Source organism: Triturus cristatus, chromosome 6 (assembly GCF_964204655.1).
Source record: "Triturus cristatus chromosome 6, aTriCri1.1, whole genome shotgun sequence".
NCBI lineage: Eukaryota > Metazoa > Chordata > Amphibia > Caudata > Salamandridae > Triturus > Triturus cristatus.
The window spans coordinates 1,446,749,436-1,446,893,614 of record NC_140589.1 but is presented as its reverse complement, the minus strand read 5'-3'; the positions used below and the strand labels follow the sequence as shown (position 1 = coordinate 1,446,893,614).

The following is a 144,179-nucleotide window of genomic DNA, read 5'->3' as shown; positions in this document are numbered from 1 at the left end:
TAGAACATATATGTCCTTTGTCAACGGCCTCCTCCACCAGAGTAAGGATGCGTTTTTTCAGGATAGATTCAGGATTCTTGCCAATTTGTTTATAGTGTCTGTCATCAGCCAAAAGGGTATTCATCTTGTCGATATATGTGGGGGTGTCGAAAATCACAATGCCCCCACCCTTATCGCAGGGTTTGATGGTAAGGTTTTGGTTGGATTTAAGAGCTAGCAAAGTGTTGGTTTCCTCACTAGAGAGGTTGCTAGGGGGTTTGGGTACGTATTTGATGATTTTACATATCTTTTTTGTGACGACCTTCTCGAAGATGCCAATCTCCGGGCCAACTACTTCCAACGAGGGAGTGAAGTTGGACGGGGGCTTCAGGCCAGATGGATTTTCTTCAGTTTCAAGGGAGGGTCTGTTGAAGAAATATTTTTTTAATCTGATTTTATGGAAAAATAGATAGAGATCTTTCAAAAGTTCAAATTTACTGAAGTTGTTTGTAGGGACAAAGGAAAGGCCCCTGGATAAAAGAGTCAGAGCTTCGGGGCCCACACAGGTATTAGACAGGTTGAACACGGGAATGCTTTTTACGTTTTCCAGTATTGTTGTTGGCGTGTCTGAATGTACATTTGTGGCTGGGGTTGATCCTGACGGTAGTTCCTTTGATGTGGGTTTCGCGTTCTGGGGCGGAAATTCCCCCTGCGATTGCCTAAAAAACGATTAGGCATAGTTGGTCTTTCAAAGGTGTCTTGCCTATGTTGATAGTTGGAGTCATAGTTACTGGGGCCCTCACCTTCAGAGTCAGTGGTGTCTGAGAAGGTGGTGACCCGTCTATTACCCCATCTGGGGGTATTACTGCCAGAGGTGGAATCTTCTGGGGTGTTATAGAAGTTGGTAGTTAGATAGGGGTATGCGCGTTCTTGAGAGAATGCGCGGATGTCTTTCCTAAGCTCGTCTGTTTTTCTCTTCAAGAGATAATCTGTGAAGGAGTCAAGTTCTAGACAGATTTCCTCTAGTTTCTTCTTCCCCATTTCAACTGGGTTGTCTTTTTTCAGTTTTTCTTCCAGTTCTTCTATCTCTCTGTTGAGGATAGCTATAACTTCTCTGGCAGTTTCCACGATCAACATCATCCAATCTCTGGAACATCTGTTGGATATTAGAGCCCATCTTTCGAAAAATTGTCTGATCTCTATAAAGAGGCCAGGTATATTCCTGACCCTCAATCCAATGGGGATCGTTCCTGCTTTCAGGTATTCCAGCATGAATTTAACATGGAATTCAGTATGGTTGCTCTTTTTCTTCAAATTTAGGAGTTTGGTCCATTCCCCCTCCAACCCTTTATTTAAGGTGAATTGTTGGTCACTGCCAGCGACTAAACCTATCATTTTGGCAAAGTCTTCATCTGAAAATCCGAAAGTCTTAATACTTTCCATGATGAAAATGAGCAGGGGTCACACCCCAATAACGGGGTACCAGGCAAACTAGTAATCAAAAGGTAGAAATTTGTGCAGAGATGTGGTCAGACAAAAAGAACAGAACAAAGGGGTAACAAACAATTAAAGCACAATTATTCCAATGAGAGGACCAAACAGCCCCCACAGCACAGGGCTGTGACTAAACATCCACTAAGAAGGGGGACCCCTGAGATAGGATACGGGCAGGTAAACCAGGGGAACTAAGAATTACCACAAAGAGAGGAGAATACCTGCCACACGCGCGTGTACGGGGCGTATCACTATGGCTTTGCTCGCGTATGCGTACCCATAGTGATACGCCCCGTACACGCGCGTGTACGGGCCGTTTCACTATGGCTTTGCTCGCGTATGCGTACCCATAGTGATACGCCCCGTACACGCGCGTGTACAGGCCGTTTCACTATGGCTTTGCTCGCGTATGCGTACCCATAGTGATACGCCCCGTACACGCACGTGTACGGGCCGTTTCACTATGGCTTTGCTCGCGTATGCGTACCCATAGTGATACGCCCCATACACGCGCGTGTACGGGCCGTTTCACTATGGCTTTGCTCGCATATGCGTACCCATAGTGATACGCCCCGTACACGCACGTGTACGGGCCGTTTCTCTATGGGTAGGCCTACGGCAGCACTCCCATAGTGATGGGGAACGTACACACGCCCTCAGAGCGCATGTACGGTGCATTCCACACCTGACAGTGGTGACAGGCAGCACACAGAAAGGAATAGAGCTGACATACTTGTCCAAGGCTGGACATCAAGGCATTGTCTGTGCAGTACTACATGTGTGGGGCACAGGTGTGTCAGGCTGTAATGTGGCACATTACTCCTGAGTTGTGAAGGCAATAGATGTATGATGAGATGTGTACAGATGTCATGTGTGATGGTGGACTATGTGCCAGACATCCCCTTCACTCCTTTGACATGTGTGCATGTAGTACAGAACACTTGTGAAAAGCGTCACTGCCATGGCACAGTCAACAACACACGCAACTGTCCCCTGATGCCAGCTACAGGGGTTTTTACACCTGACATGTGACTACCCGCGTTGCACGATGTGACTATGTCATGTATGTGTCGTGTGTTCCCATTAGCTTGCTGTAGGTGTTTGGTCAAACGCATCTGCAGTTGCTGCAACCAACATGTGTCTGTGTGTAGATGGCCATGGCACAGTGTTACGCATACCACGCCACATGTGGAATCTGACGTAAGGTGTGTGTGTATGCATTGACACGGAGTTTCAAAACAAGGACATATCTGCATACTCTCAATGTATGTGGGATCATTATTGAAATGTAATCCTTCATGGCAAGGTGTGTGGTCTGTCCTTTTTCCATTACATGTGACCTGTGCCTCTAGTGTTCCGCAACCTGTCTTTACAATAAACATCCTTCCTCTGCACATATTTGGTTGTCTGTGACTCCTGTAATGCGTCTGCCTGCTCACTTACACTGGCCCACAGCTAGTTTCATGGCATGGCACTATGAGGTTGAGAATAAACGTTTGGAGCTGTCTCTTGGTAGGAGTGTCACATGGCTGCCATACGTGTCCAGGGCATATTGCACAGACCTGACTCTGTATGTAGCATATGTGTATTGCCTTTGGCCATGTGCTCAGTACATTGACATTGGTGGTGTACTGTACTCACTCTTCGTTGTCCCTTCTAATTCACTGCAGGGCTCCGCCTCTCCCTCGAGCAATTCCGGACTTGGCTGACATGCGGGAAAATTACTGTATACGCCGCAACTGCTTCCCCCAACGTTTGATTGAGGACTTGACGACACGGCTGGCAGCACACCTCCAGCCGCTACACAGGTATCCTGGTGCACTGACACCCAAGGTGAAGGTGATGGCAGCCCTACATTTCTTGGCCACGGGTACCTTTCAACATACCATTGCCCATGTGGGTGGGATGTCCCAAACCATGTTAAACCGTGTTCTGCATGATTTTTTAGAGGCCATGTTGGAGCACCTTGATGAGTTCATAAAATTCCCAACTCCTGAGCAGTTGACAGCTGTCAAGCGTGAGTTCTATGCCCTGGGAGGGATGCCCCATGTCATTGGGTCAATAGATGGAACACATGTGGCTTTGGTACCACCACAGGCACAGGAGGTAGCCTTCCATAACCGCAAGCATTACCACTCCATTAATGCCCTTGCGGTGTGTCTTGCCAAAATGGTGATTTCACATGTCTGTGCTCGTTTTCCAGGATCAGCACACGATGCGTACATCATGAGGCATAGCAGGGTGCCTGAAATGATGCTGCAGCTGCGCAACGAACGAGCATGCATTGTTGGTGGGTATACTCTGGCAGTCCTGTATTTAACGTCATCTTACTGTGTTACTGCTTCTCCTGACCCACTCTTGTCCATGATGTTTCCTCGTAGGGGACGCTGGCTATCCCAATATGCCATGGCTGATCACGCCTCTCCGCAACCCCAGCACGGCTGCCGATCACCGCTACAACAACGCCCATGGGCGGACCCGGCGAGTGATAGAGAGGACGTTTGGCCTCCTGAAGAGCCGATTCCGTTGCCTCCACAAGACCGGTGGTGCACTCCCATATGCACCGGTGAAGGTCTGCAAGATATTCCTCGTGTGCTGCATGCTGCACAACATGGCAGTGGAGAAAGCTGTGCCACTCATCCTGGATCCAGATGAGCAGGACCATCCACCCGTGGAGGATGAAGGGCTTGGGCACGAGGCAAGTGATGTGGAGGAGGAGGAGGCGGTGGAGGACATGCGGAGTCGGCTCATACGCGACTTCTTTGCTTAGTGGTGAGTTCCAGTGTCTGAGTGTGCACGCATTGGGCTGTGTGTGGCATGTGTTGCAATGTGTGTGTCCATCGGCATGTCTTCCAAGTGAGTCTGAGGTGTGTTTGGATGTGTCACTCGAGTGATGGTGCAATAGAAGAATGTTTTTCCAGAGTCATCATTGTCACCTAGCATGTTGACAACCTAATACGTGTCGAGTACATGCACATGCATGCGGATGTACTTCTTTTGGCTGACTTCTGGTGTGTCTCCCATCCACAGGTACTTGCGCATGCTGTCTGCTGGTGGCATTGTTGTGCTCCTGCTATTCCTCATGATCACAGCAACATGTGCCGAATCAGCGTTACATGTACGGACAAGTTTGAAAATCTCCTTCGGGTAAGGGATGCAGCAAGGCTTTTTGGGAGTGGTATTTGTTTTGAATGTGTGTGCACTGCTCCTGTTCATGTTTGGTTACTTTGCATACATGTAGAATCACCATGAGGCACATGACCTGGAGCAGAATTCACCTGAATTGATGGTCAGACTTGGTGACAGTCATCTGTAATGGGATTGTGATGGAGCCATCAATGTGTGTGACACTGGCCTCGGAAACATACGGGTTGCACCGGGTTGACATGGTGTGTGATTTCCCCATTAGGGGCTCAATGGTGTATGGCAGGCTCTCCGTGAGCAGCAGGGGGTGTTTAGCTGTAACCCGTCACTTGTGTGCCAGTGCCATGAATTTGCAGCATCTGTAGTGCTAAGGGGGGTGCCAGTGTTGGTCCCACGTCTTCATCCACATGACCTGTGTATGTGTAGACAGAGTTGCATTAGCATTCCGACACACATGACTAATAAAGGTGTCCCTCTGCCTCCAAGGTGCCTCATCTCTGTCAATGGTGGTCTGTTGCCACTGCATGCGGCATGTCTGGCATTGTTCTCAGAGATGGTGCATATGAGTCTATGTGTAGAGTAGCAAGATGCAAGCTGTTTGTCAGGGATTAGATTCTGTATTGTGCATGCTGTCCATGGCTGTGTAGGTTTTGTGGCCTGTCAGTCTCCACGACGGCCACTGTGCCGCATGTGAATCCATTGTGTGTGTGTGTGCCATGTTGAACCAGACATTCCTTCCTTGACATGCACCTTTTGCATGGTTCCTTCCTGAGATCCTTGTCTTTGTGTGCTACTTGTGGCATTGTTTCCTTGACATGGTGCATGCTGCTGCAGGCCCTGCTGCAAGGGCACCCAGTGTCCACGCAAACGAGCTGGTGTCCATCATGGATTGCTTGCTGACATGTGCTATGCTGATCAGCAGCATCTGTGCCTCATGCGGCAGCACACTCTGCATTATGCACAAGATCCCCAGTTCCATCCACCTCAAGGCAAGAGGGAGACCATCCCCCAGGTCAACTATGACATCCGTGTCTACTCCTACCCTGCACTCTACGGACATGTGCGTTAGAAATCCCATGATACTTGTCCACATCCAGGGTGCATCTGCACAGCTCTGCTACTACATCCGGCGACCAGGCCACATCAACGTCCAACAGAGATGGGGGGAGTGGATCACTGCCAGCTGCAGGATGACCTTCTCAATCCACGCACACCCTCAGGATGCAGCCCACACCCACAACACAACCTTGTGGCACTGTGATCCAACACCCAATTGTGCCATCTCCATGCATCCAACCTTGGCTGGCCCACCATTCGCCACATCCACCTGACTCAAGCATGCAGGACATGGTTCTGCCACGTGTCTACACATACCTGGGACTCCCACCCCAGGACACTCCACATGATCCCTGACCTCTGCGCATGACTGTTGCTCTTCTATATAGGTCTGTGGGCACAGTTGTGCGGGCACCCCCTCAGCTGGTTGGGCCCATCACGGGTGAGTATGGTGCTCCATGTCTGTCTTGGATGGTACGTTGTGACCCATGTGTGTCCTGTGCCAGACTCAGACCCCAGGGTATGGTGGTTCGGAGTTAATTCAGAAATCAGGCATGGTTTGACTTTCCAACACACACATGTAGTGGAATAATGCAAAATGACGGCATCATCTTGTGATTGTGATGATTTTTATTAGTGCTGGGGTACGTGTTTGGGGGGGTGACAAGAGGTGCTTGGCGGGAGTGTAGAATCCAAAGTTCACAGGGAGAGTTGGTGTCCTTGCCATTGACAGTCATCAGAGTCTGTGCCACAGTCTTTGTCAACATTGGTCAGACAGTGACCAGCAAGGCCATGTGGCAGAGAATGTCCTTTGCTGCTGTGCTGCTGTTGGGCCATAGGGCCAGGTGCCAGGCCAGGTGACCTGGGAGATGGTGATGTTCCGCTGACTCTCACGGTCTTTTGCGTGGACGACCCACCTTCCTGCGGGGACCCTCAGACGCCTGGCTTGACGGTGCAAGGGACGCTCCGTCAGATGATTCCTCCTCCTCCTCCCTCCCTGGGGCTGGTGCTGCTCTACACCTGGTGGCACAGGGAGGGTTTTCCAGACTTTGGGCGATCTGACGGAGGGATTGGCTCATGTCCCTGTGCACCGCCAAGTGCTCTGCATGTCTTGCCTCCATCCTGGGCATGATGCTCAACCTGCAGGGCCTTCATCTCATTGAGGGTCTCCACTACCTGGGCGATGCATCTGGAGTCACGCCGGTATGCGTCCAGGATGGTTGTGACGTGTGCCATAGCCGGGTCCTGAGCCAACTGGGCAGGTTCGGGCCTCCGCCGTCCTCCACTCCCACCACCCCTGCCCACTTGCGCCTGGCCTGCCGTTGTGGGCACATCGAGTCTCCGGGACCCTGAGGGATGGCATTTGCGGTGTCGCCTGCCTCCACCTGGGTGCCCGAAGAACCTTGTCCCTCCTGGACAGACTGGCTGCGTTGTTGTGTGCGGGCAGGGCTCCTGGGTGTCTCCTGGGATGTGGCAGGAATGGGCGTGGTGGTTGGCACAGTTGTACCTGCCGCAGGTGCTGCAGGTGGTTGGACACCAGAGGGGCCAGGTTGGTCTGAGTCATCCACGGAGTGGTGAGAGTCGTCGCTGGCATTGGGGTCCTCTTCACGCAGAGCCTGGTCCTGTGAGTCTTCCCCCCAGTGTTGGGGGGAGATCGAAGACGTTGACCTGTGTGTGAGAGAGACAGTGTTAATTGTGTTACATGCGACATCCATGTTTCATTCTTTTTTGATTTGGCACAGTTCCTCTGGGTGGTTGGATTTGGCTAGCATTCTTCACACAGTGCACTTGTGCATGGGTATGTCCCTTGGCCACAGCTTTCAACACTTTACCTATGTGTGACACAATCTTAGTTGATGCATATTTTGGGAACGCAGTCAGCAGTGAAGTGAGCGGGCGTAGCAAGCCATGCAGAGCCGCCTTACGTGTTGCACTGTACGTGGCCAAATGGTGTTTTTTCCATGCTATTTGAGAATGCAGGTAGGTAACTTAACAATTTGTGACAGGGTTCTGACGAACACAGTGGGTAGGTATACTGGGTGTAAGGTTCTGTTTGTGCCTGCAGCACGGATGTACTCGTGCACAGATTGACACATGGCCTAGTGTTTATCAAAGGTTGAAGGGGGGGTTAAGGCACTGCCACACCTTCTTATCTACATGCACACAGTCCACCTGCTGATGAGCGGACATGGCCACACCACCCAAGGGTGATTTGGTCTCCCTCTGTACCCCTTACTCCCTCCCTCTATCAGCCTCCTCCCTTTGTCTGTCTCCCTTTCTCCCTCCCTTTGTCAGCCTCCTCCCTCTGTCCATCTCCCTTTCTCCCTCCCTCTGTCAGCCTCCTCCCTCTGTCTGTCTCCCTTTCTCCCTCCCTCTGTCAGCCTCCTCCCTCTGTCCGTCTCCCTTTCTCCCTCCCTCTGTCAGCCTCCTCCCTCTGTCCATCTCCCTTTCTCCCTCCCTCTGTCAGCCTCCTCCCTCTGTCCCTCTCCCTTTCTCCCTCCCTCTGTCAGCCTCCTCCCTCTGTCCGTCTCCCTTTCTCCCTCCCTCTATCAGCCTCCTCCCTTTGCCCGTCTCCCTTTTCTCCCTCCCTCTGTCAGCCTCCTCCCTCTGTCCCTCTCCCTTTCTCCCTCCCTCTGTCAGCCTCCTCCCTCTGTCCGTCTCCCTTTCTCCCTCCCTCTGTCAGCCTCCTCCCTCTGTCCGTCTCCATTTCTCCCTCCCTCTGTCAGCCTCCTCCCTCCCTCTGTTTGTCTCCCTGTGTCCACCTCTGTCTCTGTCCCTCTCTCTGCCCCTCTCCCTCCCTCTGTGTGTCACCCTCTGTCACCTCAGCCCAGCTTCCTGGGCACACACAGTTTGCAGGTCTTGCAAAGGCCATTGGCTTGTTCATGTGGGTTTGTTTCTTCTCTGCGGGCACCCATTGGGCGGAGTGTGTGAGTCTACGCTGCTGCTGTGGCGGTGTGTGCTGACACTCTTTCAGTGTGCTGCGTCTTCATTGGCTGCTGTTATGTGCAAATTGTGCCTTCATACCCATGTCGTCCTGCAACGCGGCCACCATTAGCAGGCAAAACAGTACTGTGTGGGGACACACTGTTGGTATGGCTGTGCCCTCAGCCATATGGGCTGAGGGCATTGTTGTGTGCTTCGGAGTTGCTCTGTTAGTTTTGAGGCCCACCCTCCCGGCATCGGGGACATCCTGTCTTGTGTTTGTGTTTTGTGTGGCCTGTGACTTGGCCTGGCATTGCTTGGGGCATGGGGCATGGAGGCGCTAGTGGCATGTGTGTGTTTTTGGAGTGTGGTTGTGTCCGGTGCTGGCTTTGTGGGGGTTGCGTGCATGATTGGTATTTGGGTTGTATATGGCGTTCCCCCATGTGAGGTGAGTTGTTTGTGTACTCACCAGGCTCTCGGACTCCTTCTAGTCCGTCACATGCCAACGGCTCCAGCGTGGTCATCACCTTCTCCTCCCAGGGATGGTAGTGTACCGGTCTGCGGGATGGCCCTCCTCCAGTGATGTTGGCCTGGTTGTGCTCGTCCGTCATTTTGCGGCGGACCGTCCTCCGCAGATCGTACCACCTGACTTGGCACTCATGCCTGGTCCTTCTGGTGGACCCAACAGCATTCACGGAATTGACTATCCTCTCCCACATGGCAGTTTTTTCTGATATGCTGGTCCGTCTGACCAATGTTCCAAAGAGCTGTGGCTCGACTCTGATGATTTCGTCGACAAGGGACTCCAGCTCGTCCTTTGTGAACTTTGGATTCTTGTTGGTGGGCATGGTGTGGGGTGTGGGTGTGGATGGTTGTGGGGGTGTGGGTGTGGATGGTTGTGGGGGTGGGGGTGTGGATGGGTGTGGGTGTGGATGGTTGTGGGTGTGCAGGTGTGTGTGTGTGAATGTGATGAGGGTGTGTTTGTGATGGTGGTTGTGTGAAGGAGTGCAAGTGTAAGGTGTATTGATGGTTGAAGTATGGTGCAGTGCGTTGTCTCTGGGGTCTGGCAGCAGTGGATCTGTTGCAAAGGATCATGGTTTGTGTGTGTTGGGCCTTTTTATTGGTCCATTTGTGGGTGTGGCTGTGTTTGAACTTTGGGTGGGTGTGTTATAAGGAGTGGTAGTGGTTTGGGCCTCTGTTTATCTGTTTGTCAGTTGCAGGTCAGTGTATAGGATGTATTTGGCCTTGTTGGATATGTTTTGTAGTGTTGTGGGCCTCGGATTGACTGTCCTTGTGTTTTTTTGGTTAGTCATGGTTCAGTAGGAGTGTTTTTAGCGTCTGTACGGTGCGTACATGGGCCATGTTGTTGTACAGTGCTGTCCTTTGCTATGGCTTAGTACGACTCGTACATGCCCGATGTTGGGTGAGGGTGCTGGTGTGTGGGCCTGGGGTACGGTCCGTACATACACTGGTGGGGTGGGGGTACGGTCCGTACATACACTGGTGGGGTGGGGGTACGGTCCGTACATACACTGGTGGGGTGTTGGTACGCTCCATTCATTCACGGGTGGGGGTACGGTCCGTACATACACGGGTGGGGTGTTGGTACGCTCCATTCATTCACGGGTGGGGGTACGGTCCGTAGATACACGGGTGGGGTGGGGGTTCGGTCCGTACATACACGGGTGGGGTGGGGGTACGGTCCGTACATACACTGGTGGGGTGGGGGTACGGTTCTTACATACACTGGTGGGGTGTTGGTACGCTCCATTCATTCACGGGTGGGGGTACAGTCCGTACATACACGGGTGGGGTGTTGATACGCTCCATTCATTCACGGGTGGGGGTACGGTCCGTACATACACGGGTGGGGTGGGGGTACGATCCGTACATTCACGGGTGGGGTGTTGGTACGCTCCATTCATACACGGGTGGGGGTACGGTCCGTACATACACGGGTGGGGTGGGGGTTCGGTCCGTACATACACTGGTGGGGTGGGGGTACGGTCCGTACATACACTGGTGGGTTGGGGGTACGATCCGTACATACACGGGTGGGGTGTTGGTACGCTCCATTCATACACGGGTGGGGGTACGGTCCGTACATACACTGGTGGGGTGGGGGTACGGTCCGTACATACATGGGTGGGATGGGGGTACGGTCCGTACATACACTGGTGGGGTGGGGGTACAGTCCGTACATACACTGGTGGGGTGGGGGTATGGTCCGTACATACACTGGTGGGGTGGGGGTACGGTCCGTACATACACGGGTGGGGTGTTGGTACGCTCCATTCATACACGGGTGGGGGTACAGTCCGTACATACACGGGTGGGGTGTTGGTACGCTCCATTCATACACGGGTGGGGGTACGGTCCGTAGATACACGGGTGGGGTGGGGGTTCGGTCCGTACATACACGGGTGGGGTGTTGGTATGCTCCATTCATACACGGGTGGGGTGTTGGTACGCTCCATTCATACACGGGTGGGGGTACGGTCCGTACATACACTGGTGGGGTGGGGGTACGGTCCGTACATACACGGGTGGGGTGTTGGTACGCTCCATTCATACACGGGTGGGGGTACGGTCCGTACATACACGGGTGGGGTGTTGGTACACTCCATTCATACACGGGTGGGGGTACGGTCCGTAGATACACAGGTGGGGTGGGGGTTCGGTCCGTACATACACTGGTGGGGTGGGGGTACGGTCCGTACATACACGGGTGGGGTGTTGGTACGCTCCATTCATACACGGGTGGGTGTACGGTCCGTACATACACTGGTGGGGTGGGGGTATGGTCCGTACATACACGGGTGGGGTGGGGGTACGGTCCATACATACACTGGTGGGGTGGGGGTACGGTCTGTACATACACTGGTGGGGTGGGGGTACGGTCCGTACATACACGGGTGGGGTGGGGGTACGGTCCGTACATACACTGGTGGGGTGGGGGTACGGTCCGTACATACACTGGTGGGGTGGGGGTGCAGTCCGTACATACACTGGTGGGGTGGGGGTACGGTCCGTACATACACTGGTGGGGTGTTGGTACGCTCCGTATATACACGGGTGGGGTGGGGGTACGGTCCGTACATACACGGGTGGGGTGGGGTTTCGGCGCGTACATCCGCGGCCGGGGGGCATTTTGCGCGTACATGCGGGGTCTGTGGTGGGGTGTTTGGCGCGTATGCGGACACGTGTCTCCATGCTTGCTGTGGGAGTTCGGTCCGTATGGTGTTTTTTGCATACAGTTGTGAAATCGAGGGGACGGGAGTGATCGTACTAGCGCGGTCGGACTTCATTTTTCCGATTCGTACGGTAAATCGTCCGGGGATGTGTCGGACACAATTTCCGACCCGAGGACGTGTGGGGAAATGTTCCGGATGTGATTCGTATGGAGTTTTTCCCATGCGAATCGTACTTGGCAGTTTGTTCCCTACTTGTACAATTCGTACGGTAAAAACTCCAGATTCTATTCGGCCGGGGGAAATTTTTCCAGGATCCAAATCGGCACCTCTGTGTGTATGTTTGAAAATACTTTCCCATGATATGTTTCTTTGGGGATATATGTAAAATTACACATCATATAGATCAATATAAATCACTAATGTGTGAGATGTGTACTCCAAAGTTGTTGAACTAACTTCTACACTTGGACCAAAACTAAGGATTTGTCCCTTGGAGTTTTTAAATGAATGGGATATTAAAATGTATTCATTAAGTGTTTTTTATCAATGATTTGCATAATCTGTTTTGTAAAATAAAGGAGGAGATATCAGTTTTACTAAAAACAAGACGTATTGTTTGTATGCTTTAAATGTATGAATGAGTATGAGCTATTATTTGTGTTGATAATTGAGGAAGAATCACATAGGAAACACGTTTTGGTTATTGGTGCTACTTGACCCAGTTCCCTTTGTATCTGAAGGGCTCCTCTCTGTTTCGGTTTTGAGTCCTAGTATTTATGACAGGATACACATGTATTTGCATTGCATATACCAATCTCTCTGCACGTTGTTGCAATTGGAGATCCAATTAGGGCCTCTTAGGGCATACTTTGTATTGCTGACCTCTAAATGGGATAATGGCCTTAAGAAAGTATATGTCACAAACAGACAGATATCCTTGTAACTCCTCCCCAGTTAGATGTGTGTAGCCACTGTGTTATAGATGAAAAAGTCACCAATAACTCCATCTCCAGAAACAGACTTAAGGCAGTGCAACAACTAGCCCTTTATGGTGCCAGAAGCCTCCCATCCTTCATTGAGGGCAGACCTTCCAATGCAACATCTGTTGTTTTTTCCCACACTAGAACCACCATGTGGACTATGCCCGTCCTGGACAGTAAAAAATTATCAAAGCCCCTTTAACACATTGTTGGCCACAAAGTCAGGAGGGACTAGGAGGAAAGTAGTGCTTGTAAATAAAGATAGCTTGGAAATGGGACCTTCTTCACTTGGTGGTGTTCCAAGTGACCTTTTTGTTTCAACAGACATCAACATTATAGATCATAGGAGGTGAGTCAGCTAGTTGGTGGGAATAGAGGAGGCCAATTGTTTAGTGATTTAGCTTTTATACAGAGCAACTTAGTGTCCACTGTGACCTGACTGACTCTTAGGGGCCGATTCCGATTTCGGTCAGAAGGGCTCCGACCAACGGTCGGAGCCCTTCCGACTGAATCGGATCGTGTCAGCCAGATTCCTTTCCGACTGAGCCATTCTGATGGGCTCGATCGGAAAGGAATCCGACACGGATTTCCGGATTGCGGACGACAGGCTCGGAGAGCCCGTCCGCCGTCCAGAAATCCCTCAGTACTCCCCCGGTCGCCTCTTTGCAACCGAGGGAGTACGATGGCAGTTTTTCACTGCCTTTTTGTGCCGGTTTCTCCGGCACAAAAAGGCAGTCGGAAACTGTCTTTGAGGGCCCCTAGTAGGGCCCCCATGGGTGCGAGGCTGCCGAATGGAAGCCTGGGGGCACCTATGGTGCTCCTCTGTGGATCCCTGCACCCGGTGGCAGGCACCTTGGGGTGCCGCCCACAGGGTGCAGGGATGAACTGCACCCCTGCCTTCCACGATGCAAGCATGCATTCCACTCGGAATGTATGCTTGCATTGTGTTGTATACGAGTGCGAACGAACCCTGTTCGATAGCATTGTACTAGTAGGGCCATAACCGACGACAGCAGGTCAGTCGGTTACGGCTCCTGACCGATGTCGGACGGACCTGAGTCCGTCCAACATCGGAATCAGCGCCTTAGTAATCTTAAAATCCTGACCCCTGGAAGGGAGTGAGGTGCAGAATGTGCCCTTTGTTTGGAGAGGCCACAAAGGTGAGGGATGAGTGACACCTCACAGCCATTCCGAAGAGAAGTATGGTGTTGAGGTAGTTGACAGGTCACAATAAAGCCCCTCTGCAGTCTCTGAAAATAAATGAGAGAGGGATGATTCAAGATCATAACAATATTCCACCAAGCTTTTGAAAGCACTTTTGTAGAAGATGAGCAGCTCTATGTGACTCAGCCAAGTTCATATGTAGAGAGGCCGCCTGTATCTGTCCTGTCTGTCTCATGAGGGCCTTGCTTCTTTGGCTCAATGTAGTCCAGTGAGATGTGAGGTTGTATTTCATACTTAAAGGCCAATGAGGGGGTTTACCAGGGCCTCCCAGCAATAGGCCAAAGTAGGAAGTAATGGTTGGGAGGACCCATTCAACTATAGTTTTGTTTTCAAATATATCAGCATTTGCTTCTAAAGTATGTGTTACATCACTTTGCAGGCGGTAGTCAAGAACATACATATCGCAAGCAGAAGTTGACTATTTACCATGCATCAGTAATTCCGCCTCAGAAATTGTGTTGCAGCTGTAGAGGTTATATTCTTTTCGGATGATAAGAATTTAACAAGACGGAGGTGTGGCCTATCCAAGAAAGGAGTGAAATGTGTCTCTCACCTCTCCGCTCCAAGTTGCCAACATTAGAGTCCATCTGCAACTATACTCACCATCTTGCTACGGGGGGTCGCTGGAGTCCCAGGAGGGTGCCTGTGCAGTATTTATACATAATATCGGCTCATTAATATCGAACTACAGAAATATTGAGATATTGAGTTTTTAATATTGTGGTACATTACTTTTCGTGATGCAGAAATATTGTGAACATAAATATCGAATTTTGGGTAAGCAATATAGTTTACAAGAATATTGGTGTTTCTAATATTGTTAGCAAGAATGTCTGTGATTTTAATATCGTTCGCAATAATATAGTTGTACAAAATTATTTTAAAATTATTTCATTGTGTTTATAGTTCATATTATATTGTATATGTGTCATATATTGTTTGTATAATTGCTAATATTTTTAAATATAGTTTTTAATGCTTAAATTATTTATAATTTTGTATGTAATTGTTAATAGTAATTTATAGTGTCGTAGCAGGTTGTGAGGTTTGCAGGGGTATAGGGTGGGACGTTAATTAATTATAATTAAATAATTAATTGTTTTGATTATTTAGTGAACCAGTTAATAATTAGGTAAATTGTGTAACCATTCTATATTTTTAGTGATAATTTGTGTGTGTGTTGGCTTTGAAGGGGCATAGGGGGTATAGGGTGTGAAGCTAATTATTAATTGATTAATTATAAATTTAAGATACCTTTTTTTATTGATAATTAATTTGGTACAATGTGTAATTTCTTTATGTTATTTTTAAGGTGCAGGTTGTTGGGTTTGTACGGGTATAGGGTGGAAAGTTAATCAAGTAACAATCAATTATCCATTAGTTATTCATTTTCATTAAAAATGTAATTAATTCATAATTATGTAAAATATATAATAATTATATTTTATGTTGTGTCTGTAGGGAAATAGGGGGTAGAAGTTATTCAGTTATAATTAATTAACTAATAATTAGTCATTTATAAATAATTATTTTATATATTACTCAATATGTTAATTGAGTTATCATTTATTTTAATTATATTTTAATTGCAAATTGCTATGTTTGTGAGACTATGATGCGTGTTTTCAATTAAATGATCAATTAATATTACATTTTTACATTTGAAATTAACTATTAAAAATAAAAAATAAATGTTTAAAATATGTGATTGTTTTTTTAATTTATATATATAATTCTTATATTAAATGTTTTTAATTTTTGATCAATTAATAAAGTTATTAAAATATGTTATGTGTTTAAAGCAAACTCCTTTTTCTACTGTTGCACAGACTGGTGTGGGAATATTCATTTTACCCCTCTGGCGTCAACGCTTTCCCTACAGTTGCACAGACTGGAGTGGGAGTAGTAAATTATACCTCTTCGGTGTCCAACGCTTTCCCTACTGTTGCACAGACTGGGGTGGGAATAGTAAATTTGACCCCTTTGGAGTCCATCATTTTCCCTACTGTCGCGCAGACTGGAGTGGGAATAGTAAATTGTAACCCTCAGGAGTCCAACGCTTTCCCTACTGATGCACATACTGGAAAGGGAATAGTAAATGTTACCCCTCCGGAGTCCAATGCTTTCCTTACTGTTGTACAGACTGCAGTGGAAATATTATGTCTAGTTTTTTACAGAGTTTGGTATATTTTTATTATTGTTTAAGTATATGTAATATTATTATATAATTTTATATTATCTGTAAGTATAGATATAAATATATATATATACAAATATATGTATTCGTTTTATTAACATTTTTAGTAATTGTTCTAAAGTTTTTATTTGTTTTCATTCTTTAAATGTTTTAATGTTTTATGTGTTTATATATATTCACTGAAAAAACCATAGGTTTCAGGGACGTTATAGTTAGCTGGACATGTCACTCTTACAAAACCATAGAAATTCCACTGTTATAGTTAGTTCAGCTAACTATAACTCGCGCACCCGCAATGCACTCTTTATGACATCACATATTACATAATTCATGACATGGTCAGTGACATCTCTGATGAAATCACTGATGACATCTCAAATGACTGTGACTGTGTTTCAGTAAAGTTTAAATATGTTCTATATATATTCCAAGGTGTATTGAAGAATGAGTGGGTGTATAAGTGTCTGGATGGAAGATTTAGTAGGTGTGTGACTGACTGTATAAGTGAGTGATTAAATGTGTCTTACTGAATGCATGGGTTAGTGACTAAACTGTGTGAATGTCTGTATCAGTCTGTCTGTTGTTGTGAAAGCTGATGCATGGGTTGGTCAGTTGCTACATTAGTGTCTATATAGGTTATTGATTGGTTGTCTGAGTATTTTTTGGGGAGATTGAGTGTGTGTGTGGGTGGGTGAGAGGTGTGTGACTCTGTGCATAGATGTGTGAGTGGTTGATTCACTGGGTGTATGGGTTCAAGAGTGCATGTGGAAACAGCTGTATGGATGCGTGAGTATGTGTATGGGTGTGTTGGTGAGTGAATGGATGTCTCAGTGGTATATGTCCAAGTAACTACATATGTAAAAGGCAGTGTATGTGAGAGTTGAAGTATATAAATGACTCTACATGATAGTCAGTGGTTGTGAGACTGGCTGTAAGGATGAGTGTGTACTTGTATCACTGATTATATAAGAGAGAAAGAATGCGTTAGTATCGGTATGAATAAGTGAGGTGGTGTGTGTATAATTGTATAGGTGAGTAAATGGGAGTGTGATTGATTCTTAGCATGACTGACTAGGTGTGTGAGTAATTGCATGGATGAGTGGCGGCAGTGTGTGAGTGTCTGTATAGGTGTATGAATGCATATGATAGTGTTGTATTGATGAGTGACTGCATGTATGATGAATGAGTGGATGTGTGTGTAGACCTAGGGATCAGTGAGTGCGTATGTAGTAACTGGTATTGGTGTGTCAATGAGTTAGAAAATGGTAGTCTGTATTTTACAGTGGGTGTATCAAAGGTTATATTAGAGAGGAGGTGCATCGGATTTTCACATGGATGATGTCATCAGTGATGTTATTTGAGATGTCATCAGTGATGTCATCAGTGATGTCACTGACAATGTCATGAATGATGTAATATGTGACATCATGAACAGTGCATTGCGGGTGCGCGAGTTATAGTTAGCTGAACTAACTATAACGGTGGAATTTCTATGGTTTTGTAAGAGTGAAATGTCCAGCTAACTATAACGTCCCTGAAACCTATGGTTTTTTCAGTGAATTTCTAAGGTTTTTTAAATGCTAATTTCTAACTATAAAGTACCTCAAACTTATGTTTTTTTCAGTGAATTTCAATGGTTTTTTAAATGCTAATTTCTAACTATGACATCCCTATTAAGTCCCCTTGAATCCTGAAGGTCCCTGGTGGCCAAGTAGCCCACCAGGTACATCCAGTAAGTGCCACAGACCTACGTTTCAGAGAGGTTTTCTGAGGCCACGCCCCTTTTTACACCTCTCTGCAACGCAGCTGTGTGGCGCTTACTGGAGATACCTGGTGGGCTAGTTGGACCCCAGGGACCCTCAGGATTCAAGGGGACTTAATCCCCCAACTTACAACGCACCACAGGGCACGTTTGCACACTTGTTACATCAGGCCCGCCCCCTCCCTTCACCAATGTGCAAACGTGCCCCCTGGCACATTTCAAGTTGGGGAATGAATTCCCCTTCAATGCCGAGGGTCCCTGTGGGCCAACTAGCTTTGTTCTTCAGAATGAGGGCTGTGTGGCCCCCCTTATTTTCCTTTTTTTGTGGCCCTGGGGAGCCCATCCCCCAGGGCCTGACCCCTATTTTTAATTTTAAACGGGAAGGGGGCCGCATGGACCCCCTCCGTGAGGCCGATTTCTGCCCCGGGGACCCCATCCCCCGGGGCATGGCAATATATATATATTTTCTTTTTATTTAGAAAGGAGGGGGGCCCCCCTCCTTAGGCCTCTGTTTTTTTTCTCTAAATTGTATTGGGGAGGGGGGCCACATGGCCTCCTCCCAGGCCACTCCTGGCCCAGGGACCCCATCACCCAGGGCCTGGCCTCTCCATTGGGGACTGTGGGGGGTCCCCAATTCCCCCACGGTCCTGCCGGCTCACCGCCTCCTGCGGGAGCCGGCATTGCTTTTCCACACGGGGAGCTGCTGACATGCAGCTCCCCATGTGGAAAAGCACTCTGCTTTGGATTTTGGAAGCGAGAGCAGGTTACCTGCTCTCGCTTCCAAAATCCAAAGCAGAGTTTGCTATGGTAGGGCGGGAGCCACACGGCTCCCGCCCTACCATAGCAAACAGCAGTGTCCTGGGGTGGGCACCCCGGGACACTGCATGAGCCGGCCCTGGGGGGGTGGCGGTCCCCTGGGCCATCCATGGCTTCATGAGGGGAGCTGCGCAGCCCCCCTCCCTTCGATTAGAAAGCCCCGGGGAGGTGGTGGTTTCCGGGGCATGTGGGGGGGCTCGAGCCCCCCCACACAGAATTTTTATTTTAAAGAAGAGCCGCGGGGAGGTGGCGGTCCCCGGGGCTGCGGGGGGACATGAGCCCCCCTGGGGCTTATTATAAAAGTCCCAGGGAGGTGGCGGTCCCCTGGGCAGCGTGGGGCCGTAGTGCCCCCGCATACATTATAATAAGCCCCGGGGAGGTGGCGGTCTCCGGGGCTGAGGGGGCCCCCGCTATACATTTCTTGAATGCTTAAAAAAAACGAAGCGCGGGAGACCGCGCTTCGTTTTTCTTTTTTTTTTTTTGTCCGGATTCTCGCACCCAGCGAGAATTCGGACGATTTTTTAAAATAAAATGCTTTCTTTGGCCCAGGGCATCCTTGTGGGTCCCCCTGAGCAGCCCTAGGGGGTCAGGGTGTTTTTATCCTGCCCCCTTTTCTTGTTTTTCATGCTTAATTCTCTGTTTTCTACAGAGTCACAAGATGGCCACCAACACTTCCTGGTTTGGAGTGTTGACAGCCAATTCAAATAAAGCTCGTGGTCGGGAGGGTTCGCAAACCCTCCCCGGCCATAGATATCGATATTGTTAGTTTTTGATTTTCTCAGCAACTACTGAACGGATTTACACCATTTTACAGAAGGTCGCTTTCTGAACCAAGCACTAACTTTTTGCCAAATTTGGGGTAATTCCGTTCAGCAGTTCGGGCTGTAGCCTTGCCTAAAGTTTCCTATGGGAAACTTTTTGACTCTCATTTTTTAAATTTCTCAGCAACTACTGAACGGATTTACACCATTTAAAAAAAAAGGTCGCTTTTTGAACCAAGCACTACCTTTTTGCAAAATTTGGGGTAATTCCGTTCAGCAGTCTCAAAATTTCCTATGGAAATTAACATGGAGAAAATGCGTTTTGGGACCCCCCTGTTTTCTCAGCCCCCGCTTGACGAATCACCCCCAAACTTTCAGGATAGGGGCTGACCTGGATAGACTTTTTCTTGGGAGAATTTCACGAAGATTCGTCAAACGACATCAAAGTTATTAGCAAATCAAAAAATGCTTTTCCTATGGAAACTAGGTTCTAACTATAACTACCTACTGGCAACCTCCAGTAGGTAATACAAATATATATGTATATTAGTAAATTAAAAAACACAAAAAGATAATATAATGTAAAATATATATATTTATTATTAGTAGTTTGTTATAGATATGTATATATAAACACACACACACATATGTTTTACGTGTGTATGTTTGCGTAAGTATATATTTATTTTTAATATTAAATGTTACTTACATTTATGTAATATATAATATATTACAGTTATGTATTACAATGTTAAGTTTTACTATTATAAACTGTGAATTTATTGAAAAACAATATTTTGTCATATCTTTATATTGGTGTAAACGATATTTGTAACTCTATATTTTTGTACTTACCTTTATGAGTATAGATAAACGATATTTGTGTCAACAACAATTTTGACACAATATTTGTGTGTCACGGTATCTGTGTGCTCGATATTATGTCACTGATCTGCCCGTACCTGTCACTACCCCTTCGTAGCTCTAAGAGGGAGGCCGGTGGATGTCTACTGAGGAGGCCGCAGTGATAGCGAGGTGCCACCTGCCATCTTGGTCCCGATGCCTTGGGACTTCGACCTTGGACACCTGCACTAACTCTGTGGTGCCCCCTCCTGTGAAGCTGGAACAGTTCTGAGGTGACCCATGACTTCGCCAGCTTAGCGGTGGGGGGGCCTGCTAGGTGACCGTCGCTGCAGACCCCACTGAGCTATGAAACCCCCAACTACGATGGGGATGTCCCGGCCCGCAGTGCCCTGACTGAAAACTGGCGGCAGCTCCTGGGGACTCTGGAGACCCACCATACTCCATGAGGACTGGGGGCTTGAGGGGCATCGTGAAGTGGGCCTCTGTGCTCTGCCCACCTCCAGGGAGGATCACCTGGGGCCGGCAACCGACAACCTGCCCTCGATGCCAGGGAGATTCATCTCTACAGCAAGACCTAGTTCCCGCCACTACTGAGGCAACCAAACCATAACATAGGAATACCCTGTTTTTTTTTAACAGGAGATTCGCTCAGATATTAGCTCCCTGAAAACGGATTTCAAAACATGCCTGAAGGACTTACATAAAGAAATCCCAGATCTGGGTGTTAGGGTTGACGATGTGGCACAAGCTCTAGATGGTAGATCAGAGGCCACAAAATGCTATGACAACGAATGTACACACTGAATTGCAGGCAAAATATCAAGAATTAGAAAACAGGAGCTGCTTTAACAATATACGGTTCCCGGCGGGTACTCAAGGTGGCTGAGAGAGATGAAATACTGGGGTTCACTCATGACCTCCAGCATGCACTCAGAAGTCAGCAAGATCTGCTGCCCCTCTGACTAGACCAACCACATAGGACACTTTTCTCATCACCACATGTGGATGGCATCCCGGACATCCTGAATCCCGTCCACTTCTTTGAAGACAGGGAAGAAATCATGAGCAAGGCCAGGGGTAAAGTCGACTTTATCTACAGAGGCTCCACTATCCATCTCTAACAGGGCCTGGCACCAATCACCTTTTTAAAAATTGAGGATTTCAACCCATTATGGATCACCTCTTGGAGCAAAATTTCAAATACCAGTGGAACCATCCCTTCAGCTTTATATTCCCTTGAAACGGGATAGACAGGTCAGCGCCCTGCAGGATGCCATGCAACTCCTCAGACCAGACAGCACCACCTAAGAGGTCTGACTGGTGCTCGGTGTGGTTCACGGTTGCGCACTCTTCAAGATCACACATAGTCAGGCCACAGTCTCCCAACACTGCCAAATAAGACATTATATCTCAACTACAAAGCCTGGACTCCCCCCAACCCCACCCCTGGGGTCTCAGTGAGCCTCGCAAGACTGTCCCCCGTGGACCTTTAGCAGACTCGATCCCCCGACGACAATATCTGCCAGAGTGAGTCACAGGAGTGGCTGTGCTAAGAGTGGGTCTGCCAACATTGAAGTGTCAAGACTGTGCCACAATCTTGCCCCCTTTGCACACCCTTTTGCTCAACCTCCACACAACATCCACTCTTGCAGGTTGTATCTCAACTTAGGTGGGTCAGTGGGTCAGAGACGTCACCCATGCAACACTTGTAAGTATGTCATTCATGGCCCTGTTGGCCATCTGTTTCTTGAAGTTATGCTTTTGGTTTTCCTTATGTTATCCCAGGGGGAACAAAACTTTATGGGGGTAAAGCGAGGGTCTATATACAGGTGTCAATCTCAAGTCTGTGCACCACCCTAAATTCACCAAATAGGAGACACCCGCCCCTTGAAACTCCTCTCTTTAAATGTCAGGGGACTCAACTTCCCCAACAAGCGGGCCCAAATCTGGAGATACCTCACCCAACATGACCCACATATAATTTTCCTACAGGAAATCCTCCCTCTGCTGAGGGACCAACCCTGCATGTGTCACCCATTCAAGCCAGCAAAGACAAGGAAGGGTGCTTCCTTAAACCTGATCATAGAGGGCTCCCATCTACACAGACCTCAATATAAATGTCCTCAACTTCGCCCAGGACACCTTCGTACACACTCTGTTCAGGCACCACCTGAAGGATGCTAAAGAGACATAATAGCTCACATCCAAAACGGAATGGCACTTGGGTGACTAGGACATGGGGAATTTAAACCCCCAAGACATAGAGACATACGTATCCTCCTGGGAATGGGACCACCTACATCCTACACACTGGGGCCTCTTTGAGGCTCCGATTTACCCCACTGAGATATTCAAAGCACTCCAGATGCTCCCCAGGGGGAAAACCCTGGGGCCTGATGGTCTCCACATCATATTCTATAAAACCTTTCTGGTCTTACTCCCGGATCAATTCACCCCGCTCTTCAATCCTTTACTGCAGCTACAAGCTTGACTCACATGATGTGAGACCGAGCTAATACTCATCCCGAAATCCGGGAAAGACCCCACTAGTTGCGCCTTCTACCACCCTATAGCTCTTTTAAACACAGGTGCCAGGTTTTACATTAAAGTCTTGGTGCCCTGACTGGAACCCCTCCTATCCAATCTGGTCAACCCTGACCAAATGAGGTTTATCCACCACCAACAAGGAGCAGACAATTTTAGACGCCTGGCGTACCAGGTCACACATAATACCCTTCCCTACTTCTTTCCCTAGATTCTGAGAAGGCATTCAACCATGTCAGCTGGGGTTTCTTAATGGCGGGCCAATACAAAATCACACTGGGGCCAAAAGTGATAGACAGGATTATGATGCGCTACGCATCTCCAACCAAATACATCTCAATAGTCAGCACTCTCCCTCCCAGATAGAGCGGGGCACGAGGCAGGGAAACCCCTCTGTCCTATTTGCCCTCATGGTGGAACTTCTAGCCATTTGGGTTAGAGATACTCTAGAAATGTCAAGGATCCAATTTGGAGGGACTAGCCACCAGGTACACCAGTTTGCGGATGATCTCCTCCTAACCCTGACCTATCCTGGAGGGCTCTTTCCCAGCAGCTGTCCAGGTACTGCACAGCTTCGAGAAAGTCTCTAGTTTCAAAATGAGCATAGGGAAATCCCAGGCCCTGAACCTCACTATCCCTGGGGACCTCCTTGACCACCCTAAGACAATAACTCCCTTCCACTGGGCACTCAAATCTATCTGTTACTTATGCCTACTCATCACACCCCACCTTTAGAATTGGAGTCAATTAAACTGGCCGGCCCTACTACGCAACCTCCAAGAGGACCTCTGGAGGTGGAGAGCCCTTTACACCTCTTGGCTAGGTCACAACAAATTAATGCACTACCCAGGGAACTTTACCTGTTCCAATCCCTCTTCACCTAATACCTGAGGCAGACATTTACACAATTAAAAGTATGCTGTGCACCTTTATCTGGGGGAGAGTGAAACCACAGATTTAAAATAAGCTAATAAGAAATAATTTCAAACTCCCACGCTCCATGGAGCACTGATCTGTCCCAATTTAATCACATATTATTAGGCATCCCACATCTGCTATATCTCGGAGTGGGTGGTCAGGGATTCTGAGAATCCATGGCTGAATATGGATCCAGAAGTAGCACGCAGGTCACTATGGGACCTGGCCTGGCTGCCAAAACATCACCAACAGCCACCCACACCCGAACTGTCCCAGAGATAGGGAACAGTGTGGGGACCAAGGGGCTCACATCTTGTCCCTCTGTCATCACCCCACTCCTTGGCAACCCAGATTTCTCCCTGGCCCTTGACTTCAGACCATTCAGTGCCTGGTCAGTGGGGAAGCTGTAGGACCCTCAGCCATGTATTTAAGGGTCCCCTCATCAAATCCTTTGAACAATGGATACAAGAATTTCAGATCCCAGAACAGCTCGCATCCATTACTGTCAGTTGCAGCCTTGGGCCCAACACTCTGCAAACGTACAAGCAGCGATGAGATCTCCCACCCTATTTGAGAACCTGGTCTGATCCTTCTCAGGCACTAAATGTCTTATCTCGGGCACTTACGCTGCCATACAGGACTTTAGTCCTCACTCCCCATATGCTTTCCAGGCCCGTTGGGAGAATGATCTGGGCCTCTCATTCACTGATAAGCAATGGAATGATCTCTGGAGGGAGAGCCCCAAAACCCACCTAAGCATTCCTCACAGAGAAGTGGCCCTAAAGTAGGGGTGGGCAGAATGTATTGTTCCGCCTGAGGAATTGGCAGAATTTTGGCCAATCCACATTACTCTTTGATGTGGAGTTCTGGCCAAATTCTGCCAATCGCCATGTAGCGGAATTCCTCCCCACACCCCCACCTGAGGCTCCAGAATATGTGTGCGAGATCTGGTGTCCCCTACAGTGATTTTCTAATGCAAGCAGTCGCTGGCGTTTGTGAGTGGTCAATTTGCTGCCGCTCAAGTCGATTTTCTACTCGAGCAGCAGCAAAATCAACTCAAATGGCGGCGTGCTCTTGCGCAATGCATGGTGCCGGTTACCCTGATTTTCAGGACTGCTTGCGCTATCTGTGCTAAATTGCAGCACACGCAGTGTGAGGTGCATATTTTCTGTCCGTTGGTGGAATTCTGCTGAATCTCGCTCAGTTTTTCTGGGACTTCATGGAATTCCGCATAGTGAAACACCGCAATTTCCATCCTCCCCTACTCAAAAGGTGATGTACCAATGGTACCAGACCCCCGGCAAGCTGTCTTGCATGTACTCCAATGCTCCCAAAACAAGCTGCCGCTGCCACAAGGAAATAGACACTTTTTTACACACCTGGTGGTCCTGCTCAGTGATTCAAACGGCATATCAAGTGAGTTCTGGGGTTCCCACTTCCATCTGATCCTATTACCTTGGTCCTAGGCATGAAACCTTTCACTCTAGAGGGCATGGTGCATGCTGATTGGGTCTTAATCCATCACATGTTGGGTGAGGCCAAACAGCTCCTGGCACTTTATTGGAAACCACCAGAAGCCCCTCTACTTGCATACTGGTTCCATAAGCTCTGACAGAAACAATGAATGCAATGATACATCTAACACACAAATTCTTCCACACAGAAAAGAGATTCAGCTACCAATGGCATCCATTGATTGACTACTTCTCTAAATTAGACTACATGTACTCCCAGCCCCAACGCCATTGGGCGCTACATTTATTTGACTAAACAACGCATTCTCCCCATCCCCACTATCACCTCCCCCTTCCCCCCTCACTCCCCATTCCAGCATTTGATGCTACCTTCATCTCTCCCCTGGCTCCCTGGGTCCGGCTTTGTTTCTCCCCAATTTTTTACCCCACATAGGGGCATGTGGCCTTCTCTACTACACAGTTACTCGGATGTATGCCCACCTGAGGATATCCAACATCACAGCCTGGACACAACTAACATATAGCTAAGTTGTATCATGTGTTTGAATGTTGCACACTGTTAGAAATTGGAAAACCCAATGTAGTTTACAATAAATCAATAAGACATCACAGTACCTACAGAGAGATTCATGGTAAGGACGGTAAGCCCCTTCATAAATAGCTGTGTTTTTTCCTGGGAACAGGTTAGGAGAGTGCTGGGAAGAAAGGAAGAGAAGAGGGATTGCTTAGGGCCTCACCAGTAGTTACTTTAATTCACTATACCATCATAGCAGGTAAGCAGTGAGTGAAAGAAAAAACGGAGATGATGAGAACAAGAGGGTGCAAGAGAAAGAGATAAATGCAGAAGGACTGAGAGGAAGAAAGGGGAGAAACAGTAAGAGAAAAGGAGAGGTAGAGAGTAAGGGAGAGGTTGAGAGAAAGAAAGAGAGGCTGAGCGAGAAATCATGAGAGAAGAAAGGCAGAAAAGAGAGAGGCAGGGAGGAAAACAGAGGGGGAGTGTTAGAGAAGAGGGAGTTTGAGAGAGCTAAAAAGAGAATGAGAGAGAAGGAGATTGCAGGTCAAACAGACAGGTGCTTATGTGCTTTATTCATGGTCTCAGAGTGCCTGTTCTAAACCATGTGTGATCACCACAGCGAATGAAAGCAAACCACCACTATATTCAACATTATATGTGGCTATTGCTTTGATTGTGCATCATCGTCTTTTAGGACTACACTGAATGAACACCCTGTTAAAAATAAATAAAGGGGGGTGTGGCCAAGATGGCAGCAGAGTAGCAGCCACCCCGCAAAGCTCCGCCGATCGAGGCCGACAAGCGGCGATTCCAGCGGCCATCACGGGCTGCTTGGGGCCCGCAGAGGAGGTGGTGGTGGCACGGACTGCAGAGGCGTCCGATGACATGAGTGCCGCCCACTACACAGAAGAAGTCTTGCATGACCAGAGAGTGCCTTTCAAGCGTTTGCCTCCTGGTTTCAAACATGAGGTACTTGACTTACTGACGGGACTCCAGCAGAAGCCTCGGGAGAGCTGCGGAGCATGGTGAGGCCACTACGGCGGCCTGCGGGCACTGCCGAGCGGCCCAAGACACGGTGGAACTGTGCTGAGCGGTGGGAGCTGGAATGGAGGCGGGGCCTCGGTAGTCCGCTGGAGCCATGGAGGCACAAGAGGGACCCTTGGCATACCTCCTTCGTGCCCCGCGGAGGTGGCGTGGACGGGGCCCAGGGAGGGAAAGAGGAAGACATTGGATGCTGCAGGTGGGCTTAGAAGAAAGCCCACTGCACTTTAGGCCCTGACCGACCGTTGCGATCCCGGTCAGGGTAGCAGGAGACCTGATAGGCCAGGAAGTGAACGAGAAAATGGAACCCACATAGCAATGTCATAAGATACCCCAGGGCCCACAGCGTGGGACTGAAACCTACATCAGCCTATTGCACGGGATCACCCCATATCACCCTGCACACAATATTCAGCTGGCTGGAGACCTTGAGTTTGCCCAAATCGCACGGCAGCTTTATACCTCCACGAAATGGCATCCAACCGCTCAAAAAAGGAGGCGAGTATCCAAGACTTCCTGCAGAAGCCAAAAAACCTGATGGACATACAGCTGACTTGCCACCCACACATACTCAGGACGGAGAAACGGACATGCCTGAACAGGAGAAGGAGAAGCCGGTCACTCGCCAATTGCTAGAGCACCTGTTCAGCTCGTTGCGAGAAGACTTTGTGGGGCTGCGTCAGGAGGTCGCTGCCGACATGAAACAGGTCAGAGCCGACATTGACGAACTGGGCGAACACGTGGATTCTTTGGAGAGTGCTGGAGACAGTAGGGAAGGGGAGCTCACCGAACATACATGGGAGCTGTTGGAGTTGTGGGACCGCAATGAAGACTTACGCCTGCGACTAGAAGACTTGGAAAACAGGTCCCGATGCTCCAATACCCGCATCAAGGGGGTTCCACTTCGAGCAGATGGTGGTAAGCTGGAGGACTTTGTGACCTGGCTCTTTCAACATGTTGCCTCGACAGTGGGTGACAGGGAGATCGTCTTGGATCGCACTCATCAAGCAGGCCGCCCGGCGACGGGCCCAGGCCGGCCGCAGGATATACTCACCTGCCTTCACTCCTATAGGCAAAAGGAACTCATAATGGCTGCTACCCGAGATAAGGAAGTTATCTCATTTGAAGTCCTACAAGTGGGCATATACCAAGACCTCTCCCCCCTCACGTTCCAGAGGTGCAGATCTTTGCGACCAGTCACCACCTAGCTCCATGAGCAAGAAGTCTGATACAGGTGGGGCCATCCTTCAGGTTGATCTTTGTATGGAATAAAGAAACGCATGCACTGCGATCCCTGAAGGAAGCACAGGCTGTGCAGGTAATCGACCTGGACAACAGAGGAAATGTCGATCGACCAACCGGAAAGTAATGATGGTGCTGACACCGAAGCAGAGAGGGATACACCGCAGCAGGAAAGATACACGCTTGCGACCCTCAGAAATGTAAAGCCAAAAAGAGTGAGATGCCCTCATTAGACAGCTGCAGGACCGAGATGATAGGGGAGACCACTTGAAGGAATGACCACACCCTAAAGTCAGAAAGGCTGTCACTCCTCTGCTTGCCGGGCACCCGCAGATTCCGGGAGGGCTCACAAAATCGGCCACCACAGGTGGAGCCCCACCCTGTACCACCAGTTCCTGACTATGGAAGTACACTGTTGCCTGCCTTATGGACCCTTACACTACGGTGACATTGTTGCTCACTTATGGGCTGTTTCTTTGTTGTTGAATTTTCTTGCTCTTCCCCTATCTCTTGCGCCTCTTCGACGCACTCTTCTCTCAGATAGAGATTGAGAGCTTATGGGAACTTTCTGAAGATCCAAGGTGAGAGCTATCTGCTTTACTATGACCAGTGGGGGGGAACAAGGGGGTCCCCTGAAACCCTTTGCTATTGGACTGGCCCCAGACCAGGTGGCTGTGTCACCTTATCGATAAGACTCAGTGCTCCCAGAAGTCAGCTTTACTTTTATCGGTGGGCGCCAAGAAGGCATTTGATCGGGTCCACGGGCCCTATCTGTGATTGGCATTGGCTAGGTTCAGCCTGGGTGCACGTTTTTTGAATAGGGTAAGCAGTAACTACAATACACCGGAGGCAAGAGTCAGCGTGAACGGCGTTCGTTCCAGACCCTTTAAGATCCTGAGAGGTACCCGACAAGGGTGCCCCCTGTCACCCTTGTTATTCACTCTATACATGGAGCCCTTTGCGCAACGTATCCTCCAACATGGCGCAATCACTGGGATTCATATAGGCGATAGGGAACATAATACCTCTCTCTATGCTGACCATGTTGTGCTTTTCCTCACTCAGCCGCTCACTTCATTGCCTCCCCTCCTGCAAGAGATGGAAGAATTTAGCCTAGTGTCTGGTTTTAAGATTAATAACCAAAAAGAGCAAGCTTTCAGCCTAACTATCCCCCAAACCAAACTGGGGCGCTTAAAGGCAGAGTTCCCCTTTGGCTGGGCTCCAACGGGCGCTACCTATCTGGGGCTACAGATATTCTGTACGGTTGAATGTATGGTAAGCAAGAACTATGCTGCCCTCTTGACCAACATTCGGTCAGAGCTCCAGAATTGGAGAAGGCTCACTCTATCCTGGCTAGGCAGGCTGGCCGCAATCAAGATGACATTACTCCCCTGCATCCTGTATGTAATACAGACCCTGCCACTGCAACCCCCCCAAGCACTGGCTAAAATGCAACTCTTGTTGGTCGACGTTGTCTGGGGTGGAAGGAGGGCCCGGCTGGCATGCCTCCAAACATACTTGAAACAGAAAGATGGAGGGCTAAGGGTTTCTCACTTAGGGGTCGATTATGAACTCGTCCGGAAAGCATTCCGACCGATTCGGTTCCGGAATGCTTTCTGAAACGAATCGGATCGGGGGAGTCTGACTGAGCGATTTCGATGCATCGTGATGCTTCTGCATTTGATTCAGTCTGACTCCCATTGACTTCAACAGGAGCTTGTATTCCGAACCAGAAAACAGGATCCCATTGACAAAAGGGGTGGCAGGGGAAAATCGTGCACCCTTTGGCAGGAACCCCATGGTGCCTACTGCACTGTGCATGGTCTGAAAGGTGGATCTTTTGGGTACACCCATGGGCCCAATTCGGAACGCCCCGTGTGAAGCGGGGTCTGCTACGGGCCCCCAAAGACAGATTCCGACAGCCGTTTTGTTTTGGGCAAACTGAATTGGAATGGCTGTCTGAATCGGTCATTATAATCGCTCGCTTGGAAACCATGTCCATGGAGCTGTACGATTCGGCTCTGAAAGGCTCGACCTGTCCAAATGCCTTTCGGAACCAATTCAGACAGCCCTAATGGTTTCTGGGCATCGTAATCAGTCGTTCGGAATTGTGCACTATTCGGTCGGAAACAAGGGTTCTGAGTCGGATTCAGCTAACCTGAATCCGATTCAGAGCCCTTCCGAAGTGCATCGTAATCGTACCCTAAGAGCGCTATTACCTAGCAGCCCAGTCGTGCTACATGACCAAATAGTATAAGCTTACGTTGGAAAAACACTGGTGCTTTATCGATCGCCCGATAGCGGGCATACACGTGTGGAGAGTACCATGGCTCCCCAAATGACACCGCCCAGCCAGGGTCTACATTTCACCAGTTCTGCGAGCTATGATGAACGTATGGGACAGGGTTCAGGTGCCCCACGGCTATCCACCCCAATGTTCCCCTGAACCCTTTTATAGATCACCCGGAATTCCCTCCCGCTCAGACAGGACAGGATTACCTCAAATGGCAGGAAGCCAACTGTAAAAGGGTGGGCGATCTCTTCGACATAGAGGAGATAAAGGATTTTCCCCAATTATATGCCAACTATGGCTTACCTAAAACAACTTATTGGCAATACCTGGCCTTATGGCATTGGGTCACGCAGCCACACATCCACCCGCATGCAAGCTGCCCCTTAACAAAATGTGAAAAATGGTTTATAGCCCGATAATCGGACAAACGTCTGCTTTCCGATCTATACTCCTTTTTTCTTGCACCCACACAGCGAGTCAAGATGCCTGCGCAGCGAAGATGGGAGTCAGACTGCGAACACAAGTTCTCCCACAAAGAATGGCATAACATAATACAGAGAGCTAGGGCTTCCCCATGCAGCAATGCAGAAAAAGAGATGTTTCTCAAGATAGCACATTACTGGTATTACACCCCCAACAGGGTGGCACACTGGAAGCCTAGGGTAGATGCCCGAAGATACAACCCTTCTGGGACTCAATACTACCTGACATAAATGCCACCTAAGATACGGACATACCAAGATTCGCTACTCCTCGGTCTTCCCAACGCCTTAACTTACCTTCTGGGGTCCTGCTGGGGAAGAGTTATTACATTGGCAATGGGTGCTGCCAAACAGGTCCTACTCTCTAAATGGGGAACGGATGGAGTCCCAACTAGGTTAGATTGGCTACATAAGCTATGGGAGGTGATTGGCATGGAAGAGCTAACAGCAAGTGTTACACATAAGCTTCACCGCTTTGACAAAACATGGGGATCCACTAACGAGTTCTTGTCAAATCAGTTCATTGAACTCACATGCCATATATATCTACGGGTACTCCGACTCACCCGGGAACCCCCACATGACCAACAGACACACCTCACAGCAGTATATTTGAACACAGGAAGGACGCGCTCTGCTCCCCAAACTCCAGGCCATCATTAGCTGTGATTTTCCTCTTCTATTTGTTTCCTTTAACCAACAACTACACCTTTTCTTACTCTTCTGTAAACATTCCTATAACATCTTTCCCCACCGTTCACTGGATGTAGTGTAGGTAGTGGCTACAGTTCTAATGGCAAAACTCATTAAAAAGCTTTAAACCATATAATAAATAAAGTGTATTTTTGTGTAGTGCTTGGTGACACAGTCTTGCTTTATCATAGAACTGTAAATGTGAGTTTTTGCTTACTGATGTCAAAGAAAAGCTGAGTTGGGGGTCAAATTGGAACCAAAAATTGGATGGGCACACAAAAAAAAGTGGCCCACGTTTGAGGATCGCACCCTTTCTTGAAACGTAGAGTGGTTAGTTCATTTGAGGAGAAGGTTGTGGTAAATGAAACTTTCTAAAGGCTCTAGGGCTAGTTGCATTGACCAAGACAGGAAACACTATTATCACCATTATTCCACTGTGGCCAACACCCAGTGGTTTTCCGATGCATACCTTTAGGTCAATATGTCTTCTCACCCTCTTGTTCCTGAATCCGTTGCTCACTCTTATCATATCTCAGGATCGCCCTCTGATCTCCAAATTCCCTGTCAGATCCTAAAACTCCTGGCCATTTATAGGGACTCTTACCTGCCACTTATCAACATGATCCCAGATGTTCACACTCATCCTCAAGTCTTTAGGCTTCTGTTCACTCTTAAAGATCCAAGGCTAATGCTTGTCCTAAGGACTTCAATTAGTCCCTTAACTAGCCACTTAATGAATAGGACCCTTACACCCATGTCCACTCTTAAATCCCCTGGGGAACCAGCTCAGGCACAGATTCCAAGGCTAGAGCTCACTCTTGGGTGTCTTTAGATTCCAGCTCATCGTCTGGTCACCCAGTTTCCATTTAACCTCAGTCTCAGTAGCTCTTGCTCAATCTACCTAGAAGCTTAAGCTTAACGGTGCCCTCTTTCCTCTGAGAACAGTGTTAACTATCAGATTCTGCAAAGCTTATAATTCTGCGCAGTTTCCTTTCTGCTCTTCTCACCCTAGGAGCATGAGGCTCACGGTCAACGTCAGATCTCTGAAGCTCCTGCTTACCCTTATTTCTCCCAAAGGGCAATGGGATGTGCTATCGAAAGATCTAGTAGTCTCTGTAACTTATGCAACGGAGGGCAGCAAGACTTGGAACATTTGTTGTTTATTTGCCCAAATCCGCTAGTCGTAGAAGCAAGAAAAAGATTTCTACAACCAATTTATATAAAATGTAGAATCACCTCTGTTCAGGACTTGATCTCACTTTGCAAGGTTCTGCCAAATGAATTTGTATGTTATAATATATTTAAATTTTTTAAATCCTTTTTAACTTTGTATTAGAATGAAAACTTGTATTTTACTGTTTAAAACTTATCATGTATCAAATATTTGTGGTTCTCAGTTGAGTACTAAACCAAATAAACTTAAACTTGAAAGGCAATGGGGATTAACAGTTGTTTCAGGGGCATTACTTCATTTAGGTTCCTGATCCTGCTGCTACTGATCAGGTTCTTGAGGCTCGTGCTCATTCCCAGTTCACCAGAGCCTTATTCACTCTCACGCCTTAAAGTCTCCTGGTTGCCCCTAAGGTCCCTGCTCACCATGTGTTGCTTGAGGCTACCTCTCATTGTTATTTATTTGGTACACCCTCCCCTGATCAGGCTTCTTCTCAAAGACATTGATCATCAAAGCTCTGGCTCACTTTAGGCCCCTGAGGTTCCTGCACTTCAAGCCATTAAAACCCCTCTTCAATTTCACACTCCAAAAGTTCTTGCTTACCTTCAGATCAATGACTTTCCTAGCATACCTCAGTCATCGATGGTTGTGGACATCAAAGTCTTTCATTGATCCACAGAAGCCTCTCTGCATGTGATATATTGAGGGTGTAAGACAGATTGGTACTTGATTACTTTTATGTTGTGAGAGGAGACATTATCTGGAACAGGTTGACATGCTACACAATATCACTCAAACTGCAGGCTTTCATTCAATTTCATAATCTGTAGTAACTATGCCCTTGCTTTCATTCACCAATACATATGAACAGTCCATTACTCTCTCCCTTTTGTTTACTTTCTCATTTCACCTCTACTCTCACTTTCTCACCCACTGCATTTATTGGACTTTCTTTGTTTTCTATGTCTCTCCATCTATCATACCAACTTTTTATTTTCTAGCTCCTCCCGTCTTGCTTTCATTCCATTTATTTTCTCTCCCCTCTCCTTTATCATTCTCTTCCTCTACTCTTTCTCCTCTCGTTTTCCATCTTTTCCTGTCTCTCTCTCCCCCTTAGTCACCTCCATTTTCCCCAATTGCCTCACTCTGACCTCTCTTTCCCTCTCTCTGACTTTCTTTCTCTCTTTCTATAAATTCCCCTCTCTCACTCCTATGTCTTGCAAGTAAGATCCCTTTTATTCTTTTTTTTTACCTCCCATGTCCTTTTTCCCCACTCTTTAAATTTTGGGCTCCTCTTTGAGTCTTACTTCAGCCATGTTTTCTGCTTTTAAATTTTCCCTTTCTGCAATTGTGTTCTTTCTGTGTCACTTACACTTGTTTACATCCATCCCTTGAAATCCCTTTCCCTGTACTAAACCTAGTGACACAGTCCACTGTGCTTTTTCTGTTGCATTGCTGCAGTCAGTGACTACTTGCTTTAGAAAACCTTGACATTGTAGAAGACCATTCCTCATAGTAATTCAACAGATTGCTTTCCTTGTGAATGCTTTGAGTTCCACATTCTTCAAAGGGTAATTCAGGGACGTGGAGGGCCCTGTGCTAGTGGGCAGACCAAAGGCATGATTTCGAGCAGCGTGGTAATGGAAAAACCACCTATTTCTGGAGGAAGTGTTAAACCAGAGGAGAATGCGCTGGTGGTATTCCCTTTACCATACTATCTCTTTCCCGACAGAAATTCCACTGATGTGTTTTACTACAAATTCAGCACTTTCGCTAGGTACCCCACACACCTCTAAATCAAGCAGTAGATTGCTGGTCCTTCAAATAACTAGAGAGTGTATGTGAGGCCCTAAGGCAGGGTTCTCCAAAGTCAGTCTTGGAGGGCCATATCCATGCCAGATTTTGAGCATATCCCCATTTAGATAAATGTAGATATCTTAAAAATCGGGATTAGATCTGGCCCTCCAGGATCAACTTTGTAGAACCCTGCCCTAAGCCATCATTTCCTTATTCGCACTGACCAGGAAATGTCTGAAATCCTCTTCTCCAGCCATCATTTACTTCATCATTAAGCATTCACTTGTTCTCCATTCGCCATCGCCTTTCTCTCAACTTTTGCTTTCCATCTTTCACTCTCTCTAAATACCAGTCTCTCATTCTAATCTTTTCTCCACTCCGTCTTTCCTAACTTGAGCTTCTCATTGGTAGCTTCCCTCTCACCTTTCTTCCTCTCGCCTTCCATTTGCTTATCCTGAATTGTTTTCTTCTCTCCTGTCTTTCTGCTTTTCCTCCCTATCTCCCTCAATTGCTTTTCGGTTTCATCTCCTCTGTTCCCCTCTGTTTATCCCTCTTCCTCATTTCCATTCTCTCTCTCTCTCGCTATCTCTCACTCTCTTTTCCCTATGCCTCCCCTGCCTCTCCCAGTTAAACCTCAAAATAGGGGGTGAAGAAAGGACTTTTACAGCCACATTGTCAAAAAGGTGTTTTCTTTTTACCGGTTTCTATTCATATTTTTCTTTAAATGTATTTAAATCTTCTGGAGTTCTTAGTGATTTTTCTATTGTTCGATTGCTATTGAGCTGTCCAAACACAGCATAGGATTAAAACTCTGAATCTGAGAAACCTGGCTGTAGACACCTGCAGCTTATCTGTCCGATGGTTGAATTGCTGCGTGGAACAAAAGCCTCTTGTCCACAACCAAGATTTGTTAATCATGTTTCTCATAAGAAGCACCTCCCGGGGTGCACCACATGCTGTGCCTGCTCTAGCCAGCCCATTGTCATCTGCAAATGACAATGAATGGGCCTGACCTTGTGGCATGCTCAGACTAACTTTCACCGAAGGCTGAGGCAGCCTTTGGGTCTGCACCAGTTGCAAAATCGGCCATGGTATGTTGAGCTACTTTATCTACAGCTGAAAAAAACAGCACACCAGCTTGCCTCTGCCTGTGGCTCATCAGGCAAGAGTCAATTGCCCAGGAGTGGCATTCCAATAGACACTAATTTGCTTACCTGGGTCCCACTTAATGTTCCTTCCTTTTACACACTGCAGAGGATGTTATGTTATCTTATTTTATGTTATGCAGATGTGTAGGGTGCACTATCACCTGGGAGGTATCCTGGCACTGAGCAGGAGTGAGTCTAATCACATCTGGGGCCTAGTGGGCCTATTTAAAAAACAAGGTCTTCAACTTGCAGACTTCAAGTGAGGAGGCTCTTATGTGTACAGGTAGGCCGCTCCATGCTTTAAGAGCATGTCGGAGAAGGCTCAGCTGCCAGAACTGGTTTTCAACATGAATGGAATTTGGGCAAGTAAGAGTCCGGATGAGTGGAGGTGTCTGGAAGGTTTATGAAAGCACATGAGATTGTTGAGGTACACTGGGCCAGTGTTATGTTGTGCATTAAAAGTGTGGGTGAGGAGTTTAAATTGTGCTTCTTTGTGAAGGGGGAGCTCTTCAGGTGTGGTGTGATGTGAGTGTAGCATGGAAGGTTAGGAGGGGTTCTGGGTGCCAAGTTCTCAATAGTTTGCAGCCTTCTAGTGCTTTTTTTAACTGATTCCAGCATAGAGGGTAGTCCAGCTTGCTTGTGACCAGGGCGTGCGTGCCGGTTTTTCTGGTGCTGACTTGGAACAATTTGAAAATCTTCCTCAGCAACTTCAGGGTATAGAGGCATGATAGGAGGCATGATAGAGATAATAGGCATATTATTTATGAGATTAGAGAATAGTTAATAGAATCCAAAAGTAGCTGAAAAATAAGATATTGAAAAAAAGTCACAAAAAGAGAAAAAGCTGGTTTATGGATTGCTGTAATATATTTACTACAGGGTGAGCCCCTGGATCGTAAAAGACTATAGTACATGAACAAATCAAGCCAAGAGAAGATCAAACAAAAACAAACAGAAAGAAACACAATGGCAAAAAAAGAAGAACAGAACGCAGATGGGTTAGGGCTATTCAGGGGCTAAATGAAAAAGAGGGGGGGGTGTTTGATAAATATCCCCAAGCCATTTGTGGTTAATAACTTATTAATGCTATTGTTCTGACAGTTATCGATTACCTTATGACCACACACCATGTCTGGGGAGTTACATATTTATGAAGGCTCACTTTTGGTCTCTGATTCTAAAAACGTCAACCCATGAAAGACAGTACATACGTCAATGCAACCAACTTTTTTCTGAGGCTGAATGACTTGCTTCAAATAAACATGCCCAGTGTATGATTACAAATAAAAATATATATATATTTTTAAATTCAATTAAAAATACCTTTGAGGTTGCAAAAGCACATCAAATTCCAATCAAAGATTATTTCACAGGCCCGAATTATTCATAACAAATCAGATTAAACACAATTTACCATACTTTAATCCATCGAACTTGAGTATGCTGCAAACTTCCAAAATAGATTGTGTAATAGGCTCACAATTTTTGTTTCCCCTAAACATTAATAATGAATGATCAAACATTCAGTGCTTCTATGCATTTACCAAACCATCACAATTCATGATGACTCTATTGATTCATAAACACCAACAAGGTATCTACTCCATGTTACTAAATTACATAATATCATATAAAACATTTTTCTAAGCACTTAATATATATAATGAAATGTTTCACCATCAGGCCACCAAATGGTAAAGTATTTTACTTACATCATGCATAAATTAGTTTAGTGTCAAATTTGACCATCTATTGAGTTATAGGTACATGATCAATATGCAACAACTCAGTTGGTCTCTCACTAAAGCAACTCAAATTGGGTTTTCAAATGATTCCTCATCTCTCAACCAAGGGCTCCATTACGAGTCACGCCTTGTCTGCATGAGTTTTTTTCGTCACCTAGATTTAACAATTTAAGCCGGTAAAATCAACTGTGGGACCTGGAATGATGAGTTTTTACAACGTCATGCAGAATCGAAATAATCCAGTGTGACTCTGTATCAGGAAAAATGCATTGCAGTCTTCCACTTATTAATATATCACTAAGGACCTAATTACAATGTCGGTCGGACCGACATTGTAGGTTTAAAGTCCGACTGCTGTATATAATGAAGGCGGTCAGAGTTTAAACCGGCCGGGGAATCCTACGCGGTTCAGATGGGCTCAACAGATCCGCCGGCCAGTCAGAAAGGCCTCATAATCCCTTAAGAAAGGAGTTTCCGTCATCAGGATTATGATGTCGGATTCTGGCAGCCTTTCCATGTCGGCCTTTCTGACATGGAAAGGCTGTCGGAAAGTGACTTTGGGAGCCCCTAGCAGGGCCCCCTTCCCACCGGTCCTCCACATGTGACCCTGGGGGTCACCTATGGTACACCCCTGAAACTCCCTGCACTGTGCGGCAGGCACCACAAGGTCCAATTTCTCAACAGGAGCTTGTGTTGCAGGGGGTTTCCGCCCGCCTCACAAGCTCCCATAGAGAAATGTGAGTTTGTGATTGCACCATGTGCAGTTGCATCGTAATCAGGTGGTCGGAACCGCCGACCTATGGTCGGGCAGTTCCCTCACAGAAACGGTGTTGGTCGGAGGCAACATCAACTAAAATCGTAATCAGGGCCTTTGTATTTTCAACACAAAAATCCATCAATATGATGTGAAATGTAAATTATAGAAAAGAAATCATAAAGAAGTGAAAGGAAGTGCATCATGACATAGATTGTACCTTCACAACTGCACACACTTCTACCACTTACACTTACTGCCTAGTAGCAATACTATGAGCCAAATTAAAGAAGATTGTTTGTCACTTCGGCAGCAACACTGTCTTGAACTGCCTTTTCCCATGCTCAGGAGTAGAAAAACATTAATATATAGAATATTCAACATTTTATGAAATGGCTTCCCATATACAGATGAAAGACAATAACTTTGTGAATCACATCCTTATGCTGCAAGAGGATGTAGAAAAGAAGGAATCCTGACTCACTGTACACAGCATCAGTCAAAATTGTCAGGATCCCATCACAGGGAAACATCTGACACATCATATTAAGATGCCCTGAAGAAAAGAGATACCTGGTATAGCCAAGGTCAGCTATGGAAACTCTGGAAGTAAGGGCACGGACATGTGTGGAAAGCTGGACCACTAACCTACAGGAGATTCTGGTATGTAGTCCACTTACGGGTCACCAGTGTCAGACCGTATTTAACTTCACTTTGAACAGGGTTCTGTGCCTGCCGGTATCTGGTCGTTGCATTGCTAATGTTAGTTTCTTCACAAGTCCTGCGTTCCTTCATCTTTGTTTTGTTCCTCATTCTTTGCCCCTCTTTGTTCCCCTCCCATTTTGGTTCCTGATACCTTAGCCTTGTTGCCTACCTCATTTTTATGTCACATCTGTTGGGTCTGTTTTGTATATCTTGTTGGCATAAGAATCCTGCTCTTTTACATCAGGAGGTCGGTGTTGGTATCCTGGTCAGTCTCAACACAACATCTGCCATCAAGGGGCAGGCTAAGTTGACTACATTTCTGTTTGCAAACTTTTCATGCTCTGAATACCATTTTTCTTTATATTCTTGTATGTGGATTTGTTCTTTTGTTCAGGGACCGTATTCTCCATTCACCGGGTCAGCCAGCTTACCTTGCCGGAACCAACATTATTTCGGTCCAGGATTTCTTTTCACCATTCTGCTTCCTCGAGTGCGCCTCTTCTATCCGTTCCCTTTTCACGTTTTTCTCTCACTTACCTTCGTGTGGTGTGCAAGTTCTTCGCTACCTTCTGGAAGGCCGGATTTTGCAGTGAGTCAACACCTTCCCTTATGGCTTGGTAAATATCAACCAGCACAAAACATACAAAATAAAAGAGAACAAAATGTGAATTATTTTACAGTTGTGTTTTTGCTTTGGAAGCGTAAGCTAATGGCAAGCCCTCTTTAGGCAGCTGTGCAAGTAATCTTCAACATTCGATTACAAGGTAAGTTTTAGTTCACTTAAATCATCCTTTCATTAGACATGCACATGTAATATTGTGTGTTTTGCAGTGTATCTTTGTTGTATTTTATATTTCGCTTCTCCTTGCTTTTGCTTATGCTGCTTGGCTCGTGGTATCCCTGGGCTCGTGGACGTGTTTGTGTTCTACTTCTCGAACCCAGGATTGCACGGTTTAGCGGTTGGCAGAGGCGGTTTCCCTGACTGAAGTGGTCGGGTTTATTCATCCTGGATTGGTAATAAATCCTTCTTCTATCTACATAAGAGATCGTCCTTCTTTCTTTATTCACAATATTTTTGGCGACGATCGGAGTCTCTGAAGAAACGAAGGAACACCTGCACTGCAGTTATACACACACGTCTGAGCATACCCGTCCCACTCGGGGTGACAAATGCAAAAACAACAGTTGATGGACAGAATGCAGAACAATGTCATACATTCCACCCAGTACAGAGATCTGGGCCTACAGCCATCGTTTTTTTGCTCACCATACCATTCCAGTTTGAACCCAGCCATATGCAAATCAGTCTTGACCATGTGCCTCATGGGAACAGTCCAGCCCAACTGCCAAGCCAGGTTCTCCGTGGACTGGAACCAAGCATCCTAGGACCGGTTTCGGTGTTTCACCCCTCTTCAGCCAGCATAGCAGTTCGGGCTGGACTGTTCCCATGAGGCACAGGGTCAAGACTGATTTGCATATGGCTGGGCTCAAACTGGAATGGCATGGTGAGCAAAAAAACGATGGATTTAGGCCCAGATCTCTGTACTGGCTTTTGCCTATGCTGCTTGGCTCTTGGTATCCCTGGGCTCGTGGATGTGTTTGTGTTCCACTTCTCGAGCCCAGGGTTCCACGATTTAGCGGTTGGCAGAGGCGGTTTCCCTGACTGAAGTGGTCGGGTTTGTTCGTCCTGGCTTGGTAATAAATCCTAAGAGATCATCCTTCTTTCTTTATATACAATAATCTTCCACAGATGACAAAGGGGCTGCATATGTTATAAACTCACAATGCAGTGATGCAACTGCTCACCAAGGATGATTGTGAGTCATGAACATAAAAGACAACAACAAACAAAGAGTATTTGCCAAATGTATATTTTAATTGAAACTGAAAAGAAAAATTAAAACCATCAAATGTTACTAAAAATAACTTGATATATTTATCTAGTATGACGTTATAAAGTTAAACTTTAACCATAAGACAAACGTATCCAGGTAATTAGCTAAGCTAAGTTAAGGAAAAACCAAAAACTCAGTTTAGTTGACCTCTATGGGTGTATCTGTGTCAAAGGCTCCCTCTGCTTTCTTCCTTTCGCCTTCATTGCCCTCCGCCCCTCATAGCACCAGTGGGCCTTCCGGTATTTACTGCGCTCTACAAATTTTGAAACATCACATAACACGTGTGAAAATATACCTTTTAGAATAAAGACTTATTAAAAATACTAATCCTAGGACTAATCTTTTGCATTATGCCATACTAAAACATTATTTATATTATAATAAATATCAGTCAGTCAAATACAAATGTCCTACTTCTTTAAAAACATTTAGGTATTTCAATATACTTGGCAGTGAATTCCAATATTTAAAGCTGCTTTAAGGTCTCTTACTAAATCTGCCTGGTGTGGCAAAGTGGGAGGTATCAGAAAGTGTAGAGGAGGTTATAGGAGGTGAAGGAGTGGATCTGCTTCCCTCGTTGTCATGGCTTGGTAATTTCTGACCAGGCAACATGTGATCTTTCGTTCTTCAAAGAGCATTGGTGTGTGCCGGCAGTGATGTTGCAAAGGCATGAGGTTTTTGGGCACCTTGAGCAATAACATCTTGGTAGCGACCTGCACCTGCACTATCTGTGGAAGTAATCCCTTAGACCTGTTACCATAGAGCACATTACCCTTCAGGGTGCCTGCCTTAACAGGTTTCATCTGACATACAAGTTGTGTTTGTTGGACTCTGAAGTCCCATCTGATCTGGATACAGTGGCCTGAGAATGCTTCTTGCCTTTGGATCCATACCATTTCTTCTAAGGCGTTCCTAATACTTAGAAGAGCAGACAGTACATTTTCAGAGGTTTGTGAGTTTTATAAAGAGAAATGTGTTGTCCTGCCTTCAGGGATTCCATCATTCCCACTACATTCAGTAAATCACTTGTCACATAGCTAGTACAGATGTGAATCTGGAAATGGTTAGGTCTTACAGTAACAGCACGCTCAGAAATTCAATGTGTTGGCCCTCGATAGGCTGCCGTGTGTGGCATTGTCTGTTGGCGCATAATAGACAAAGTGGCTGTTTGAGTTCTTACCACTCGTTACCTTCACACTCTTTGTCTAGCATAGGGTTCTTTGAAAAAGTTGGTCCTGAAGGGCCGGGTCCATTCCAGATGATTAGTATTTCGATCAATGTAGTTATCTTAAAAATCTGGCATGGATCCGGCACTCGAGGACCGACTATGGAGAACCCTGGTATAGCACATCTATAGTTCTGAGGTTAAGGGGGATTCAAAAGTGGCAGTTGTGCCTGATTCATCAGTGGCATCAGAACCCTACGTAGACAATACGGCTGGTGCTGATGGGATTGTGGAAGCGGTGACAACTTACTCAACCAAGGTTGTAGCCATATGCAAAGCTACAGCCCTCCACATCCAGGCCTAAGGATATACAGCAGCCTCTGAGAGACTACTTAGCAGATCGCAAAAAACAGGAAGCCAGCCAAGCACTGACAATGGTGACACATACACAAACAACGATGCAATCCCCTATTGGTTCACACCTGAGACACGGCAAATAATAAACATGTACACCTCTCACTGATGGGCCCGATTTGGTTATTTTTGCATGACGTATATTGAAAAGTGATGTTTATTATATGCAAGATCCACATATGTACAGTGGACGTATGTTTATTAACATAAATAATGTGGCAAGAAATAAATGTATGACACTATGACTTTAAAATTTAAGTACAGATAAATAAAAAAAAAAAGTTATAGCCGGAGGTGCAGTTTCCAATTTTTCTAATGTGGAGCTGGTTAAGCTTTGCAGGTGTTTTTCTCTTGCTCTTTTATGATTTTAGATAATTCTTACTAGAGGAAACCTTCTCCTACAGTTCAACATCCTAGTTAATGTCAAGAGCAATATGTAAAATAAACTTAGTTCTCGTGGCCATGGTTTTAAAGTATCTTTTACATTATGATCATTGCATTTCTTGTGAAATCCACTTAATTAACAGATACCATTAATTACTCTATAACACTGTAGTAGAGTAATGTCAGCATCATGCAGCCAAAGTCAGGCTTCAATTTTGCTCACAAAGAGCTATTTTCAAGGGTGTCTTACACTATTGTGTTATTTAAATCATCAGACCACATTGTGACTGTCCTGAAATAACTCTTAAGTTATTGCGTCAAGCAAATATGTCTTTCTGGCACATGCATCAAGCAAAAATCCAGTCGGTTAAATACCGAATCGGTAAAATCAGCCGTTAGCGAGTGTCAAAAACCGAATCCCAATGCATCAACACGAATCGGGATAAAATAAAGAATCGCAAAATAAGAACCGGGAAAAATAAAGAATCGCTAATAACCAACCCGCAAAATAAAAAATCGCTAAATACCGAACTCGCTATCACTGAAATCACTATTAGCTACCGGCAAGTGCCAATGGCTAATAACGAATCGCTACTCAATGCATCAAAAATCGCAAATAGCGAAAATCCTAAAAATCGCTATTTAGCATGAGCAGATTAAGGGGAATCAGAACCTGGAGGTAAAGTTCCCAAAAAAACTAAAAATGTGTAAAAAAAATATACATGTGCCACAGATGGTGCCAATCAGTAAGCCCTTAAAAGTGGCCCTGGAGACCCTGTTGGCTTGCACAAAATGGCAGCCCTCTACGTGCTAGCAAGGAGGATGCAAATCAATGCAGCAGGACAGCGCAGGAGAAGGGTCCAGGAGAGAGTCTTCAGAGTGTGTATCACATTGCTAGGACAGAATGAGGATGAGGTGTACTACAAGTACCGACTGAATCGTGCCATGATCATGCGCCTAATTGCAGACCTCGAACCACTACTGCAGCACCAGACCCATCGGACAAATGCAATTCCTGCGCACGTCCAGGTCCTATGCAGCCTGCACCTACTGGCCTCGGGAAGTTTCCAGGGGGTCATCGCCGTAGCCGGAGGCGTATCGCAAAGCGCACTCTCACGCTTCTTCCACAAATTCATAGATGCCATGCTGACAATGATACACACTCACATCAGCTTCCCCACAACCCCACGGCAGTTGGACCGCAACAAACAGGCATTCTACCAGGTGGCCCATTTCCCCCATGTCATTGGATGCATCGACTGCACGCATGTCCCCATCTATCCACCCTCTGCCAATGAGTACATATTCCGGAACCGGAAGTCATACCACTCAATCAACGTGCAGGTTGTGTGCGATGCCAAGCACATAATCACGGACCTAGTGGCCCAATTTCCGGGGACCACACACGACTCCTACATATTCCGTCACAGTGGCATCCACAGGCGCCTACTCAATGGAGATTTTGGAGAGGGACTTCTGCTTGGTACGTATACATACCTCTTCCAAACATGAGCACCACACATGTATATACATCACCGTTGCTAAGCCTTTGCTTCCATCTTTTAGGTGACAGTGCATACGCCCTGCGGGAATATATACTCACCCCCTACATCAATCCAGCAACACCACAGGAGCAACGATACAACACGGCCCACATAAGCACCAGGAATGTAATAGAGAGGACCTTTGGGATTCTGAAGAGTCGCTTTAGAATCTTACACAAGACTGGCGGTGCCATGCAATACAAACCTGACACCTGCTGCAGGATTGTAGCTGTATGTGCCATGCTGCACAACATCGCTACCAGAAGGGGGATACCCATAGAGGTGGACAGGAATGACGTCTACCGGGATGACCAACCACCCGCACAACACCAACAGGCACACGTCCCTAACACAGCTGAGGGGCAAAGGAGGCAGACATACATCACGCAACATCATTTCTGATCCAAGTAAGATTGAACCATGATGATTGCATTTGTGGTGCTACTGTTTAATGCACAGGAGCACTGAGGCATGTGCGGGCAGACATGATACAAAATAAGAGCTCCCCAAAACAAGTGTAACAAAACATGCCTGTTGTAGTCACGGGTGTGCAAGTGTCAGATAGGAGAGGACCCTGGTTACCCCACCAGGGTCATGGATGGCCTTCAGTCATTCTAGTGGCGCTTGCCACGAACGCCCAGCCTCCTTTCAGGTGTCTCCTCTACCTCACCACGGCCTGTCCCTGTGGCTGTGGAGCAGCGCGAACGGCGCCTCCTGGTGCTGGCCTCTGCCACGGAAACACTACTCACACTTGAGGCAGCCTCACTGCCGTCCTCCCCTCCCAATGCGCTAGCACTGAAAGTACCGCTCTGCAGGTGTTCCACTGCAGCGGTCACCTGGCCTAGGGCCTTGGCAACATCACCGCAATAATGTCCCAGGTCCACCTGCAGTGACTCCGAGCGGCGTGACAAAACAGCTGTGCTGTTGCACAGCCTAGTGATGGCCTTTGTAGAGGCTGCGGACCGGAGCAAGTTCTGCCGGTGCCTCCTTCTCTCGCTGTCATGCCCTGCTCTCATGGCACGGGTGAGTTCCTGTATGTCCTCCCTCAGGTTCCCATTACCCTCTGCCACCACAGTGGTCATGTCCCTCACTGCCGCAGTCAGGGTGCGCATTTCTTTTGCTAGGCGCGCTATGTAACTGCTGATGGTAGCCATGTGTCTCCCCTGTAGGCGCTGGACCCGCAGCATCTGTTCTTCAATGCCACCATTTGGGGAGCTTGCATCTTCGCCTACATATGGTGTACTGCGCAGAGACCTGCGGCGCAGTGGGAGTCGGACACGTGCAGATGGTGCTGCAGGCGGTGGGACGAATGGTGGACTTTGGCCCGATGGTGTGGCAGGTGTCTGACATGCATCCATCACCTGCATGGGTGGGACTTGTGACCTGCGTCTCTGCTGTCTCGTTGCAGTTGGCGCATCAGCAGGTGGTGGTGGTGGTGATGGAGGTGGTGGCGGTGGAGGTGGTGAATGCGGCTCTGCCGGATTGTCGATGTCCGAATCGGCTGGTGTCTCTGATATGATGAGCCGGCCGCTGTCGTCGGAGTCACCAGGAGATGCATCTGTGTGTGAAACAGTGCATGGTTAGTGGGATTGTTACTACTAAGGTGTATTTTACTACATACATGTCCTACTATGATTCACTGAATTAAAGTCTATTACTAGCTTCTACAGATGTCTTGACTAAGGTATATTTTTTCTCCCTGTACATGCACACCGGCCTGACATGACTACGACTCCCATGATGCACTATTGTTATGAGTGAAGATGTGTGGGGCAATTCTGCATGCACACTGTGATCATGCTGGGGGCTTGGGAATGGTTGTACGCAATTCTGAGTATGGGCACAGACATGCATCTTACCTTGGGCACTTGTGGCTGCGCCGGAGGTGTCCATCTGTGTGACTCCCACGACGGCCTCTGGCTAGATGGTCCCTTCTACCAGCTCCTCCAGGGCAGTGTTTTCTGGCACTGTAGATGGTCCCCCTCCTGTTCTAGCAGCCTCCCGGAGCCTTTCAGCGATCCTCTCCTTTGCCCGCTTCCTGAGGTCGTACCACCTCTTTTTTAAATCGTCGATGCTGCGGGGCGTCACACCCACCGCATTGACCCTCTCTCTGATGCGCAGCCACATGCGACGCTTTTCAGCCTCTGGCACCTTTAGGGACAGCTTCCCGAACAGCCGATCGTGTTTGCTGCTCACCCCCTCGATCAGGTGCTCCAGTTCCCGGTCGGAGAACTTGCACTTTCTCTTTCTTGCAGATTCTGCGCTGGCTGGTGCATCTTTCTCCATCCTGGTTGGTTAGGGTGGTAGTCCCGTCAGTGGTGTATCACTGGGCTCAGGCTGTCTCCAGTTCCTGCTCCTGTTTGCTCCTCTGCCGAGTGAATGAGGGTGGGGCTGCTGTACTTCCTGGTTGTGATGTCATTAGACCGTACCCAGAGGGACCCGTTTTTTGCGAAATCGCAATTACCGATTTCGCTAATACCGATTTCGCTATTACCGGAATCGGTATTAGCGATTTCGGAAATACCGATATCACAAATAGCTACTTCGGTGTTTGCTGTAGTCGCTATTGTTGATTCGGTAAATATTAGCGAATTTTAATAACGATTCCTTATTTATCGCTATTAAGGAATCGCTCTTGGATTTGTTGATGCATGTGCACCTTTGTCCTTTACTTCTTTAGCATATTCCTATGCGGATACAGAAGCTGTAACTTAGCATTTTCTTTTCAACAGTTGCTTCTGACATATATGACAGCATTTCTCAGAAGTCAAAAATGAATAAGAAAACACCACAAGTTATTCCGTCAAGCAAATATGTCTTTGTCCTTTACTTTTTTAGCATATTACTATGTGGATACAGAAGCTGTAACTTGGCATTTTCTTTTCAACAGTTGCTTCTGACATATATGACAGCATTGCTCAGAACTCAAAAATGAATAAGAAAACATCACTTTTCATTTATTTGATTGCCTACTTATAAGGAGAGGAGCAGAACCTCACCACCATCAGACTCAAACAACTGGTCACAACGTCAACCCACTCAGCAGGACACAAGCTATATCCTAATTTCTCCGCAAGCAACAACATCTCTGTCAGCCACACTTCTGAGCCACACTCGACCAACCACCACTACGCCCGCTTCTCCTTCACCAAACCCATCCTACGTCACCACACCCACCGCATCCTTAAAGAAGCTGGAACAAGGTTCAGCTCACCACCTCCCTCAGCATGACCCCCACCACCGAGATCCACGTATGCCAACATCTCAGCATACAAACTCCACCACTAGATCTCCGACTGTGCGAACACACTGAGCCCCCTCAGGAAAACCTCAGGCAAACAGCCCTCCAAGAAAGCCAGCTGGTTCTCCCCCGCCATCCAAGAATCCAGGTGCACCTGAAGATAGTTCGAGAAAAGTTGGAGGAGCAGCAAGATCACGGCTGGCTACGCAGCCTTCAAATCCGTCACCGCATACCACCGCCTCATCAGAACAACAAAGAAAGCAGCCATTCAGGAACGCATCAATGCCAATGCACACAACAGTAAAGAACTCTTTGCCGATGTCAAGGAATTAGCTAAACCCACCACAAGATCAAGGAGATCTACGACAGCTTCACAACCCAAGATTCACCCACCCCACCCGCAACCACCGCACCCAATGGCTCCAAACCCTAGCAGACTTTGACCAGCTGTACTACCATCACCACTGACAACACCCTCAGGATCATGAAGAGAATCCAGCCCAGAGCCCCCTCGGATCCCTGTCCTCACCACATCTTCAACAGAGCTGGCACCTCCATCATACCTGAACTCTGCCTCACCGTCAACTGCTCCATGAAGTTCACAACCTTACCGGAAGACTGGAAGCATGCAGAGATCAACCCTCTGCTGAAGACACCTTCTGTCGACCCAACGGACCTCAAGAACTAAAGACCAATCACTCAGATGGCCTTCCCAGCCAAATTCATCAAGAAAGCTATCAACGCCCAACTCTCTGAGTTAATCAAAAACAACAACAACATAGATCTCTCCCAATCGGGCTTCAGAGGCAACCACGGCACCGAGACCACTCTTCTCGTTGCGACAGACGACTTCCTCACCCTCCTCGAACGAGGCGAGACTGTTGCCCTCAGCCTCCTAGACCTCTCAGCCACCTTTGACACGTTTCCCACCAACCTCTCGCACAAGACTCCACGGCGCTGGCATCCGCAACAAAGCCATAGAATGGATCCGCTCGCTCCTCATCGGCCGAACGCAGAGAGTCAGACTTCCTCCGTTCAACTCAGAACCCAGAGAAACCAGATGCGAATTTCCTCAGGGTTCCTCCCTGAGCCCCACCATCTTCAACATAAACATGGCCCGCTTGCAGCCATCGTCAGAAGCCACGGACTCAACATCATCTCCTACGCGGACGACACTCAGCTGAGTCTCTCTCTCACAGATGAACCGACAGCCTTCAAGAGCAACTTCCACAACCGGATGAAGACAGTCGCCACCTGGATGAAGGGCAGCTGCCTTAAGCTTAACTCAAGACCAAAGTACTCATCCTGGGCTCCTCCCCCTCCACCTGGGACAATTCTTGGTGGCCCGCAGTGCTCAGAACCACCCCCCCTCCCCAGCAGCAGACTCGACTATGGCTACGCACTCTACGCCGGCCCCACCCAGAAACTAAAAATAAACTGCAGAACATCCACAGCACCTCCGCCAGACTCATCCTTAACATCCCATGCTGCAACAACATCACCGGCCACGTTAGAGACCTACACTGGCTATCTGTCAACAAAAGAATCACCTTCAACCTCCTCATGTACGCCTACAAAGCCCTCCACAATGCCGGACCTGCATACCGCAACCACTGCCTCTCCTTCTACACTCCCACCAGACATCTCCACTCAGCTCAACTGGCCCTGGCCACCATGCCAGGGATCCGCAAGACTACAGCTGGAGGAAGATATTTCTCCTATCCTACCTCACTGTAAAGACCTGGAACTCCCTGCCTCTGCACCTTAGGCAATCACCATTGCTGCAGCAATTCAGGAAGGACCTCAGGACCTGGCTCTTCGACTGAACTGCAGAACCCCTCGCATTTAGCGCCTTGAGACCATCATGGGTGAGTAGCTCCGCTTTATAAGATTACTGATTGATCCACAGTAGTAGAATCAGCCTCAAACCTGGTCACTTTGCTTCTAGGCAGTCGCATTGCAGTGCTTGCTTGCATGTTACTTTCTTATGCTCCACTTGCCGGCGGTCCCGTAGGTGGTGCTCTGCTTCCGAGTATTCCATCAGCTGCATCCCAGCATCGTAGGTGGGAATGGGGAACATATCCAACAAATACCCTTACTTTGTGCTTTTGTACCCTTCTCTTTCTCTTGTGGTTCAGTAATCTGGGGAAATAGACAGGATGTGGAGCAGTTGGAGCACCAGCAAATTAGCTAATTTCTCTATATTAAAGGTACCATGTTCTAGGAAGGACTTATTTCTGTCCTCATTAGTGAGTCCCTCCCATCCACGATTCCTTATAGGCTACTCACACTCTGGTAAAGGGGAAAGGGCCTGCTGACCTTGTACCCACAAGGATAGTCACAGTGGAAATTATTGACAGTGTATCAACAGCCAATATATGGTAAATGGAAACAGAAAATGTAACAACACCATACAATATATCATACAGTAAAGGATTGAAATTGAATCGATTTCAGAAACGGTTGTCAACAGATCAATGATTCACAAGATATACTGTATTTTGCATTCTACAACTGAGCTCCAAAGAGCGATAGATGAGTTAGGGATCTTCGCCAGGAAGATCTTGCTGGAAATAAACGTTACAAAAACAAAACTTATGATTATAAGTCGAGCCATTCATAAACAAACATCATTTAAACTTAGCAACGTGAACCTGGAAGTAGTGAGTAGCTACAAATATCTAGGGATACATTTGGATAAACGACTAACCTTTCAAATACAGAATGAGGCAATACAAAAAAAGGGAAATTGACTTACATTTGCATTTTGCTCAATATCAAAAAGTTTAAAAGGTCCCTCTTTCACCCCACTACTTGCCATTATGAAAGCAAGACTTCTACCTACTCTAGCATACGGAAGTGAAGTCCAGTATGGGAAACACGCCACAACGCTGGATAGACCCGAAACACTTCCGTATAATGCCTCACCCGCGCAGGTTTGGATAGAATTTGGGCAACAACAGCCACAGTTGCACAGAAGAAATGTCACGATAAAAGCCTGGTACAAAATCTGGCGCAACCGAAAAAACGAGATCAATAATGCTCTCTGGAATGCGTTACAGGGTGACCCGCAGCCTGCCCATTCCAAATATCTTCACTCTTCATTACAGGCCACTAATATGGTAGACCTTTGGCAGCAGAAACTTCCGTTTACCACCTTCCAGCAAATCTCGAAGAAGGAAGCAAAGCAACACTCATTACTGGAAGATAAGGTTATCCTGAGCAAGCGGCCCACAGATGGATGGTCCTACAATCCTATATGAACTTGCAACCAGCGTCATATTTGAGTCAGCCTTTCTCCAGCTATGTAAAGTCTAAATTTTAGCAATACGCATTGGTAAATAGTCATGAAATGCAGACCAGCCAAGTTGGAAATACCAGGGCCCAAAGTCATGTAGCCAATGTGAGTCACCAATACAGGATTTTATTGACTTAGTTTGCATCTGCCCAGCCCTAAGCAAGGGTCAACGGAAATTGCTAAAGGGACCATTCAACGCAAGAGGCATTCGCTCCTGTAGAACTGCAATAATAAAATGTCTCGATCCGAAAGATCCACAGCTCAACTGTTGATTGATTACATTTTTAACCAAACATGAGGAAGAATTGAAACAAGGCTAGTGGCTTGGCTGAAAGGCCAGTTTCTTCTGTCCACCAAGCCAGGTCCGTGCAAATGCAGCGAATAAATTATTATTGAACATACGATCAGATAATGTGAAAAGAGCAGCACGATGAAACTTTAGATACTATGTTTGTATGTATTAATTCATTTTTAACACATGTATCTTTTATTTGTAACAGGATGAAGTGCAAATTTTTGTGATAAGAAATTGTTTTTCTTTTTTTTTTAATAAACACAAAAAAAGGAGAAAATATTTTTATGGACTTTTTAATGGTTCCAGGCATCGCGACTCATTGGTACATGGTTATGGTTTCAATTAACTAAACAATAAACGTATTCTCATTCTGATTCCTTCATCATTGAGTACTTTTAAATCTTGACTTAGATCTGCCTTAGAATGGATGAATACCAATTTTTTGAAGTTGAACTCAGATAAGACTGAGATTCTTTTCTTTGGTTCCAAATCTATACCTGACTCTCACCTCTGGTGGGCATCAGAGATGGGAAATCCCCCTTGTCCTTTCCCTGTGGTAAGGAACTTGGGGGTTAAATTTGATGCCGAGCTCACTTTTAAATCTCATATAAAATCACTGTCTAGTTCATGTTTTTTGATCCTGATATCCATGAAATGTATGATGCATTTTATTCCCTTGGAACAGGAAAAAACTATTGTACACACCTTGATCACACCCCAGACAGTAGATGCCTGGGAGGACCCCTATGATGAAGCATGTCACCCTGGGGCAACCCTAGGTGAGTGAGGGGACTCTAGAAAAACAAGTGTTTTTCCAGGAACATTTAGTCTAGGACTCTATCATCTTTTGAGTACCTAACCTATGATAGGTTTTTACTGGGATCCTTGTGGATTCTATTGGTTAACAATTCATTGTAGGAGGAAAAAACTACCCCCTATCCTCCAACTCCCTTTTTCTGACTTAGTCAAAGTTTATTTTTCACAAAAAAGAAAAATCTGTTGTTTGTTGTGCCTCCCAACAAGTAGTTCTTAAGTACTTTTCTCTTTGACACCTTTCAATGACCACCTGTAGTTTGGATGGAAACTCTGTTTATATCACCCACCGCACCTTTCCGAGTTGCTAAACACTTTTACAGTTTAAACGGGATTGGGCTTTAGTTTGTCTGCAGACATTCCATTCCATTCCCCCACAGATTTACGCTGTTGCCTGATGACCCAGCACTACACCACGCCCTATACGCCTAATTGACTGTTAACTGATTATTTGTCCTCGAGTTGTGTGCATGTTTCTATATGTACTTATTCCAAGTTGAACAGGAAACAATTGAATGCATTTTTGTCCTTCTTTTTAGCCTGGTCTTTGACCCTAACTTCAAACTCGCTGGCCTCCCAAGTGCCACTTACTAATGCATCCTTTCACTATTTTGTGGTGTTTAACTGCTGCATGTAATGAAGACAGCCTAGAACGGCGTCTTACGCGCTTCCAGGCTATCTTCATTTAAATGTAATTGCAGACCTGTTTGTGCCCCCCCTGGCAGCACGTCCACGCCCCCCCCCCCCCCCCGGGGGGGCGCGCCCCACAGTTTGAAGACCTCTGCATAGGAAATTGAGTTGCCCTGACGTCATCTAGCGCGTCTGTGAAAAGCACTCACGTGTATTCTCACCCTGAGAGTTTCTAATCTCACTGCAAAAGTCAGACGCTTGACTCGCTACGAACTTCACAGGCATGCAGCGGACCAATCACAACTGCATCCGGCCACATCTCGGGCCAATCAGAAGCGACCTTGTTGAAGGGTTCCAAGATGGCCGTGATGGGGTGCTAGGTTGTTGCTATCGCTGTGGTTTTTGTTTGGCCTCCGGGATGTGAGGACCGGGGCGCTAATGATGTTGAGCCGGAGAAAACAACGGGTAGAGGCGGCGGAGTTGTCCCGAGTACGTAACTCCCCGGAGGAGAGGGGGCTCAGAAGGACGAGAGCGGGCGGCAGTAAAGTAAAGCGAGAGACAGGGAATGTTGCTGGGGTGCCACCATACAAGCACTCAGGGGGTGAGTAGATCGATGCAAATAAACAGTCAGGAAGAGGTCTGAGTGATAACCTCTCAGGATCAAGCACGTAGATCTCAGCCCTCCTGTCGGTCCTCCTCCTGGCCAGTTAGCAAGAGATGTACTATTCTTGGCTGCACCCAGGTGTGATTATGGGCTAATCTGGAGATTGCAGGCAGGGCCAACACAAATTAAACAATAACATTTTGTTCGAACCACTTACGAGTATTGCCATCATTTTGTGCTTCCACTATATCTTTCGTAGTTTCGTGAGCTAATGTTTATACATACTTCCAGGAAGAAGGATGCGGCATCGTTGTTTATCTGATATGAATATTTTGTTCTTGTATATCTGGATTTTAATTGCCGTGTATTGACATATACTGTTGGATAGCAGCCATTACATCGTTTTCTTACCTAGAAGTTTTTGTTCACCACTTGTTTTGAAAGTTTGGGTTTTTGTTGCTAAATCTGTGACATACTGTAGTTTTTTTCATTCTACGTTGGTTAAGTAGAAAAGCTTAGTCTTCTGTAAACTCAGTGTTGCATGTCTTACTGATTGAATGCACAGTTTGTTTCAATTATTTAAAATTGGTACAGTTTCATAGTCACATCATGCCACCGTAAATCCATACATCAAACGTGAATCGTGGCTACTCCTCCTGTGCTGTTGCCCAACGTTAGCAACTGAAAGGAGGATCCTTCTCAGAGAACTATGCCTGAGAGAAAAAGTAACCACCTGCTATGAGGCCTCTGCAGTATGTATCTCACTAAAAGAACCTCACATCCTGGCACGCTGCGGAAGATATGTACAATCTAACAGGGGCGCCATGCACCTCGGGACTGCCCCAGGGGTGTGGAATTTATTGTGCTCACTGGTTGTGGTCAAGCGCGAGGTCTGCCGAAGCCACGCCCACGAGAAGGAGCTGCTGCATGATGGCCACCGCTGCTGCCTGCTCCGCCTCCGATTTGTGAACCGTCGCTGCCTTTGAACTTTCAGCCGCTTGTGTGCCACTCGCTGGCCCGCTGCAGTTCAGTGTTGTTCTGCGGTGCCCGGCGGCTCTTCGTGACTGCTCTTACATTTGTCTCTGCTCGGCCCGGTTCTGCTGTGAGGACGCTGGTGGTGAGGAGGCCGGCAGCGGGAGGAGTTGCAGTGAAGCGGTAAGGCGCTGAGCTTTGGGGGCTCTGTGCTGTTGTCTGGGCCCCGGTAACTGACATTGAGCGAAAACGCTGATGCTACGGTAACCGACAGGGGGCGATGCAGTGCAGCGTGGTAGCGTGACTTCAAGCATTAAGCAGGATCTTGTGTACAAGAAGGAGTTGGACCCTGGGGGCAGAAAAGGGCACCTCCGTACTGCTAAAGTGACAGTTTGTGGTACAGCTTAAGGCCTTTAAAGCACATAAAGGCAAAAAGCTGTGTGTGTCTGTTAAACGTCCATATAAGGCACATATAAGGCTCTAAAAAGAGTAATTTGCTGAATTTGCCATTTGAAAGGTCCACGGAACGCTGTCAAGGAGGGCGCTTTGCTAATGCTCAACTTCTGCTCACGAAGGGTCGTGTCGCTGGTGGGAGCTATTCCGCATTCGGCGGACAGCCTGCACGCTCCCAGCGTGCACTAGACCCCAGGGCTACCTGTCCACTTCACCGGGGGACTGCGAGGACCAGCAGCCCCTACACCTAACAGCTGGTGCCTCTTCCCCCGGAGGTCACGCCCCCCACCTGACGCCTATTTACTGTTCGCGACACCCGCTTCCCGGGTGCCGCTCACTTGTAATTTGCTGAATTTGCCATTTGAAAGGACCACGGAACGTTGTCAAGGAGGGCGCTTTGCTAATGCTCAACTTCTGCTCACGAAGGGTCGTGTCGCTGGTGGGAGCTATTCCGCATTCGGCGGACAGCCTGCACGCTCCCAGCGTGCACTAGACCCCAGGGCTACCTGTCCACTTCACCGGGGGACTGCGAGGACCAGCAGCCCCTACACCTAACAGCTGGTGCCTCTTCCCCCGGAGGTCACGCCCCCTGTCCGCCATATTATAAATTGACCAGCCCCAAACGCAACGTGGGACGCGTGCGGGGAGAAGCGCGGGCGAAGCCCGGGCCAAGGGCGAGCCCGTTTAAGCCCGTTCAAGACCGGGAAGGACTGGACTGGGCCACCCCACTTACAGTTAGTGTTTTATGAATTTTATTACCATTGATATCTCACATTGACATTGTTAGTATTGGTTTGAGAATAAGTATTAATATTGTAATTAACTTGTACGGTACAATGTCTCCAAGAACCACTAGGAACACTGTTAAAAAGCAAGCTCAATTAGCTGGCGAGATCATTGGCCCAATTGACCAATTCATAACCAAAGCCAATGACGCTATTGAGCAGGGCATTATCCTACTGGATCGAAGGATCTCACAAGATCTGACGATAGCCAGGCGCTCATCGATGGGCCTGTTGATCTACCTCCTCCAGCGATAGTGCATGCAGAAACGCATACGGTTCCTCGCACAGTGGATCTTTCTGCATCTCTGGATTTGTCTGACTCCCATCTATCCTTGGAAAAATCTCCAGTTATTTTTGCCACCCAACCAGATAACACCCCCCCCTTCAATGGCTAGGGGTACACGAGAAGGAGCTATCCCTAAGAAAGTAAAGAGGAAGTCAATTGTTAAGCCTCCCCATTCCACCATTCCATCTGCCACAATTATCTCTGTAACTCCTCTTGTCTCAAATCTTCCTCTGGAAAACCTTAATTTTTCATCCCTCCATCACTCCCCTTCACTGTCAAATGTTCAAATAGCGGACTCTATTCCAGCTAACTTGAACATAAGCTCCACCAGCTCAACCAGCAATTACAGCAGTGTAGATATGATGGACGGCAATCTCAAAATTAACGCATGCACCAATGACAGCTTACTGCTTACTAGAATTGGCGATCTGTTTAAATCTCACTTGGAACCCATAGAAAAGGCCCTACACATGGTTCAGTCCCAACTTACTCAACTGTCTCTAGTAATATCTCAAAGTTCAGGAAACAAGAAGGATTCCAATTTGGGGAAAGGTAGGTCCACTATTTTAAATACCCCTAACGCCAAAGTGTCAAAACCAGGAACCTCCGTTCAGAACCCCAAATCTAACAAACAAAAAGACCCTGAGAAGCCTATTCAAAATCATCCCCTAACATCTGTGAGCAAGCTACAACCACTTCCTAAATCCTTGAACCCGCCACCATCTCGCCCTGTAATTAATCCTAAATCAATAACACTTCCCCCATCAAACCCTCCTCCTTCCCTTCCCACTCCTATACCCCCTACCCCCGCTCCTGTCCAATCCAACATCACTACCGGTTTCAACACCATTCCTATTAACCGTAACAGAAAGATTCCCCCTATCCATCTCCCACCCGAGGCCTCCCCATATGTAGTAATAATGACTGGGGTTCCGGAACTCCCCCCAAATCAGGATGAACCAGTTTGGTCCCTGAAAAATAAAGTAATCTTTTGGCTGTCCAACAATAGACCGCTTCCAATCTTTATGGACAACAGAGTTACTACAGTGCGTAGAGTGCCTTGGTTAGGCAACCAACCAAAAAATATACAGGGCGACTGTATAATAGTAAATTTTGAAAATCCCAATACAGTTGAGCATATTTGCTCTTGGGGTGATCAAACTTCTCCCGAAGGGATCGCTACCCATAACTTGTCGTACTTCTATCCCCCTAATACGCGACGCAATGCAGGCCCTCCATGGTCCTGGACGAGGGTAGGGAACTGGGGCGGTACCAGAGACCGAAATCAGTGGTTGGGGCATGGTTTTAGCAACCCACCATCAGGCCACTTTAGTAACTGGAGAGGTCCACTACTATCCAACAGATATGATTGCCTGGACATGGTGGATTGACTATCATCTCTACCTATGAAAGATAGCAGTTACTACAGCGTATTTCCTAACCCAAAAGTTCCCTGTAAGACCATTCGGGTGGCCGGCTCCTCCTTGTCATTCTTGCATGGTACCCAGTCTGAGTCTTCCCTTCCCCAGCATACCCTGGCCCAACAGCAGTCATCCTCCCCTCACCAGGACGCATGCTATAGCATGTCAGCTACCCCTGCAGATCTGCCCCCAAACCCTCAATCTCCTACCCCCCAACCCAGGGAGCCTAAACCCATCCCGCTTTTTCCTGCTATAACCACTCAGTCCCTGTCCCAACTTTCACATCCCTCTGCCGAACTTCACCCTTCAAATTCTATTTTTACACCAACCCAGGATCTTCCAATCATATTTTGGAATGTAGCTGGCCTAAGATCGAAAATCCATCTTCAGTCTTGGGTGGAACTTACTAATAAATTTAAGCTAATATGTCTCGAAGAAACTTGGGCAATTAACCCTATTCATATACAGGGTTTTAAAACATTTCACCTTCCTCCCTTACCGTCCACTCATGGTAGACCTAAGGGCGGCTTAGCCATCTATGTTTCCAACTTAATTCCTTTTACGATCTCGGAAGTTCAGCTAGACTCGTCAATTTTTCAAATCCTTAAACTAGTTCCTGACAATAATTCCAGTTACTATCTCATTAACATGTATAATAACTCCTCACCTAGCGACTGTGTAAAATCTTTGTCGGAAATTACTCACTATATACAAGACCAAAAAGCTAAGAGTCACGAGTTAAACTGTCATATTGTGTGGGGTGGGGATTTTAATGTGTATCTGTGCAACAATCATGGTAAAGGTATCTGTGGGCTCTCAGACGAGCACGACGTTCCCTTGGCCCACTTCACTCATAATGCAGTAGGTCACGCACTAAATACTTGTATTTTCACATTAGAACTCGAATTCGCTAATATCCTAGTGTGTCCCGCTGTAGAGTTCAAAACGACCTTTCATGGTAGAGGTGCTACCACAACCATCGATTTTATCTTATGCTCTCACTCTTTAAAACACCGATTGAAGCAATTTACAACTGGCACCGACCCTTCTAGTGACCACTACCCAAATAGCATAACCATAGCTCTAAATTCACCATCTCCAGCCTGCACAAAAACAAGCTTCTTGGCGCAGCACTCTCTGGAGATGAATAAAACCAATGGTTATACTGTTAAGTGGACGACGATCAATCCCGCAGAGATCACCAGTAAGATCATTCAAAAAACCCTTCCTCTCATCTACCATTGTTTGGAGACGTCATCTTCCCCAAAGCTGATTCTTTCCAGCTTCACCAAAATATTAGAAGCCATCAGACAAGAGCTCACCCGTTCTCATAAGACTCGCATCAATGATAAGGACTCAAGAGGGTGGTTTGATTTCCGCTGCCGTAAAGCGCAGCGTGCATTGAAAAACGCACTTCAAAATAAGACCAGGGACAAGCCCCAAATTGCCACCTTGAGGAAAAATTATAAGATGGCACAGCAATCCCGTAAACGGGAAATAAAAAATAATCTCTGGGCCCAATTACACCAGAGTACTTTAACCAAGGACTCCACCATGTTCTGGAGAACAGTCAGGGCTCCTTTCCTAGTCGATGAAACTGCAATACAGCATCTAGATGTGGCAGTACCTGCTGATAAATGGGTAGCACACTACTCGCAGATTTTCGCGGATTACCCCCTGACAACTGAGTCACCCAGACCAGAGGCGGAAGCTCCTACTAGTAATAACATCTTCCCCATTGACCTCCATTTTGATCTAGAGGAGATAATCACAGCACTGACCGCCTCAAAGACCGGTAAGGCGCCCGGCCCAGACGGGGTTCCCTTAGACATATTTGTGAGCAATATAGATCTCTGGTCTCCAATTGTCATGCAGGTTATGTCTGCAGTCACCCAGATTGGCCCTCTTGACTCTTGGTCTACTTCTGTGCTCCTGCCCATTTTCAAAAAGGGAGATCGGGACAATCCAGCCTGTTATAGGCCCATCTCCCTTTTGGACTCCCTCGGCAAGGTAGCTGGGAGACTAATTCTGGAGCGATTAAGGGACTGGTCTATAGAGAATAAGATCTTAACTGACCTACAGTTTGGGTTTCAGGAGGGCTTGGGCACCGTGGAACAGGCCTTAAATCTGACTCTACTCATAGGCAAATACGTAGGGGCCAAAGGTGGTAAACTTCATCTAGTCTATGTGGATTTGAGTTCCGCATTCGATTGCGTGATTCACTCCAAGTTATGGGCGATCTTGAAGCATCTGGGCATCGATCTTGCACTGTTGAATTTTCTCCGAGAGTTATACTCGGACGCAAAAGCCTGTGTGAGATACGGTATTAAAGGGGAGCTTACTGAATCCTTTAATATCGAAAAAGGCGTAAGGCAGGGATGCGTCCTTGCTCCATTCCTATTTAACATCTATACTAATGGACTGGAGCAAGCGATGTTGGTTGACAGCAAAGATTTACCCTGCATAAACTCCCGCCCTATTCCTGCATTACTGTATGCAGACGATTCAGTTATCCTAGCAAGGACACCGAACCAGCTTCAGATCCAACTAGATAAATATTGCGAATTTATGTCTTCTCTTGGTCTCAAAGTCAATAAATCTAAGACTTTCGTTATGAACATCGGGAAGAGAGCCCAAAAATGTAAATCTCTCCTTATTGAGAAGACCAGATTAGAAACTGCCACTACCTATCTGTATCTAGGTATCCTTATCGATAATCAACTGTCCTGGAAACCTGCGATATCCAGTAAAAAACTGCAGTTCCAACGCACAACATCTGCACTGACCTCGTTCTCTAGGAAACTGGGTAAGCCCGCCCCTACTGTACTTTTGCAGATTTACCAAGCCAAATGCATGAGTGTGGCAACATATGGTGCCGGAGTCTGGGGCTATGTGTCCACTGGCGAGCTACAAATTATAGAAAATTGCTTTCTGAAATACATATTAGCCCTCCCTCGTAGTGCTCCTACTTTCGGCACCCATGCGGAACTCGGCCGGGAGTATCTGACTGATATCATTAGCTACCAGCCGATTCTACTATGACACCGTATATGGACTAAGGAGCAATGTCACCTAACCAGGTCACTAATATCTGACTGTCTCTCTTTGTCCTATTGGAAAAAGATTCCCTGGCTGCTATATGTATCGAGATTTTTAACGGATTTGAATCGCCCTGCATTTTTCACTGATCCTGAATCCTTATCGGATATATCCAGAAAATCCTTGAAAAAGCTTTGTGCTGATCATTTAAATGATCTTCGTTTGTGTTCTGAACTTGTCAAAAAATCAAATGTTCATTTAACGATGGTCCAATCTCCTCACGGCATTCAATTGTATTTATCTTTTTTTCTGTCAAATTATGAGAGGTATGTTTTAACCAGATTTCGGTTTGATCTATTTTATCGTCTTGTTTCACTGCCTGTGCCCTTAGTCTGGTCACGGGAACTACCAAACTGTCCTTGTGACGGTCTAACTTGCCAGTCTACCCTGCACGTAACCTTTTTCTGCGGTTTCTACAAGTCTCCGCGGAAACGATGGCTGGTTCCTTTGCTTCGACATTTAGGGCTGAGAAGATGCAGACCGGCTCTTTTGGCACTTCAATACCTGGATACTCCGTATATAGCCAAAACCGTAGCCTGCTTTCTCAAAGCCTGCTTGAAAACTCATTCTCAACTATTGGCAACTGTTTCTTAAGATTTTACTGATTGCTCGGCTACTATTCCTGTATATAGAGTGTTAGCGTTTACTCCTAATTGCCTGCTTTCCTCAACAGCTATTGAACAAACTGATTTTTACTGATTACTGTGTTATTATTTTTGTACCTAGAGTGTTAGTGTTTACATGGAAAATGCGTCACTTTTTAAGCAGCCAATGAGCAAACTGATTTTTATAATGTTGTAATCCTTTAAATGTACTTTTTATGATTGTAAACTCAATCGAAATAAAGTATTTTATTATTATTAAAATATCTACTTGTCCATGGGGCAGGTTGCTTCATAAATCTACTTGTCCTGTAACAAAATCCACTTGCCCCTTTGGTGCCATGTTGTGTGGCGACAAATTATGGCAGCAATCTCATTATATAAGAGCTCTTATATAGCCTCTCTGATTATGCCAGGGCTCATACCATAGTAGTGTTTGAATACTAGCAATCCCTTTATGTTGCTACGTTTCCGCAGATCTACATACTGGGACTGAAGGTAGTGGTAAACAATAGTTCCAGGGTTGGAATGTCCTTTTGAGTCTGTGCACACCTACTAACTTGCATGTTTTAAGGGTTTTCAACAACTCTTCTCTAATCTTTTCCAATACTAAGAAATGTTGGAAATTTACTCCTGACAATAGCAGATGTAAACCTTCTTCCAGAGTTGGGAAAAAAGTGATTGGAGGGGAAATAAACTTGCAAACACTCAGGTTTGCGCATGAGCAAATCTACACATGCATATTTGCTCATGCTAAAATGCAGTTCACAAATATTTTCTAGGAGTACTATTTGTTGCCGTACTGCTGAAAATTCTTGTGAATTCACGAAAGCCATATAGCTGCCCTTAATGCAAGGACATATACCAAGGGTGCACTTTTGAGACTTTCTTTAATAATTAGGCCCCTAATTTGGTCTGGCGTTAACCATGACCTTTTGTGTTTTTTTAAATTAAAGCTCTCTCTTTATCGGCTGGCTTCACGGTGAGTGACAGCATTCTGCTCTTTCACAAGGAGCCTATCGGCACACAAAGTAGTTTTGTTAAGTTCCAGTAACTAATGTGGCAGCGTGTGCTTTTTTTAGACCAAAAACGATATTTTGCTTTTGCCAATGTTTGTTATAATGTTGAGGGTCCGGCAGCTCTCACATCAATAAGGTTTTACAAAAACCATGCCAAAACAAGTCACGCATTGCCAAAACTAAAAAGCTGACCACCATTTCAAACCTACTGGCTTTTCCAATGCTTGTTTATTTTTATGTTTCCCAAAATTTTATTGAAACTGGTTACACTGAATATAAATATTTTGGAAAAATACTAGCATGCATCAACACATTTTACTAAATGATGCTGCAAAGAAATGGTACCTGAATTTATACAGTAGTTTAGCAAAAAAATGTTTTTCCTACTTTCATATTTTAGAAACATTTTATATTGAAAGCAAAGAATCATTAATCTTGCTTTCAAGCTTCTGCAAATATTTGCATCTAATCAGAGCATTCTGGGAGCATTTTGCATAGCCTCATATTGCTAAACTTTGAAACCGTGTGTACACATTTTTATACTGGAACCACTGTCAGTAGTGCAGTCAGAACTTACATTTACTGGGAGCGCTCACCGTAATAATAAAGGCTTTCAATTAACGAACCATAAATACAAGTTTGAGCAGCATTAACATATGCACACAAATATTAACTTAACTGCAGGCAGTTCCTTTCCCTGATCCTTAATGTGGTACTGCAAACTGGCAGCCAAAGGGTTTGTGCTGCAGTGGGTTGGGCCTGCTTGTCCTAAGGACAAAATGCACATTAAAACTTGTTGCCCTTGACCCCAAACAATATGTCCTGGGCGTCGGGCTATAGGAATTCCACATCCCTGCTGCCCCCTGCCCTCGTAAGGTCCAAACTCTGATACTGGACTATTTTAAACACAGGACCTCAAAAGAACACTCTCCAACACAGTCTCCAAGCACTCTACAAGAGAGAGTATAAGCACGTAGAATGGTATCAAAAGTGGTCCTGGAGATTGGAGGAGTTAGACGGGTGTCACTTTAATACGGGACCGGACAAAGACCAATGGTCAACTGCAAATATGTGAAGAAGCCCTTACTCATACGTTAGGACTTTATATTCGCACCGTACCAGATTTTTTTAAACCTCTATAAACTGTGATGTCTTTTTATTTTTAATGCTTTTATTGTAATGCAATGGTTTAAATTAACTTATGCAAATAAATTCAATTCATACTTATCAATAAAACCAAAATAAAAGACATTCTATAAACAAGTGTACTATTTTAGTTTCGAGCGAATACTACTCGGACCCTCAAGCATTCAGCTCTATTAGCTAATTTCTGTGCTCTCAGCGTGCCCTATGTAACTTGATGAAATTAGATAGTATATTCATGTGCTTCCCAAATCGAGCTAAGTCCATTGGAGTGTCAATTCTCACGCAAAAGTCCAGAGTTCTTTGCATATTGAAATCCTCTGCTTATGGAACATAGTTTTTAATAAAGTACGTTGTGCTGTTTGAAATTCTGGACAACCACAGAGTAAGTGTATCATGGATTCTATCTTTTAGTTACAAAAAAACCTGCAAGTAATTGTTTTACGTGCAGTATTCCAGTTCGCTTTAAGTTCTGTTATTGGGAGGACCATGAGTTGTGGTAACAAAAAAAATGTTGTTCTGCACTCCCTGCTTATAGCTGCTTTAAATAAAGCATGATTACATTTTCTTTCCAAGGTATGATTTTGCAATTAAAGGTGCATAGATAAGTGGTTGTATTTCATCGAAGTCCACCTTTTGCGAACCTGCCAATTTTTTTTCTTCTTCTCAATTTGGCTTTTGTCCCTGAGTGCACCCACCACCGGGATAACCATATTGCTTCTAGGTTCGGGTTGAGGTTCTTAATTGCAGCAATTAAGTACAAAGACCCATGGATTGTCTGTGTTCTCTATCGTGCCCTCTTTTTTAATTTTTTTTTATTTTCAGTAGGAGGGTCTTTAATACACCCGTTTTTGCATGGAACATGGAATAGTAGTATTTATCAAAAGATGTCTTGCATTCAAATCCCTACCCTGTCTGACCAAACTCCACTTGTAGCAAGCATCGTCATGTGTGTTTGTACATGCTGAAGATTCTTCTATAAGCCACACACTGGAGTTTATCTAACTCTGGGTAGAATTTCCATGGGTTGGCTTGGTACACGTAAGAAGTTGTTGACAGTAATTTTGCTCTAGTGGGCCTTATAATTGCTTCTGCTGACACACTGTAAATGTTTTTGTAGTTTAAACAATGTTAAAGTTGGAGCTCTTCTTTTAATGTGATTTAGATGCTAGGTAGGTTTACCCATTTCCGCAAACCAGACACCTAGATAATTATATTTCAATCAATCAAGGATTCATAAAGCGCGGCAAATCACCCGTGAGGTTTTCAACGCTCTGGAGTTGCTAACTGCTTTGTGGTGATCAGTTCATTCTCACAGCCAAATCTTGAGTCCTTTCCTGAATTTTCGGAGCGATGAGGTGGTCCTAAGGTGCCTGAGAAGGTCGTTCCAAGCTTTGGCCATCCGGTGAGAGAGGGAGTGGCCTCCGCTGTTGCCTAGGCGGATCCGGGGTGTATTTGCTTGGAAGAGAGAGCCAGATAGTAGGTGTCTTGTCATTTGGTGGAAGCTCATGCGTTGGTTGATGTATGCTGGCGCTTTGTTGTGCAATACGTTTGTATACATTGGGTAACATATTGAACTCTTATCGCCTCGAGATCGGGAGCAAGTGTAGCTTGTTGACGTGGCGTGTAATGTGGGTCCCTCTGGGGAGTTTTAGGATGAGTCCTGCCGCTGAGTTTTTTGTATTGTCTGTAGTATCTTCAGGAGGCATGTGGTAAATTCTACGTAGAGTGTGTTCTTGTAGTCTAGCCTGCTGGTGACGAGGGTCTGCATGACCGTCCTTCTGGTGCTGACTGGGAGCCACCTGAAGATCTTGCAGAGCATGCAAAGGGTGTGGAAGCAGGTGGATGAGATTCCGTTGACCTGTTTCTTCATAAATAGCTAGCTTGCTGTCCAAGATGATGCTGCGGTTGCTTGCGTTGTCTGTTAGGGTGGGGGATGGACCGGTTTCAGCAGGCTACCGGGCATCGCTCCATGGTGAGGTGTTGTTCCCAAGATGAGGATTTACGTGTTAAGTTTGAGACGGTTAACCTTCCTTCAGTCGGCAACGTTCGTCATACATCTGTGAAAGTTGGTTCTGGTGGTGAAGGGGTCTTCTGACAGCTAGAGGACGAGCTAGGTTTCATAGGCATAGGAGATTAAGTTGAGTCCATGCAATCTGACGGTGTTGGCAAGGGGAGTCATGTACATGTTGAGGAGGGTTCGGCTGATGGTCGCCACAGAGGATTTTCTTAGGTTCCGAGGTGAACGGTGGGAGAATGATTCTATGGGCTCTTCTGGTGAGGTATGAGGCGATCTATTTGAGGGTCTCTCTGGATTCCAATGTGGTGGAGTCTGTTGATCAGGATGTGATGGGTGACAGTGTTGAAGGCATCTGACAGGTTGAAGATGTGGGGGCATTGGCCTGTGGGTGCTCCTGAGTGCATGGAGTTCCTGATGGAGATTGTGGCTTGCATTGTTTGAAGTTTTCGTAGAAGACGGAGATCTTGTCGTGGAAGAAGGTTGTCAGGGTGTCACTCAGTGCTTGGGATGGGGTGATATCTTGCTTGGTGGTTGCGGGGTTGGAGAACTCCTTCACGATGGTAAAGAGCTCCTTGCTCCAGTGTGTGCTGGCTTCTTTGTGGTTTGCTAGGGTGTTTGTGTTTCTTTCAGGAGGCGGTGGTACTGGTTGAGTGCTGATTTGAAGGTGGTATGGTCTCCTGTCTCTTTGATGGTGAGCCAAAGTGTGTGCGATTTTGAGGTATCCTCTTGCTTTATTCTGATTTTCCCTTGTATTTCCTTAATCTTATCAGCATATGCCACCAGTGTATTTTCTAAGTTGTATTTAATTTTGTCAGCACACACTGCTTACCGATTTTTGGTGTGATCCAGGGTAATCAAGACGTCTGCATATTGTTTGGCCGTAGCCTACGTGGTCCGATGTTGGTTTAATTGTTTTCGCCTATAAAAGTGCACGGACTAAGTCAGCAATGTAGAGATTGAATATCACTGGGGCTTGAAAGCTGCCTTGTATTAAGCCTCAACCCGTTGGGAGTTTGAGCTGTGGCTTTGTTTTCTTTCCCTAGCTTAACACAACCCCATGTATCTCAGTAAAGGGAAAAGATGGCCATGAATAGGGAGTTTGGAATTGCCCATTTTACGAGTTTGGCTCTGAGCCTGTTCCGATCCATCCCATCGAAGGCTACAGAGTAATCTACGAAACATCCGAACATTGGAAGTCTGTAGAGCTGAGACAAACAGTGTTCCAGGTAGGAAAAGGCAACTATATTATCTGTAGTAGATTAATTTTGGGGAATTGATGATTGATAGAAAGGGATCAACTTTTCACCATAGTTCCTGTCCTCCAGTTTATGAAGTTAATACACTTTTGCCTTGATGTCTAGTAAGTCAATTCCGCCATAGTTGACTGGATCATTGCTATTGCCCTTTTTTGTGTATTGGATGTAGAATTGAGCCTCTCCAGACTAGCACTACCTGTGAGTTTAAGAAACATTCTTTGTATAAGGATGTAAGCCCATCTGTCCAGAGTTCTATGCTTTGAAAAGGGAGCCCAGAAACCCTTTGGTTCCAGGCGCCCTATTCTCTAAAAGTTTGAATAACTTTGTAGGCATCATACTTGTGATCTCCCCAACATCTCCCTTGTGCCCCCCTGGGCATATGCTTGTACACACTGGTGCCAGTGATGTGTGCCTATGTCGGGGTAGAGCCCACAGACATTATTGATTTACTTGTCCATTTGAACCCCGTTCCCTCTGTTGCTGGTTCTGTTAGTTAACTAGTTGATATAATCGGAAAATTTTGCCTCGCTGTTGCGTCCAAGTAGCGTGTTGGCAGTTGATGCCCTAAGTGCGACTGGTATGCCCAGATGTTGGACCTGGCTTGGCAGTTCGGGCCAGACTGCTCCCATTGGAACATGGCCAAGCCTGGTTTTCATATAGCTGGGTCCAAACTGAGGTGGCATGGAAGGTGAAAAACGATGGATTGGAATGTGTCCCGAGTGATTGCCAGTGGCTGATGTTAATTCAAGCGTTCCACTCATCACCATGTTGTAGGCGGCTTACTGATTGTATTGTAGTTGCATTTATATAACACATACTACCTTTGGTGAAGCGCCTTATGGGGGTTAGCACACTACTCCATAACCCAAGGTTTGTGATTAATGGAGTGTTTGTTGGTTATTGGGTTTAGTCTTGTGCTCTCAGGCAACTGTTTGAAGCATTTCTTGTTTTAGGTTTGCTGCATGTGCTTATTAAATCAAGTTCATGCACCCAGAGGCGGTCACGTGACGTAATCCCAACACAGCCATCTTTATGCCCGACCCCTGGTCCCTACCGCCCTGCCAGCCCCCACTACTGTCTCCATCAGGCTATTGGCAGATCTACAGCATTATTATGGTCAGGCATCATTACCAATGGCACACCCCATACCAGGATAAAGTGGTATTATTGCGTTGGGTCAAGGGCACCCAGTCAACACCACCTGCGGGCTCCTATATACATTAGGCTACCAGCAGTTCTTTGGCTCAGAGAGTTCTACTCTAGAGTGTCTCTCTATGTCCACAGTTGCCACATTCCACCTAGGTCAGGCTGGACCCCTATCCGCACTGTCCATGTCTGACTCTATGCTGCTCATCTGCACAAGAATGAGTCCCGGGATTCCGGTATGGCCTCTGTGTCCCGAAGGGTGCCATCCGAGCACACCTCAGTGCGTCCTGGGAGGTCTGAGGAGGCAAAGTGTCTTTTTCTACTAACTTTGTTCTTGATGCTGGCAGATTGTCTCTGCACTGTGCATGAAGAGACCATAGAGAGTTCTGAGTACTGTGAAATATCTCCAGTGAGTGTATTCACCCAGTCACTGGCCTTCTTCACTGTAAAGAAGAGTTCCTTTCCTCCATGCAGCACCTGTAGTTTGCCAAGAACATCAGGCTGTAGCTCAAATTAAGATCATGTAATATCTTTTTGAATCTCATGAATGTTTTGCGCTGGTTTTGGTCTTTCTGGGTGTAGTCCGGTTAGATAAAGATTGGGTGCCCCTCAAAGTCCGGTGGACCTTTCACCCACACCTATTGTAGGATCATGTATGTCACTTATCTCGGAAATTGTATAGGCGGGTTTTAATGGAACGGGCAGTGCACCCATGGTGGTTGCACTAAGGCCCTGTGGGCCTGGTAAACTGTGTAGGATTTGGACAGTTTGTACAGGTGCATAATTTTGTCAAGCCACTCCTCTATGAACAGTTCCGTGGAGTGACCTTCTACTTTCCCTGGGAAACCCACAAATTGTAGGATATTCCTCAGGAATCTTCTTTCGGTGTTTAACATGTTCTTCCAGTCTCACCATTCGTTTCTGCAGTGACAAAACAGTCTCTTGGAGAGTCACCACTTCCCTTTGCAGGTCTTCCACATGTCCCTCTGTCGTCGGCACCCAGTCTGTCACCATACGGAGGTCCGCCATGAGCAAGTTCACATCAATGGCCACCAAATCTATTTTTGTGGCCAGTTCGGGTCTGAACCCTTAATGGCCTCCATCAAATCCAAGAGGGTCATATCCCCGATAAGGGGAGATTCTATTTGGGCCAAAGAAGTCCCCCGCTTGCTCTTCTCCCGATTTTTCTGTCATCGGATTTGCTTGCGTATAATTGACTATTTTGTTGGCACTGTGCTGGCTTCTCCCCCTAGTTCTTCACCATGGCGGTCACGTTCGTGGATGGCACTTCTCCGTGCTTCACCACTACAATGAAGAGTCAAAAGTATTTTGTTCCCCCATGATGGAGCTCTCCCCTCCAGGCAACAGGATCAACAGGATCTCATGCACTTCATGTCACAGGGCCCCTCCCATCAAGTTCTCTGGCCACAGGAATCACTGTTCAGGAAAGGGCTGTTCCTCACCCACAGTCCTGGTGCCGCAGACTCCACTGCAGGGTATATCTTTTATAGTATCCAGCTGGATGGTAGTCAAGGGCATCGTAGCATCCCCCAAGGGCCCAGCCCGGGACCCCACCCCGCAGGGGAAGCCTCCGGACAAGGAGAACTCCAGTCAGCAATGCTCCATCAGCAAGCACTGTATTCAATGGGCCTAGGTAACGAGGCAATGTCTTCATTCTGGCCTCCCAAAAGCTCTAAACTTTAGGCCATTCTCGGGCCACTCCGCCCCGGTGAAGCTGAACCCCAGCAGGCTAACGGTTCACGTTGCAGCACGTAGGGAACCTAGGATCCAACTCCCGGGAGACAAAAAGTTCTTCCTCTATTAGTTCAGTCACACCGGTTATTCAATAACTGTTGCCGTGCATGGATGGCTCAGGGGGCAGGGGTTGCCCCCAGAAAGCTCCAGAGTTCCCCCGATATTACTACAGGGATCGTCAGGCCGAAGCAGGTTCCTCAGTCTTTCCTCCCTTCTGTTAAATTGCACACTTCTCTGTGAGGGCAGAAAAAAGGTCTGCACCATTCCAGTAAGCCTATGTGTCTGTATCCTCCACCGGACCATGTTTACCTGGGGCCCACGTCCTTATGCATGTCAAGGCGGATGCATGTCAAGGCGGGGGCTGAACACCCCTCCCTCTCCCAGCATGGAGAGTGTCAACTCAGATCTCTGTCTCTGCCCCGGGGCAAGGAACTCGCTCACCCCGCTCTGTGTGCTGGGTCACTTCCTGCTACTGAGGTAGGACTGTGCGAACTGCTGCCACCGCTCAGGCCTTCTTCCGTATGGTACTTCAGGTGATGTGAGGGGCCTCTGTTCTGCTGCTCTCCCTCCACAGCTGTGGCCTCTTGCTGCCCTACCTTTCATCTCCTGTAGGACACTGCCGCGGCAACAGGGTATCAACCTGACGGTTGGCATGGAGGGGCCCCCTGCATGCTCTCCCCAAGGGGAGACCCCTCACTCTGGGACGGCATCACTGGCGATCTGGCGACCTCTCCAGCCTTCACTGGCAGGCAGCCACCACAATTACAGTTGCCTCTGGTTCCGGCTCCCATCCAGTTCCAACTCCCATCCAGTTCCAACTCCCAGACCAGGCTTCCTCAGAGGGGATCCACCGCCAGTCCAGCTAACTTATTGCCGCATCTTTGGGTCGTCACTGCGAAGGCCCTGTCACCGCCTCTCTCCGTCTCTCCTGCGGCTGGCTACAGCAAAGTCTGAGCCGTCGGGCAAGGTGCCTCCATATGTCAGCACATGGATTCCCCATCAATATTAGGTTGGGGGCAACTGCGGTCAAGAATCCGCTTTGGTCCTGATGCCAAGCTTGCTCACAGAGCATCCATCTACTCCACCATCTTGGCTCTGCCTATTCATGTACATTCTGTTGTGTCTATGTAGATGCGTTTTGTCTTGAGGATTCTTAGGTTTGAGCTGTTTTCTTTGAAGTATTGAGATTTGTCCTTTGATCCATTTTATCGACATCTATCTATGTGGTCCTCTTCTTCTTGCCTTTGTGTTGAAGTTATTTTTTTAAATGGTATGTCCTAGGTGGAGGTCATACAATCATAGAATTTTTCTACTGAGTTTGTTTCCAGTTGTGTGTTTGTTTGGTATGATTACAACTCCTGCATGTTTAATGTGTTCCCCTATCTGTACGTTGTAATGGGTTAGTCGGAATTAGTTGATTGTTTGGGATCTTGGGGGAGAAGCTAGCCTGAACCAATAGGAACCCTACATCCTTAAGCCAAAAGGATCCTTAAGCGCAGGAACCAGTAGAAACTCCAGCTCTGAGCCCTAGAAGCAATTACAACTCTTATCACCAGCAACCAATATAAACCCTGCCCCCAAGCTCTGGAATCAATAGAAACCCTACGGCCAAGAACCAATAGAATCCCTAGCTCCTGGAATAATGGGAGCACCAGCCCAAGTACTCCGGTGACTTCTAGATGAAGAAAACCCTAACTTTATTGGTTCAGTGAGCTTACCTGAAGGACTTAAGCAGTGGGAGGGGAGGCAGAAGTTCTGCTTAGGTGAGAAGAGCCCATCCTAGTCACAGTCTCCATCTGGTGTAAGTAGGGAGAAGAGGCTGCTTAGCCAACTTTGTCGCCTTAACAGCATACAACTCAAATCTACTTTCCAGCTCCTAAGCTGCACTGGGGGTACGTCTGGCTATAAGCTTTCAGTGCTGTTACGCACTTTCAAATCCTTGCCTAAACACTGACACCTACTCCTCTGCAAAGTCGGATAAACGTAGCACACACAAATAGATCGTTTACGCAGATAGTTAAGACACTATACTCTAAAACACCTTCAACATTTTGTGTGATTTTGGGGTGGAGGGGTGTTGAAACACTTATTTGCTCAAATACTGACCCCGAAAAACCAATACAGGCCAGACAACAGATTACTTTTAAGGACCTGTATAATTTTTCTTGTATTATGGTCAAAGGAATGTTTCCCCATTAGTTACTTGTCCCTATCCGGACAGGACCCAGAGTGGCTCTTCCTGTGCGGATATGATACGAGTAAACTATCACTCTTTAGTGTGGGTGGGTGTTATTCAGAGCTTCCACATATACGCAAACCTTTACCATAGGAAGTATAAACAAAGGGCCTCCACCATAGTTTTACCAGTCCAGAAACTGGATGGCTACATGGTTACTATGGTAGTAGCCAGAATATTAAAACACCTCCCACTTTGTACCAAAGGTCTGATGGCACCAAGTGAGTGGCCCCAAATCTCCCTAAAAGAGTTTCTTTGACTCTTCCATAGAAACATCTATCTCTCACGCTTCCATCCACCGCTGATATCCACAATTTCACCTTTTATATTCTGTTGTCTATTAATTTTTTCATCCAATCTTTCACCGTTCTATCCATTGGCCATTCCATACATCCGTCTATGCATGCATCCATCCATACATTGTATACACCCATAAAATCATCATTTGACTTACCCATCCTTCAATAAAACCTTTCATTCATAAAGTCATCCCTATGTCCACCCATTCATCGATCCTCTCAGATTTCCATTTACTATGCCAGCTATCCTCTAAGGTTTCCATTTACTCCCCCATCATTTTACCGATCCAACTATCTTCCCTCTTGGATTTCCATTTAGTCTGCCATCCTTTTACCCACCCCTCCGTCTATGCGTTTAGAATTCTATCTACTCTATCCTTTCACTCATCTAAAATGGGGTGTATTTGGTGGACATCAAAAGTGCATATAGAAAGAAGATCTATCCCTGGGTTGCCCCAGCATTCGGTGCAAACCGTTTTATGGGGAGCAGTTCTCTAGTAGCGGTGAGTATAATAAATATACAAGGCCGGTAGAATAAAATTCCGACAGTAATACGTCACGTATCTTTCTGGGAACATACACTAGGGATCACTATAGAGCACGGGTACTCATAGTACGGCCCACGGGCTGCCAGCGGCCCGGCAAGCCTTCCTTGGTGGCCTGCGGACCTTGCAGACATAGTGCCTGTGGCCTGTGCTTGTCAGCGAACACCGCCGGTTACAGCAGCACAGAGCTGTGAGGCCGGGCGAATCTTTTAAAGGCCATTTACTTGTTAATGAGGCTTTGTTGTATTTCACCTCTTCTTAGCGCCCCTGCATCTCCCCTCTGATTGAGTGGAGATGCAGGGGCGCTAAGAAGAGGTGAAATACAACAAAGTCTCATTAACAAGTGAATGGTCTTTAAAAGACCTGTGAAGTACTTGGGTGTGGCGGCCGTGTGCGTTCCCTGGAAGCAGTCTCAGCGCGGGGTGAGGTGACAGAGGACAGCAGGGTGAGGTGATGGAGGGCAGGAGGGAGTGAGAGCAGGGGGTGAGGTGACAGCAGGAGGAAGAGAGAGTGAGACAGAGGGAGGAAGAGGGAGGGAGGGAGAGGAGGAAGAGGGAGGGAGAGGAGGAAGAGGGAGGGAGAGGAGGAAGAGGGAGGGAGAGGAGGAAGACAGGGAGAGGAGGAAGACAGGGAGAGGAGGAAGACAGGGAGAGGAGGAAGACAGGGAGAGGAGGAAGACAGGGAGAGGAGGAAGACAGGGAGAGGAGGAAGACAGGGAAAGGGGGAGGGAGAGGGAGAGAGAGAGAGAGAGAGAGAGAGGGAGGCGGAGAGGAAGGGAGGGAGAGAGGGAGACAGAGGGAGGGAGAACGGAGGAGGGAGGGAAGACAGAGGGAGGGAGACAGAGGGAGAGAGAGGGCAATAGAGAGAGGGAGGGAGACGGAGAGGAAGGGAGGGAGAGAGGGAGACAGAGGGAGGGAGAGAGAGGCAGGGAGACCGAGGGAGGAAGGGAGGACAAAGGGAAGGAGGGAGACAGAGGGAGGGAGGGAGACAGAGGGAGGGAGGGAGACAGAGGGAGGGAGGGAGACAGAGGGAGGGAGACGGAGACAGAGGGAGGGAGGGAGGGAGGGAGACGGAGACAGAGGGAGGGATAGGGAGGGAGGGAGACAGAGGGGGAGAGGGAGGGAGACGGAGAGAGAGAGGGAGGGGACAAAGCGAAAGGGAGACAAACAGTGAGTGAGACAGAGGGAGCGAGAGGGAGAGAGAGAGGGAGGGAGACGGAGTGAGAGGGAGACGGGGAGGGAGACCGAGAGAAAGGGAGACGAACAGTGAGTGAGACAAAGGGAGCGAGAGGGAGACACAGAATGAGTGAGACAGAGTGATGGAGGGAGACGGAGAGAGAGAGGGAGGGGACAGAGCGAAAGGGAGACAAACAGTGAGTGAGACAGAGGGAGCGAGAGGGAGGGAGAGAGAGAGAGAGGGAGGGAGACGGAGTGAGAGGGAGACAAGAGAGGGAGGGAGACAGAGAGAAAGGGAGACGAACAGTGAGTGAGACAAAGGGAGCGAGAGGGAGACACAGAATGAGTGAGACAGAGTGAGTGGGACAGAGAGGGAGGGAGACAGAGAGAAAGGAGACAAACAGAGTGATGGAGGGAGAGAGAGATAGAGAGAGAGAGGGAGAGTAATAGAGAGAGGGAGAGAGAGAGAGAGGGAGGGAAACAGATAGATAGATGGATGGATGGATATGTGTGCATACCGGGTCTGGTGGCTCAGTGGATGAAGGCGTCCGCTGCAGGGGCCTGTGTTCAACCTCATGGTCATAGTTTTTTTTTGCTCTAGCCCCGCCCCCTCCCCCACTGGCCCCGCCCCAACCGGTGCGGCCCTCAGCCAGAAACCACACTGTAAATTTGGCCCCCGAGAGAAAGTTTGTGAGTACCCATGCTATAGAGGATAAGCAATGACGCAGACTTTACCATGATAGTTGTACGTTTAATCACCCCATGGGTTTAAGGGAAGCACATTACAAACTTCTCTATGATTGTTACCTTTATCCGGAGAAACTTCAAAAACTTTCCCGAATGCGTCACATGAATTTTGGAGGAGGGTGTGGGCTGTTGGGAGACTTTCGGCATATCTGGTGGGACTGTCTGACTATTTGGCCCTATTGGAACAAAATACTAGCACGAATAAGAGCTATTGGGTTACCTGATTCCTGGCAACCCGGAGTGCATACTTTTAGGTCTATGAGATCCTTCTCTAAAACGCCAGACTCTGGGAGACCATTCTATGGCTTTGTTTAGGGGCAGCCAAGATGGCCTTAGCTGCAGCATGGAAGATACCCGAAGCCCCGTCCATGTTCCAATGGAATGTCCAACTTTGGCAGGCCTTAATAATGGAACGTATGGCTGACATTCTGGCTGATAAGAGGAAAGGCTTTGACTATATATGGGGACCCTTGGTGCAGTTCCTCTCGAACTTAAGCTCTTCTGTCACACCCGCATAAAGGCACATCACCTTTTCCAGACATAATACTTCCCATTCCTATCTTCAGTTTGGCAAAGGTTAAACTATCCCATGAGAATGACCCCTTCTCGTAGATGTGCATTGATGACTGTACGTTGTTCAGACTGATCTATGTGATGCAAAACTTTTTACCCTGAGGGTGAGCACTCCGATGGAATGCAGTGAGTTAAGCTTGCATTACTGACAGGGTTCCAGTATGAAAATGTGTTCACATTTTTGCAAAACAGCTTGAGGCCACTTATATCGCTCTCCAGTTGCTCCAAGATTACACAAAAATATACAAAGAAGCATGAAAACAAAATGTATACAAAAAATGTTGCTAAACTAATATGCAACTTTAAATAAAAATTTCTCGGAGACATTGTTTAAATAAACAAATTTGATGCATGACATATATGTGCATGTCGGAAGGCTCAGCTAAAATGCGACCCCCTGAGTTGCTGGAAAGGTAGCCTAACGTTGTGTCCACAAACGATAGCATAAAACCATAGGAATAGAGCTTCGAGATTCAAATTAGATAGAATTGCTACTGTCACTCGGCTAGTGTAGAAGAAACTTAATAGTGAAATGTGCATGGTTTTCCCTCACTCTGAAGGAGCTGGTGGATACCCTGGGTTTTTAAGTGAAGTGTGGGTTTGATGTGGCAGTCCACTCTGCATCCAGCTACTAGTCTGTGGATGCTTTTTGAACATTATGTGTGACATTGAAGTTAGATTAGCAAAGTCCAAAGGTAGGAGTTTGCAACAGCTAAGAAGGGAGTGAGCAATATCCCCCATGCCTATGACAAAATATGAATGATACTAATTTGGCCTTTGTGCAGACTGAATTTAAATAATGTATTTGTTAATATGTGAAATGGATGGTGGAAGCCTTTAAAAGCTTGCTAAGTTGACAAGTTTAAGTGTTGTGCCCACATGTGTCACTGTCGGTGATGAAAACTATAAATTATGTTCTGTAATCTGTAAGAACTTTTCTTTTTCTCAATGACATTAGGCAGGAATTCTGGTTTTGTCACTCACGGTCAGATTTCAGACATCCATCTGAATTAAGCAGTTGGCTATCCTTTGTGTCTCTTCTGATGTCTTGATCTAGAGGAAGAGTTGATGTGGTTTGCAGAGTGACGGGTCATGCACTGTGAGTAGAGTACAGGAGGATGTACCGATAAAATAAAGTGATTTTGTCCGAGGCGGGAACAGTATAGAATGAATTCAGAAAGGATCTATTTGTTTTGCTGGACTTATAGTGTTTTTTATGGTAGACACTACTTTGTCAGCTTTGCCGATCACTATACTTGGAGCAAGAGCATCTGTCAATTAAACCATCTCCCTAGCAAGACTAACGTTGAAATTATAAGTGAATGGTATGGTATGCCTTATAAATGGCATACAGGTGAATGAGTCACTAAGGTCTGTAGCAACATTAAACTGCTACTCATTTTATGTTAAAATGTGTGATTACATTTGCAGTTTTTCATACAACTAAATTCTGAAGGAGGTAGTCTCTTTGTTTTTTGGTCTCTAAGATTTTATATGCGCTATGTCATTTGTGTCAAAGCAACATGGATGGGGCAGAGGTCAGTTGTAACTAAGCAAAGAGCGCATTTTCTTTTAGGTTTAAATTTCTTTATTAATTTCAACGTGGTTATCAAACATAACCGCAATACATTAAGTGCCACTTTATTACCGTTGAGGACCCCACCAGCACGGGGTGGCTTGTAGGTAAAAGGAGCAACGCTCCCCCAAACTGCCCCCTCCCCCTAAAGCAAGGGAAAATAAACACCCAAAAGGGCCCCCCCAGTCCCTATATGATTGCACCCCCCCCCCCCGCAAAAATCATGTCTACTAGGGTTCTGCTTCTCCTCGTGATGCTGTCTGCGGGGGTTCTGTTAATCGCAATAGCCTCAGGTATGTGGGGCATGTGAGTTCGTTAAATTCTGAGGTTAGAAGTGACAAGAAAGGTTTCCAAAGGTCCCGGAATGAGGCTCCTGGATTGGAGAGAGTAAGGGAGACCCTCTCCATCCCGAGTGTGTACCACAACCGATGGAGCCATCCCAGATAAGTAGGAGAGGTGTCCGTTCCCCAGTGAGTTAAAATATTTTGGAGGTCTTCCGCCAGCGCTATCTGACGACCTCTCCGCGATTAAGTGGAAAGGTGAGGGGATTTGGGAGGCCCAGCAGGGTGTACGCTGGGAAGCGAGTGAGCTGTTTTTCGATGAGGCCATCAATGGCATCCAGTACTTGAGTCCAGTAACCCGAGAGTCGAGGGCACTCCCATAGTAAGTGAGTCGGTGTGCCCAATGAACCGCAGGCTCTCCAGCACAGAGGGTCTCAAGCTGGGTTGCCTCTGTGGAGTCTCTGAGGGGTGAGGTACCAATACGTTACATTTTTTATAGCAGTCTCGATGCTGGCCTGGTTGCGCGCTATATGATGAGCTCTATAATAGATGTCTGTCCACTCTTTTCCTGAAAGCGTCCTCCCCAACTCCCTCTCCCACCTAAGTTGGCCTGGGGATTTGTCAGTCCTGGGGGCGCGCCTGAGTAACCTGTAGAGTTCTGTTATCAGGCGAGAGTCCGAGTGTTTCATCACCAACCATTTCTCAAACGGCGTGAGGTGCTGCTGAGCCCCGGTCTGAACATCTGCTTGCATCAACCAGTGTCTGATTTGGTGATAGCGGAAGCGTTCTCACTCAGCGAGATTCTGTTGTGTACGGAAGACATCAAATTATAGAGGGCCGTCAGCATCGGAGAAGTGTCCAATAGACCTACGTCCGTCTCGGGTCCATTGAGCGTATGCTTCTGATTCAAGACCTGGAGTGAATGCAGAGTTGTGTACTATGGGGGTTAGCGGTGAAGGAAACGTCGTGAGTGCGCGAGTCGTAGCTACTTTGTCCTAAGCTGCCAAGGTGGCTTGTGTGACCCTTGAGAGATAGAGATTGTGGTGGCACGCCTCTCTGGTGAGAAAAGGGATCCCCCACAGGGGTTGTTTAGCCAAGGCTCTATCCATAAACAACCAGTGTTTCTTGGATTCTGGCCGTGACCACTCCACCAGGGCTCTCAGTTGCACCGTCCAGTAATATTCCTGCAAATGTGGGATTGCCAGGCCCCTCTCTATTTGAGGCCTATAGCATCATTCTCTATGCAGTCTGGGCCTTCTGTCGCGCCATATAAAGTGTTCCAGAACGCACTACATAGACCGTAACACTACTGAGGGAGGGGCTAACTGAAGGATCTGGAAAATAAATAGTATCTTTGGCAAGATTATCATTTTTATCGCCTCTGTACGGCCTAGGCAGGACAGCATGTGCGGTCTGCATCTGCATAGGCATTCTCGTATGTGCTGGAGTAACTCAGTGTGAGGTGGTGCGTTGCGTGCTTGCCGTGAGTGAAAGGCCTAAGTAGGGGATAGATTCCTGGGCCCATTGAATAAGGTAGGCGTGTTTCAGTTCCTCTGCCATGGCTGGGGTGAGGGACAGGTTGAGGGCTTGTGATTTGTGGACATTGACCCGAACGTCTGCCGCTTGCACGTACTGTTCCAGTTCGGCCATGAGGCCTGGTAGTGGAACTTTAGGGTTCTCCAGGGTGGCGACTACGTCGTCCTCATATAAACTGATCTTGTGTTCCTCCCCTCCAAAAACCACCCCGGATATCAGAGGATTAGTGCGTACTCTTTGGTCCATAGGCTCCATGTAAAGGGCGAATAGGAGCGGGGAGAGAGGGCACCTCTGTCTCGTTCCCTACTAAATAGGAAAAGGGGTTGAGGTAAAGCCATTTGTTAGGATTGAGGCTGTTGGTTTGGTGTAGCTGCTTAGGACCCTGTCCATGAATCTCTCTGTATGCCAAAGTGTTGCATAGTCACCTCTAAATAGAGCCAATCCACCCTATCAAACGCTTTTTTAGCGTCAATAGAGAGACTCATGCATTCTGTACCAAAGCGCTCGGCTTTGTCAATGATATGTAAGAGGTGCTTGGTGTTATCGGAGCACTGGCGACTGGGCACAAAGTCCGATTTGGTCCTGGTCGATCAATCCTGGTAAAAGGGGGGAGAGGCGCTGCACCAGGATCCATGTGAATAGTTTAATGGCCACGTTAAGGAGGGAGATAGGCTGGTAGGACACATTGTTGTTTATCCTTACCGGGCCTGGGTATTACTGTGACTAGTGCTTCTAGCATCGTTGACTGTATTGGGGTGGAAAGCCCAACTGAATTGTAAACCATCAGGAGTATCGAAGCTAGTATGGGGTAGAAGGTTTTGTAAAAAAAGAGAGGAAAAGACGCCCGAGCCTGGGGGAGAGGGGGGGATTTAAGCCGTTTTTGTTTGGAAATGGCAGAGATCGCCTCCTCTAATTTGATCGGGGATTCAAGCTGTTCGGCCTGGTCAGGCGTTAATTGGTTGGACTTGCGGGGCGACTGCTTCAGTAGCTAGGAAGTAATCAATCCTGGCAAAGGCCCTGTGGGAGTAAAATGTATACTTTCTATCTGTCGGGTGGTGAGTCCTCTGTACATCTACCAGTCCTGTCTCAGCCAGCATCCTCTTCCCTTCTACCGTGTTGCTGCGCCGACCAGTCTATATTGTTATCGAAGGCCAGCTTGAGATCCCCACCCAGTATCCATGACCGGTCCGTTGATCTGGATTACTCTAACACAACCTTTTATGTATGAAACCTTCCTGCCCCTCTTTCGGGGCGTATACTGTGCCAATAGTGAGGGTGTGGGTTCCTAGTAGAAAAGTATGGGCTAGTAGTCGCCATCTTAGCCTCGCCTCGCCCCGCCGCGTTTTCTTTTAACAAATTGTGTGATTTCTCAGAGTTGCTACTTTTGTATGTTGATGGTCGTGTGATTTTTTTTTTTTTTTTTTTTGATTTTTTTTTGATTTTTTTTTTTTTAAATGTATTTTGTAATATTCCACCTACAGAAATATGCAAAGACAAGACCCCAAAGAGACTGTCAAAAACCAACCAGTGGGCAACGACCTTCAGTTCCCCTTCCAATGATGAACCACAGCAAGAAATATTTTGGGATCCACAGTCGCCAGCACCGTATCGAACAGGTAACTTGAAGCTGATTTGCCAGTTTTACCAGATAATGCTTATTTTAAATGATACTATTAAAGAAACCTAATACGTTAAAAGAATACATTCTGCTGTGTTTTTCACTGTTTTACACCTAACAAATGTATGTAATTCGGAAGGATGGGTTCATGATTTCTGTATACCCTTCATGTATGCCCCTTGCTAGCGTCTGAGTTCAGTAGCATGTGACGGTTTTGACATACCTGTTAAATGCCCTAATCTTCTTTTACCTAGAAATGCTAAAATTGTACAGGGCTGTTTGCTGATAGTAATGATGAAGGAAAAATTAACCTTTTTGATGAAGCAGTTGATCAGAACACCCTAATTCACTGGCCCTAAACCAAAAGGGTGATTGGGAAAAACATTAACAAAACATTCCCTGCCATGCCCATGGAAAAAAAGCAAATGTATACTTTCCAGTGCCTCTGGATTCATTGTTAGCTTTAGGCCCTCCTGCTAAGTGTGCAAATAAGGGAAATGAGCTGAAGGCATTGTTTTCATTGGATATTGAGTGGAAATAAACTGAGCAGTCTTTTGCTGACTCTGCCTTTTATGGCTCAGCATCTGTCCTTCAAGATTTATGACCCCCTGTTTACTACAAAGGAGCCACACACTCTTCCACATGCTACCTTTCCAGACATTTGCACTGGTGAAGAAATTATCTTATGAGTAGAGCTAAAACATTCTAAAAGCTGTGTAATTCAGAAATGAAAATGTTGGAGACGTGGCCTGACTGGCCACGGTGTAGGCCGTGCTTTGCAGTGCTCCTGCAGTGCTGATGCCTCTGGGCTAAATATCCGTTGCTGCAGAATTTGGGCTCCGTGCATGAGGGAGCTGATCCCTGAGACATCAAGGGGCCAGCCGAGGAGACCGGAGGTGGCCGACAGCTGCCATTGGCGGCCAAACCCACTTGAGCTTTTCGGATGAGCCGGGCGGCAAAGATGTTGACTGCCCGGCTGTAAAACTGCCTGCGAAGCCTGATCGAGTGAGTTGGGGGCAGGCAGGGGGCCTGCCTTTAGCAAAGTGTTCATGGCTGCTCCCACACATGCAGTCAAGGGACCAGCAGACGGTGGAAGAGCAGTCTGCAGCCACTTCGGCCGTGCTGGCTGTAGGATGAGCCAGGCAGCCAAGAAGGCGTCTACTCGATTGTAGGACCTAGCCCATGAGTGAAGAAAGGCTTGAGGTGATTGATTGGGTGTGGTGGGTGCTAGGAGTATGCTACACGACAGCCGGAAAGGCACTGTCAAATCCCTGTAGGGTCCTTGACACCAAGTATGGCTTGGGGGCCCGCACAAAACGGTGGTGAGAGCAGACCGTGACGCAGCAGGAGCGATGAAAGGGCTGCAATACAGAGTCATCTTCAGCAGTTGGGAGTGGGCTGCTCGATGATGCCTTACTGTGTAAACAACTCATTGCAGTTGCAAGAGGGGAACTGAATCCTCCCCCTTTCCCACCTCCCCCCATCCCCCAATCAGACTGAGCTACGGGGTAGCTGCTAGTGTGCCCCTCCTGGGAGTTAACAGGGCATCAAACCGGAACGGCCAGGCAGCAGGCATCAAGATTGCCCAAACGTGAGGCTAGGCATGCCTGTGTTTACAACCGGAAAATACTTGCTGAGTAATGCTAGGCCAGTGCCAGGCCAAGGCTCTGCGCAGCCTAACATAGCCTGATCCTGCTGAGCACCTGGAAGTGATCGTAGACCAGGTGCTGCAAGAGTGATAGGGAAGTGGCCACGGACTAGGCAAGAGACCCCATGCAAACATTGAGTGCGGCAGGCTTATGCACCAGAAAGCCCCTCCTGCAGCTGTGGAGTGTGATGCATTGGCGAGTTAGTATCGGATCACGGGAAGAGAACACGACACCTGGGGTTGGGACTGTGTGAAGGCAGCCTCCACGTTACTGGGAGGCTTGCAGCACTGGGAAGGGGCTGAACTCCCGGAACCATTCCCCGGGCCACCCCTTTCACCCCCAAGAATGGCTGGGGAGTGTGATGGATCATTGGTGCCTCTGGACTTTGGGTCAACACATTACAAGCCAGCTGAGACTACTGGTAGTGACGCTGAATGGAAGATGGTGAATCTCCAGACTGTCCAAGGAGGAGTCACTTACACACGGGCAATCACAATAGGGTCGCTTGTGCAGGGGGAGAGAGTGATTACTTGGCTGCACACACAGCAACTATCCTGGAGGCTATAAGGGATACAAAAGTGTCCTTGGAGACCCAGATTGCCGCAGTGATGAATGAAGTCGTAATAATACATGAGGATCCTAAAAAATCACAGGTGGATTGTGTTAAAGAAACGGAGGATAATCTATGTTCTACCCAGCCGACCGTCAAGGGGCTCACTTTGAAATACTCTGCCGTGGAAAAGGAGATGAAAGCGCTGGCTATCCGACTAGCGGATGCAGAGGGTAGATCCTGCTGCCACAATGTTTGACTGGTTGGGGTCCTGGAAAAAGCAGAAGGGCCTAACATGGAAATGTTCTTGAAGGAATGACTGGAGAAAACTGTTGTAGGGACATCCAGCACTTTTCTGGTCTGTGGAACAAGTGCACAAAATACTGGCGCACTCCATCGCCTGCCTGCCGGATCATAGCCTGCTTGATGAACATCGGAGACAGTAGTGTTATCTTACAGACAGCGCTGAAACATGGACCATGGTTAATAGGACAGGTCCACCTGTACCCGGACTATGCTAATTGGGGCCAAATGCAGAGGGGAATGTGTGTACCAGTCAAGAGTGTACTGCGCCAGCTAGACTTTAAATATGAACTAATGATCCTGGTGAGGCTGCGGATTGTATATGGGGATAAGGCTTATTTCAGGTCTTAGGCCCAGGAAGCTTGGTCATGGCTGGAACACCATGATCTGTTGTCGAACCCTTCACCTCCTACGCAGAGAGATACTGGCTGGCAGCCTATGCCACCGTGGTGTAGGAATGCTAAACATTCCTCAGCCTCTCTGACACAGGCACAAATTAAGGCGCAATATAAGGATAGTGATGAAACTCAAACACTGAAGTGACATGCTCAGCGATAACAAATGGAGGACACTAGTCTCTGATGGTGAGAGAAGTGGCTCTGATCAGACAGATAGAGCTGGAAACGGAGGACGAGCACGCACCGGCGGTGACTCTTATTACGTCTGAACATCTGGTATAAGGGGTATGCTCGGCCCATTGCCTGCAGACACAGAATGACTAAGAACTATGGAACAAATGAAGGCGACCCAAGGAAAAACAGGGATGGAGGTTAAGAACTATGGTAATGTTCTTAGTAATTTCAAGTGAAGGTCGTTGATCACATAGGAGGAGGACGGTGGCTCGGACCAGTCTGAGACGGAACTGGAAATAGAAGATGAGCATCTGCCGATGGCTTCTCCCATTTCGGCTAAACGTTTGGGCTAGGGGATACAATCGGCCCCTTGTTCGTTTAACCAACAGTTTTCAGGATTTGGTAAGAGAGTAACATGCTTTGGGGTCCCACTGTTTGCTGGGTGCAATGAAGTTTACTCTGAATGCAGAGACTGAGTGGCAGGAGGCAAACGCCTACGGACTGCTGTGCACATGGGGCCTCTGGTTGCGTCCCAGCAGCATAAGCAAGGTATGTTATATTGTTATTGTTTGGGGACCAGGCGTACCATACATTTGGGGGTTGGGTTAGTTTTAGGGCAACAGCATGGTAAGGTAGGCGGGGGCAGTTTTAGGGGTAGTTTTTAACACAATGGTGCACTAAAGTACAGGGGCAAAGGGACTTGCGGGCCACGCACATTCAGAGACGGGATCTCCAGCAAGGGCAGAGAAGGCACAACCGACATGTCACAAACACAGGCATTGACGTTATCTTGGAATGTCAGTGGGTTATGAAATAAGGTAAAGAGGGGTCTGGTCGGTAAGGCTCTTGGCTGACACAAAACAGACTGTGTTTCTGCAGAAAACACACCTCACTGGCAGGCAGCACTGTAGAATGGGGAAAGATAAAGACATATTGGCATGCTATGCGCGGTACACTTAAGAGGACATTACCGTTCCATGTGCCCCACAACTGGACGGACGCTAACAGGTGCTATGTGGAGTTATTGGGGGAACACAAAAGAGGCTGTTGATCATTGTATATGCTTCACCAGGCCTTCAATCCGAAGCACTCCATGAGGTGGGAAATATTTTATTGGAGGCTCCCCCAGGCACCCGCGATTGTTGGTGGGTATCTCCATCTCAAACTGGATACACGGTTATACAACATGAGGACGGAGAGATAAGTGACCCGTGGGAAGCTGGAGGGATTTACACAGCCACTGGAGTAGTGTGATGTTTTGGAGCGCTCTCCATGGGTGCGAGAGGGGTTATTTCTATTAATCGAAGGTACACGACATGCACTCCAGACTCAACTATTTTTAACACTTGGGTGCTCCCTGAATATGTTCATAGAGGCTGAGTATCTGGCCAGGGAGAGTAGTGATCACTCGCCTTTGCATGAGACTAGGACCACTGGTGATCGGAGGCAGAGAGGGGCTTCGACCATGGAGACCTGGCATCTCTTGAACAGGCAAGCAGTCCAACGACTAGACAAGGCCACAAACTCTACTTTGAGGAGAATAATGGCACAGTGCAGAGCCCGATTACGTTGTGGGAAGTGTATAAAGCTACAATCCGGGGAACGATTTTTACTGGAGGGATAGAAGACCGGAGGGAAAGACTTCATAGGATGACTGCCCAGGAAAAGGAACTGATGCACATTAGAGGGATTATGTGGCTTCCTCTGTGATCCACTTGAAAACTGGCATGGAGTGGAAGAAGACCAAGTATCTGACTTTTGCTAGACATGAGGTTAAAACCGCTTGTCTGGTGAAACAGAAATGTATATATAAACACAGAAATAGAGCTGGCAAATTATTGGCGTGGATAGGCAGCAAAGCAAGGAAAGGAATGTGCTTTTGGGAACACCTGGAGAATCTAGGGGAAACGGTGAGAGAACCAGCGGATAGCAGAAGTCTTCGTGGACTATATGGAATAAGCTGCTGCAGGTCACTGAGGAGGAGGTACTGGCCTTCATTGAGGACTGCCTAGTGAGGCATCTTGGACCACTACAGGCGAATTACCTATAGTCCGATGTCTCGGTAGAGGAGGTGTCCCTGGCTGTGGGACGGATGCAGGCAGGAAAGACTCTGGGCCTGAGCAGCCTACAGGTTGATGTGTTCTGTAAGCTGAACAGCAGAGTCTCTTCATGCAGCCTGTATGACCGCATTTAGGGCAGGGTAACTGCCAGAGGATATGCAGACGGCGATACTCGTTCTGATTCAAAAGGCTGGGAAACCCCATGATCGATGTGAGTCCTATAAGCCGATTTCCTTGCTCAATGCTGATATTGAAATCCTTGCAATTCTGCTACAGATGGCGGTAACTTATTTAGTGCACCCAGACCAAGATGGGTTCATGCCAGGTCGCTCGACCAGACTGAACCAGAGGAGCCTGCATAACCCTTGGCTGCGACAGTGACTTCGAATGAGGAATAGCCATACCTCTTTGGGGTCCTGGCCAAGATGGGCTTCGGTCCCAACTGCTTTATCATAGACCAAAAGACAGAGTGAAGATAGATGGTCATACCTCCCAAGAATTTCGGGTGCAGAGAGGTACGAGGCAGGGATACCCTCTTTTGCTGATGCTGTTCACATTGGCGATAGAAGTATTGGCGGCATGGGTTTTGGTTGATGCACAGATCTAGAGTTGGCTTGGAGGCAATGGATGGGTATAGCATATATTGTTGTAGGCAGATGATTTTCTTAACCAAACCGGACCAAACGCTGTCCCGAGTATGGGATATCTTTCACATGTTTGGTAAACATACCGGATTTGCCATAAATTGGGAGAATTCCCTGTTGTTCCCCACAGGTGACCTGGAACCGGAAGGTGTGCTAATCCTATGTTTTCAGAGTAGAAACAAAACTGATTAAATACCTTGGGATTTTGATAAATCAGGATTCCCATTCACACTGTGAATGAAACCTGGGACCCATGCAACAGGGACTAGAATGGGACGTCAAACATTGGCATTCGTTGCCCCTCTTGTTACTGGGGAAGGCATTCATGTTTAAGATGGTGAACCTTCCCAGACTGCTGTATATTCTCTAGAACAGTCCATATAAGATCCTGGATGCTCTGTTCACTAAGGTAGACGTGCTTGTGAGAACTTCTCTGAGCTGGGGGACAACCCTGCATAACTTTGAAGGTCCTCCAAAGATCTAAATGCTAGGAAGGTAGTGCCCTTCCAGGCATCCAAAAATACTATGACGCAACACAGGTTGGCGTGATGGTTGACTGGGCGGACCTCGATTACCATCTGGACAGGCTAGGTATGGGGGATTGGACCTAGTTGCACATGATAAATGGGGGAAGACTGGCTCCTGGGGCAGGCCCACCCGCTAGGACCATGGGGGGCGCCTGGAAGAGGTTGCCAGAGAGATGAGTTGGGGTACTAGATTGACCCTGAATACGCCGCTGTGGGAAGGATCCAGATTGAGACCATTGGTGGCATTGACGGGCTTCTAAGGCTGGGACAACATCGTCCTCTCCACATTAATGGGCGTTTGGGATGCCAATGGGGTAGTGCTATTTGACGTCCTGAGAAAAGCATACCAGATGCCAGAGTGATAATGGCTACGGTATGGGCAGTTGAGACATGCTCTTAGGGAATGTGTGTCACCAGAAAAGGAGACCCACGAAGACTCCCCATTAGAAGGGAGACTGGACCAACGGGTGAACAGTAAACTAATCTCATTGACGTATCACACTATATTGGGAAATACACAAGCCCCCCTTCTAAAATTGCAGGATAGATGGGAGCAGGACCTAGGGGAGATAGATGAAGAAGACTGGCAGATGGCACTGGGATTCCCTGCAGCGTTTACTGCCTGGGTCAGCTTAAAATGCTTCATCAAACATATTACATGAGAGCCAAACTGCACAGAATTGGTAGGGAAGAGTGTGCAGACTGTCTCAGGGGCTGTGGGATGAATGGCACGCTGCTGCATACATTTATGGAGTTGGCTCAGCACACATATATGGTTATGCGTAATCGTTTGAAGGAATTCTGTATCCAAGATTTACAACAGTACATAGAGGTCAACAATTGAACATTAGCATAGCGCCTCCCAAATGAAACAAATTAACAATCCGATTACTGAAAACATATTCTTCTTTTATTCTTTTGTTTGTGATTCTTTTGTTAACCAAGCATTGGCATAGCCAATAGGTCTCGCCTTTGGGACCTTATAAGTATTTAGTTATGCAGCACAATATCCTTGGTGCAACAACATCAACTGTTGCATGGCTAAACACTTTTAAGGTCCCAAAGGAGAGACCTATTGGCTATGCCAATGCTTGTGGTTTTTTTTGGGTTTTTTTTTTTTTAATCGTCCTCTTTTCTGATTCCAAATGTTGACAGGTGTAACCAGTACACACCAAAGTCCCTTCAAGGCATCGAAGCCCAGGTATTGCTAAACAATGGGGGAACCCAGAAAAACCCACAGGACCTGGCTATGTAAAAGTACGAAAACAATTGGTTCCAACGGGATTATTTTAACATTGATAGTACCCAAAAAGGTTTTTGTACTACTGAAGCCCAGGTAGGCCGTTTCCCTATCAACACCTGCAGTGACAGTCTAGAGCACTGGTGCTAAAATCTTCCTGCTCCAGGCACAGCTTGGCCAGGTGCCTGTGCTTCGAATGGTGGAGGTGATGGCAATTTTTTATTTAAACTGGGAGGCTAAAACCCTCATTACACTCAGGCTATGTCATTAACATATTGCTCAATCTGATCTGCGCCAGTGACGCATCCTAGTGGCGAAGAGGAAAACCTTGAGGATCAAAATCCTTGGAGGAAAAAAATCTGCACTCCGGTAACATTGCAATAAAACACGGAAAGCCAGACTAAAGGGAAGTATCAACTCAAGGGTTTGCACATATTTGAAAGAAGGGGTTAGGGTAAGGTGCGAACATTAGAGCTATGCAAGTTTAGGGTTAGCCTGGGGGTAAGTGTCAGGGTTAAGGTTAGGTGGAGGGTTAAGTTTAGTAATGGTGTTCATTTCGGAAAAAAATAGATTAAAAGAAAATGTAGGAGTTACTGATAAGGGAAATGTTTGAATTAAGTAAAGAGTAATCAGGGAGGAAAAAGTAAGGGTTAGGATAAAATAGGTTTGTAGGGAAATGGGCTGGTCACCTCCATCTCAGAAAACAAATGGGGGAATTAAAAAAAAAAAAAACATATTTCCTGAAATAATTTTTTTTTTTTCTTTTTTTTGGTGAAAATAAGGTTGTAGATATGACCCCACGTTTGATCAACTTTAGATTACACACAAAGCCATCTCAGCCCTTCGTATGGAATTCATGATATTTAAAATGGAACTGGCTCCTGGCATAGGCTGATGGGCGCGTTTGGCGAGCAGTGTCATGTATATTATAAAAAGGGTGAGTGAATGCCAAATTCAAATACTGGCAGCAAATGTTAATGCTGACGTTTTAAGTACTTCCAACAGAAATCTATCCACACAATTCAAAAAATACTGCTGATACACATTTGTTTTTGTGATTCTGCCACAAATGCAGAGGAGACTAGACCGAGGGAAAGACGTGGGAAACCAGGATCTGAGGTAGGTAGAGTAGAAGAGCAGGAACCATTGAGCAGGGACCGGCAAGGACAAAGCATGAAGCAGTTGGGTGTACAAGGAGGAGGCAGGAAGTGTAGACAGTGCTGAGAGAAGGAGGGATACAGTTGGCGAATTAAAGCTTCAACTGGAAGAGAAGGTGAGCTGAGGGAACCCAAGGATCTCCCGAATTGCTAAGAAGGGAGGAGAAAGAGAGGTGGTACCCAGTGCTGTAATTTGGTAGACCCATACGCATCCTACTTCCGGCAGTTACTGTTGAGCTGGTTCCAGTCCGTTCTCAGTGAAATGTGTGCACTTTATCCCAATACAGTTGGCCGACCTCCGGAAATGTTCAGGGGGACCAGCACTTCGTCTGCATTTCTTTCAGAGTGGCAACCTGCAGGAGGTGAGGTAGCTCTCTCACATTCAGTTCCAGCTGGAGCCGACACAAATACCTCTCATAAAGTGTCATCATCACTCCTTTTGCGTGTCTCATGTCCTGACTGGGTGCTCCCTGAAGCCAAACACATGATGCCTATGTCATCAAGAACATGGAATCTTTTAGCTTATCACTTCACCAGTGCGTGACCTAAACTATGATTTGGTGAGAGGTTTTTGAGTTTTCCAAGCTCTGTGTATGAGATATGTATGCCCTGAAAAAGGGTCAGATATATCTGTCTGAGTAATTACACAATAATGTAAATAAATCTGGATTATTACCTAGAGGAACCCTTCTTAGCAACCTTCGACTAACAAAAGATTGAGAAAAAACAGGAAGGTTCTACTCTTCTGGCTTGCAGTTTCTAATGCCAGTTCATAATTTATTAAACTGTTAGTGCACGGATTATAACTTGTTACCAGCAGATACAGAAGAATCTCTGCAGCAAAAGCACTAACCCACTGAGCTGTATACATAAAACACAAAATCGTAACCTGCACGCTATACTTTGGTGTACTTTGCAGAAGGTACATTAACCATCAGACCTGTTTTATAATGAATCAAAGCTGTGACTAGACTGCATATACATTTCTCCAGGAAATGCATTAACCACCACAGTTGTTTTACTTTTATGTCCCACGTGCCTTAACCCGCAAAATAACCTAAAATGCAGGTTGTTTGTGACCAAATAATAAAACCACACCAAACTGTACTGTCATGTTTGTCCTTGTTGACGATATCTCTGGGACACTGTTTTAAAAATGTTCAATCCCGTTAGTCGATTGTCAGCACTGGTAGAACCTGCTATGAGAGCGAGGATATGGCAGAGGAAAAGCTAAAAGCTGGGGGAGCGGCAACAGCTGACAGAAGAGAGGGGCTGAGAACGTGAGGGGCGAGCTAAGGGGAGCGGGGAGGAATCTGGTGAGGCAGGCGGGATTTAAGCGTTAGAGGCCAGGAACCACACAGGCATACACAGGAAGAACAAAGGCAGTTTTGTGTCTGTCAAATGCTGCTTGGCATTTATATCGTCAAATATATAATCAATATGGGCAAATCTTGATCTGCTTGCATCACTGAGGTGCAGGCAGCGTTTGGCATTACAATCGTTGTTGTTCAGTAATTACAGGGAGAGCCAGCACCGACCTCCTCCTCCGCTCACAAGCAACAAAGATTCATATTACGTGCTCAACCGAAAAGATCCAAATTACCCCTGCGGCTTCCCACTGGTGCAGCGGCAGCAGCAAATCAGATTGCTTTGTGATGCATTCTCAGTCAGCCTCAATGCAAATGCTAACAAGCATTGGCCGCACGACTCGGGAAGCTTGTAGGAATGAAAAAAACGCGCTAGTGATGCGCACGCGAAAAAGTGATCGCTGGAAGGGAGGCAGATGGGAGTTGCGTGCGTGCACTCTCGCGTGAACGCAAGCGCTAGGCCACCAAAAGCCTGTGGCAGCACATCGAAAACCCCGATAATAAATGTCTCGCAGAGCAGCGCTTGCGCTGGCTCAGCGAGACCTAAAAACACAGCACTGAATTCATAGCCGACGCGGCGCGTTTCGTCCCAACGGGACTTCTTCAAGGCTGTTGTGTGTTTAAGTATCCCACATGGACATTTCACACCAAGGTTATTGTGATAAAGTAAAATACTTGTATGAAGAAAATCTTGGTGTTTTGAAAACAGGACACACAACTACTCTGTATCAAGGGTACTGAAATACATAAATGTGGAAAGTGTGTCTTGATGCCGCAAACTAAAGTCTGGATTCAAAAAGAGGTCAGCATGACCTCTTTTTGAATCTTAGATACAGAATTCCTTCAAACGATTACGCATGACCATAAATGTGTGCTGAGCCAGCTTGGTTTCTGTGTTTTTGGGTTTCCTAATTAGTGGGAACGTAGGAAGGTCACGTTCACGGCTCTTTGCACCATATTTCTGTACTTACTATCACACACTATTCTGACTGGTGCAGGCTTCTAGTGCCTTGACCTTTCGTTTTCTGTTGTGTGACATTGATGGAGTTGGCACCGCCTGCGAGCCTTCTGGGAGAAGGTACAGGGTTCTCTAGAGGAAGCCACCGGGGTGCCCCGGGAGTTACAGCCCAGTCTGGCAATACTGGGCATATGGGGCCCTGACCTCCACAGGACCCGACCTCCACAGGACCCCAGCAGCCCCAGTTTGCTGCCCCCCCCCCCCCCAATCCTTGCTTTCAGGTATTAAAGATAAACTTGTTTAAGGCGACACTTATTTTTGCACTAATTTATATATAGTGCTACCTCAACCCGACCTAATGGGATCAGAGCGCTTTACGTGCGTACCAATTAAATTACCTACGTTTACCTGATTTGCCTGAGTATATTGCGTGTTTTTGCAGTGGCCTCCCTTCTATGCTTTCCTTCGTCACGGGCTGTGTTACTTTAAAGCATCATGTGCTTCTCTGCCCCTCTCCACTCACCCTCCGTGGAAAAAAAATCTTAACTCTGCATTGCCTTTGATGAAACTTCAAATACACTGGTGGTAGTTCTTTTACGTTCTTATCATTTGAGAATTGAAGCATTTTCAATTTTCTATATACAACAAAGCCAGAGTTGCTTTTTTTTATCCTATGCAACTAACAGCAATTGACTAAGCCAATAGTCCAGTCATGGTGTAGGTGTAATGTTACTTGTTGTATTATATATAGATATATATATATATATCTATCACAACAAAGAAGAGACAAGGGATTGAGTCTTCTCTGACTCCCTTAGCAATATGTAAATCTCACACAACAGAGAAAGACTTCATGGCACACATAGAAATCCTATATAATAGAAACGGGAAAATCAAAAGAATTCTTAATACTGCCCTCACACACTTGGTAGTGTCATGCTTCATCATTGGGCCGCATCATACACCCAGGTGCAGACCAACACACTGGGTGGAGCGCGATTTTTTCCAAAGATAGAGGATGAAGAGCAGTGGTGAAGGTAGAGTGTAACAGAGAAAGACAAAAACACAAAAAGTGTCACTCAAATTATAGAGGAAAATAAGTTTTCTCCTAGAAAAAAGGGGGGACCAAGAGAGGTGCAGATATACTTCTAAAACTACCTAGAGGTTAACCCGTACCTATTTATTCTGTGTCAACCTCTGGCAGGGTTAAAATTATCAATATGGGGTAACCAGGGAAGGTAACGACCCTTCTATCCCCACTGACGAATGACAGAGCGACCTTGTTTGGCGCATAAAAAACTGGCAGAAACATGTTGGTAATTGCAGTGGGGATAGAAGAATTCTTTTGATGTTCCCGTTTCTATTATATAGGATTCCTATGTGTACCATGAAGTCTTTCTCTGTTATATCTGTATGCAATGACCAGTCAGGTGCCACACAATTCTAACTAAGCACAGTTTTTTAGCTTAAGTACTTTTAAGCCACACCATTAAGTTAATCAGACACGCCCCTATCAGTGACTCCCCACCCCGCCCCCCCACTTAAAGCCCTGGCTACAAGGATGAAACATTCAAAGCCCCTAAAAAGGCCCTACACAATAAATGACCGTATTGCCATTTTAGTCATCAGCACACAAGCTATTTAAAAAAAAATTACAACTCAGTTGTCTGTTTACAACAGCTGTTGAACTACTGGTGGATTATGAGGAAAGCTTCTCTGTTTTCCCGGAGGGATTGGTTTAGTGTATCTCTTACTATTACAAGGGCACTACATGTTCCACCCGCCCTTCTATAGTATAATACCCGACCCTTGCAGTTTCTTCACTCTCTTGTGGCCTGTACAAGCCTATCCTGGCTTGATTGGCGGCTCTCACTCTCTTTTTCCCAAGTGGCATGTGAAGCATCAGTAGATGTTGTACCACCCCTATTAATGTGCTCCATGGCCAAAAACTTACAAGGTCCCAAACGTGAGACCTATTGGCTATGCCAATGCTTGTTAACTATTCTATTTAATGTCATAGCCTCTACGCAACGAGTCACTGCCTCCATTGGCGAAGCGATAGTGGCAGTGATTCCTAAGCCTGGTAAGGATCCCGCAGCTTGCTCTTCTTATCGCCCGATTGCTTTCCTGACCCTAGATGCTAAAATCTACTCAAAGTCCTGGCCACTTGTCTCGATGCAATTCTTCCCGTTCTTATAGATCCGTACGAATCTGTATTTATTATGGGGCGACAGACCCACGATAACCTGCGACGCATCATAGGATCAGATGAAACCCAGAGATTCAGGGGATACGTTTTGGTACCGGCGACCATAAGATTTCGCTAGTTGTCGATGGACGTGCTCCTCCCAGTCTCCGATCCTTTTGTCTCTCTACCGGCCATCCACGGCGAGCTGGTGACGTTTGAAAGGGTGGCGGGGTTTAAGATTAATTTGGCCAAATCCTTCTTACTGAATCTAACAATATCAAAAGAAGAGTGGTGACGGGTAGAAGGGGCGTCACCTTTTTGCTGCACTACTAAAGAGATCACCTATCTAGGTGTTAATCTCACCCCTCGTATACGGGATCTCTATAAGGCTAACTCTCCCCCCACCCCCCCCCCCTTCTTCGGCAACTGAAGACTGATCTGGGCAAATGGAGTGTGGCATACATCACCTGGTTGGGCAGGATTAATGCCATCAAGATGAATGTTTTCCCACGCCTGCTGTACCTCATTTAGAGGCTACCTATTCCGGTGGAGGGAGGTCTTTATAGGGAGTTACGACACATGATTACCAAATTTATTTGGCAGGGAAAGCGGGCACGACTTCCCTATAATCTTCTCATAAGAGGGTGGATTAGCGTTACTGGACTTCCAGTCCTATTACAGAGCGGCACTGTTGGACCTATCGTCCTAGGGTAGCTTGGCTCAAGTGGAAAGGCCTATGCCCGAGAAACCTGTTGTGCTTGCATCACACTCACTTCACACTCCAGCGTGCCACCACTTAAAAAGGACGCTACACCAGGTAATTAGAAAAGGTAGAAAAGCTTTATCTTTCTTTTATCTTGCTTCTTTTTTCTTACAAATCAAATCAATCAGTGTCTGTCTAGAACACATTAGGGTCCAAACATTTCATCATTACTAGATTGACAGTACAGCAAATTCACTAGCGTTTTAAATAAAGTAATCAGTCATCATGCTGCACTTAGCAATTACTTAGCACTGTAAATCGAGTCAATAAATATAGTGCCGCACAAAGCATTGATGTAGCGCTTTAAATAGTCAATAAATATAGCGCCGCACATAGCATTGACATAGCGCTTTAAATAGAATCAATAAATATAGCGCCGCACATAGCATTGACATAGCGCTTTAAATAGAATCAATAAATACAGCGCCGCACATAGCATTGACATAGCGCTTTAAATAGAATCAATAAATACAGCGCCGCACATAGCATTGATGTAGCGCTTTAAATAGTCAATAAATATAGCGCCACACATGACAACCACAATGCTCTGATTATCAGGTCATTAATTATAGGACAGTTCACAGCGATCACTATGCTCTTGAAATTGAGTTACTAATTGTAGAACTGTTCATATTAGCTCATTAACACTTCAGATTTGGTCATACCGGGATGCATGAAATCTAGCCTTACATAGGCTTATTACACATGGCTGGTTCTGCCTTTGCCCCCAAAATACTCCCGTTTACTCTGCAGTTGTTACTTCCCTCACTCGAGAGAGCAGGGGCCAGGAGCCGAGTTACTACTTCCGCTGTAACCATGGAAGGCCGCCTGGCTCGGGGAGAGACTTTTCCCAGGGGTTTCCTCACTTGTGGGCACTTGCAAGTAGACTCGGCCTGTGGAGGGCTCACTCGGGTGATTTGGGGCCAACGAACTGACGGGGAACCACCCCGGGGGAGGGGTGTGCTCCCCGGGGGGGGGGGGGGGGGGGGGTTACCTTGTTCTTCGGCCTCAGTTGGGCCCTTGCGATGGTCTCTTTCTGGCAAGAGGACTCTCGGTTCCCTTCACTCATCCAGGGTTCGCGCCTGCAGTCGCCCTTGGCAGCGCGACCTGCGAGGGCGCGGCCCTGTCAGCAAATCGTGCATCGGCGGGGGCCGAGTCTCGCAGTCCACCCCGTCACGTGATCCGAGTTTCTGGGCCTCAGGCCTAATGCTGCCTACGGGGAACTCCAGCGGCTCTCTCTCCACATGAAGGGCCGCGTTTCAAAAGCTGCGACGGCAGCGGAGGGGTCCCAGTCTTCCTCACAAACCCCAGGTGACAGGAGGGTTGACCTTACGGGGCTTGGGCCGCAGCGGTGAGTGATTCCTTATGGGGTCTTTCAGAGGGGGTGGCCAAAGTTAAGGGGGTGATCTGCAGGCTAGGGGGTGGCGATTTCTTACGCGCCAAGCACCCCCTTTCTCCCTCAGTGTTGCCCCAGCTCAGGACAGGCAGGCTAGGAAGTGGCAGGCCATACGCCAGTGGCGTCAAAGGATAGAAGAGTCCCAGGCAAAGTCAGGAGAGCCAGAGATAATCACTCTATTTCCCCGTTCTCCTCAGGAGTCCTGGCAAGGTGGGGAGCTCCAGAGCTTGAGGTGATCCCAGGGTCAGTGGCTGAGGGCAGGGTCAGGTCAAGAGGTAGGGGGTAGTGTCAGCCGAGGAGGAAGAAAAGCAGGCCCTAGGATCTGTCAGTTTCCTTCTCTAGCGCACCCACCTCCCCCACTCAGATGCCTTACTCCTGACTACCTCTTCTCCTACAAAATGGCCGCCGCCCCTCACCTCTATATATAGCCTGGGCCCTGACTGGCCAGAGTGGGCCAGAAGGTTCTAGAACCCCTCATGACAGTCTATGGCCCAGGCTCTGAGGTAACAGTTTAGGCCACCATTTTGTGTAAGAGCTCTCTCCCTCCCTCCATTTTAGAGAAGCACCTTGCGCCTCACCCTCAATCAGTGAAAATGGGGCACCCAGAGCCTCTACGTCAACACCAAGAACAAAACTAGTGCACAGAAAAATTGGAGGGTAAAGGGGAAAAAAAGGAAAAAAAAATGAGGAGGGAACAGCCAAAGCGCTGGCAGGTCTAACCGGCACAATTGCGGGTAATCACGGAATGGTCGATGCGGGCTTCGGAGAAGCATTGGCTTCATATAGACAGACAGATAACAGGGTGCACCATCTGGGATCTTCTCTGGAAGCCAAAGCAGGACAGACCACTCAACGCTTTCATTAGCACGCCTACATCCACCACCCTAAAGGTTTGGGATATACATACAAAAATGCTGTTTGCCTCAGACCATCATCCACTACATTGCATCTATACACCTGCAGATTAGCCTCTCCAGTGTTGTGGGTCTCTCAGTGACTTTTCATTGATTCTCTGTCACGACAAGAGAGTAAGAAGGACAAACCTACTGCCATATGTCTTACAAAACAACAATAATGCACGCAACAAGTATGGCGGCAGACACAGTACTATAGAGGTTCAAAAGAGTGCCAAAGTCTTACAGAGAGCATTATAAAAAAGGATGGAAAACTCACCCACATTGTTGTGGCATGCTTCATCACATGCAATTCCATCCTACCTTAGTTGGATAATGCCACCAAGGTTGGCTCTACCTCAACAAGCGGAAGATCACAAGAATGTATTTTTTCTGGATCTAAGCAGCATCAAGATTCAGTGATAAAAAATTCCTCTTTGTTAACCCCAAAGATATTTATGGGCACCCTAGGCTGGATTAAAAGAATACAATAGGGTGAGCTGAGATTTTATGTCTCCCTCACTGTTTAAACCAACATGTTTCAGCTTTTTTATAGCCCAGAAGATTCTTGGGCCTTCATCAGGGTTAACAGGATCCCTAGAACATCAATCAATCAAAGCCATTTTTACAGTGCACCTCCACTGAGGCGTCATGGCGTGAAAGTGAGACTTAAGAAAAGACCGACCAACTAATCTATGCTTGACTGACGCCCCAGGTTTTTAAGTCCTCCGGGAACCCTGTTCTGTCTCAGCCAACTGTAAGTAGGTGGACAGTACGTTCCAGAGCTTAGCCGTCTGTACCGAGGAAGACCTGCCAGCTCATCAAACTTTCGAATATCTTAGAATGCGAAGAAGTCACAGATGATTAGATCTCAGGGCTCGCTCCTGATGGTACAAGCTAAGCCTGTTTCTGAGATAATGTGGCCCTACGCCCCTTAAGACTCTGAAGGCCAATGTCAGGACTTTAAACTTGATCTTCTTAGCCACAGGGAGTCAATGAAGCTGCCTCAGATGGGTGGAGATATGATGGCCAAAAGGGACCCGACAAATGATACTCGCTGCCCCATTCTGAATTATTGAAATCTGAGAATCAGATAGGTTGAATGCCCCAGGTATAAGCTATTGACATAATCCAAATGCGAGGTCACCAGCGCATGGACAATGATCTTGCGGCTCTCCTCTAGGAGAAAATGCAATAGCTTTCTGATAGATCTTTACTTCACAAAGCAGGATGAGGAAATCTGCCAGATTTGAGCCATAAAGGAAAGATCGGTATCAAACCTTGTTCCTAGGTTTCTAGCCGACTCGACCACAGTTGGTGGTGGATTCAGCTCCGAAGACCACCAGAGACTGGATGAAGGAGGCGTTGCCTGAGTGAAAAAGAGTACCTCTGTCTTGTCTGCATTTAATTTCAGAAAATTGCTCTTCATCCTCTTAGCAATATCTTTTAAGCACTCTTTGAAGTTATGGAAGCCTGCTACAGAGTGTTCTTTAAATAAAAACACTAGTTTTGCAGCGTGAATCTTTCTGGATTCACTATGCTGTGCATTATTCCGCGATCTTGTGGTTGGGTCCGGATTCGTAGTCTTTCCTTTGTTTTTTTTTTTTTTTTTTTTTTTTTGTAGCCCAGGTGGGCGTCGACGTCCACCATTTGGTGCACCTCCCGTGACGTCGTCGTGCTTCCTGCGGAAGTCCCACCTTTGGGGCGCCATCTTCAGATTCTTTTTTCCGCCGTTGGGTCTGGGTCGTCATCGGGAAGCTCCAGAAGTTCACTCGGAGGAAGAAGGAAGAAAAGCGAGTTTCATCGATAGAATCAAGAGAAGACATCAGGAAAGAACAGATTTCGACAGGAACGCGAAGAAAGAAGACCAGCGAGCCTTTTTCTTCGACAACCTTGGAGAATGCACGCTCAGAGACCCTGAGCGAAATGGACAAGACGCCATTCAAGTTCTGCCCAAACTGCCACCACAAGTTCGCGCAGAAAGACCTGCATCCGGTCTGCAACCTCTGCCTACCGGTGGATCATCAGAGTATCGACTGCAACGCCTGCTCAGCCTTCGCGCCGAAGACACTCAGGGTGAGAGAGAGGCAGAGGAGAGCCAACGCCAACATGGAGGGCCAAGGAAAACCCCCGACACTCTACGCGCTGGGCCTCGACACGGACGACGAGGACAACGTCGCCGAGACAGCCGAAAACTTCACGGTCGTAGAGACCGACAAGAAAAAAGAAGACGAGGTAAGAGAATCGTCGAGCGCAAATCAAAAAACACCTCGAAAACACGAGGGTGACTCGAGGAAAACTGAGTCAAGGTCCACGAAGGGAGCCCCGGCGCCGAAAACTTCGACGTCCAAAGGGGGAACTTCGGACAAAAGGCCCAGCGGATCCTTACAAAAGGACTCCCTGGCGCAGAAAGACGCCGAAAGGCAAGGGTCGTCGAAATCATCCCATGAAACGGGCCGATCGACGCAGAAAGAACGTTCGACGTCGACGCAAGTTTCATCGAAAAGACCCGCGGTCGACGCCGAAAGCATCTCCGAAATGGAGAAAAAGAAGAGGCGGCTCGAGGCCGAAATGGAGAACATCCTTCAAAGGAAGAAGGAGTTCGACGCCAGGATGAAGGAATTCAAGATTCCAACGGTTTCATCGGCGGACGTCGTCGAAGTCGAGGATGAGTTCGACGCCGAAGGGCTGACAAGGGACCTCGAAGAGGAAGAGGAGCCCTATTATGAGGAAGAAGGCGAGGAAGAAGACCAACAATCGTTCTTCGAATCGGCGACATCTACCGGCAACGACGTCGAATGGCAAGATCTCGACACCGAAAACCCGGAGGAGGCCGTGGACACGTACCCCTCGAGGCCTTCGCCACCCGACGACATCGGGGTGTACAATATGGTGGTGAAGAGCGCAGCAATGGCCTTCGGCGTCAAACTCGACGAGGAGAGGCCGAAAGCAGATTTTCTCGTCGAAACACTGCTCCCCATCCAGACTAGGAGCCAGTTCCTCCCCATGCTACAAAGCGTGATGAACCAGGGGAGAGAAGCCTTCAAGGAGCCTGCCACCTGTCGGTCGATCACGCCCAGGACAGAGAAAAAGTATAAACACTCCTCCCTGGACCCACCTTACATCAAGGGTAGCGTCACCGCAGACTCCATCATTGCCTCCACGGCCAGGAGAAGGGCCAACGTGCCAGCAACCTCGGGCCCACCTCCAGATAAAGAGAGCAGGAGAATCGACCTCACAGGCAGAAAGGTTGAGAGGAACGCCGCAATGCACTGGCGCATGGCGAATTCAAATGCACTCCTAAATAGACACCAGTACCAACACTGGGATGAAATGGGGGAGCTAGTAAAGCACCTCCCCGAAGAATACCGCCAGAGAGCCTCTCACCTGGTAGATGAAGGCAAGAACATCGCCAACTCCTGTATAAAGACGGCGTTGGATGGGGCAGAGACTTCAGCAAGACTCATGGCCATAGGGGTCACAGAAAGGAGGCATGCATGGCTAAGAATCTCGGGATTCAAACCGGAAGTGCAGAACAACATCCTTGGCACCCCCTTCAACGGAGAGACACTGTTCGGAGCAACGGTGGACGAAAAGCTCACCCAGCTCAAGAAGGAGAACGAGACAGCGAGGTCCATGGGGGCCCTGCAGCTGAGGGGAATGAGACGAGGAAATCCCTCGAGGAGACCCTACGGTAGGGGTGGAAGCCAACAGGGGACGTCGCACCAGGCGTTCCAACAAGGTCAGCAGGGCGAAGGTCACGGACAAAGTCAGCAGAAGCAAAGCTGGCAATATCAACCTCGGGGCCAGTCCTTTCGAGGGAGAGGGAACGGACGTGGCCAAAGGAGGAGAGGGGGCGATTAGCCCTCCTCGAAGTGACTCAGCACGCAAGAAGACGCCCACCCTCGTCAGGCCCCCAAGGGTGAGGCGCAAAAAGGTGTCATCAGGGGGAAGAGAAGATTCAAGAGCCTACGAGCATACGTCACCGGTAGGCGGAAGGCAGAGGTTCTACCTTCAGGAGTGGCGGCGCATAACCACAGACAAGTGGATACGGAACATCGTGCAGTACGGATACTGCGTAGACTTGGAGAAAAGACCTCCAAACAGAAAGCCGAAGGGAAGACAGAGATCGGCCCAAGAACTGGCAATACTCAGAGAAGAAACACGGAAACTCCTGCAAAAGGGAGCCATAGAGACAGTGCCGTTCAGGGAACGCAACAAAGGGGTCTACTCAAACTACTTCGTGGTTCCGAAGGTAGACGGAGACCTCAGACCCATACTGGACCTCCGGTACCTAAACAAGTTCGTCAAAACACAAAGGTTCAAAATGACTTCACTGCAGGAGGTACTGCCACAGATAAGAGAAGGGGACTTCATGGTCACCGTGGACCTCAAAGATGCCTACCTTCACATCCCAATAAACAGAAGGCACAAGGGCCTTCTAAGATTCAACATCGAACAGGAACACTACCAGTTCACAACCCTGGCCTTCGGATTAAAATCAGCGCCAAGGGTCTTTACAAAATGCCTGTCGGCGGTAGCGGCACACCTACGAAAGCAGGGAATACACGTATACCCCTACTTGGACGACTGGCTGGTCAAGGCAAACTTACGCGAGAAGTGCGAGAGGCACGCAAAACGCGTAACAGACACCCTCACAAATCTGGGGTTTTCCATCCACTGGGGAAAATCGTCGCTGGAACCGGAGCAGGTAAAGATTTTCCTGGGGGCAAAGATCAACTCCCTACACAATACGGTAGTGCCCAGCGACAGGAGGACAGATGCTCTACTGAAGGAGACGCAGCTCTACCAGAAGGGGCGAGCTCTGACAGTGAGGGCGGTGAGCAAGATGATGGGAATGATGGCGTCCTGTATCCAGCTGGTGCCGAATGTACGCCTGCACATGAGACCATTCCAGGAATGGCTGCAACAGCAATGGTCACAAGCAAACGGAAGTTGGGAGGATCTAGTGGTTGTTACGCACGCAGTGCAGGAGGAGATAACTTGGTGGAACAGAGACAACATAACAACGGGGAGAAGCCTGACACCACCAAGCCCAACAGTGACCATTACCACGGACGCATCACAGAAGGGATGGGGAGCGCACATGGACAACCTCAGGGTGAGGGGTCTATGGGCTCCAGCGGACGCGGTCCGCCACATCAACTACCTCGAGTTGAAAACGATACTGCTAGCCCTGAAGGCATTCCAGAAACACCTGTTCGGCCAGAGAGTGTTGATACAGACAGACAACACCACGGCGATGTTCTACATCAACAAACAAGGGGGGACACAGTCGTTCCCCCTCTCATCCCTAGCTCAGGAGATTTGGAGATGGGCCATACCTCTCAAGATAGATCTACTGGCAATTCACCTGCCAGGGAAGGACAATGTGGAGGCAGACTGGCTGAGCAGGCAGACCTCAGCATCGCACGAGTGGGAGCTCAATGGCCAGGAAACGGAGAAAATCTTCCAGAAATGGGGGACTCCCACAATAGACCTGTTTGCAACACGCCACAATGCAAAATGCCGAAGCTTCGCGTCCAGGCAACCAGATCAGCTATCCAGGGGAAATGCCCTATGGATAAGCTGGTGGAGGACATTTGCCTACGCCTTTCCACCGATACCCCTGTTGCACAGAGTGCTAGAGAAGTGCAGAACCAGCAACATGACTCTGATCCTGGTGGCTCCACAGTGGGCGAGGCAGACATGGTTCTCACAGATTCAAGAAATGGCGCAAGGCAATCCGTACAGGTTCGAGAGGAGAAAGGACCTGCTCTCAATGCAAAACGGAGAGGTCCTGCACCCAGAGCCAGAGAGCCTCAACCTGGCAGCATGGCTCCTGAAGACCTAGAGTTCGCACACCTAAAGTTGCCTCAGAGCACCATGCGAGTGCTACGGGAGGCAAGGAAACCTACTACAAGAAAGTGCTACAGCGCAAAGTGGAAGAGATTCACGGTGTGGTGCAGGAAAAAGGGACTGCAAAACAGGATGACAAGAGACTCAACTGTGCTGAGGTACCTCACACACCTTCTAAAGAGTAACCTCTGCTCGAGCTCCCTAAGGGTACACCTAGCAGCGATCGTTGCCTACACCAGAGGTGAGAAAGGTGGAAGTTTCTTCACCTCGCAGGTGGTGAAGAGATTCATGGAGGGAGCCAAAAGAATGGCACCCCCGAAAAGGTTGCCGCCGCCGGCATGGAATTTAAACGTGGTTCTGACGGAGCTCATGAAGGCGCCGTTTGAACCCATTCACAAAGCCACTCTACAAATGTTGACGATGAAAACTGCCTTTCTAGTGGCCATTACCTCACTACGCAGGGTGAGCGAGCTTCAAGCACTAACGCTACAGGAGCCCTACATTCAAATTCACAAAGACAGGGTGGTCCTCAGGACGGACCCCCACTTCATGCCCAAGGTAGTGTCGGCGTTCCACATGAACCAGACTATCCAGATACCGAGTTTCTTCCAGAACCCGACTACAAACGCAGAGAAGGCCCTGCACACCCTCGACGCCAGAAGAGCGGTGATGCACTACATTGAAAGAACCAAGGAACTCAGGAAGTCGAAGCAGCTGTTTGTGTCCTTTGCTACCAGCTTCATGGGTAGACCAGTGACCAAGGGCACCATCGCTAGGTGGATTGCCCTCACTATTCAATTCTGTCACAAACAGGCTGGACAGGAGCTAACGGAGGGGGCCCAAGCCCACTCCACAAGGAAGAAGGGGGCCACAGTTGCCTTCCTGGCAAACACGCCCATCCAAGACATTTGTCTCGCAGCAACTTGGGCATCTGTGCACACGTTCACAAAGCACTACTGCGTGGACATTCAAATGAATAAGGAAGCACAGGTCGGACAGAAGGTGCTACAACACATTTTCAACGACCAGCGATCATCTTCCACCCAGCCACCACAGAAATAGGAAAACCGCTACAAAATCTATGCACAGCATAGTGAATCCAGAAAGATTCACGCTGCAAAACGAAAAGTTTCTTACCTGTCGGTGTAGTTTTGCAGCTTGAAGATCTTTCTGGATTCACTAGCGAACCCACCCACCTCCGCCAGGAAGATGAGGCTGGAGGAAGAGGGGGTGAAATGGATAGGATCAAAGAAGTGGAAACGTACAGAAATATGGACAAAAGGATTAATCAATCGCCTAGGGTTAAAAAAAAAAAAAAAAAAAAGAAAAAACAGGGAAAAAAGAACCCGAAGATGGCGCCCCAAAGGTGGGACTTCCGCAGGAAGCATGACGACGTCACGGGAGGTGCACCAAATGGTGGACGTCGACGCCCACCTGGGCTACAAAAAAAAAAAAAAAAAAACAAAGGAAAGACTACGAATCCGGACCCAACCACAAGATCGCGGAATAATGCACAGCATAGTGAATCCAGAAAGATCTTCAAGCTGCAAAACTACACCGACAGGTAAGAAACTTTTCGTTGTGTATCATCCACATAAGAAACAACCTTCACTCCCCAAAATTCAATAAGAGTGGCCTAAGGGGCTAAATATAAATTAAAAAGCAACGGGCTCAGAGACGAGCCCTGTGGCATTCCACAAACCAGCGGTTTTGATGAAGATGAAAAAGGGTGAAGGAAGACCTGTTGAAATCGGTCTTCTAAGAAAGACTGCAGCCCGGATAGAACCGTACCCTGAGTGCCAAATTGACTTAATCTCTTCAGCAGGGTCAGATGAACTGCTGTATCGAACGCTGCTTACAGATCTAGTAGTACTACCATGACGGACGTACCCCCGTCTAACGTCTTTATGACCTTTTCGGTTACTTCCAGTAATGTGGTTTCCGTGCTACAACCTGCTCGGAAGCCAGACTACATATCATGCAGCAAACCCTTGGCATCTACAGAGTGGCTAGCTGTCACCGAACCACCTTCGCTAGGATTTTCGCATGTGCTGATATTAAAGAGATGGGCCTAAAATTGCCAAGCACTTACTGATCCGCATTGGGCTTTCTAAGCAGTAGCAGCAGAAACGCCTCTTTCTATAATGCAGGGAATATGCCGGATTTCAAAAAGTTAATCCAGAATTGATTAAATAATGGATTTACGCAGGAAGCCACCATTCTAAGTAATTGAGGTAAACAAGGATCCCCTGGAGAACCAGACTTGCACTTCAAAAGTTCCTCAAATTAATCCTTTTCAGATATTGGAAAAATTCTGAAAAAGTGACAAGTGATTTGTTGGGGGATGGTTGTTGGTTGTCATCAAAACCAGCTTGTGGTGGGAACAAGGAGTGAAGTGTTTCAATTTTTCCAAAAAAAAAAAATACAAAAGGCTTGTGTAGAGAGCAGGGGAAGGATGAAATGCGCTTTCCATCACTTCTGGAATGGTAAAAGATTTCTTTAGAGGAGTTCTTCGTATTCTCAATGCGCATCAGTTTGCGGAATTTTTTAAGAGCCTCCTTATTGGCGTTTAGCTGCACTCCAGCCTCTTATAGAGGCTTTTCTCTTCTCTGAGTTCCACAGAGAACCAGGGGGCCGATGGCTTAGATCTATTGGCTGTAACTGTTTTAAAGGGGCCAATCGTATTCAATGCAACCCCACACTCACTGTCTGGGGTTGCCCGTCAGGGAGGGCAAGGTTGCTTGCAGGGCAGGGACAATGGCCTCCTTCATGACTTTCCTCCAGTTCCTCCTCTTTTCTGAAGATTTGCAATTCCTTGGTCGGTTGTCCTCGCAAATGAAACTGAACGTAACAAGAAAGTGATCCGTCCACAGCAAGCGTGTGGCGGCCTCTATTCTCATACTGTGGCCACTTGAAAAGATTAAGTCCAACTTCTGGCCCACGCTATAAGTTGAGAAGGTAACCAACTGAGTTAGGTTGAGGCCAGCTATGGTCAAAATTAGCTGGGATGCCTGAGGGCAGTTTGGGACATCGCTCCGCATGCATATTAAAATCACCCAGAACCGTGAAATTGGTGTAATGTAACGACAGCTGGGTAATGGCGTTGCATAGTGCTGGCATACAGCTATTAGGGCAGTCCAGTGGCCTATAGAGCAGCAGGCTGGCGAAGGAAAAGGAGGGTGTAAGCTTGATACAGAAGATCAAGCCCTCCGTATTACTGGTTTGGCTCAGCCTAGATGTGGAAACCTACCACGTGTCCCATGGGACATTGACAACATCCTTGCTGAGGGTAAGAATGGAGGTACTTGCTAGCCTAGTCCGTCCACAATGATCTATTCTTAATAGTTGAATGTTTGGCCAATCAGATTTGTTGGAAGAACATGTGCTGGTTGATTAACCACTCTTTCTACCAATCTGGATAGAATTTTTATTAGGAATTTTCTTATTGGCGGCTGGCAGCCAGTCACCGATTTTGCACAGACTGTGTGTGAGCTGGCAATCTCACAGCAGCTTATGGCCTGGCATGAGATACTACCTGCTGGTCACTTATTTTTCAATCATAGGCAGATGTCCTGAAAAAGGCAGATTGACATGAGATTCAATTCTTCTTACGATGCACTCAAACCTGCTATTGCCATCAATGATTGTTGAATGCCCCACATACTGAAATACTGAGAGAACCCTAGTTACTACTTTCAGTCACTTGTACTAGTAATTCTTAACTACTTAAATGCTGGTTCAGTTACAGTTGGATTAACTCCATTATACCCATGTAAAGAGGTTTCAACTATTTCTTTTATTTCAAAGAGAAACTTTAAGGCAATATTTAACTCTGAAATGTTTTTCTTCAGAAAACGAAAAAAGAAAACGTCCTGGCAAATGTGCTGTTGAAATCTCAGATATAGTGAAGCGAATTGCTCCTCAGGTAAGCATATGCCTTGAAGTGAAACGTTAAAAAGCTAATACAAAAAAACAATGTAAGACGTATGTCCTGTACGTACATAGCTATAAAACAGCATTTTGTTCAAATAATTCTTTGATTGTTCACAGTTCATTTTTACATTGAACAGTGTCCGAGTATGAATAATGTCGCAACATTGTACAATATATCAGCATTTTATTATAGCAGTTCACAATAAGATCAGTGGGTACTATCCTTCAGTCACCGTCCTCGTGTCAAACGCTCCGAAAGTCCCTGGGGAAGTCGGTGGTGAAGGGAGAATGATGGAGGTGTAGTACCAGTAGAGCAGTCCCGGTGTAGGTTGCATTGAAGAAGCACCTCTGTTGTGTGATAGTCAGTACCAACAAAAAAGCAACCCACTTTGAAATGGCATGTCATACTTGCTAATCCCTCGGGTCTGGGCGCAGGGAAAGAGTTGTCTCCACAATCGGCCAGTTTCCGAGAGAGACCGTTTCCGAGAGAGACCGTTTCCGAGAGAGACCGTTTCCGAGAGAGACCGTTTCCGAGAGAGACCGTTTCCGAGAGAGACCGTTTCCGAGAGAGACCGTTTCCGAGAGAGACCGTTTCCGAGAGAGACCGTTTCCGAGAGAGACCGTTTCCGAGAGAGACCGTTTCCGAGAGAGACCGTTTCCGAGAGAGACCGTTTCCGAGAGAGAGAGAGAGAGCAGCTGTAGCAAGTTTTTGTCTTGCATATTAGTTGCATGTGTCTGGAACAGGTTTCGTGTCAAGTGGTAAATAAATGTGGGTTGGAGGGGGTGAGGTAACTCGCCATATTTTAACACCATATTTGGCGAGTGCTGTTGGGCAATATTGTTGTCACAGCTCTGTCATTTTCATGACTTCGACTCTTCCTCACTATGAGAGCTGCAGAGTTGACCACAGCCATTTTTTGTACTAGGGTGCTCTTGTGTCAGACCATGTACCTAAGACGACTATTTATGAGACTGCCCAGGTATTTCACATTTCGCTGTACCCATCTACATGGTATGTTACCTAGCACTTCCACGGTCATTGCCTTTAATATCGGTAATGCCTAGATCCTGGACCAATTTGTCATTTAATCTGGTCAGAGAAAAACGTCCTTTTTACCAGAAGTGAGGCCATCGGGGACCCGCTTGTCTTGTAATACAATGCATTGCTGCAAATCTCCAGATTTTTTCTTTTTCTGTATTATAATTACACGCAACTTGTACCCTGAAATCCATTTTACAGCCATTTGCTGCAATTAAATCTGAACCTAGTCCTGCTCTCCAGTTTTCTAAAAAGGTATCCAACTTCACAGCGTCGACGGATTTTTCAACATCAAATGAGAGGGCTACATTTCTATCAGGGTCATCGAATAATGCCACAAGAGTTGGAGTTGTTTTTTTGAGTTGTCTCCCCTGATGATTTATTAAATAAAAATGCCCTGCATGCTGGGAACTAGAGCAGGAAGAAGCTGGCCAGGTCTATTGGCGAGGTTCTGCGAGTATCATGAGATCAGTACTTAGGAGTGATATGAACCTGTACGTGGCATAGTGAATGGATGTTAGCTGGGTCCAGGGAGAACTGTTAGTAGTACCCTCTTGAGTTACCAACGCAGGTGTCCTGTTTGCGCGGCCTCCTTGAAAACGTTTACAACAACTCCAGAGACCTTTGATCTTATAGTACTCTGTCGGAAATCTGTTCTCACCTGGGGTCTTGCCTGTGCTTCTGTTTGTTAATACCGTTCACAATATCCTCTTCAGTAAAAATATCTCCTGTTATCACCCTTTTGTCTGCAGATAAGCTCAGCAAGATTTTATCTAAAAGGAATTGCTCCTCATCGTTTGAGGTATCTGAATGTGTAGAGTCAGACAGGCCAGTGAAAAAGAATGAAGACTCTTTAGGGATGTCTAGTGCGTGAGGTGATTGCTCCTGCGTATTTCCAATCACCGGGATGTTTGGCAAAGATGTCTAAGCTACTGTGCTAGCAATCTCCACCCTTTTTTCTACCTGTTTGTAGTGTTTCCTTTTCGGTTGTTGCACAGTGTATTCTCCCAGTGAGATGGAAAGCGCAATTAGTTTGAATTTTGCTCTGATAAACTCCTGTCGGAGCAGTGCATCCATTGTTGCTTAATAAGTTGTCACTATGTCCCTGGTGGATGCGTCAAAGGACTTTTAATCTTCCATCGCCTTCTGTGTCTGTAGGACAGACTCCCTTATCTTGAGACCCCTGACATAGGATTTACTTGATGCTGAAAAGTAAAAAGAGAAGATAACAAGTCTTCACTGTCTGTGCAGAAGTCAGTAATATGAGATTGTAGCAGCTCTTTTTACTCAGCAAGTCTGCACTTGTGTTTATCACTAGCGGCCCCAGGTGGCTCCATCACCCTCCTGTCCAGATGTGACACAGGAGCCTTTCTGTCTTAGATATGGATTCAGTAATTACAATAGTATGGTTTGCTCAGTGCTTGTTGGTGTCACTATGAGTTTACCAGCTATGGTAAAGGACGTGATCCTTGCGTTTAGTCGCATGTCTCTGTTTTAGGTCTCTCTGAGCCGTAACGTTATCTTACAGTGGGTTTAGAACCCGCTTGTTACTTCTCCATTGGTTGGCTGATTGTCACTCATTTCTTTGCTTTTTATTGGTTAACTGCTGTAGGCGTCCTTCCTCTACGTGTGTTTATCCCTTCCCCAGGAACATGAATGTATTATTTGTGTCCCTCCATTGCTCATTTTTTTAGATGCTACTTTTTCTTGGTGTGTACGCATTCTACTATAGTCTTTTTCATCAGGCTCCCTCGTGTGCTCCTCCACCCCATCTCCCTGCTCCTCCCACTCACCGTTCTCCTGTTGTCTGTGGTGTTGCCACCTCCCACGCACCCGCCCTCCTTCCCTTTGGTTGTGCGCAGTGTTCCTCTCGATCACTCAACTGCCCTCCTTATCTTCCATTGTTTGTGGTTCTGCCCCTTCTATGATTCCACCCTCATTCCCCTTCTTTGTTTGTACTGTTGGCCGCGCCCACCCTCCTTCCCTCCCATTCTCCGCGGCGCCACCCGCACAGCTCTCCCTTAACCGTACGCACACCCCCACCCCTCGAATGACATGATACGGCTGTTCGGTAGTTATCAGCTCCATCTCTTATTCCACATTATTCAGACATGTCCACCTCATTGCCAGGTTTGGATGCATATGCAAACTTTCCTTATTTATTTGCCTGCATTAGTCTTGTCCTCTCCCTACCCTTGGTTTACTCTTCCTGCCTTTCTTCTGTCCCCCAGACTCCAGTGAGCAGACGCCTTTAGGTGTAAGCATGCTGTTTTCCCTGACTTTGGACTTTGATCTGACTTGGTTGCGAATGGTACAGAATTCACAACTCTAGTCTAAGGTGTGATCCTGAGCAAGCAATGTTACCTTATGTGACTCAGGCCTCTTATCTTCCAAAAGTGGAATTTTTTAGCACTCAAAAGAAAGCTGTGTTAGGCGCTGCATGCATCAATATTTGAATGAACGATTAAGGCACGAATAAACAAATGCTTGGAGGAATGATTAAATGCATGAATGAAGGGGTGTGTTAAACGGTAAAAAATTAATTTTATTAAGTTAGCCTCTACTTCTCTTCCATTTTGTCTACCTGCCCCCATTTTGTGTTTCTGCGAGGACTTTTGCAAAGTCAGAAGTCACGTGTTCCCTGAAAGCTGGTTGTGCTGATAATGCTTGTGTGCCAGAGTAGGGCCCCTGCCCTGCCGAAACGCCTGAGCATGCAGATGTCTAATCTATGAGCCCACCAATGCCTGTAACCTCCCTTGCCTATCTACAACAATGACGTGGGTAGGGGTTTATCAACAGTTAGCAGTTTACCTTTCATCATGGCGAAGTGGTTTCAATGTGTTTCACAAGGCCCCGAAAAGTATAAATGCCTTGTTTGAACTTGTACTTGTTAGCCCCCTCCCTCTGGCACTTGCAGTGTCTGAATGATGGGACTTCTCTCATGAGTGAAATAAACTTGTATTTTGTTTCCACTCCAGTGTTGATCCTCATTTTGTGAACCCGTAGACAAAGGGTGTCCCTGCACCAGTGAGACAGATAAAAATCTCACAGTTGAATTCATTACTGAACAAGAGAATTATTGAATGCATGGATAAACAAATGCATGTGTGATTGAATTAATGATAGAGCACATAAACATATGCTTGAATGAATCCCTGCTTTAAATGGATGGATGAATTGACTTACATGTGTGCAAATGATTGAATGCATGAATACCTAAATTCAAAGATTACTGCTTGAATGGATGAAGACATTTTAACAGTATGTATCAAATAATTGCTTGGTGCATTAAAAAATACATAAAATAACTATATTGCTAAAGCATCAATTAAAACAAAAAGCATTGACGAACCCAAGAGCTATTGGCTTTGTCAATGTCTTTGAGCCATGTTGAATAGCAGCGTCATAGCAATTTTTCCCCTGACTTTTAGGCTTGTTGAACAGCTGCCATGCTGCTACACAACATGGCTAAAAGACATTGAAAAACCAATAGCTCTTGCATTGCTGAGACCGATTGGCTTTGCCAATACTTGTTGCCTAAAAAGAGCTATTGTCGTCATTTCCTTTTCATTGATGAACATGTGCCCTTCTCACCATTTCCTATCTTTTAAAATTCATTCAGTCTTTAGACATTTGGTTCAGATAAAAAGCAGTGTGATCTGCTTATGTTAGTTATTTACTGACCTGTAGATGAAATATGCATGTGTTTAAACATGGCTACAACCATCTGGTCATTATAACTTTATTCAATGTTGAGGAAAGCTTTCAATGTAGTGCATGTTTTCTATGAATGAACTTTTTTCACCAGGTAACTTGATTTTTCATTGTAACTTGTAGCTCTGTTGACTTCTGAATATTAGATTCATGAGACTTCAATACTTTGTATTTTTTTCTCAGCCTTCCTTCAGTTGAGAAGCCATTTCAAATCCTGCGTCAGTTTCAAAATAATTGTTGTTTCCTCTATTTCATTGGACTGAAAAAAAAGACAAAGAAACACTTACAGTTTCATATTTGAAATACTTTGCTCTACAATCGCAACCTTCACAAAAGCTGAATGGGCTCCGGTGACTTTCCAGGTTTTAGTATTTTTCTAACCCAGAGTTATATTCCATATAAGTTCTAAAAGAATGATTCTTTATGCACCTGCTGTATATTGATTTCTCTTTTGGGCCCACTTTGGTTCTCCCTTAGTAGCACTTATTAGCTGTGTTAGGCTGCTTCTGCTTTGCACATTCATACATACTACATTTGTTTTTATGACACCATATTATTTTAGAAATACGCTGCACATATTTGTTATTCAGTGACTCTTCTTGGGATTTAGTCTGAACATTTCGTACAAGGGCAAACAATATGGTGTACTGTTTTCTTGTGCCTGGTCAGCAACATCTCCTAAAACTTTTATTCACAACACGGTAGCACAGCTGCAGTTTTCAACACAGTAGTTCTTATCATATAAGCCGTGTCTCGTCCCCTTGGGAGGCATAGAGGAGAATTCCAGCAGACAGAGGGGTCCTTAAATGGAGGCAGCAGTCTTGCATAAAATGAGTTTACACCTATGATGCAGACCACCTAACTACACACACCGGGTATGGGGTGTGGTGCTCATCCCAGAGATCACTAATATATGCCTGTGCTCACACAGTGAGGGTAGGCCTAGCTATATTAGTTGCCATGGTCATTTTGTTCATGGTATACAGCCTGCTAGTAATGTTGATTACATTGCTTAATTGTATTTGTTTACTTATCGCAACACACTTGCTTTAAAATAGACTATGATGGTTTCAGTAAATATATTGTAAACTTCCTTTGTGTCTTTCTTTACTATGGACTATGGAGTGAGAAACAAAAGTTGTTGATCTGTATCCACGGTTTCCTTGGGGACTAGAGGTTCATGTTCTAGGTTTGCCAAAACCACCCTCAACTCTGGAAGGTTAGGAGTCAGGTGAGGCACTGCGAGCTAGTTGGATTTGAGCCTACAGGTACTAATGTGGTAAAGAGACTCAGTCACTACATTCTGACGTCTTTTTCTCCCAAGGCACAGTTCTGCTTCCAAGCAGAATCCCTGCAACAGCTGCAGATCTTCCACAAAACGTTTGAATCTCATCTCAGTTTTAAGTTTATTACTCCTATGATTTTGCTCCCCCTAAAGTTAGTGCTTTATTATCTATTATTGTGAGGATTTGATCAATATGTAAAAAACACAAGCATTGGCATAGCCAATAGGTCTCACCTTTGGGACCTTATAAGTGTTTAGACATGCAACAGTTAATGCTGTTGCACAAAGGATATTGTGCTGGATAACTAAACACTTATAAGGTCCCAAAGGCGAGACCTATTGGCTATGCCAATGCTTGTTTATTATACTAATAGCGAATAATATTACATTATTCGCTGTTAGTTTAATAAAAAATAATGGAGTACAAATTGCCGGAACATGACTTTTCCAGAACACTGAGGTAAGTAAAAAAAATGCTTTTGAATGTACGTATGTTGTGTGCGTGCTTGCAGTTGTGAGTGTGTTTATGTAAGAGAGAGTGTGTATGTGTGAATGTGTGTGCGAATGTACGTAGAGTGTGTGTATGTACGTGTGAATGCCTTTGTATGTAGAAGCATTTATGTGCGAGTGAAGGTCAAGGGGCTTGTGATGTCACTTCCGCTACTTCAGGCATTTTGGTGAATTGACGCCATGATGCGCGCTAGTGATTAAGCTTTCCGGCACCACGAAGAGAGAAGAATATAATTCTGGCTTCTCACTTGGTGGAAAGTGTTTGATGCTGGGAAAATCGCTTTCACCTTCCGCCTAAATTACCTTATCTGCTGAAACACTGGAGTCTGTGAACCTGACTAAACCGCATACGACTTGCATAAAACTCCTGGATGCTTGATTTAATCCAGAGGCAACATACCACGTGCAGCGTTATCCTGTCAAAAAGCATGGTTTAGGGGCAGACGCTGCCCCTCTGTTTTACTGCGGCTCCTGTAGGATATGCAGGTGTGAAGGGGGTATTCAGAAGGCATCACCAGGGGTCTGTGGATGAGCCCGTAGGTGTGTGACTCCCTGGCACCAGGGACGGAGGGGAAGTTTGGCGATCAAACAGCCCCCTCTTTATTGTGCAAATGGGGCTCGACTGTAGGGGACAATAGCGACCCGGGCAGGTGGGACAGTCGGGAGGAGGGATATCGGAGCCCACTTCCTGCTAGGAGCATTTAATGTGGTCATTAATCCAAGCACTAGACACCTTCAAAGCTCCCCTTTCCCAGGCCGAAGCCAGCCCGCAGGATGGAATTTATAACACTGCAGATTTTCACATCAAAAGTTTGTCTGCTGGGGGCGGGAGCAGGTTCACAACATGCAACAGCTGACTACTACACCACTTTAATTTAACAGTGGCACCTGGGGGAGGGGGTGGAAAAGAGTGTCAACATTCTCCCCACGTGCACAGTGCCGCTGCCCCTCAGCTTCTCTGTGTGGGCCCCCTTTCCTCAGCATTTCACTCTAATTTCACCATTTCAGGATGAGTGCCGGTGGAGAGAACCCAAATATTCATCTGTACAGTCTTAATCCCACAGGAAATACCAGTGGAAGGCTGCACGTGTAAAGATTCACACCACTTCAGAAAAGGGAAAATCCACTTTGTACAAAACTTGCTATTAGTGTAAAGAAAAAAAAAAGTGTACATGGTACCTAACCTCTGCCCATAATCTTGGAAGGCTGCACCACGTTGAAAACAGAACACTTTTTGCCAACTGTGAAATAGAAGCAAAAGGCTCTTTTGCCCCACTTTAAAGAAGGTCATGCTCGTTTACAAATGATGTCAGGCACACACAGCAAGAGCTCTAAACCAGCAGCACGAGAAAGCATGCGAGTGGTGCGCGTGCGCCACAGCGAGACATCTGTTTTGCATTATCGCGCACGCGTCTGTGCACGATAATTGAAAACAGATGTGGCCCGTGCGGGTAACCGCAAGCAATAGGCCGTGGGCGGAGCAAAGGCAGGACATGCACCCGCCTTTGCCCAATTGCGTGCTGTCTTTCTTAGAAAGACGCACGCAAAGCCCAGTAGTCTGTGAGAAAAACAAAAACACACCCACAAGCGTGTGGTGAGCTTGGTGGCCCCTTACTAAAAGTCTCGCAGAGCAGCGCATGCGCGCTACTCTAGGCTCGACCTAAAAATGTTGACCCCACCGTGTAGGTCAGTGTTGAAGGCAGCCTATGGCTGAAGCCGGCTGGATGCTGCATTTGGTTGCCTTTTGGGTGTAAGATCCTCTTCAGCCAAGGCACTTCAAAATGTAAATGCTCAAATAATTGTGTTGTTGGCTACATATGATACAAAATATCTCTGTACATCCGCCAACAAGACAGCGAAGGAACCATTAGCCAGACCCAGAAACTTCTGTTCATATCACATATCAAACCTAAAAGCAGATAAGCGTTGTATTTTCGTTTCAGTGCCTCAGCTTTTAAAATTCATCACCACATGGTACCATGTCCGCCTCCTAAAAAAGCATACCAGACTTAATAAATTTTACTCAAAAAGCTAGTTTCCTAAATCATTATTGACGTCATGAATTCATTAACCATTCCCTGGCTGACTCCTAAGGAAGTTTCCCTCAACTCACAAGTGAAATATGGGTGCATTTTACTAGTTTGTTTTCATGAACACATTCCTTTAGAATTTCTTGTTACTTTCTGAAGTGACTTTCTAGCTATGTCTTTTTATGTCTCCTCAGAAACATGAATGTTTGTAGGAATAGTGTATGCTTTATATCTTATGTTTATGTATTGAAACAAACCCATCAAGGCTGAAACTGAAAGCTCTCAGAGAGGAGAATTAGCATTGCTCTATGTTAAATCAGACCAAGTTAAAGGCGCCTGCTAGGCTGTTTGACAAAGTAAGTGATGTGGGCTTTCTTGCTGGTGCTTTTCTTCAAACTTCTTCTTACTATCTACCCATGCAAAAGAAAACCTTCCTCAGAAAAATGGTCTCTCCCACCAGTTTAAAAAAAGAGGTATCTTTTCTGTGAGTAAGAGTGGCTTTCTCCTGACGTGGGTGTTGTTTACTCCTGAATTTCAAGGAAGACATCATGCCTGCTTGTAGAAAAAAGCATTGTAAGTATGCCTAGGGTGTCTGTCTCCCCATGAACTGCAAGGCCTGAGACTTTGCACTGAGCCGAATTTCACAATCTGTTTTAGCCTGGTGCATTCACCAGAGGCATTCTTTCACAAAGCACTTAAACCTCACATTACAAGAAGTTGTCCTCTTCTTCCTCGAGGAAATGGTAGCACTCCTGGGAGACTCTGTGACACTGATAAAAATATAGGTGATGAATATGCCACAAACAATTGCTGTATTATGGCTTGCTCCAATGCGCATTCATGATTATGCAAGCACTGTTTTTTTTGTTTTTTTTTAAACACTTTTTATTTGTCAACAAAAGAATATTTGCACGTGTCATTCCACCTATGTAAAGTACAATTACATTCCAATAACCATAGGACTTCATCACGTCGATTGTACATCAAATAAATCTCAAACGTCAGTTACCTTTCTTACATTATTCTCGCATGTCTCCAACTGTCTCTTCCTCTGATGTTTACCCGGATTGCGTCTTAGGAGGCTCCCAGACGTATCCCCGAAATGTATTCCACGCCCCCCACACTTTATTCCACTTGCGCAGGCACCCTCGGTTACTATACACTGTTTTTTCAGTTATCATAACGCCATCCATATCATTGCACCAAGCTGCAATCGTCGGTATTTCCTCCGAACCCCATCTTCGTGCGATGTTCCGCTTTACAACCATTATCCCCAGCGTAACCCACACCTGAGCCAGGAGCGTAAGATCATTTGATTCCCAAACGCTCAGTAGGTAACTCTTGGGCTCTGGTAGAAGTGATACCTCCTCCACCTGTGATATCATCCTCATAACCCTGGCCCAGTATTCCGCGATTCTTGGACATTGCCATAATGTATGAAAAAAGGTCCCTTCATTCCCACAACCCCTCAAGCAGTACGGATAAGAAGCTTTCCCTATTCTACAGAAGAGGACTCTGGTGTAATAAGTACGATGCAATATTTTAAGCTGCACCAGCCTAAGTCTCGAGGATATGCCCACCTCCCGCGGAGATGTCGATGCATCTTGCCAATCAGCGTCATCCAGTTCTCCGACATCTCTGGACCACTTTTCCTTAAGTGCCTCAGTGGGGTCTGGTAAGTTATTGACTAGTTTTCGGTAGGTGAAAGAAGTTGCTTGTCTTTGCATATGATCTGTAAGTAATCTATCTTCTAAAGGGGTAGCTTCTGGGACCTTAACTCCCACTGGTAAGGCGGCTTGTAACGCGTGCTTAATCTGTAGGTAGCGAAACCTTTCTGATGCTGCCAGTTCGTATTGTTCCTGAAGACGTTTGAATGGGATTATTTCCCCTTTGCTCCACAAGTCGCCCACTGTGGAGATGCCAATTGCATCCCATTGAGCAAATCCCTTACTATTCCTGAGCCGCCCCAACCGCTTGGTGTCCCAAAATGGAGTGAGTTGGGTTATGACACCCCGCCAGCCTAATTTAGCATGTGCCTTATGCCATAGAGCGATTAGTGTGTTTTGTGGGACCAAGCAGAGAGGGGGGGTCGCCTCTCGTTATGCAGCGCCGACATCATACCTTCTGCTCCAAGTTCGTGTCTATCAGCTTTAAAGGCGGGTCTGTTTGCGGGGCATGTATCCATTGATTAATTATCTTCAATTGGGCTGCCCAATAGTATAACTGCATATTTGGAAGCGCAATTCCCCCGTCATACCATCCCTTTACCAGTTTGCCCTGTGTAATCCGTGCCGGTTTGTTCCCTCATAGCAAACTGGAGACCTGCGCCTCTATTGCCTTGAAGTAACATGGGGGTACCAGTAATGGTGCATTTTCTAGTGCATAAAGGAATCGAGGAAGTGCCATCATTTTAAAAAGTGCAGCCTTTCCCAGAAGCGTCAACGGCAACGTGCCCCAATGTGTCACATCCCGTCTGAAGCGCTCCAGATATGGTATGAGATTCAGCTTATAGATGGCATCCGGACTTGCAGTTATATAAATTCCTAAATATTTAAATGTGCCATCTGCGACTTGTAGTGGGCAATCCCTGGGGAGCCGAGGGGGCGGTCCACTTAAAATAAATAGGACAGATTTAGACCAATTTATGGTGTACCCAGATGCAGGACCAAAAAGCTCACAGATGTTTTGAATCGCTTCAGTTGAACGACTGGGGGAGGCCATATACAGTAGTAAATCATCTGCGTACAGTGAGATGCGATCCTCCTAATCCGCCGTCCATCTAAGTCCCCTAATCAGTGGTTCCCACTTAATCCATGCCGCCAACGGCTCAAGAACTAGAGCAAACAGGAGTGGCGACAGTGGACAGCCCTGGCGTGTACCACGTGAGAGTGGGGAAATCCCTTGAAATGTGCCCGTTAGCAGTCACATGCGCCACTGGGTTAGTATACAGCAAACGTATCCATGCACAAAATTTGGGACCAAAGCCCATATGGGCAAGCACCGCAAAGAGGAAGGGCCATTCCACCATATCAAACGCCATACGAGCGTCCAGGGAGAGGATAATTGCTGGTTTTTGTATATGTGGTATGCGAGCCATCACCCCATGTAGGCGTCTCAAGTTTAATGCTGTATTTCTACCCGGCATGAAGCCTGATTGGTCTGGATGTATCAGTGTCCTTAAGTGTGGCGCGAGTCGCATCGCAAGAAGTTTCGCCAGAAGTTTTGCCTCCCCATTAATTAGGGATATGGGACGATACGAGGTACACTCCTCGGGGGGGCTTTCCCGGTTTTCGGATCGCCACTATAGTGGTCAGTCTTTGATCTAGTGGAAGCTCGCCGCTCTGCAAACTGTTGCGATACATATTAAGCAGGTAACATGTAATTGTTCCTGCCGTTCTTTTGTATAATCCCACCGGTATACCATTAGGCCCCATGACCTTCCCGGATTGCAGTGAGCCGATCGCCAATTGCAGTTCTGCAACCGTAAGATCAGCTTCGAGTTAGAGGGCCACCTCATGTGTAAGTTTGGGCATGGCGATATCTCTAATATAGGATTGCGCCTCTTCCATGGACATATTAGAGGACGATGTATAAGCCTGTTAGAAGTGTCTCTCCAACATCTGCACTATTATTTCTGGGTCCGTTACTACCTGCCCATTAACCGTACGAAGCTGAGCTATGCACTTCTTACCCTCCTCTCGCTTATCCAACCATGCCAGGAGTTTACCGGCCTTATCGCCAGTTTCATAAATCTTGTGTTGTGTTGCTGTCATACGTGTTCTAACCGCGTCTTTGAGATACTCCCTGTATTCTTGCTGTCTGAGGGTCAGGTGTTGGGTCGCGGCTTGGGAGGGGTCAAGGGCACATTGCTCTTCTGCCTCATGCAGACCAAGTTCTATGTCATTTAGTTCTTGTTGTTTGTCATGTTTGTGACCAGTGATAGTTGCAATGGCTTGCCCTCGGATCACAGTCTTGTACGCCTCCCAGAGAACAGTAGGAGAACCAACCGATGACACATTTTCCTGAAAGTAAGTCTGGGTCGTAGTAGTGATAGCCTTCTTGATTTTAGAGACTTGCAGATACCCAGGGTATATGGAGTAAATGCACTGCCGTACCTTGTGACTACTTGCGTATGTTAATAACACCGGGGAGTGGTCCGAAATGCCCCTTGGCCTAATTTCCAATGTCGCCACATTTCTTAGACATTCAGAGGAGGCAAAAAAATTATCTATCCTAGAGAGACTATTGTGGACTCCTGAATGAAAAGTGAATTGACGCTTGTCGGGGTGGCGGTATCTCCATGTGTCAGTGAGTCCCAGTGCCTCTATAAAACATCCTACTGGGGAAACCCCACGTGCTTGTGTTCTAGCTGGATATCGGTCTATGGCTGCATCGACAGTGTCATTAAAGTCCCCCCAATCAATAGTTCGCCATCTGGCAGATCTAGCAAGAATTCACCAAGTGCTGGGAGTGATACAGCTTGAAGGGCCGGAGGAATGTAAACCGACACAATGTTGATAAACCTCCCCTCCCATTGACCAGATATGGCCGCAAAGCGGCCACATTTGTCCGTTTTCGTTCGATGTACTATCAATGGAGACTAGGATACCCACCCCTCTTGAGCCGGAGGTGAACTCCGAGTGTGCAACCATTTTGAAACCCCATCGATCCATTGCTTTGCAGGTGGTACCAGTTAGATGCGTCTACTGCAATAAGGCCACTGCGGGAGCAAACCGTTTTAAACCATGCAGGACCAAACCTCGTTTTATTTTGTCCCCCCAAACCATTGACATTCCAGGTAACCAGTGTCAGGGGGACCACCTGTGACGTGGGGTGCAGCATATACTCCGGGGTACATGGGCTATGTGGTGCTGTTACTGTCATCCTGGGTTCATAGTGTCATGGTTTCTCAGGCACTGTATACTGTTTAACCACCGCCCAGGAATTGGACGCGTCTTGTTCTGGTGACGAGTGCGATCCATTTGTGAAACGTGCTTCAAACAAACCCTAACTTTAACCCCCTAAACTGAACCCTGTCCCCCTCCCACATCCCTGATTCCCTGCCTAGCGGACTTTGAACTACCCGCCTCCCCAACTTAGCAGAGTGCTTTTTTCCCCAAACCATGTACTTGCGTGTAGGGGGAGAGCTACGACTAACCGCTTCGGGTCTCTCCCTTGGATCAATCCTGCCTGTAGGTGATCACTCCATGCGATAACTGTCAGTCCCGGCATTACGTAGATCGAATTGCAGCCATATGCATCAATCTGTGCCAAGTTCATGCCTACTCCTTTTCGATACCCCCACTAAGAATCCACACAGGCCCCATCTTCCCAGGCAACAATCCAGGCAGAAGTCTACATCTTTGGCAGTATCAGTGACAGTCTGAGTTCTCCAACCTGTGTGGCGATGCCCTTTCCGCCGCTGTGGTCTCCACCTCCGATGCACCAGATCCCCCGGACGTCTGTCTATTTCTGCTCCCTCACCGGTTGGTCCCTCCAGGCTTCCTCCATCCCTCAAGCCATTCCTGGGCCTCCTGCGGGGATGTGAAGAACCACGTCTTTCCGTCCGCCTCTACTCTCAACTTGGCCGGGAAGAGCATGGCGTATTTCAGATCTCTACTACGCAGTTCTTTTTTAACGTCAGTGAAGTCTCTTCTTTGCTTCGCAACAACCGCTGTGTAGTCTGGGTACAGCATCACTGTACTGTTGTCTACCTGAAGGGGCGGTGCCACTCGGGCCGCCTGCAGGGTCGCATCGCGGTCCCTGAAGTTGAAAAATCGGGCTAGTAGAGGTCTGGGTGGCGCGCCCGGCCGCGGCCTCCCGCCGGGCACCCGGTGTGCACGTTTCACTGAAATTAGACAGTCCTCGGGGCTGCAGCTTGGTCTTGATCAAGTCTTCCACGAATAGATCCAGGCCCGGTCCTCTTACGCTTTCCGGCACTCCCACCAGGCGAACGTTGTTACGCCTAGAGCGCCCTTCTTGGTCGTCCAGTTTGGCTTCCATCTGCCTTTGGGCCTGCTCTAGTGTAGGAACTTGACGCTGCAGCACTGCTGTATCTGATGAGAGTGTCGCCGTGATGGACTCTACTTCTGACAGTTGGGTACTTATTTTGGAAATGTCCGCCCGTAGCAGGGAGATATCCGTGGATATAGTTCCAATCGAGGCCTGCATTTGGGTCAGCATGACCATTCTATCCTGCAAAGTTGCTTCCTTGGAGGCCTCGGACCGAACACCGTCATTGTTACTCTTTTGTGTCATCGTATCGGTGGTCAGATCACCTCGGTAGGCATATTTTTCCAGCTTGCTTTGCTGCGGTGCACGGTGGCCCTTACCGCCCATGATAGGAGGACCCAGCGCCAACCAGAAGACTGTTCTAGGCAGGAGGTAGTCGCCGCTGCCTGACTGCGCGAGCCCAGATGCGCACGGCCTTTCGGGTTTCCTTACCGCCTGTAGCTGCAGGGTATTATAGTTCGTAGCGGTGTCCGTCTTCCCCTGGAGACTCTCAGGTAAACAATGGTGGCAGGACCCTAACTGGGGTGGATCCAACCACTCCTCAACCCCAGCTAGAATATAGCTTCAGCACAAAGCACCAGGCGGCAATAACACTTCCTGCGTGGGCCACCGATCTGCCAGCGAAACATGGTTACTATGTCCGAGGCCCCACCGCCAGAGCCTTCAGGTTTGTGCCGGTTGTAGCGAGCCACAGCTCCTGGATATCCTGGATGTTGGCCTCACAGTGCCTCACTGGCGTACTTAACACTCCTCGCTGCTCCTCTGTTCATTATACCAGTACCGCTCTCACTTTTAATACAGGTCCCAGTCTGCCACAGGCCGCGCCAGATCCGCGCTGTACATACCTTTATGGAGTCCGCTTGTCACTTTCGGCGGGGCCCCTCCTCACTCCGGATGGGGCCCGACCTTGTCTGCATGCGTAGTCGCAATCGGACGCCTCTGCTCGTCAGCCGGGAACGTATGGGGCCCCACGGCAATTCGGCCCCACCAAGGCAGCAGGACCAGCGCTGCCCGGCTCACCCCTGGGTTTTAGGCGCTCTGACCAGCCGCGGCGCGAGGTCCCGGCTCCAATTTTACATCCAGGCCGGGGACCTCACGCTCGGCGTTACTGCTCTCCGGGACCTCGGAGAACGCTGAAAGCAGCAGCGAACGTCACCGCTGCACTCCGGTCCTCGTTACTGGAGTAAATCGTCAAGCAGGCAACGGATCAGTGACAGGATAGACAGGGAGAAACTCCTCCGGTCCCGGAGCTCTCTCAGGCCGCGGCCATCTTCGTTGGCCGCTAGCCACGTCCCCCGCAAGCACTGTTTTATAACCAGTAAATATGTCCAATTCCTATAGTGACGACATTAATATTTATTGTTATAGTTCATCATTTGTGGTCTCATGTCCAATTTGTGTGCAATCAGCTATATCTAAATTAAGCATGATCAGTAAAATTTTCCACAGTCCACCAACAGTGTTTTGCCCTGTTCAGTGGCTCACAGGCCTATGGCCTTTTCAAAACTCATAGTTCTAAGTTTGGCAAAAAGGGATAAGTAGGCATCCCCTACATTTTTTACATTGTTCCAAAACTAGGTGTCAGGGCTCTTACTTAGATTGCATGCATATCCACACTGTAAGCTAGAAATATTTCCTTTATATTTGGGTAGTAAGTCAGTGTTGATTTTTGGCCAAATAGACTTTGCATCCTCATTCTGTGATACTGATCCCTGAAGCTGGTCTCTTCCCCTTTGTTGGAGCCGATTTGAGAAAAAGGTGAAGCCAGAAATTAACACTCCTGCAAACACTTCCTAGGCTAAAGCTCTTCAACATCCCATGATGGATATTTGCACGATGGCCCTGCAATCCTCTGGGGTACTCCACAAGGATGGGGCCCAATCCTACAAGTTCGATGAGTCTGATAGTTCTGACTCCGCACCACCAGTGGCTCTGGCCTTGGTACTTATTCCGACGAAGCCGTTGCCTACTAATATGCTTGTCTCTTGCTTAGGGCCACTGAGGACACCGTCGCTGTCACCACCATCCTAAAAATTGATTTTTGGGCCTCCTCCACCCTCAAAGTCAGTTAGAGGACATCTTCGGTTCAAACTCTGAAGTCTATTATGTCTGTGTTGCTGAAAGCAGCGGAGGCACTAGAAATACCTTTGCCTATTACTGAAGCGAAGTACAGAATCTTGATGAAAATCCTACAGCTGTGGTTGGCAGTTCTGGGACCCTGCTGGTGTTTATTGAAGTGCTTTCTCTGTTTTAACTACAGTTCATAGATCACATGTCAAAGTAACTGTCGTCCTCTGATGCAAAGTTCATCCATCACTGGAGAGTTTGATCAGAGTCTAGGGAAAGAAAAGTATGTGTATGGCACTGTAGTTCTGTGCACTGCCAGTGCAACGTATCTGCTTGCACAGTACATCCAGGTCTAAGGTGAATTTGTTAATCTGGGTAGTGAAGGACATGCTATCCTGATTGTAATGTCCAAGTGTGAATCTCTTTGCCTGTACCAGGACCATTAAGTGGCCTCTGTTTTTTATGCCCTACAGTTCTCTGACTGGTTTCTTGGGGTGCCTACAAGAACAGTTAAGCCGCAGAGACTGGTTGAGGCATTCCCACCAATCCCTCACATTTAGAGGGTTCTGCAGAAGTTGAGAGGATCCTGCACAACTGATCCTTATCGTACCAGACTGCGAAAGAAAGAATTGGTCCATTGATCTGTGGGAACTGTAAATCAAACCACTAGTTCTTTCCCACACTAGACCTGTTTTCACAACATGATGGCTGGTTTGTCCACCCCAATCCTAAGACACTTCAACTGCAGGCATGGAGATTGGGTGGTACAAACATTTTGTTTGCCACCAGAAGTGGCGGGCACCAATCCAGGTGGGACGCTGGCCCAAATCTGTTGTCTAATGCGTGTCTGTGGGTTTGACCTCTTTCAAGTCACATCTGTCTGATGTGTATACTCTTCACTTTATCTCTCTCAACAGTGCTTGGTGGTTAGGTGGAGGGTTATTTGACTGCCTTGTTTGCCTTTTTGTACTGGGAGGAATCCTTCCTTATGGTCTCACCCTTCAAACCAATGCACAGTTGCTCAATTCATTTGTTTACTTTGAAGACTGTAGTCATGGTGGCATTAGCTTCTACATGTAGGAGTGACTTATTGGTCCAGCCACCTATCACTGTTTTCTATACAGACAAGCTGTTACTTCATATCTGCACATATTTACCACTGAAGGTCCTGTCTTCCTTCCACAGGGGTAAATCAGTCTTCCATCCTTCTTTGTTCTCACTCTCCAAGTAGGAAAAGAGCTTATAAGAGAGACTGGACTCCAAGCATGCTGTGCATTACTTAATTGATCACACAAGGCAGTGGTCAATTAGATCTTTGTGATCACCTTGCAAGTCTTGTCTCACAAAAACGTACAGATTCACAATGGGTGAACCTGTGTATAAGGATATGTTATATATTGGCCAAGAAAGACCTTCTGTCTTACATTGGTGCATACTTCATGAGCGCCACAGCAACTTCTATCTCTCCTGAGGCGTTTCCCGGTGGCAGATATTTGCTTGGTATACACTTGTTTATCGTTACATACCTATGCAGATCATTGCGGTCTCTACGCAAACACAGTGTGATAGATTTGGATCATGTCTTTGTTGCATGACTTATTTGGTTGACTTGCACTAATCAGTCCTGCATACAAGAGTGTTTTGCTTTGGGGGTCACTTATATGGTAACATTTATATGGTGACAATTCTGCAGACGAAGTATAAAAAAAAACGTATCTACCTTCATTACCAATACTTCTGGAGGATATTCTATCTCCCTCACTGCCATCTCTCCTACCCTGAAGTGATAGCGCCTCTAGTGTTCAGATTATATATATATGCTTTTGCTGTTATTGTCGCTATAGTTAAAGGATTCTCGGTTCCTCTCCCCATGTCTTAATTGAGCACAAAAATATTCAGGGAATTGGCTGATGCCAGAGCACTGGTCTGCCTGATACATACCCGAATATCACACCTGGGGTGGCTGAATCTGCGACAGGAGTAGTGTAGAGTCCAATTGCAGCACTGGAGAGCAGTTGCTGAAGAAAAGAGTTTTGGAGATCCACTCTGGCACCGATAAGTCTATTCCGCATTCATGTCCTGAAGTATCTTTTCTGAAGGTGACCAACTTTCTTTGTACTGTCTATTTTTTTGATGATTTGTTTGTGCTTCCCTTTCTAGTGCTGCTGGGCAAACAAGTATCGGCATGACATACGTTCACTTTGCCAATGCTGGTTTCCTTTGCTCCCTTTTGCTCTATATATAAATTCTCTCCCCTTTATTGTACTCTGGATGGGGTTTGAAGGAGGGAGATCAACATTTTGAGAAATGGTCTGAACAAAGCACAGGAAAGTATTTTTCAATGAATCTTCCATTAATTAATATTTTTGTGGATTAGCAATAAAAACGCACAAGAAATTGATGCTTGTAGTTTAACAATTGCTTGTGAATGGTGGTGACCGGTACGTGGACTGGGGTGAGATGGTACTGGGGATGATTTCTAAGGAAGGAGGAGGTTCATGACAAATAACAAAATGGAAAGCGTTTCTAATAAATATCCATTATTGTTTCAGTACAGTGTTGTGTTTTTTGACGCATTCCACTGCAACCACTACTTACAGTGCTAATGTTTAAGTGAGATTGATGTTCATTGTGAAAATTATTATTCTTTTAGGAAGAAAAACCAACCAGCTCTGAAATAGCTCTTCTTGGAATGTGGATTGGTGAAAATGCTATCCCTTGTACACCAGCAGTTGCAAAAATGCGAACCAGATCAAAATTTAGTGGTGCTAAGTAAGTTTAAAATATGTTATCCCTCTTTTATATAATGGTGACACTTGCTTTGCATAGTGTGATTGTATGCTCGGCTAGTCAAATGGTCAGTGCATGCATCTCACCCCCATGTGCTCTGTTGTCCAAAAAAACGAATCAGAGGCACCCCTAGGGTGAACCAACTGTGCACTACACCTTCCTTTTCTCAGTTGCCCCAATCCCTTGATGCACTCTTCACCGCATAAACACCTATCTCCAATACAAGTCCTCACCTATGCTACGTAGGCCACACATGCAGACAGGAGCAGTCTTGCACTCATATACAAGTCTTCCTGGCTCTGCACCCTTAGCAAACCATCAACACCTACGTCATTTGAGCTCCACACCAGCCACTTTTCTCTCAGCTTCTCGGACTGCATCCTTCCAACTCACCACCCCGACCCAATAAGAATTTCATTTTAATGTCTGTTTAGTTACAGCAAGATGTGTGGTTTGTTTGCAAATGACTAATTACATGCATATTTTTCAGACATAAAATCAAGAATACAGATGAAGAACTGATGAAATTAGCTAAACAGTTTGATCAGAATCTGGTAGATGCCATCCAAGAGCAAGGCAATCCGGACCAGACTCCAATCCTTGCAGGCGGAGAGACTTTCATGAGGAAAGGATCAAGTGGTCAAATTCAAGAGGATGGCCCTTTACAAGGCACGGTATCAGAAGGCAGTATTGCACTGACTCTTCATCCAGTTCAAACGAGCTCTGGTATTCCTGCAGCAGAGCAATGTCTGAGGAACAGTCAAAAATCTGTTGACCAAGAGACTGAAGCAGCATTTAATGCCCTTTTTGATTCGTCGACGCAGAAATGTAGTGGCACATTAAGCCAGTGTCCATCGGATAGTTCCCAGAAAAGTTCACAGGGGAATTCATATTCAACAGAAACTAACAAAGACATTGTTTTGCATACCAGAGACAAAATTGTGCATAATACAGCAGTACTAGATATCGGACCGCATTTAGCAACTGCTTTTTCAACTCAGGACCAGATTCAGGTAGCAGAAAGGAAACAACCTGGAGGACTTGACACAGTGAAACCAATGGCTACAAATCAAGATGATTTTGATGATTGGGGCACTGACTTGTTAGAAGACGATTCTTTTTTAATGCAAATTACTCAAAACCCTGAGGTAATCAAGACGCCCAAAAATAATATGGCATTTTCTAAACTGTCTATGAAAACTCGTGTATCCAGTGAGGACAGTAAACTTTGTGTCCCGCCCAATGGAAAAATGACTCTTTTATCTAAATCAAACAACTTTCAACTCAAGCATAGCAAATCAGTTAAAGGTACCAGTGTTTCAAATGCTCCAGTTGTAAAGCCGGTTCATTGTTCAGATTATCCCAAGGAGGAGTGCAGTTTCCTCAAAAACTCAAAATGCTTTAAACGTGACAGTGTGCATTCATTTGAACCTACAACCCATAATGAACCTGCAGTTGTGACTTCACAAATGTCCATGAAACCTGAAGTTAAGAATGCGAAAGTTACACGGATGGACTCTTCCAACCAGCAGCCTGATAAGCTGCAGATTCCAAATAAGCCCAACAATCTAGTTTCCGAGTCCGATACCAGTAACCAGACCTCTGCAAGCTTTCAAACCAAAAATCACATTCCTTCTGATGACTGGAATGATCCAAAGTTTTCTGAGGAAATCTTGGATATGTTTTGTGAGTCTGACAGTCTTTTCGAACCAAATGAAGAGGAGGATGATTTGTTATACCAAGTATGTGATGACATAGAAAAACTTACCCAGACAGTAGAGACAAAAAAAGAAAATGAGGAAATTCAAAGAGGAAACAAGGTGTCTCAGCCCGATTCAAGCAAAGGATTTGTTTCGTCAAAAGCAGAGGAGGCCTATCAGTCAGTGCACACCAATCCCTCTAATAGGAGCACCTTCTCTCTGGTCACCACGTCTAAAGTCAATTCCAGTACTTCAAATCAAGTAACTGCAATAAGAAATATCAACTCTACACATCTTAAAGCACCTGTGTCATTCAGTTCACCTTCCTCGAATAGGCATGGGATTTCGCAGGGTTATGACCAAGTTTGTGGAAGTAAAACTAATCCACTTCAGGTAAAGTTTAACCGATCTAATTCTACGCCTGCCGAAGATTTTAGGTCTGCCTCGCTCCTTCACTTGAAGGACCCCACAAAACCTCTCAGCAACAATGTGGACAAAGCTCTGGATGCACCATCATTTAAAAAGTTTTCATTTACGAAAATCAAGACCTCACAATTGACTGGCGTTGATGTTGATCACAATAGCAGCAGGTCTGAAAATGTTTTCCGAACTGAGACCCATCTGCAATGTGGTGAGAGCAAGACTTTATCCGCTATACACGGCAATCTGCCAGTTATTCAACATCAGCCTCTTAAACGGCAGCTCTCGGAGTCCTTTTTGCAGTCAGCAAAGGGTATTTATCTTTTTATTATGTTTTGAATATTTAACCATCGTATTTCATGGTAACCTTAAGATAAGTAATACCGAATGTTTGAAATTACTGTGTGCAGTGTAACAATGAAAGAAAGTAAATCCAATTACATAAATCGAAAATTGTTTATACTTTGATATCCTAATGCAATTAATGCGCTGTACATTTAGTAAAGGAAACGTTTCATGTACACTATAAAGACAAAAACAACATACATTTTAATACAGTCGAGCCATTAGTTTGGTTTGAGAGAGGCCAGGACGCAGCACAATTTACCCATAAGTCTTTAGCCCCACATCTTTAGTTAAATAGTTCAGATTTCATTCACTTTTTTAATGCATATTACATTTTGAGACACGTACCTAAACTTGCAGATTCCGGACTGCTCCTTCAGATAATGCATGGAAACTTTTCAAGACCATCGATGGCCAAAATGCTAATGCAAATGCCTCCATTAAAGGTAATCTTGTGCCGAAAGAGTACACTAATAGACAATTGCATGCAGTGTACGTCGCAACATATGATAATAAAGAGATGGAGGGGAACGTTGGTAGTCAATCTAGGCAAACAACAAAGCCGAAAACAAATTTTGCCTGTTAAAGGTCTAGAGTCATTCACTCTTGCTACGTGTCACAGGGACGATTCCTATATCAAAACGATGCATTAATTAATAAAAACACTCACTTGAATAAGATATCGAGAGATAGTAAATATTATTAGGGAGGACATTATTGGTGTAGACGCTATGTGCCCAGTCTATTGATGGCTACCATTAAAGATTCTGAAATGATTGCCTGCATTTAGTGATGGCCACTTGCCTATAAAGGTGAAAGGTCTAATTTACAGAGTCATTTGTGCATGTGAGTTGAACTTAAATGCATAAATATATTGATTCACAATTACTTTTGAAGTTCACAAAACATAAATGTGCACACAGAAAGGGATTCATTCGTACACAATGTTCACTATGGTGAAATGGCATGCATGATTAAAATCCAATTTTGGTGGGGTTGCTGAGAGAGGTGCTTATGTACAGGAAACAAAAGTTCAATTGCTTTAAAATAATAGGCATTTTTACATGCATGTTGGCACACTTGATGCAATTGCACGTGCAGAACTCTCTCCAGAAATATGCGACTATTGAAAACCTCGGGGAAATAAAAATAAAATGGAAAGTAAATCTGCACTCAAAAGTGGAATAAATCTGAGTGTATATTTAGATAATTTCTGTTAAGTGAAGGAAGTAGCCAGTTTAGGGTCACCTGGGTCACTCGCGACCACCTCTCAGCCTTCCATACCAAATGAAGAGTAGGTTAGACAGTAGAGAATACAAACCAATATATGTTTATTCAGATACACTCGGGCGGAGCCCGAACTGCCTAGTCTCTTAGGAGTGCTGCAGAGGGACTGGCATCAGCAAACATAGATACATTATGTATATTTCAGAACCAATGAAGGCACACTCATAATGGAATTTTCCAGGCAGATGCAGGTAAACAAAGAGGTACAGTATGATAGGTTTTGACTCTCAGGCTAGGCACACACTATCTCCTACCCAAGGTCACTCTGTCCCTGCCCGCCACTAGACTAGTGGGAGAAGGCCTCTATCTTGTGGGAAAGGTATGCGCTAATAAGAACAGTGTATTCATTAGCAGAGCAAAGCCTTGGAGAAATGAACCTCACCAGAAACCGTTTTTCAGAGAGACAGACATTATTTTAGATCATGGTTCAAAATGGCGGCCAAACAAAGTGGTGCAGTGAATGCTAACTTGCATAGAATAATGCGCAAGCAAAGGTAACAAAAACATATTCATTCCAACATAAGAATAAGCTCTTGTGACACTGATCTGTAACTTCCCCTAATTTCAGTTGGATCTTACCGGGAGAGCCAGAGAAGCAATGCTCCCTCCTATTACGTTGCCTGTTGTCCGGTCCTAAAATCTTTGATTGCTATGAACCCCAACAAATCAGTCATACTCCCTACTTTTAAGTTTTTCAGTTCCCTTAACCACAAATACTCCTTAAAATGATTTTTAATCAAAGAGCGAGAAATAGGTTTAGCTGTGCCCGTTGATCCCCAAAGAGAAGGCAAACCTAGTTTGTAAAGCATCAACTTGATATAACCAATCCAGGTGATCTTCTCACACACCAGGGAATTTAAAAGTGCCTTGATGGAAGCTCTGCAGCATTACAGTTCTTTTGTAGACAATAGTTTTTGCCAGTACATGATGGGTGTAGCAATGATAGCGTGATTGATAGGGTAAAAACACATGTCTAGGAGTTGTGGGAAACGAGGGGCACTCTGCGGAAGGTTGAGGACACTCCTCATAAACCTATTTTCTATTTTGCAGAGTTTGTCATACCCAGCGGGTCCACAGAGTCCTGTGTCCTACATGGCTGAGATTTCCACTTTGAGACTGTAAATCTCCAACACTGGGGCAAGGGAGCATGCATTGGCCTTCTTATGCAGCTTAGACACAACCCCAGATTCTTGTTGGAGTTTCATTACACTTTTCCTTATGCGTGTGGACCAGCTCATTTTGCGAATTAAACATACCTCCAAATACACAAACTCCTTCACTTGTTCGAGTGAAACACCATGCACCATGATCTAGGCCCTGGCTGATTTATAAGGATTGAGCACCATAAATTTTGTTTTTGTGATACTTAGCTCAAGGCCTTGTGTGCTGCAAATATGTAGAAAACGATCTGCAATTGCCTGGAGCCCGTGCAGAGTTTTAGATATTAGTAGCGTCATCTGCAAAAAGCAGAGTGGCAATTTTATGGGGACCAACTTAGGTGCATTGTATCCTGGGTAGTCGAGTTCCTGAATGAAGTCATTAATGTAGAGTGTGAACAGTGTAGGGGCCAGCACACAGCCCTGATGAACACCAGATTCAATGTTGAAAGGGTCATTGAGCTCGCCATAATTGCCATATCTAACCCTGGCCATGGTATGCGTGTGTAGCCTGATTAGAACAGGCAAAAGGTTTTCGGGGAAACCCATCTCCTTCAGCAGTTCCCATAGCTTACCTTTAGTGATGGAATTGAAAGCTGATCCTAGATTGACAAAGACCACATATAAGTGGCCATTGTCGAGCGGTTTTCCAGTAGCGGCAACAAAAGCGGAAAATTCGGTCCACCGTGCTTACCTTGTTTCTAAAGCATGCCTAGAACTCCGAGAGAATGGAGTTGTACATGGCCCAGTCCGATAACTGCCACAGAATGAGATGGGGAAAAAAGTTTGTGGGAGGAGTCAATAAGGCTCATGGGCCTGTATTTCCCTGAATCATCTTTACTGCCTTTTTTGAGAATAGGTAATATCTCAGCGGTTTGCCAAGACCGTGGGATAGGGCTACCTTCCAACAAGGAGCGGAAGAGCTGCTGCAAATATGAGGACCAAATGAAAGGTTCGGCCTTAAATGACTCCTCAGGGATACAATCGGGACCTGGAACTTTGTGCGGGAAGAGCCATAATTGCCTCCACAACGTCCTTATACTCAAAGGTCAGAGGGGTGCTGCCAGCACAAGGACAGGAAGTAACAATTTCCATTTCTCTATTCCCACAGATGGATTTGGCTGCATAGATGTTTAAGAAATGGTCTACCCAGGACTGGGGTTGAAGGTTGTAATCAACACTGGTTACCATGAGCCACTATCCCCCAGAATGACTTGGTATCACCTGTCCTAGTTGCTGCAACCAGGTCCTTTCACAGCTCATGTTCCCAGTCCAGATTAGTCCAGGCCTAGAAATGTTGCGTAAGCAGGTACGTTCCTCATTCAGCATTATAGTGAGAAAGGGGAGTTGGGGAGGAAAATGAAGAGGTCGATTTGTATTAGTTTAGGGAAATTTGAAGGTTGTTGTTCAAACATTTTATCCTGTTGACTGAGGGAGGAAGATGGATTAAATATTGAGTTATTCTGGCTGTAATGGAGAACTAGCTCCAGGTGGTTCATTACATATTTTATTAGAGACTGTTTCCAAAATGGTTGACTTGAACACAAACAATGGGACTAATTAACTTTGAGGAGGAATTTGACTCTATTTGGATCCTCAAATCCTCAGATGATAATGAATTTGATTGGTCAGGGGAACCGTCTTTTCCGCCGTCCCTGAAAGCTTGAAGGATAAGAGGATCTGTGCAATCTGATTGGTTGCAGCAACTGAAAATATTGCTGGCAGATAATATCTAATGACCCCCACCCCCCCCCCCCCCCCGCCCACCACCCCAAAAAAATTGGTTAAAATAAAAGCAGTTTTTCTTCTGTGATTTGTTTGTCCGAATTCCCGTTCACAGATTAATGGGTAGATCCAGAGGTTGTATGCTGTAGATCCAAAGGGTCAGTGGCACGAGGAATAGTGCTGAGATGTCTGTGAGGCCCACTTAGCACCAGAAGCACAATATCCCCAGTTAAAGGCAGTAGCTGGTTTGACCTGCACTCAGAACATGCTCACTTTGCCACTGGATTCAAGCTAGCCTGGCTGATGAAGGGTGTTACCCAGAAACCGGTCCCAGGATGCTTGTTTTCGGTTTAGGGAAGACCTGGTTTGGCAGTTCAGGCTGGACTGTTCCCATGAGGCACAGGGTCAAGACTGATTTGCATATAGCTGGGTCAGAACTGAGGTGGCGAAGTGAGCCAAAGAATGATGATGGATTCAACCCAAATCTGTGACTGGGGGCGAGTGTCTAAAAAGTTTCAGCACTCCGTCCATCATATCCTTGTGTTTGCTTTATGCACTCTAAAAAGCAACAGGGTCTGGCTTATTCCTGGATGAAGGGGCTTGGGTGTAAAGAAGGTAGAATTGTTCTTTTAAAGATCGTTAATTGCATGGTGTGGTTATGAACTAAAATCCATGAAATAGTTTTGCCTAGTTACACAAACCTATATCTGGATCCCTCATCATAAAAACCATAATTTGCTCCCCAAATGCTCGTGACCTCTCAATATTTATAGCCATAAATCACAGTACTTAACACAAGATCATGACCATATCCAAACAAAGATGTAGTGATGACTATAATGACAGTGGTAAGGTAATTGTGATGTCATTAGTGCTGTAATTTATGATGGGTCCTGCCTCATAATCTTTGAGGTCACGATTAGTCCACACGGTGGGGCAATTGATTCTGTTTTAAGTTCACTTGCACTTTCCATTGAAGAGGCCTTTTTTGTTTTCCAATATCGGGGCACTGTATGACAGATCTGCACAAAATGTGGACCCCAGTTACCTTTTCTTGTTACGTTTCAGTACGCAATGCTTTGTGCATCTTTAGAGGGTAGGAAGTGGAGCTGAAGGAGATTTCAGCAATGAAGCATTTCTGTTTTAGCTCTAGTAGAAACGTCTGCTACCCGCTACAGCAAAAACTGCAAGACTTGGCATGAGACTAAAACTTTGCTCAGCCTAGTGGTATTTGTTCAGTATTAATCCATTCAATAGTTTTAAAGAAATTTGTGCTACAAAAAGGTGTCAGCACACTTTGAAGGTTTAAATTCTGTATTTAGCTTGACAGTCAATTTACGAATCTTGATCCAAACATCATACATTTAAAAAATCTGATTGGACAAGGGATCTTTTTTCCTTTGCAGTCTCCATTTTTAATAGGAGGATATGTGAAAACAGAGGATCTGATTGATTCACCGTAACTGAACATTTTTGCAGCAGTATGCATTGCAGGATACCACTTAACACTGAATATTTGGACTAGGAACAAGGCTTAGATCGTGAGGGCAGGATCCGAGTGCCCAGTGGGCAGTGACCAGAGCATACCGCACATGGCAGACCATGCATAGCTGGTCTGGGTGCTTCGACGTGCAGGACATGGCCTGGCTTACAGCTGATTCAACCTAGTTAGGTTGATGGGACTTGGCACATGACCTGGCCTATGGTTTTTCACTGTTCGGATTGGACAGAGCTGAGGGTATAATCCACTCTTTACACAGCCAAAGCCGGTGCCCAGCAGGTATTTGCTTTGTCAAGGAGTATATCAATACAAACCCCAGAAAAAGCCACTCAAAAACGCTTTGCTAATAGAGTAATACAGTAAAATACTCTGAATATCAATTGTTGATGGTTGATTTCTGCTATTTTATACTGGCATTTCTGTCACCGAAAGATATGACATTATGTAATGCTTTATCAATTAAACTGAGCCGGTTTCCAGTCCTGCAGTCTTGAATTCTGTTCCTCCTCATAATTAAATTATTGCTCGTGCCTCTTTCTTTGGTGGTAACTTTGCTTGAGTGTACCATTTTATCCTGAGGATGACCCTATCCATTTGCTGACCCTAGGGTTCAAAATGTAGAAACTCCTTCACCATCAAATTGCAAAATCTCACTGTTATTTAAAAAAATAAATGTGTTTTTCTGTATCATTATGTGTATGTTGCACTATTGCTTCACCCACAAAAACTCTTATTTCTATGCACTTACCTTTGTAGTTTGTTTTGCCAGCAGGAATACTTATATAATTACTTTCTAAGTATCTTTGTAAAGATCATGTAGGCATTTATGATTAAACCTGCCGTTGTTATTTTTAAACGGCATTCTTGCTGGTTGTTAATTAGCTTTTAGCTTATGAATTTGAAATACGGTGGGTAGCTAAATTTGGAATCACTTGAAACTTTTTCAAATGAACCATGTGCACATTATTTCTTATTTTTTGCACCCAGGTTCTTTTGGAAGTTTAAAGTCACACTGATTTTGTAGCATGTCACTGCAACTTTGTAATTGCACCTTTTCTAGGATACTGTGACACAGGAGGATTTGCAGTGGTAATGGTCTTTGTTAATGTTTAGGTGTGCCCATGGAGTTGTTCTTTGTAATGACAAGTTGCTTGTTGCCCGTTAGAGGACCTACCCTTTCCGTCTTGATGTATAATGGCCAAGGCCATCAAAGTCTTTCAACTCCATATACTCTTTAAGAAGACGGATTGTGTTTTTTGTGGCACTTAATTCCATTTAATCTTCATGAGGTTTTTTGCTAGTAAAGCTGCAGTCCTTGTTAATCCTGGAATATCATATTGAGATGTCATCTTTAATATTATATGACGTCATAAGCTTTTTAAAAATACGTTTTATGATTGTAGAGTTAACAATAACTGGTGGTTTTCAGTGGTTTTTACTGTATTTATTGTAACCATAATGTTCTTTCAACTGCTTTTTTTTTTTTAATGGAATTTACTTTTTATCAAAACATTGGTTATTATATAATCTTAAGATGACATAACTGCAAGGCCATGTGGCCATATGAAGCATGCATTTAGCCATGCCCTTTGGTCAGTGACTGTACTCTTGTATGGCAGGACTTTAAATTCGACCATTTTGTCCATGCTCTTTGCCCCCAATACCTGTATGCCTAGTATGCAGCCATGTTTTTCTTACTTTGCCAGCAGTGAATGATATTTGACACTGCCTTGCAAGTACAGGGAACAGGATTGATCCTCTGTCCTATTCAAAGGTACAACATTTCTAGATATTTGAATTAGGCAGACGAGGACTTAACATTTGCTGGCATTTTGTTAGCTACCATATGTGTGAAAGTGTACTTTTAAATGTGTATTTTTCCTAAACTGTAACAAAACCAACCATGTTGGTTTTCACGTTTTAGGTCGCTCTCAAAGCTGGATATTTCTGTTTAATAAAGAGTGTCTTGGGCTTCTAGGTTGTGGGAATTCTGCACTTTGCCGCTAATGGTTTCTGTATTTGTTTTTCAAAAGAGAATTTGAAGAACCCTGTCTGACCCAACCGATTTCTTAAAGGCTGACTGCACAAATGAGCATCTCGACTGCCAATCATATTCTGAGCTCCTATCCAAATTTTTAGCTCTGTAGCCTCAAGTGTCAAAATTTCTGATTATCAGTGTTTTTCTAATAAACATAAATGCACAAACAAAGTGTACAGGAACTCCAACATGCCATGAAGAAAACTGTACCTGTTTGTACATGCTAAATGTAAGGTTGATCCGTCAAACGGGTACTGTATTAAAAATGGAAAATTAAGGCCTTCTAACTCCTCTCGCCTCCTTGTGCATGTAACTTTCCAGGGTCAACTTTTGGTTAGTTTACATATTTTTACTAAAAGTTTTGTGCAGAGTGATCAAATATGGCCAAATTTATTAGTGAAACACAAACCATGTTACAGATTCAAGCTGTCACTGAATCTACATGACTTCTTATAATTTTATAGTTTAGTTATCTAATGTACTAGTGTAATAATACAGTTAGTTAAACCAATGAAGGAAATAACCGGAAATATTAAGCATCTCTTTTAAACGTTTTCTACTTCCATGATGAAATTTGTTTTGTTTTTCATAGTGCTCACTGCCGAAGAAAGAAGTCAAAAGTGTTCTCAAGAAGAAATTGAGAGGAAGAAGCGGGAAGCTCTTGAAAGGCGGAAGAAGCGAACACAGTCACAATTGAAGCATACCTGATATGTGTTATTTTACTTTCAGAGTGACAAATTTTTTTATAAAAAAATATGTATATTGACTGTTATGTCTAAGACCTTGCACCTTGGTCTGAATTATTCATGCTTTCTCTGTGAGAAATTGAGTTGAAATGAAGCACTAATAATTGTATCTAGTTTTAGAAATGAGCGTTTGTGTGTAAACGCTCCTTCCTGTGAAGTGAGTACTATTAACTTAACCAATACTTTAGAACAGTTTGGAGAGAGTATGAGCACCCTGGTTCCAGAGAATCACAGCATATTTTCGAGATGAAGTTCTTTGAAAGTGATTTTTCATGCTCCTCCATTACAAAATCAAGCCTTCGGAAAATGACAACCTACAGCATATTTAACTAATTTGGTAAAATATGCCCCAACTCCTCATTTTGGTGAATTGGGAGCAATTTTTGATTTTTTTCCCTCAAACATATGTGTTTCACTGTCTAAGTAATAAAAATATAAATGTTGCAATTTGAACGACTCTGCTGTTGCATAGAAATTATATTAGGAAACCTGACTTTCGTGTGCATTTGGTTTCAAAATGCTATGAGTACATCTGTTAAATGAACTGGTTCTAGTTTCCAGCATCTTCCAATTTGCTCAGTGTGGTAAACATTTTTACTTGCTACTGTGGTTAGTCCATTTTTACCTATTTAAACCAATGTAGATCTTCAACTTCCCTGACATGCATTCAAAGGCAAATGAAATCCATTGTTAAAACATGTCCTTGAAACCGCATACACAACACTATATGAGAGACCAGATAAGTTATTTAAAAGTTTAATTTGGTACTTCGACATTTAGTCATTGTTTAATAAGAATCAAAAGAACGAGTTTCAGTGGACTTGAACTATAAAGCCATTTTATGGTTGCAAACCCTAGCGTGGGTGTCTAGAGCATGGCTTCCAAATAGCAATTGGTGTGTATCAATGTTTTGCAAACGTAATCCGGTCGAAAACATTGAAAAGTTACAGAAACCTTAGTTTAGGTGGTAACACATTCGCAAACATACCCTTTGTAACAGTAAAAAAAAGTTGCTGAGGAGTAGGCAGTGGCTCATTAGACCACTCTCAAACAAACTTTAGAACAAATACTTTTCTTTTTAAATGCATCCTTCTTTCCTTTAAGGAAAAATGGCTTTATTAACAAAAAGATTTTTACTTTATTTAAATGCATGGTGGCTTTGCAGACCCCAGCATCATCCCTGTGATGGCATCCTATTGTAGTTGAGACACTATTTGTGGCCTGCATCATGAATATTGATGAGGTAGGGTGGATTGCAACCCATGACAAATCGGAATTCTGTGAACCAAAATATTAGTATATAGGTCAGTTTACAAGATTCTATTCCATTCACAAAAACGTTGGTGCAGAATTTGCGACCACTTTTTGCAAATCTAAATTTCAAACTTTAGGCCCTATCTTCTTTCAAGTGTTCACGACAAAACAAAATGTCTTAGTAGAAACATTCACCAAAAAAGATTCACCTCTGCTTGACCAAATTCTCTGCTTAACTCTGTTGACCACACATAATCACACCCCTGAAGTGCTTATTTAATCCGTTAGCAATTGGTTACACTGTACATCACCAATATAACCATCTCAGTGAATTCAGCTTACTGATGACGTTTTTTCTATACTTTTCAAAATTATTTCCCATTTTCATCCAGAGGAAATACTTATGTTGTTTAATAACTTTAAAATGATATGCATTTATTTTAAGGCAAGTGTATTTGCTTCGACATCATCCAGCTTGCCATATGCCTTCCTGAAATATGATCAAATGAGAGAAAATCTTTTTCAGTTCATTGTGCTGCACATGGATACTTTGAATATATTTTCTCCGAGTTTTGAAATAATGTACACTATCAACAGCATAAATATACAGTTTATGTGACATTCTGTAAAGATACATTTCAACTCTGTTGGTCTGTAGGTGATGTTTATGTATAAGTCATAACTAAGCATTGTTGTCTTCACACTGGATAAGGAACCCTCCCCCCCCCCCCCCCACACCCACACTCTAATGTGAATGGTATTGGCAAATGCAGTGATGTAAAACTGGTGTTTTGTGAAAATGAAGTATTGAATGCAGTCATAACATTTGTTGTTATGAAATGAGTACTTCAGAGGTAGAGAATAATAGCTACTCAAGGTAATCTTTTTACATGGACCTATGTTTCTTCATGCTGGTAAGGCATCATAACATAATATTATTTTAACGGAATGATACATCTACTAGATCATTAAATATGATTTTTGGATTGTGTAAGCTGTTATCAGTTAGTGACCATAAACACACAAAACCCGGTCTCTAAGTCTAATTATTTATAAATGAAGTGTATATGTCGCTTCTATTTTGTATTCTGCGAAAAAAAACCTCATATATGGTAGTGTGCAACCCTTATTGCCTTATTTTGTTTTAAAAAACTCTTTCCAACAGACAGTCCCCAAGAAAGTGAATGGTGACTGAAAACTAGTTTACAAAATTCTCAATCCATTCAATACACCAGAAATAATGTGAAAAAAAGTGAGAGGGACAAAATGACCCCTCACGGGCGCACCACCAACGGGGTAACTGGTAGGTACTCACCAGATAGGCCCCCTATTCTCATCATAGGCAGTCATTTTTGTCCCAAAGAAAAAGTGTCCAAACAAAAGAATAAACTTTGTTAGTGCAGTAGAGTGATAAATAGTCACACTCCACGTTGTGACAAAAAGTGATTAAAATTGACAGACACACCTTTTTCACAATTACTTTATTATTCAAGTGTGATTTGTCAAATAAAAAAATAGGCTGGTTGCTAACCTTGCAGACAAAAACCAAATGCCAACATGTTTATTTGCCACGAAATGTTGGCAAATTCTTCAGGGCCAGACACTTCGTCACAGCACCAGTGTTGGACACACCATTCTTGTAGACCTCAAACAGTTTAAGTCTCTCATACCAGCTTGCGAGGTAAACTTGTAGTGTAGCGAACTCCTCATGTGAGTCCTCCTTTATGATTGACCCTTCAGTCATTATGTCAATCGACAAACCAAAAATAAGGCAATAAGTGTTGCACACTACCATATATGAGGAGTTTTTCGCAGAATACAAAATAGAAGCGACATATACACTTCATTTATAAATAATTAGCCTTAGAGACCGGGTTTTGTGCGTTTATGATTTCTGAGTGGAGGGCGACCCGCAGTCTCTTTTTACCCCTGTGCTCCTATTGGAATAGATCAGTTAGTGACCACCATCATACAATGTTTTCATGTGCCTTATATGGTGCCACCTGTTCTGCAACATTTGGGTGTATCTTAGATTTTTTTTATCCTAATGAGCAGGCTTTTTAACTGTAAGGACCTGGATTGAATATGCTTAAACATTTGGCTTTGAAAAAGTAAATGTACACTGTGAATACAGATTTTAGGGTAGATCTTTCACTTTTTTGTTTTTATTTCCCGTACAAAAGCAAAGTAATTTGGCACAAAAAGTAAAAAAAAAAAAAAAAAAAAATTGTGTTCAAGCTAGATACTGCCAAAGAGGCTGGTGCCTTAGAGCCACAGCATCTTCTAATACTAAAGAATAAGAATTTCTTTGTATGTGGATGGATAACAAAAAGGTAGGGGATAGAGGATAAGGGCAGAAGAGTGGGCGACCCAATGAAAAAAGAACTTTGAGAAACACTATGCCCCCCAAAAGAACACCATAGATATCAAAATCATTCAATCGGAATGAATTCTGACAAAACCTTTTCTGAAATAAAACGTATTTTGTATAGTGCGTGATTCTACATTTCGTGCCATAGGCATTATGTTTCTCCCAATTTAATGATACTCCTTATTCAATCCCAAAACAATTAAGAGCTGAGTTTAGTTTACCTGGATTTGGGTTTCTTAACTTTTGAATCGCTCCAGATGTGGGCAGCGAGCACTGACCCATTTTATTGACTTTTTTAAAACAGCCATGGTGACCTTACAAACTTCCTTTCTGGTATCTCAGTAGACACTAGAGAAGTCTCTCCCAAGCAGTGTTCACTTTTATGAAATATCTTTTAGGGGGCAGTGCTGTACTTGTTATTTTTATCACAAGTGTTTGTACGGGAATATCTAGTCCACATATATCATTGCTCTGTGAAATAGTAGCACTAGTGTACGTTGTGTCAAGGTACATAGCATTGGGCCCAATTCAGGAAGTAATTTTGAATTCTAGTGTTTCACAAAAACTTTTTTATGCAAATCTATAAAAGGTTGAGATTTCCAAAACTGTATCCAACTGCACCAATTAAAAACGGTTTGGGTAAAGTGTAAAGGTCCAATATATTTTCTCTACGTGCAAGTATTTTTCCAGTACGAAAACCATTTCCCAACTCTTCCTATGCAATGATGTGTATTTCAAAAGCCCCCACAACCAATTTGCAAACTTAACTGCAGTATCCCTGAAACTAGACTTGGGAGTGGAAATTGCATCTTAAACTCCATTTTGAATATCCACAAAGGTAGACAGAAACTTACCACATTCCAAATCGAAACTCTTAGGCATCCCACGGATACATCCATGTTCCTACCTCCACCTTTTTATATAATTGTGGGCTTTAGGTGTCAGAAATCCTTAAATCCTGGTTCTGTCAAGTAAACTTTGAAAATGTCCCAAAATCCTGGATTGTGCAGTAACAAATTAAATTTATGCATGAAAAATATTGAGTATCATCCTGCTATTTAGGGTGCGTATCCACAAGAGACAATCTGAAATATCCTTTGTCCTATACAGAAGCTGGGACAATCTCCATATCCTTTACCCTATATAGTTGCAGGGGCAAGTGATAAGGGCCATAAATATAGAAATGGCACAACTAATGTATAATAAGCAGCTAGATAACTCTAGACTCTCTTGGGATCATAGAGACATGGAAATACATATCAGATAATCCTTGAGAGACGGGACGGCGACCCTGTCGTCTCACGTCCAACATACAATGCTTTTGTGATGGGGGAGGGGGGAGAGAGGGGTCGCTCAGCTCTTTGCTTTCTCTATCTTCCTTTTCACTTTCACCCCTTTTTATCTACACAAGGGTTCTGGCAAGTACTGATAATCTGCTTATCTGAGAGACCTAACATAGCTATCCACACAAATCCGAGACCCAGTCCACACGCAGTTCACAAGCGGCCGCTAACCATACCACACTGGGTGTGGGGGGGGGGGGGGGCAAGTACCACCTCGAAGCTCAGGCCCCGGAGATAGTATAACCATGTATTTGGTATCTAGAGTAGACATACCAGACATGACATGCCTTTCCATAGATCCACAGTAATACTCTCAGCCTGGCTTCTGACCTAAATATAGTATCCCTCAATGTCAAAGGGCTCAACCACCCCATTAAACGCAGGAAGATACTAGACTACTTGGCGAAAACTAAGGGAGATGTAATCCTCTTACAAGAGACCAAACTATCCATGGAGGATGCCAGGTTTGTGAAAGGCAACTGGATCTCACAGATGGCTTGCTCACCTGCCGAAAGGAAGAAGCGAGGGATCATCACACTGCTATCTAAAAGATACAACCTAACACTAGAATCTCAATACCACGATGAAGAGGGTAGACTTTTGATCACACATCTGAGAAGGGGAGAGGAGCTAATCCACGTAACTAACATATACGTCCCAAATACGAATGACCCAACCTTTTGGGAGGGGGTATCACACAAACTAGATAGCTTCCCCAGAACGACCTCATGGTGGTGGCGGGGGATTTTAATAGCTCACTGGACCATAGAATGGATTGACAGTCATCCTGCCAATATCAGCTGACGAACTGTCACATCACACTCAAAAATATTTGCTCTAAATTAAACCTAAAGGACCCATGGCGCCTCCAGCACCCAGACACTAGGGACTACTCATTCTACTCCTACCCACACAACTCGTACAGCAGGATAGACTACATACTAATCTCCGGGCCCCACACACATCTAATAGATAGCGCCTAGATTGGTTTCAGACCATTCATGTATTCGCCTAATGCTGAGTGGCTGTCACAATGAAACCGTACCCCGGAGGTGGCGGTTTAACAGCGACGTTTTAACAGTCCCCGCGAACAAAAAAAAGATTGAGAACTATCTCAGACATAGTGACTCACCGGGGACCAGTACTACCACACTATGGTACGCCCTGAAAGCTAACGTTAGAGGCACAATAATTGAAATAAAATCCAAAATAAACAAAAATGAAAACCTGCAGCTGACACAGCTCGAGCAGGACATTAAAAGCCTAGAAACGGCCCATGCCAGGGCCACTCAGGATACCAAACTCCTAGCGGACCTAACCCGAAAAAAGTATGAATATAACAAAATCCTGAGTGAAAGGACGGGGCTGTGGTTTTACAAATACAAGGCCCTTAACCTATGCAAAGCAAATAAAGTGGGGAAACTGCTCGCCTCCTACCTAAAACACAAACGCAACTAATTTACCTTCTCATCCATCACAGATTCAAACAACAAAACCCACACAAGAGACAAAGACCTCCTCAGCACGTTTCAAGAGTTCTATCAGGAACTCTACAAAAACGACCAGACCATGGATCTAGAGGAATGCACAAAATACCTCAACAGGCTCGTTCTTCCACAGCTAACTAGTGAAGACGCACGGAGATTAGGGCAGGAAATTGAAGTCGCTGAGATTACAATAGCGGTCAAATCTATGAAAGATAACAAAGCACCTGGGCTGGATGGGTACACAACCACCTTCTACAAGACCTTCCTAGAGCAGCTGAAAACTACCATGAAGCAGGTCTTTAATCACTGCAGATAGAGGGACTGTGTCTCAATCCATGATGGAAGCCAACATAATAGTCATCCCAAAGGAGGGTAAGGACCATCTGTCACCCAAAAACTACAGACCCATATCCCTTATTAATGTGGCCTGTAAAATATACGCAAAAATCTTAGCAACCAGACTCAATTCTGTCCTACCCAACCTGATAAGCAACTCCCTGGTTGGTTTCCTATGTACGCGGATGTCTAACGACAATACTAGACTTCTCTGCCACATACTGGAGCATACGGCCACAAAAGCATAGCCAGCAGTAGCCATTACCCTTGATGCCGAGAAGGCCTTTGACAGAGTGTCCTGGTCCTTCCTGGAGCGATGCATGCAATCTTTCAACTTGGGGGAAGGGTATGTACGGATGGTGATGGCCCTGTATTGGGATCCAAAAGCCAGTATTGTCATCAACGGGTCACTCTCTGAACCACTCTCACTACAACGAGGCACAAGATAAGGCAGCCCACTTTCCCCCTCGCTATTTTTGCTGGCACTGGAGCCCCTGGTCCGAGACATCAAGATAAACACGAACATAAAAGGGGTGGATGTCAATGGAGTTGAAATAAAACTTGTTGCATACGCGGATGACATACTAATAGTAACGGAGCAACCGAATAACTCAATTGAGGCCTTGATAGACACCATAGGAGAATACTCTGGGCACTCGGGATACAAGCTCAACAGGGATAAATCAGAAGGCAAACCACTGAACATCCACTGCACTAGGGAAATCGTAGGGGGATCAGGTCTAGTCTGGCAAACAGGAGTTATCAAATATCTAGGTAGACACTTTGGGTGTGACTTAATGAGTACACTAGGCCACAACGAGAAACTATTGCTAGAAAAGATAAACTCCTGGAGGCCTGGTCCCCAAAATTCATAACGTAGTGGGCCGAATTGAGACAATCAAAATGATGATCACCCCAATGATTAACTACCTGATCAGCGTGCTCCCACTCCTACTTACAGATGACTTTCACCGCATCTCTGATCTCTAAATTCCTTTAGCGAGGGAAGAAGGCGTGAATAAGCATAAAAAAACTAAGATTAGAGAAAAACCTAGGAGAGGTAAACCTAGCAGACTTCAGAATATTCCAAGCTGCATTTCTTGCAAGGCAGGGGTCCTACTGGATATCTCCCCCTAACGGATACACACCGGCCTGGCTACAAGTAGAGAGGGCCATCCTGAATGATCTGGACCCCCTGGCGCTATTAACAGCAAATAAACAT

At 46.1% G+C, this 144,179-nt stretch overlaps 1 protein-coding gene across 3 annotated transcripts; it reads left to right on the top strand.

Annotated features, from left to right (window-relative positions):
- The first annotated feature begins 52,842 nt into the window (after positions 1 to 52,842).
- On the top strand, positions 52,843 to 136,619 carry ETAA1 (ETAA1 activator of ATR kinase). Of its 3 annotated transcripts, none has more exons than XM_085612511.1 (6): positions 52,843 to 53,195; positions 79,605 to 79,739; positions 105,719 to 105,792; positions 125,111 to 125,229; positions 125,738 to 127,680; positions 136,013 to 136,619. In XM_085612511.1, the coding sequence occupies exons 1-6, from the start codon at positions 53,033 to 53,035 to the stop codon at positions 136,126 to 136,128; spliced, it is 2,550 nt and encodes an 849-aa protein (XP_085468637.1). In that variant the 5' UTR covers positions 52,843 to 53,032; the 3' UTR covers positions 136,129 to 136,619. The 3 variants fall into 3 exon arrangements, with proteins under 3 accessions (XP_085468637.1, XP_085468639.1, XP_085468638.1); XM_085612513.1 differs by lacking the exon at positions 52,843 to 53,195 and adding an exon at positions 54,110 to 54,353; XM_085612512.1 differs by lacking the exon at positions 52,843 to 53,195 and adding an exon at positions 75,700 to 75,829.
- The last annotated feature ends 7,560 nt before the right edge of the window (positions 136,620 to 144,179 follow it).

What these genes read in the sequence shown, in the direction of transcription:
- ETAA1 (XM_085612511.1), top strand. Translation starts at nt 53,033, where the DNA reads ATGATGTTGAGCCGGAGAAAACAACGGGTAGAGGCGGCGGAGTTGTCC. An exon ending in ACCATACAAGCACTCAGGGG is followed by an intron (nt 53,196 to 79,604) that starts GTGAGTAGATCG and finishes TTCCACCTACAG; the next exon opens with AAATATGCAAAGACAAGACC. An exon ending in GCCAGCACCGTATCGAACAG is followed by an intron (nt 79,740 to 105,718) that starts GTAACTTGAAGC and finishes GTTTTTCTTCAG; the next exon opens with AAAACGAAAAAAGAAAACGT.